This window comes from Aulonocara sp. 'chitande type north' Nkhata Bay, linkage group LG12, assembly GCF_057382095.1.
Source record: "Aulonocara sp. 'chitande type north' Nkhata Bay isolate Kocher_YH1m ecotype deep benthic linkage group LG12, A_spYH_male_GT1.1, whole genome shotgun sequence".
Lineage (NCBI taxonomy): Eukaryota > Metazoa > Chordata > Actinopteri > Cichliformes > Cichlidae > Aulonocara > Aulonocara sp. 'chitande type north' Nkhata Bay.
Window position 1 is genome coordinate 38,373,175 of NC_141355.1, and position 144,179 is coordinate 38,517,353.

At 42.2% G+C, this 144,179-nt stretch overlaps 1 protein-coding gene and 1 long non-coding RNA gene across 2 annotated transcripts; both read right to left on the minus strand.

The window, feature by feature from the left end:
* Nucleotides 1-9,545: 9,545 nt before the first annotated feature.
* LOC147318064 (uncharacterized) lies at nt 9,546-16,115 on the minus strand. Its single transcript, XR_015131687.1, has 2 exons — nt 15,706-16,115; nt 9,546-11,067 (listed from the first exon to the last, which is right to left on the minus strand). It is a non-coding gene; the product is annotated as an uncharacterized LOC147318064 (long non-coding RNA).
* A 24,108-nt stretch (nt 16,116-40,223) lies between these two features.
* Nucleotides 40,224-94,162, minus strand: smarca2 (SWI/SNF related BAF chromatin remodeling complex subunit ATPase 2). Its single transcript, XM_086257700.1, has 34 exons — nt 94,025-94,162; nt 90,496-90,740; nt 89,746-89,875; nt 89,075-89,458; nt 88,559-88,660; nt 86,319-86,571; nt 84,785-84,911; nt 83,900-84,073; nt 82,575-82,748; nt 81,480-81,650; nt 79,051-79,101; nt 77,755-77,885; nt 75,847-75,904; nt 75,587-75,684; nt 75,096-75,243; nt 71,732-71,895; nt 69,362-69,428; nt 69,139-69,249; nt 67,740-67,982; nt 65,913-66,026; nt 65,152-65,256; nt 63,880-63,966; nt 62,992-63,038; nt 61,036-61,202; nt 56,230-56,393; nt 54,206-54,433; nt 53,735-53,812; nt 52,562-52,780; nt 48,980-49,200; nt 44,697-44,802; nt 44,198-44,299; nt 43,770-43,899; nt 43,169-43,302; nt 40,224-40,846 (listed from the first exon to the last, which is right to left on the minus strand). Exons 2-34 carry the CDS (start codon nt 90,727-90,729, stop codon nt 40,811-40,813), a joined length of 4,758 nt encoding a protein of 1,585 aa, XP_086113826.1. The 5' UTR covers nt 90,730-90,740; nt 94,025-94,162; the 3' UTR covers nt 40,224-40,810.
* Nucleotides 94,163-144,179: the final 50,017 nt, after the last annotated feature.

Here is a 144,179-nt window from a genome sequence, read left to right on the forward strand (position 1 = left end):
TGTTCCTGTCTAACTTCCTACTGATGAGGAAAATGCCCTCACTCGCTTCACTTTGTGTGCACTAAGCCTGCATGACATGCTGTGATTTTAAGCTAAACTTAGCACAAAAAGTCAGGAAATCTGTGTTTGGCCAAACAAATGCTTCTTGGCAGTAAATACCTCTCGTACCATTGAAAACCTTTTTATTTCCCCTTACATGGTGCCACATTTGTGGTGAAAATGCATTTGTTGGTTGGGCAGCAGTTAAATATTTGGGTTGCTCCCATTAAAACTTCCAAGATCTTCTCTGCCAATGAAAAAACAGCTTATTCTTCTGTTGACTCTTGTTTTGAGCTGCTGATAAAACAGTTTGGCACCTGTGCCACAGGACAACCTCAAGTTGTATTTGGAGAAAGCCGTAGTACCAGCTCCAACTTGAAGGCCAAGTTTTATAAACAGGAGACGTCAGAAACAGGCTGGGAAGTGGGCGTCCTGAGAAGATGAGACCACAAGAAGTCGATTTCCTCACCCTGTCAGAACTTAAGAACCACAGGCCAATACCAATACTGATAGCGATACTTTTAACCTATATAGGAAGCTTATGTTGGGAAGAGCAGTGCGTCATGACTCACTGGATGGCTCATCATCAATTTGCAAATAATGACCACTACCTCAGTCTGATTTTTACTTTCCATAATACTTTCCAGCTTTTCATGTACTTTGCAACTGGGTTTTTTGGAGATCTGCTTTTTCTACCCGTTTCCCTTCATTAAGAATGGCTTCTCGACAGCTACCCTTCAGATCGTTTCCACGAACTACAGCTCCTACACTGGTTTTTTTGTCATCACCCTGCAGCAGAATACTTGCTTAAGCAGAATGACATTTACTTTTACTTTGAGTTATTTTCTATCACTTAACCTTTCGCCGAATCCGGCTCTAATTGCGTGAGCGCTTTCTCGGCGTGGACATTAGAGCGAGCACAGGCGTTCTTCTGCCTCACTGAGAAGGGATTAGGAGTCGAACATAACAGCGGGTTGACCCTCCGCTTGCCACGTGCGCTTCTGCTTCTCTCATGGCTTCTTTTCCCCGCCAGGTGTCCGGCTCCCCGCCGAGGCCCAAGTCTCGCCGATGAAATTGAAATTAGGTATTAAACTCTATTCCTACCTTGACTCTCTCTTTCTAAAATAAACCCACCTCTCATGCTCTCACTCTTTTGGTTGTATTTGTGCTCCTGGCAGGTAGGACTCACGCTGAGGTACAAGCTTTTGTGCACGGATGTGTATCAGTGTGTGTGAGCACAACACCTGCGGTTTAATGTGCCCATTTGATTCACACTATAGGGGAATTGCTGTAGGAAAAAAAAACTAATATTTGAAGAAATAAAGGGTAAAAGATGTAATAGCAGTTGCCATGACAATTGAGTCCTGCTTGCACTTAATTTTTGAGTCCATTATATCAGAGATTGGCAGTAATACAGTGTTAGCCATAAGTGGAAATGTCAGGATCCAGAAAAAGAAAGTGTCATGTACATGTGTTAGCCTGGTGTTTGCCGAAGCCTTGTTGCTGTCAGAACGTGGTTGGTGCCGGACACAGGTACTGTCTGAAAATATTAAGCCTCTGCCAGTTGTTTCTCTTTGTAGCAACAGTGCGTGGGTTGCACAAGAACATACAAGATGTCTGTGTGTCTGCTTTGGTGTTTCATTATTGTAGCGACAAAAATCTTTTTCCTATCGCTTTTCAGAAGAATGTGTGCGCTGTACGTCGACTAGAAAGAAAAAACACAAGGCTGACCAATCAAAATACACCTCGCCATTGGGCTTAACATGCAGAAAACCTTAATTGGGAGAATAAACCAACCATCCAATAACAGAGTCTCCTCGGTGCTTGAATTAAAGCAGAAGGGCACTTGAGGACATGTAGACCAGCTTTTGTTTGCACAGTAGACATTTAGCCAGTGGTGCTAGTCAGTAAATAATAGCTTGACTTGCACAGTCATATGAGGAGGAGGCTGTTGCTTCCACATTATTACAGCAAAGGCTGAATACTCCCACACCTTTTTTTCTCCTTTGTTCCACAAACGGTGACCCCTTTCACGACTTGTTAGCTTGACTGCCAGCTATGTTTCATATTCAGTTTCACTGGACTAAATAAATAGTGTGCACGGTTTATCAGAGCGCCTCAAAACAGAGACTCCTGGTGTTTTTACGAGTATAGAAACTAGTTTTCTCCCCTCAAAGGGAGTTTGTCTGACGGTTTGTTAGCAGCCTAGCATCTACAGTAAAATTCAGGTCAAGGTTGTCGTGGTCCTGGGTCAGTGACCCAGTGTTTTGTAGCTGTTTCCTTTGTGTTTCTTGATTATTTGTTATTTATGGTTGTCACTGTTAATACTTTTGGTCCTTTTCTAGTAATTCTTGTTCTCAGGTTTTGTATTTTGAGCTCCTTCTGTTCTGTGCGACTGTGCCTGCCCTGGTCCCACGTCCCCGTGTTTCCTCCCTGTTGCCATTTCTGATGTGTTAAGCTTGTGTCTGTGCAGACCTGTTTTACTTTGAAGGTCCATGTCTATGTGAATGTGTCTGGACATGCATGCCTAGGTCAACTTACTTGACAACAAAATCAAAATCAAAGCAGAAAGTTTAGCAAAATCACACATGGCATGGATACATCTTAAAATCTCAAGTTTTTAAATCTTATAGAAGCCAAAGGCTTCAGCTAATTCTGCTCTAATCATATGGGTATAGATAATAAAATACACAAATTTAGTATGGTCATAGGTCAAAGGTCAGACTTTAATATGTTGCTATAATAGCAGGCTGAGTATGCTGTAATAAAAACACACACACACACACACACACACACACACACACACACACACACATATATATATTTATATATATATATATATTTATATATATATATCCTCCTGTCCTTCGGGGGGAGCTGCGCTCTCTGAGTGCTCTTGTAATACCTGTAACTGCAAACAAATGAATGTATTACCGCCATAAAAGTACTCGTCCACCTGTCTCTGTCCCTAATTGGCTGTGTCAGCTGTTTCCACCCTCTTTGGGTTTTTCTCATTTCTCTGTTTTGTGCCTCCTACTCTCGCTTGGCCCCTGTCCTCCTGCCCGTGACCTGGAAATAAATCTCAGCACACCATATTAAAGGATGTCTCAATTCCCAAAATACAGAAGGACAGGGGATCAATAACTGAGGATGCAGAGATATCCTTTGTGGAGGCATGACAAGCAGCTGGGATATACAAATCATGTCGTGGAGAGGCAAGAAATGACATCCTCTCATGCATTCCTACATCCTGAATTTATTTTAAAAAATGACTTATGTATAAAAGCTGTCATGAAAACTGCTATAGATGTGTGGCATCTGGGATTGTAAAATATAGCAGTAGGCTGTGCCACAAGTAATAATTAACTGACAGCACTTTAACATGACGGCTCAGAAGAAAGGATGTCTTACTTTTGTTAAAATTGCTCTTTATTATTCCTCGCGTCTCTTCCTCCCCGCCTCTGCCTGCTTCTCTGGTGGGAGAAATGATAAAGGAGGCTTGTGTTTCTTCAGTTTTCCCCCCTCTTTGTTTGCTCCCTGTTTGTGTGGGTGTGGCGTACGGCTCCAAAACCTGCTGCTGCTCTCCTCGCATGCCTGAGGTTCATCATTCACTAACACGAGTGCTGCATGAGGTTGTCTTTCTGCAAGAGGTTTTACAAAGTTGCTTGTTGCTCTTTGAGTTGATTAAATACCAGCAGCTTCATCCTATCCATAGCTGCATCTCTAAAGAGAAAGAGATGTGTGCTTTTTGCACATGACATAATGTAAGTAGAAGAAGGTACTTTTAGCCTCCTGGGGATTTATGATTCAGCAGGAAAGCTCATGCCGTAACTTCATCTTTACCAACTTTATTATACTTTTGTAACTTCTACTCATTTTTTTTGTCTTATTTTTTTAAATTTCTATTTAATTTTTATTTTATTTTAATTCAGTTTAGTTTCAGCTAGTTTCTGGAGTGGCAGACCAGCACCAGGGAGTAAAGGAAGAAGGTGCTGTGTGAGAAAGCAGAGAATTACGTTCATTTCACGCTAGTTACAGACCTTTGCACATCTATAGTACCTTCCTGCTTTGAGAATACAAAGCACACGGGACAAACTTGTACTGTACACGTGATAGGTGGTTTGGATTGAGGTTGAATTCTTGAGGTCAAGACCACCTCCTTCAAAAGAGCCTCGGTCTTCTTGTTTTGGTCCAACCCGAGTGTGACACCTGCACTAACAAACCGCACAAAGTGGAAAACAAACCCGTTTGATTTATGAGTTTGGAAGTATATTTGTCGTGAAAAAGCGACAGTAAGTATCCTAGGAAACAACACACACATTCAGCTATGTAAGCTATTAAAGTTGGTAGTTTGTTAGTGATGCATATATTCAAAATTGTCAGTGATTATGAAATCTTTAATGAACTAGAAATAGCATTTTGTGAGCTACATGTCAAATTTGTGCTAATACCCACTAATGAATTTGTGGGATATTATTATTTTGTGGGACTGAGTCCCCCAACCCCACCCCCACAAATAACTTAAACTTCATCTTCCGGTGTTCTTTTTCTTAATGCATAATGCATGACCAGATCTCTGAGCAGCAAACGGCGCCTTTGTTCGATATTGACAGCAAGAAATAGATGCAGAAAAAATAAGAAGGAAGAGAAGCAGAAACACTTCCTTTGATTAAAAGCTTGGTTCTTTCATCTCGCCCACTGTGAAACCTTCATTCTGGCATTCCAGCGACACAAATCCTCCCTCTCTCTTGCTTTACATGCCAATTTGACCAGTTTTCTGTGTGCTTCTGTGATCCTTGCCCCAATCAAAATCTGACTCCAGCATCCCTTTACTTCTCACCCTTCCATCACTACCTGCTTTACACTCTTCTCTGCCTGGCACTTGCACCGGTGCTTCATCCACGAGGAGCTAGAAAGCTAGAAAATGCATGTTGAAGAGGCTGTGCCTGGCAGCCTTGGACCAAAAAACTAATTAGAAGTTCACAACTTTGAATGAAGCCGCACCAAGACAACCCTCTACCTATGCTCTTGTCCCTTGGCTTGTTTAAAGATAGCCAGTAGGAAGAGATTTGAAAAGGAAGAAACTCTGTCTCACATCCTCAAGTGAAGGATAGTGAGGCTAAATTATAATCTCCCGTTCATTAGACTACAGATTTGGTGTCTTTTCATACACTGTGCACACAGTTGCTCAAAATATGAGCAAATTTTAAGATGATGCGCCGGAACTGACAGCAGATTTAAGTTCTGTCACTTAATCACCCCTTTGCCCAATTTGTCCAGCACCGCACAAAACACAAAAAAGTTTGCTGACTGTTCCAGCGTGAAGTTTTGCAGCAGACAGACAGAAAAAGATGTGCTCCAAGTTTCTTGTACAAGTCTCGTCTGTATTCTGAAGCCAAAAGCTTTGCTGACTGCCTCAGAAATCTGCCTGAGAAATGTCAGCAATTACTCCTGTCAGCTGTCTTCTATTCCCTTGTTTACCTAGGAGACTATACCTCACTGTTATTGATCTGCGGTGCATAAAAGGTCAGAGGATTGAAGATGACAAGCAGCCGTGGTAACCATGGAGATCCTTTCTTGCTCAATCTCTCACTGAGCATAGCATCGGTCGATAGGTAAAGCTTGGATGCCGGTGGCTTTGGTGTCAGGGTTCATGTACGGGTAAGGGAGTCGTAATCTACTCCTTGTATGCAATGTGCTGCTTTGGCCCACAAACATGCACACAGAGCACAGAGTGTGTTACGCCATTTACAAAAAATGTACAATTATAATGAATAACTAACAATTAAAAGGAGTTTAATGATTGTAAATATGCTGAGATAAAATCTCCCTAATAAGATTAAGAAAATCTACTACAAGTAAACTGTATTTACATGTTTATATTTTGCACTTTACAAAAAAGGAGGACTATGATAAAGGTCATGGTTGCTGGCACATCTAGCAAAGTAGTTCACCTAAAAATTCTCAGATTGAAGAACGGTACCGCCGGAGATCAAAAAAGAAGCCTGAGGAGCTTTGAAAACTAGCAAGCAGTTTGGTGGAACTTGGCAGTAACCAGTTAAACCTTACAGGAAACACACTGATCTCAACCCTCTGTGATTCATGCACAAACACAGCTTAAAGACTCCTAAAACAGATTCTCTTGTGATTGTGAGCTTGCAAATCTCGCAAGGATCCAGTTGCCTTCCAAAGAAAGCTTAGTTGGCAACAAACAGGACATTCAGTATCCAGCTCTCTTGTACCTCACAGCCATGATGTAACTCCAAGTGTTGAAATTGCAGCATTAGCCCTGATTCCATATGTCACCTCGCAGGAAGACTGAACCCACTTTGAGTTTTGCTGCAGTGCTGATCACAGAGGACAGAGCCAGCTGAGTTATGTCCCCACAGCTTACAAGCGTAGTTAGGGTGAAGCATCTCAGTCTAACATGCAGATTTCTGTGTTTTATGCAGCCAGCCATGAAATGTTAAAGTGTGAAACGTGGTATCATCAAAAAACAGTAATATTTTTTATTTATTTTTAGCACAATTCACACAAGTTGATGGGATAAATGTGCTGCTGCAGGTGTGCTGATGAAGTTTCCACTCAAAGTACTTTATTGTTGATCTTTTTTTTTTTTTTTAAACAATCTTTTGTCAGCTTTTTTTTCGTTTCAAGAAGGCACAATCTTGTGGTGACTGAAAAAAAAAGATTTAACCAGAAGCATCCAGTGGGAATCAGCTCCCCCACAAAGAGGCCTCTGCCCTCTAGCACTCTCAGCATGACCTCGACAGCTGGTAGGCACTCCACCGCTGGGAGGTGTATGGCACAATGTTCTCCTTCTCCTCTATGTGATTTAGAGTGCTGTAGAACCACACGCTACCCTGTTTTCTTAATTTCTGCCAAAGTAAATAAAGTAGATTTGAAAACTCCGGTAACAAAATCCTTACACACTGAATGCACCAGCATGGTGACCCAAACATTATGCGTACACTGTAGTTCAGACAATGTTTGTTAGTTAGCTTAATTGAGCAGGGGCAGTTACTGTTCTGTCCAAAGCTAAATAAATATGCATACAACAACTCGGACAAAAGCTCATAAAAACACATTTACCTAATTTGGGCAGAGCCAAGCTGGTTGTTTATGTTTTTTTTGTAGTCTTTATGCTGTTCCAACCAAAGGCACTGCTGGTTGCAGCTTCATATTTACTATAAAACCTATCTATATTTGGGGGGAAAAAAAAGAAAAATAAGCCAATAACTTTAGAAAATGTCACACTTTTTCTTTCTACTTGGTGTTCTTAACCTTTAATCCAATTGCAAATAGCACAGATAACACCTAGGCTTCAAAGTGAATTGAACAGTATGAAGTATATTAAAAGTAAAGTTGTTGTTGTTGTGTGTGTGTGTGTGTGTGTGTGTGTGTGTGTGTGTGTGTGTGTGTGTGTGTGTGTGTGTGTGTGTGTGTGTGTTTTTAAAGTGTATAACATATATTACACAGAAAAATGAAGAGGAAACTTTTACAGGTTTTGCAGGTTCTGCTCTATAATAACAAGCTGACATTTGAAGTTAGTGAAGACATATCGAAGCCTGTTTTTCAAACTAAAAGAAGAAGGAAAAAAAAAAAAACAGTTTGAAGTTTTAAATCTTCAAGTTATTATTTGGTATTAGGTATCTCAGAATTTTGACTTAACGACTTAATGACTGAAAAGTTTCAGGTATAATTAGTTTTTTCTTTTCAATTTATCATTATGGGGTATTTTTTGGAATAAGGCTGTAACATGACAACCTGAGGAATGTTTTAAGGATGCACTCTGTATTGCTTTTCTACTCTACTTGCACACTCAAAGTGCTTTATACAACATTTAAAAACAACAATTATATATTTACCCAGTAACACACATTGACACAAGCAACTTTTTTTTTTTTTTTTTTACATCTAAGTGCTTTCTAGCTCTCATTCACAGACATTCAACCTCTGATGAACGCATCGGAAACCACTCTGGGTTCAGACTGAAGCAGCGAGGGATCGAATCCCCAAAGTTTCTGATTAGTAGATAATTTTCACCACTTCTTAAGCCACCGATTGCTTCTTTCAGTGGCAGTACCTGGTACTATTACCTTGGCCGGGGTTCCAAGTGATCCAGAAACGTGACGTCAACAGACTCGAGGAGTCATGAAAGCATCTCCTTCGACAAAAATCAGAAACTGCCTAAAAAGAAAAAAAAAAAAAAAAAAAAAAAAAAAGAACCACAGGCAGTCTTCTACAGATTTGGAGTCAAGGTTTGCAGAATGACATAGCTGACGGCTCTCTACCCAAACAATCCAGACCAGACTGCACACAACCAGTCTCTGCTCTCACAGGGCTGCTACGAGGCCTGTCATTACTGCCTTTCACTGTCAAGTCAGTTTTGCACCATCTTGATCTCAGTGCAGACAGAGATCAAGATGAGATTCTGCAACCATTGGAACTCAAGGGCCGACAACCCTCGCCCCCACAGAGCCGGGTTTATCAGAAGCCAGAGTTCGGGAGAGGAGAGGATGGAATGGCTCGCCTGCAGTCCTGACCTCAACCGTCTAACACTTGTGGGTTCAGCGTGGGTGTGCCGTTCGTGCCAGTGTGACCAACACAACCAGACCGACTCACTTGTGAGAAATGCTGGTAGAAGAATAGGATGCCATCCCACACGTGTGTGACCAGGCTGGCGGTGTTGTGGCGGTGTACGGCTCCGCCACATGCAAACGAGACTCCTGTTGGTTAAAGTAATGAGTTGTTAAATTTCTTCAGACTTCCAATAACAACACCAAACAAGAGTTAACAGCAAAATAAGTTGATTGGCAGAGGAGAGAGTTTTCATGGCCATAACCGACATACTCAGCTCTGTAGCTGCAACCAACAAATGTGTTTTCCTTAAAACTAAGGCTCCATTTAAGGAGAAATAAACAGGCTTTCAAACAGGGTAAGATTTAGTGCCATAAAGCATTGTTACAACAAAGAAAAGCTCAACCGAGCACAAATGTCCTTACTTTCTGCGCCTGGTTTATACCATTTATACCTCTGTAAATATTCAACTTTGAGTGATTAGCAGCAGTTTGGATTAGACTATTCGTCAGGTTGTTCCAGGCTTGGATAAGAAAGGGGAGCGGTTTCTGCTTTTGAAAATGAGGATTAAGAAGCCAAACCTGTGAGGAGCCAGAGTCGGACGTGATGATAAAAACAGAGACAAAACAAAACACTCACGGCAACAACAGGAACACTGACAAGGATTTATGGATTTGTACGAGTGAGCGTACACAGAGGATCACAGCGTCACACTGATGCTGCTCCTACATCTGAAGAACGCATCGACTGAGGCTGGCTGCAGAGAGCTCGCTCGCTGCGCTGATCCCTTTGTGTTGATGTTGGCACAGGGCAGTAATCCCTTCACAGGAAAGTCCAATATTTGAACTTTTCACTCCTACTCCACTGCATGGGCTGATGGGTAGTCTTACCGCAAGACAGGAGAAATACAGAAATGAGACTGTTGGTGTAACGCTAAAAAAAGCAGCCAGTTTCTGCCTTTATTGGACTGGATTCAACGTGGAAATGACAGAATTGGGCAGCATCCACAGTCAAAGTATTACTTTACAGATGCTCAAATACACATTTATGTTGATGCTTTAATGACAGCAAGTATTTTGAGAAAGGAGCCAAAGGGGGAAAAGAGACCACAAAACGTGGGCCTTTACTCGCTGAACCAAAAGGCTGGAAACACAAAATCTAACAAACAACAGAAACTGAAAGAAGAATCCACAAGAAACGGGAAAAGGTTCAATGCTGAGATACAGGTGGGAACATTTAAACACTGAAAAGTGTCGAGCAGACAATCACAAATGAGGGGGAAAGAACAAAAGCAGGAAGTGAAACCGCAATTAAAAACACATGAGAAAACAAACCTTCAAAGTAAAACAGGAAGTAACCAAATAACCCTAACAAAACAAGACAAAGTCGCCATCATATGTCTCCAGGTTTGTTTCCACCATTCAGTAAAACTATGTAAAAAGTATTTTTGAAAGAGTTTGAGAAAGAAAAGTTTGCTGTTTGGTGTGTCAGAGCTGATCAGGAGGTCGGGTGGATGGAGACCATATAAAGCACCTGACTCACACACCACAGACGCTGGTTTGGATCCAGAGTCCTTTGTGCGGTTGGTTGGTTTAGGCAACAAAAGTACTTTTGTTTGGCTGCATATCACAAGGCCACAGATGCCGTCATTGGTGCGTCCAAGCTCCCGTCCTCCTCTTCCCCATCATTCCTGTATGTCCCAGCAGATTTTAAACTAAACCCTTGAACAAAAGGCCAGTTTGACTAAGGTTTGTTGGGACCAGTGATGACTGCAGGGCTAAAGTTCACACTGTGCGTTTAAATATGGTGTGAAATAACAGTGAGTGCGATTCCTCTGAATCTGGGTTCAACCTCCGTCAGCAGAGTCAAAGAGTAACAAAGATCCATTTGAGAAATTGCCCATAACATAATAAAATGCCTTTTGATATGCATGCTTTATTTCACTCTTAAAATGTAATTTAACACAGAGTGTTTTTCTTAGGGGAGCTCTTGTACGGCAGCACATCTTGTCCTATCAGACTAATCCCAGCTTAGAGCTGCTTCCCACTGACAGTCCATTTTGATCACATAATGATTGTCTCTCCCCTCGTCCTAAGTGCTGAAAGGAGAAGATATGGCTGTAACATCAGTTCTTCAACGCTTCCATACTGTGCTGAATAAAAGCGGTTGTGGTCCTGAAAATGGAAACCAGCCAGATTTGGGGTTGTGTTAGTTAATGCGAGGGCCACTGAGGTTTGACTGCATGTCGCATGAGGCTCAGTCAGGTTTATCGGGACTATTTTAATCAAAGAAAATGTCCATATACACCGTGATGTTTCCACATGTGGCTGCAAAGACTCCACACAGAACAGAGAAGGCATCAGACACTAAATAAGTCAGCATGAAGTCGAGGAGCCGGACGTCAGGCAGCTAAAGCAGGTCAGATAGTCTCAGCCTCACCACCTCCACCTGCAAACAGTACAAATACTTTCACAGCTTTGGGTCTTTAGAGTGATGCTTCATACAAAGACTCACTCATTAAAATAACTCCTTTATGTTTCTTTCATACAAAATAATGCTCCCTGTGGAAGCTACCTGTTGGCTTTGGTACTCTGGAGCCAATCAAAATGTGGGACCCTCTGTGGGAGAGCTACACCTGATGTGGTTGTGAGAGCGAGATGGTTCGCTCACTAACAACTATGCAGTGTTGCTGTTGTGAAGGGGCTTATTTTCTTACACCAAACCATGATCCTAACAAAGTTTCTAGTGCCTCACTCGAGAGAGTGAAAGAAAGTAAAAGGCGGTGAAAATTAAACAAAACAGCAGTAGGAGGAAAAAGAGCACAACACAAAGGTGCAGACAGGATACAAACCACAGTCCCCCACCTGATAAGGCTGCTTGTGCCACCAGTACACAGCCAGCCTGCTAATGCACACTCTGCACATCTTTAAAGCAGGGCTCTTATCTCTGGTGGAAAGCAGTGCTGCAGCCTCAGGAATGCAAATGAGTTGCATGAGATTTGTTTGTGAAGTATAAATGTTTACTGGGTTAGGGCATGGATGGGAAATTCTGAGCCATTAGCTGATGCTGCATGGCATGAAAATCAGCTGTTATTAGCTCCTGTGCTAGCACTGTCGGCTAATCCTGACTGTGGCCAGCCCGTCGTTCCCAATCACTTCCACTTTGTAATGATACCCCTAACATTTGTCTGTTGAATATTTAGTAGTGAGGAAGCTTCAGGTCCGGACTTGTTGCACAGGTGACATCCTGCCACAGTATCATGCTGGAATTCAGTGAGCTCAATTTTTTCACAAACTCCTAGGTGCTTGATTTTATACACCTGTAGCCACAGGTGTGATTGGACCACCTCAATTCAGTGATTTGGATGAGTGAGTGAATAGTGCATTAGCCCAGAGTGACATAACATATTTGGTTTGATGAGTAGTGCCGTCTGTGCAGAGCAGGAGTCAGGACGTGGGAAGTCCACTTGCTTGCCTTAGCTGTTATTAAATGGACTTTAGAGGGAGGTCAGCTAAAGACTGGCAACTGGAAAGTACTGAGGGGGAGTTCATGTGTGAAGATCAGCTAAAGATGTGAATTCAGTCATCTGAAGCCACCTGATAGAGGTATAGTTGTTTTTTCACCCCAGCTACAGAGACCAAGGCTACATGGTCACAGACAGAAATGGGTTTGATGGATATGTATATATGATAGCTATCTATAATAACATACAGCCTTTTAATCATTCAAACAGTGTTTTCACTCATAAGCAGGTTTCAAACTTTTCCCTTCAGTCAGACGAGCACGGAGAGACTGAAGCGAAGCAGATCAGAAACTAACTCTGAGCTCGCTTTCTTTCATAACAGAGTCTATATTAGTGAGCTGTGGGAATACGCTCGCTGGCCTCTGGTTAGTTTGCATGTTTTGCTGAAGCACAAGAGCAAATGTACTGCTAAGGCTGTGCATGCCTTATATGAAGCTGTGCAATGAGGGTACAGGAGTGCTCTTACTGAGAAGTTGCATTTTAATCATCTTGCTGCCACACTCAGAGCAGAGGGTTGTCAGTGCACACCTGACCCAGTTATGGTTTATGTGCAGTCTCTCAAATTATATCTGCTTTACAGTATTAACTGCTCTTCCCCCTTTTTTGTTTTTAGCTCGTTATTTTGCATTTTGATTGTTTTTGTGTGAGTAACCACCACAACCCTTCCGGCTCTGATCTTTGATTAAAGAATAATGAGTCTCAGCGTTCCTTGTTTGTTCCTCCTGGCTGCTGCAGATGGAGAGGAGATATCATTATTCAGAGTAGTTTATGTCATCAAATCAAGTCACTAAAATGAAAGAGCGACAGCAGCTCTGACACCAAGCAAGCCTTAGTGTAGCAGTCTTAGATCTTATTTGAATGAAAAACCCGATGGATGAAAATTAAGTTGAATCTGCAACACACCGCTGTGAACACCATTACTGCAAAGCAGAGGTGGGACCAAGTCATTGTTTTGCAAGTCTCAAGTAAGTCTCAAGTCTTTATCCTCAAGTCTCAAGTCAAGTCTCAAGTAATGTCAGGCAAGTCCGAGTCGAGTCTCAAGTCACTGGTGTAAAAGTCCGAGTCAAGTCACAAGTCTGAAACTTTGAATTTCAAGTCCTTTCGAGTCTTTAAAAAAAAAAAAACAACGAAAAAATAATGTTGCAGTTATGCTAAATGTAAATATTAGACCATGTAATTTTAAAATCTGTGTTTTTCTCAACACATGACAAAATAGTGAACTTAGAAAATATACACAAATTGTGAAATTGCACCTCTTTAAAATGCAGCTCAATTAAACCTAGCTCCAAGAATAATTTTCACCGACAGTTCTGAGATAAGCTGCATGTTATTCTTGGATGCGGTTGTAGGACCGGCTTTAAAATCGCATGACAAAAATATCATACACATTAAAAAAAACTGCATCACCAACGTAGCCTGGACAACATTTGCTAGTTAGATGAAGTCAGCTATCTCATCTTAGCATATTTATATGCATATTTATAATCATACGGTTCTTGGAGTGAGTGCATACACTCATGAAGTTTAGTAACTTCAGGTCACTGCAACAAGCACAGGTACAGTTTACCGACGGATGGGTGCAGGACCTTGAAATGCACCGTGTAGAACGAAAGACCATCGTACGTATCATAAGTTTACCAGTCTCACAAATCGTCTTCATAAATACACATTCCTTAACCGTTTATTAATAGGACCTTTGAGCTCAACGGTAATTAATTAGTAGTGGAAATAATTTCTGGTAGCATCACAGAAATGTAGCAGTGACAATAATATTGTATGCTGTAATCGTACTGGGCAATTAGTGATACAAAACAACTGTTTTATCCTGTGAATAAAAGTATATGTTTTTGTCAATGTACCATAATAACAGAAGCGAAACGCAATATTGTGTCAGGACAATTCACTATTTATGCACAATAAATAAAGGAGCATAGCGCGACAATTTCTGTTCAGCGCCAGACTTGCTTGTAACCTATATCACCAATTATGTTAAGAAAAATGACGTATTAACTACTAAAAAACACTGACCTTCGTGTAAATGCTTGGAGCAGACTAACCTGTGAGCTGGAGTGTTCTGGGACGTTATATTTGATCTCTGAATGGCTGCAATCCAGGCCATCCATCGGGTCTTTGTTACTTCGGAAACATGGCTCGAACAATTTCTCTTCAACGACGTAATCCGATAACAACCGATCTCTTTACCCGTCGGCTTCCCGTGGCTGTCATGCGACCGGCTATTGCAGTTAATAATACAACAGCTTCTTGACATTTTTGTGTTTCTTTTTATCGCTGTATAACTGATTTCAATTGAAAGCCTGCGTGCGCTAGTACCTCTTGCCACGAGTTCCCAGAATCCTTTGCGGTTCTACCCGTGAATGACGTCACATTTTCAATCTCTATATAATATGCATGTTAAATTTTATATTTGGGGTAAAATATCAAGTCTTTTCAAGTAAACCGGTTCAAGTCCAATTCAAGTCCCAAGTCATTGGTGTAAAAGTCCAAGTCAAGTCACAAGTCTTAGAACATTTTTTCAAGTCAAGTCTAAAGTCATAAAATTAATGACTCGAGTCTGACTCGAGTCCAAGTCATGTGACTCGAGTCCACACCTCTGCTGCAAAGCCTCCAGCGTGAATTAAACTGACTTAGTTTGACACAATTAAAAAATACACGTGCAACTGATTCCTGCACCTAAAGAGAAAAATATTCATGAATAGGTTTAACTGTAGGAGCATCACCGTCTCCAGAGATCCATCGTACCAAAAACATGTTTATTCTCTTTTCCCTCTGTCAGCCGATCTCTTTAAGGGTCACAACAACATCTGTCTCCATCTCCCCCCGTCCCTAACATCCCCCTCTGTCACACCAACCCTCCGCACGTCCCATTTCACCACATCTGTGAGTCTTCTCCTTTATAACAACAATAAAAATTAGAAGAAACCACAAGGAAACTGCCACATGTTGCGCTCTGAATGGCAGGCTCGGACCCAAACGCAGGACTCAGAGACACAACGCTTACCTAAAGGTGGCAGTTTTATTGCTGGATAAAAACAACTAAAAATAAAATGCATGAATACTAAAGAAACAAACCAAACATGAACTAGAACTAAGAAACTCGCGCTGCTACACCATTGAACTACACACGACACACAGCAGCGTGGAGGACCCAACAGACAGGGGAAGACTGAGGACTTAAATTCACAGGCAGGAGAGGATGGGACACAGGTGGGGACACAGGTGGGGACACAGGTGGGGACACAGGTGGGACTAATCAGACAAAACAAGACAAAAGGAAGCAAAACTGAACACACTGACATAGGACACGAGACTGTCAAAGTAAAATATGACGTATGTACAGTGACACAGACTTGACCCTGAGATATGAAACATGGAACACAGAGAAGACAGTGTCTGAAACTAGAAGCTAAAAACAACAAATATAAATGAACAGAAAACCATCAAGAGAACTAAAACCATGAATAACGATAATTATGGAACATAAATTAAACAGTCACAGACCCAGGCCAAACGTAAAGCTGAAGCAAAATGATTATTGTCCTTACATTCACTGAATTTGCAGACACACTTCATTCTCTGGAACGAAGAGGCGTTCCTGCCATAGCAATGTCTCCAGGCCTCGAGGGCTGGTGTCCTGCAGGTCTTATATGTGTCCTTCTTCTTCTTCTTTGTGTTTAACGGCGGTTGGCAACCAACGTAAAGGAGCATTACCGCCTCCTACTGTTCCGGAGTATGGGTCAGACTGAGTTTACAATGTGTATCCAAAAAACAAAACAAAACAAAAAAACCTAGATGTGTCCTTGATCCATCACAGCTGATTTAAACGGCTAAACGACCTCCTCAACATGTCCTGAAGTTCTCCAGAGGCCTGTAATGAACTCATCATCTGATTCAGGGTGAGATCTAAAACCTGCAGGACACCGGCCCTCGAGTTCTCCACCCCTGGTTTACAGTTAATGCAGTAAATAAAATTAAATAAATAAAGACAGCACAGTGAAAACTGTTTTCCATGGTTATGATCCACCTAGCAGAAGTGTTCATGTGCACTCAAGGGTGATGGTCATATTCTTCTGCTAATGCAATCCATGGTCACACGAGGGCTGAGGCCTATTCAGGGACCATGGAGTCTGTGGGATTTTCTCTGTGGGTCATTTATTTTGAGTTTTATATTTCCTGTTTCTGTATATTTCCAGGTTTCATAGCAAGACGTGTTCTCGGTTTGTTGTGTATCGCAGCCTCCTTTGTGCGTCCACGTCAGCTTTAGTTTCTGTCTGTGTTTGTCTTTTTTGTCCATTTGTGTCACATTAGTCGTGGCCCTCTGTTCTGCTGCGTCTCTTCCTCTTTTGTTTTGGTAAGCGTTGCTCTCCGTGTGTTGTTGAGGTTCGCCTTCTTGTCTCGTTTGGTTAAGTGTCTGCAGCTGTGTGTCCCACCGGCTCGCCCCTCCTTACCTTTGGTATAAATGCTCTCAGTCTCTGTAGCTGTGCTCCTCTCGGTGTTTCATCACAGCACTTAGAGTTTTCTGACCAGTGTGAACTTTCTGTGGATTCAGCAATAAACACTCACTTTATGTTCAGCTCCATCTGCCTCATTCGGAACATCAAGCAACACTCTGCACGGCCGACTGTGACACAGAAAACCATCGTGCCCTGAGCTGCTGGATCTGGATTTCAGGTCTTACTTGCAGGAATGAAGCAATTAAACCACACAAGTGTTTAAACTAACATTTGATTTTAATGACACTGATGCTAAAGCTTCAGGCTTTCAGCAGTCTGTTTAAAATGCAGAGAAATTCTTTCTTGCTGCTGTTTCTCAGGTTTGTTTCAAACTGAAGCCTCTGGGCTCAAAGCTTCTGGTTCTCTGACGGCTCAGAGCAAAACATGTGACATGCAAGAGACTGGTGCTCTGCTCTGATCCCACAGATCCCAGCCTGGCTGTCATCTTAAAGTTCAGCCTTCTCCTAGAACACAACATTTCCCCCCTTTAACTCATAGCTGCACACTAAGCATTTTGGGCTCTAAGCCTAATGGATTTATTTATAGCTAGTATGTCTTTCAAAATAAACCCACTCGATGGTTATGAGACGTTCCCGCAGAATTTGCTTTGAGAAAGTCGTCTTTCAGTCCTCATGTGATGTCCGTGAAGCTCTCCTTTCTGCAGACCCCAGAGGACTGCAGGAATGCTCATGGTCTGCCTGCATGCCGGGTGAATATTTGGTTTGTGTGGGCAGGCTGCAAAATGCACCTCTGTCTCCTTTTTCATGAGCAGCTCATCTGTTGTGAACGCTTCAGAAAGTCCTTTTAGCTTTTTTCTGGGTGTGCGCTGATCTGGCATCTGCTTGAGCACAGCGGGGAAAAAACCTTTAATCAGAGTGAAATATAAAGAAAATACTTTAAAATAATCCCTGAAGTCTTCTCGTCCCTCAGCTTTCACAAGTGTTTCGTGAAGTCTTTGGGTAATGACCGTGGCACGGACCTTGTCCCCGCCTGCGCACACCTCTCTACCTGCTTCCATTTACTTCCCAAAATGAGACCTTCTAGTTGCTGTGTCACAGCCTCCGCTATCAAACACAAAAGAGCCACTTATGGCTTTGTGACTGCGATAAAAATGGATTAAACATGTTGTTCTGTCTTGGATGCTGCACTCAGACTTTTCTGGGTGACAGTCTCTTGGCCATCTAAAAATACAATCGCACTATAATTTGTCACATTTCCAGAGTACAATTCTCAGTGAGGATCAGAGATGGGCAGTAATGCGTTACTGTAATCCGATTACTTTTTTCAAGTAACGAGTAAAGTAAGGGATTACTATTGGAAAAACGGTAATTAGATTACCGTTACTTTCCCGTAGGAACGCTGCGTTACTGCGTTACTAAAACCGTGATTTTTTGCGAGAATGTCTCATGACAGTGACGTAAGCGAGTGCGACGTTCATGGCAACAGCTGTGTGCAGATCAACAGTGGATCATATATCGAGTGCAGGAGAGAGTATGAGCGTGCAGCGTTTAAAGCGTGGAAGCACTGACCTTACTTTGAGTTTGATTCCATAAAAAGTGACAAAAACATTAGTGTAGGAATGTGTAGAAAATAGGTTTAAATGTTAAACAAATTTCTTCCAGTCAGAGAATGTTGCATATAATTAAATGTTTGCTTGATGCATAAAGTTAAAAGATTAAAACTAATAAAACAAGTTTTAAAAAGAGACTTTTCCATTTGATTACATTTTGTATGATGGATTATGCAGGAAGTAGAATTGGGCTGAAAGATCTATCGCTTTATCACCTCTTCAGGTTGTAAATCGTGTTTTAAAAAAGTAACTAAGTAATTAATTACTTTTGAGAAAAAGTAATCAGTAAAGTAACGGGATTACTTTTTTGGGGGGAAGTAATCAGTAATTAGTTACTGATTACTTTTTTGACCAACACTGGTGAGGATAAAGGTGACTGAATTCTGTAGCTTTACAAAGAAAGGAACGATTTTTCACTTAATATAAAAAACAGAACATGGGTGCTGTACTGCGATCTGAACGCACCCAAGGATGAGAACAAACAGTTTGATTTTTACTAAATTATTGCAGATGGGCTCTCAGACAGCCAGGACAGAAACTGGATGCAGCCATTTATACATTTATTTAGTCTATCTTCACGTCCTGCAGTCATAGACTGTAAATAAAAGACTGGCAGAGGGAGTGAAGGGCAGCTCCCAGCTGACGACCCTGCAGCCAGCCCAGTTCAGACTTTATCTTCAGTCGATGGCGATTTTCTCACTTTTGCAGCCAGCTTCAGGCAAACGCTCCTATCTCAAACTGAGATCCTGTGCCTGACTCATCACGACAGACAGCACAGAAAATCCTCAAGCTCCAGTTCTGTAGTGAAGCTGCCTTTTAAGGAACTTAAACCTGAAGGACTTTATTAGCCAGCAGGGGGCGACTGCTGTGATTTCAAAACGTGTCTGGTAGAGTCCTGGTGACTCAGTGGGCTCAGACAGTAGTTTCAGGTTATACTGAATGACAACACCGTATTCAAAGTGACCTCCATCGGTTTTCTGATGTTGGGTTTGAACCTCAGCAGGTCATCTTCACCACCCAGTGCATCGCTGCCATTGAGTTAGCCGGCTAGATGTTTGTGTTAACAGATGTACCTAAGGCAGGGGTGTCCAACTCCAGGCCTCGAGGGCCGGTGTCCTGCAGCTTTTAGATGTGTCCTTGATCCAACACAGCTGATTCAAATGCCTAAAGGACCTCCTCAACATATTTTGAAGTTCTCCAGAGGCCTGATAATGAACTCATCATCTGACTCAGGTGTGTTGACCCAGGGTGAGATCTAGGACCTGCAGGCCCTTGAGGCCTGGAGTTCCCCACTCCAGGCCTCAAGGGGCTGGTGAGTAATGGTCATTATTAGTGTGGAGAATTATCCATTGGCGCAGCAGCGTCAACAAAACGACCATTAAAATAAGTGTGGCTACTGGCCTTAGATCAGCCATGTGAACGACAGCACGAGTGCTTCTGTTTGCTGCTCTTTGGCTGCGTGTGTGAACGAGCTTCTTGGGACCAGAGCTGAGCCCAATGCTGAGCGTCATCGACCGTATTGGCTAATAAAAGAAGAAACTTTGGACTTCTGTCCTTTCAGCATGAAAACATCAGTGTCTTAACAGACTGTCACCCAATGCAAGAACATAATGCTGGTCTAGACACGTTACAGGAAACAGATTTGAATAAATATCTCTATGGCTGGTTTCTGTTGGTGCACCTGTTGAATTCATCTTGTGCCACCTTTTAGCTTTCACCCAACTGTAAGTGAATTCACGGAGCTCATAGATCTTCACCTCTGCCTCCATTCAGTTTGACTCAGCGGGCAGGCAGACTCCCAGCTGCCCACTCTAATTTAATGAAGACCATTTATCACTCTGCAGCTTCACACAAAAACAAACTGCTCCCTTACTTACCTTTTTGAATCGGAAAAGTCTCGAAGCACAAAAGAAGCACATGTTTTACTTCCTCGTCCGCTGTGCACGGCTCTGCTCTTCCTCCTCTGACTGATTGTTCATTAATTCATTTCACACATTGCGACTCACAGCGACACCTCACATGGCGACACGTTTCACTTTAAACGCAGCACCATATTTCACGTTGGAAGAAATGAGCTTTCCCCCTTTTCCTGTTCGATCGATACGACAATCTGTCAGACCTGCCTCGCTGCTTGTGGCCTTTCTTGGCTTTTCTTCAGGCCTTCCTGTTTCACAGCTGCCAATAAATTACTTCTGACCCTGTGTACAGGAGGCCGCGCTAAAGGCTGTTAATCTCTTCAGATTTATTAATCGAGCAGCTTAGAAGTGTTGAAGGGTTCTCTCTCTAACAACACTCGCTCCCTCACACTCATGATTCTGTAGACGATGATGGCCGTCCTCTTCGGCTCAACAGTATAAAATATTTAATCCAAACTACATTTGTATTAAAGCAGCGCGCTGTTAGCAAACGATGGCTGCTTTATATTCAGTTTCTTTAGCTTTAAACACACAGACAGGACAGGCTGTAAACAGGTGCTCAGTCAGACATGCAGTTCATAAGTTTGCAGCAGGCAGAAGGTCACGCTCAATGAAAATAAAACACACTGGGACAACAGCAGCAAAACATGAAGAACAAAAGCTGTGGAGAGTACACAAGCAATACTAACAAACAGGAAGTAAAACTGACAGGAATGCACAAGAAAACAGATGTCTGAAGTATTGCACCAAATCACAGGCTGCTCGTGGACACATACCACAACATCAATCCAAAAATTGTGACACAAAGCGGCTCTTTAGCCCCCAGACTCTCCACTGCTTCATCTGACGTTCAGTCTGTGGGTGCGCTGTAAACCTGTCACTGCTGAGACTCGAGCAAAACACTACGAAAGATCGTCTGTGAAGGTTCTCAGTCATCCAGGTCATCGTGGTCTAAGGAGCTTGCAAAGAAAAAAGTAGCTTGAAGACGTTTCACCTTCATCCGAGAAGCTTCTTCAGTTCTAAGGTCAAATGGTGGAGAGTCCCAGATTTAAGCTCTGTGGGAGTGACCCACCGAGAGGGACAATGGACCCTCTATTGATCCTCTACCTAATCACATGAGCCAAGGTGTGAAACTGGGTGTGGGTCACAATCAGCCAGAGTTTCAGGTGAGCTCATTGTGAAACCTGGCCCCACCCTATCATATGATTTCCTGAGGTCAGATGGCCCAGGATGTGAGGGGGCGTTCAGGCGTCTGGGAAGGATCTCAAAACTGAATTATAGATGGCAGACAGTTGGTGTGGCAAGCCCCGCCTCTGTTCAAAGATGGTCGCTCACAGTGGACATAGATGCTTCTTTCACTCCTCTTTCAAACCATCTGTCCTCTCTGTCCAACATGTGAACGTTGGCAGAGGATTCAAGGATGCCAATGTTCACATTTTGGACAAAGATGCAGTGTATAAGTTTGCAGCAGAAGGCAAATGATGACAGATGAAGACAATGATGAAGACAGACTGAGATATTCGTCTCTAACGCTGCTCACAGTGTCAGATTAAGCTGGTCTAAAAATCTCATGTTTCCATGACTGATGTCCAGACAACACGCTGTCTTTCATTACACGCGTGACGTCTGGCCAGGCAAACGATGTAAAACGAGTCAACCAAAGCTATGTGTACAGAACAGCTTTGATTTATTTCACGGCTCCCCCTAAAATCATTTTTCATTTGTCACACAGAAGAAAAAGCTCTCAGCGGGCGACTGCTCCGTGTGGTCAACACAAAAGTGAGAGAACTGCTGTAGAAAGTCCCCAAAAAAAGAATCAAACCCACCGTTTTTCTATCGGGAGGCTGTGAGGCGTCCATGATGGGGCGTCACACAATCACATGCACATTGTGTTCTGATCCCAGCATCAAACAATGCTGGTGCTGAAGTGTCTTTGTCACAAAATGATGTTGTTTTTTACAGGTAATTAAAACTTTGAAATAGAACTGATTTCATGTCTAAGCGAGACTTTCAACACTACCTGTTTTCCTGCTGGCTTTTGCTAGACAGTTTGACGTCTCCATGGTGACCTTTGTGTTTTCCCACCATCTCTGCAGCTGCAGCACACTCCCAAAGTTTGTGTTTGTGTTTAGAAATGTGTTCATGTCCCATCGCCTCCTGGTGCTTATGTTGGGCCCGGACCTCCACACTGCACAAAAGCTCTCCAAATGTAATCAAAGTACTGACCTCTCTCATCGTGTGCACTGATACCACTCAGAACATCCTGTGCAATATCACAAAGGACTGTGCAGCCGACATGTGTGTGTATTTTAACTTATCTTACAGTTTTATTCTTATATAGCAACATATCTGGTCTGTGCTGGCTTCATGTGGTGATAAATCTATGGAAGGTTGAGTTCATAGGTCACAGGTGCAAAGTGTGTTGACGTGCTCAGCGTCCTCTATGAATGCAGTATAAGTACACCATTGGGATTGATTATACGACTAAATTATATTAACAGATCTGATAAATAAGGCCCAAGTTTTTGACACAGAAGAATAATGAATTTGCGGCCGCTCTGTTGACAAACTGTAAAACTTCGTTACATCAAAGCCAGACGGAGCAGCTGCAGGGAAAATGTTATCAGGAGGTGCAACTGCTGAGACAACAGGCCGCGATCTTCTCTTTTTACCAGCCAGCCACCTGCTTCGGCCGCCGTCTCTAATCCCGCTTCTCTTTCAGACGTTGAATTCCTCCGGAGCACATCAGGGTCAAATGATGGAATGAAGAGATGCCCACATGCCAGGCCTTTTTCTGCTCCTCTTTGTCCTGGCAGCTCTATTTGAACTCGCTGCTCTCTTCAAGGTGAGATATCAGCCACCAGATATTCTCAGTCCGTCCACTCGCTTTGCTGCAGAGCAGCGTTCCCGTTCTTCCTGTTTTTGAAAGTAAAAATGTTTAGTCGTCGGTTTTATTCTTTGTAGCTTTAGTGAAATACAACCAGCATGAGGAGGCCATGATGCATTTGCGTGTGAGACTTTCACATGTATGTGACTGGGATGCAGCTGTTTCCATAGAAACATCTGTTCTCAACTTCTTAAATCTCACTCAAATGATCATCAACAACACAAACAGTGAAGCCACTGAAACCTAAAGTGAAACAAACTAATTCAACATGAACTTTAAAACCAAAAACTAAAATTCTAGTAACTCTGCTCAGCAGATGCTCAGATTTTTATTTCCCTGCACAATATTTTAAGATGAACAAGTAACTGAAGGGGTTGTAAATGTTAATGAGTGTATCAGCAGCCGGCTGTTGTTAGTGGTTAAAAATCGTGCGCCACCTGCAGACAGATGCCTGGTGATCAATATAACGAGCAGCAAACGATGCAGTCCCAGCTGATCAGCTATGGCAGGTCAAACATCGTGACATCGATGCACAGCTCTCACTATGCAACTATTTCCATTTTGAGGATCATGTGACTTTCATCTAAAATGACCCAGTTTAGCGTCACTGGTCGTTCCTGTAGGACACTCTGGAAACTGTATGATAACATCCAAAGACAAAGTTTGACAAAATAAAGCAGAGCTGCTAATTTATCAGAGATAATACTGCAGGCTTTTATCTGTGAGGATGGTGCCTGTCCAAAACAGCCGTGCAGTGCATGAACAAATAGTTCATAAATAAAGAGTGCTGTCCTACTTTTTAAATTACGTGGGGAAAAATAAACTACAGGGTAAAATTACACAAGCAAGCATGAAATATGAATGAAAACAAAGGACAAAGCTGTTCAGAGAGTTTATTTTATCCTTTACATGCCATTCTGTGACGAGCTGCAAAGATATGGACAAAATGTTCCTACAAAATGCAATTAAAATACTGAACGCTGAGCCTCATTTTAGCTCTTTTACTAATTAAATATTGCATCGAGCGCTCTGTGTTTTATTGGAGCAGCTCTGAGTGTTATTATGGGCTCTGCTTCAGTTTCCTGTCTACAGGTAGTTGATCTGAGTTCTTCAGCTTGCAGTGAACAACTTTCCAAGAGTCTAATTAAATGACAAACGTCAGCACAGCATCATCTGTTTACTCATTCCTAAACATATAAATTTACATTTTAATCTAAATATATTTGTTCAGTCTGACAACACGGTCAACGAGGTTTCTTTGCCCCAGAATGATGAAGACGTTATTGTTCTCCTTTCGTAACACTGTGGTGCCAAAAACAGACTCAAACACACGAGTCAAAATCAAACTTTTATTACAGCATCACAGGTAACTTACACAAAAAGCAGACAACGTGGCGACTCATGCAGACGCCTCTATAAGAGAAGAAACGTTGGCGGTTTTGTGTTGACACAATCTCACAGCCTTCGATCGTTCAGTGCTCAGAGGGAAAAAACCGCTACGTCTCCGTCTCTCAGGCTTCAGCTAGCATGATGAACGCCAACGTTCACGCCAGTATAATCAGAAAAAGTATGGCGTGTTCGGAAAGGTCGACTTCTGTTTGCAAAGAACATCACGGCGTCTCTGAAGCTTGCACAGCTGCGTCTGAACAAACCGTCCCAGGTTGATGGGCAGTACAAATTACTGTAATCTGATTACTTTTTCAAGTAACAAGTAAAGGAATTACTATTGCAAAAAGGTAATTAGATTACTGTTACTTTCCCGTAGGCACGCTGCGTCACTGTGTTACTAAACCGTGATTTTGTTTGCGACATAAGAGCGACGGGACTCAGAGCTGCTGAAGCTTTGACTTTATTTATTTTGTTGTGTTTTACTCGCATCTATTTGAAACAGTGTAAACACAAAACATTATTTTATTTGTGGGAATATGCAGAAAATATAAGTCAGAGACTGTTGCATATAATTAAATGTTTGCTTGATGCAATGTGCATAAAGCTCAGCGATTAGAATTAGAAATTGACTTTTCATTTGGTTTAATTTTATATGATGGATTATGCAGAATTGGGCTGAAAGGTCTGTTGCTTTATCATGTATTCAGGTTGTGCATCATGTTTTTAAAAAGTAACTAAGTAAGTTTCACAGAACTGCAGAGAGTCCTGTGAGAAATAAATCTGTATGTCTATAATGAGACAAGTGATTAGCTGATTGGCCCTCTGAAGTCTTCTTCTGTGGTGACAAGCAGCCTTACAGTATAAATGGGACTTTTAAAAGTGGAGTGCAAATACAAAAATTAAAGACACTATCAAGTACAGAGCAAACAGCTTCGTGGGAACACAAAGAGAGTGACCTTTAAAGATTATCGAGTGGATTACATTTGTAAAAGCTATCTCTGGTGTATCAGTGTTTCCTGCCTCATATGTCTGTTTGCACAGCATCATTTCCTTTTCTCGCTGTTGTTCAGTCCTTTCAGTCACTTTACTGCAGGAAAGAAAGCGTGCTCCCATTCTGATCTGTGAGGAGTGACGTCACCAGTGTTAAACACAGAAACGATACCTGTGAGAAGAACTGTGGGACTGTGATGCACAGCTGAGACTGATCCGTGAAACAGCGCAAACAATCAATATCAGCACTGCTTATTTCCCAGGTTATTGTGCTGCTCCTTTATCCCGGCTAAATGTCAAAGCCTGCAGACAAAATTGCTTAACCCGCCGAGTCCCACCGTGCTGGAGGGATGGATGTGGGCTGACGGCTGCTGAAGGTTGTCACATTTCGCTGTATGAAGCTTTTTCTGCGTTGATGCTGGAAGGAGGGGAAGGTACAGCAGCGCTTTCGAATGCTCGTTCATAAAATGAAATCTGTGTCCTTGTCAGTAACAACAGAAGGCAGCCGAGGCCTTGAATCGCAGAAGAACAACACCTGCCATCGCTGCCATTTCAGCTTAAACCACCCCGGTGACTGCAGCCGTTTCTATGCAGCTGATAGGGATGAAAAGCTTATTGATGCCCAACTCTCCAGAAAGTCTCTTTTCTCCATTCTGGTTCACTCTCTTCTGACCTTTACGTGAGCACCGCTCATGTTTGTGAAGCTGAGACAGTCAACAAAATCAGTTTTACAGCTGCTCCAATCTAAAGCTCAAATCTCCTTTTTCTTCACTCTGATTTTTTTCTGCGAACAGCTATGAGCATCGATACTGCATATCGATATATCATAGTTTCAATCATCTCTGAGTTTTTGTCTCTGCAGAGGAACAGACACAAGCACCCGAAGTAGAGAAGCAACCTTGGTGTTTGTCTGCTCTGTAATACTGCCAAAAGAAGAGCGAGCTGTCCCACCGATCAAACAGCTTGAGGTCCTTGGTGAGTTTAGGCTCCTGCATGAACGGGGTCTCAGTTTGTGGTTTCACTTCCTGTTCAGCTTGCTTTTCTTTCAGCATGCAGCGATATGTCCTAAAAGTTGAACATGGAATCTGCAGAGACTCTCCTGGGAACACCCTGAGGATCTGAAGCTTTTCCTTTTCTTTTTCCAGCTTCTCTGGTGGCTTCATTAGTTTCAGCTGTGGGGGTGACACTTGGTTTACTGACATTTGAAACTTTTTCACATGTTACAGCTGAAAGAATTTTTACTCTTAGGTCACGAAGAACTAAACAGACTCTGGATTCAGCAGGTGAGGCTGAAAGGTGGGACTGAAAATACAGACGACTAAAAGATGCAAAGAAGAAAGAAAGAAAGAAAGACAGGAAATAAAAGAAACGCAGACATAATCTTTCACAATAAACACAACTTGCACTCAAACACCAGGACATCTTTGTGTGGTGGAGATAATTTGAGATTTAGGGTATATTTAATACCATTAGATTTATAGTGACACCCTTTCATATTCAGTGTTGCCAACTCCTCAGTAAGGAAAATCGCTATTGGTTGTCCTAAAAGTTGCTAGAAGTCGCTAAATGATGTCATCGCCTAATTTGCCAGGACTGTAGGTTTTTGGGGGATGTTGCTAACTCAGTGTCCGATAACAGGCACCACAGTAGATGTGCTCGGTGTGAGGTCTCGCAGCAAGCTATCAAATACGGCGCATTTCTCGGCTTTTAAAAAAACGCTATGCGTCGCCAGCTGTTTAATCGGATTCTTGGTGTTACCTCCTTTGACAGTATCACAGTATCAGCTTAAAGCACTTGTTGCTGCTGAGTTTGCATCTTTTGCTGTGAAGTACAGCCAGACTTTTGACCGCTTCGCCTTGGGCATTTTTAATCTGTAGCTCTGCTCTAAAAGAACGTACGTACCTGGCCCCGCCTACTATCCATGGGAAGGTAAAATGATTGGCTAGAATCCAAAGTGTATCACAGCTCAGGAAAAAAAAAGCACCGAAATAAAGCACCGAAATGTGCGATGCTTTTCGGTCTGGTTACTACCGTTTATGACAGAACCGATACCGGTACCCATCCCTATGCGTGAGTTACTGAAACTATATATTCAGCTGGAATTGAGCTTTTTCCTTTGAATCATCACTGTGGCACTTCTGAAGGTCACCAAGACCAATGTCTCATTGGTTCAGTTTGCTTCAGGGAGATTGTTTAGTTAAGAAACCACCAGATCCGACCTTTCTAAGCCTCCCCGAAAAAGAGCTGTCAGGCTGAGTCTTTGTTCAAATGTCGCACATCTACAATAATTTCACTGGCTGGGATGTTACAGACAAAAAAAAAACACCCCATTGGATCCAGATTCTGGATCTTTTGCTCAGTGTGAGGAGTGCAGTGTTAATCAGGATATCAGTGGCAGACAGGCATGTTTCCTTGGAGTGACGTGCTGGAAATGACATCAAATCCACAATCCTCTCTTTGTGTCCTCGGTCTATTCTTCTGTTTCCACACTGACGCACTTGGTAAACACAAGCAGGAACCTCTGAGCTGGAACCTGAGGGCGGAGGCTGCAGTTCCTCCAGTGACCACCTGAGGCTGGCCCCGTAGACTCACAGCATTACAGAGTTTGGCCCTTTTGAGTATGAACAGCAGCTTAATTCTTTTATAGGTCATCCATAATGACGGTGTCCCAGGCTGGTTTCTGTCTGTAAGGACTCACCTCTGCTACTCGAGTCACTGAACTGGACTTCTCCATCATATTTCTGTTTTTGGAACATTGTTTATATATTTATATGAAAGTATTTGGCATGTCCAAGAGTGAAATTCCAGTATTTTATTACACTGATGCTTACAGACCAGCAAATATGTGTCTTTATGGGTGACACACCTCACAATCCTTAAATCATAACTCAGCACGTCCTCTTGTTCCAGTATGGCCACTCTTCCCACACAAGGCTGACACTGTGGCAGTGAAAGTGCTGATGTCCTTCAAATTTTAAGCTCTAAACCGGTGGGTGGCATCAACGCCCAATCATTCCACAGCTGCTTTGTTATCTCCATGAATAGCAATAAGACTCTTTTTAATTCAAATGCAGAACACAAAACAGGCAGATACTGATTAACAAAGTCATTAAGCAACAAAGAAGAAACTGTAGAAAAATAACAGACTTTAAAGTTCAGCGTCACACTGAAAGCTGATTGAGTGCGGCTGGATTTCCACTATCCTCTCCTGCCAAGCTGAGGTGAGGCCAGGCGAACTCCTGCACAGAACGTGAGCATCGAATGACTCGACGTGTCATTATCTCGTCATCAGCTGGATCAAATTATTTCGTCTCGTTAGTGGACTTTAGTTTTATTTACCCACGACTCTTCCATAGCACTTGGGGTTTTTTTTAAATGACAAAAACATTTTTCTTCTTCAGTGGTAAAAACTTGAAATATTTTCCCAACTGTTGTTGTGAGAATTCCCTCAAGGAAGGATCATTTGCAGCTGTAACTGTGCTGCAGGACTCGTTACCATCAGTAAATTTCCCCACCAATAAAAATAAACTTTGACTGACTGGCTGTCTGATTTAATCATAGAATAACAGAATGGCTGAATTCTGTGGCTAATGCACTGCATCGGACAACATGACCGACCAATACATTAACAACAATTAGTGATAATAGGAAACTAATTCAGCTTTGCAGCACGCAGCTTATCTGCCAGGCTCAGGAGAGACTCGGAGGCAGACCGTCACTTAAGTTCACAATTCTCATCTCTGGTCTCCTCTGTGCAAAGTGCATTGGGCCTCATTCACTGACATGTTCTTACAATAACTACAACAAACACATGGAGCAGTTCCACTCTTACTGTGTGCAGTCAGTGAATCAGACTCATTTCCTGTCCACAGGCTCATGCTGTCTGCGCACTACGTTTCTCTACACGAGGACACAAGTTTACCTGAGTCTGAAGTGGAGAGAGCAGCGATGCTGTCGTGCTGCACAGAGACGGTCTGGCTGAAGAAACTGAATCAATAATTAATAATTTAATAACAGTATTCAAAAAGTAAGGCAGACAACGATAATAATAATAATCAGTTTAAAGACTGAGCTGCTTCTAAACTACAAACAAATACGTCCATCCCTCTTCTGGTTATCTGGGGCCGGGTCGCGGGGGCAGCAGCCCAAGCAGAGAAGCCCAGACCTCCCTCTCCCCGGCCACCTCCTCCAGCTTATCTGGGGGAACACCAAGGCGTTCCCAGGCCAGCCGAGAGATATAATCTCTCCAGCGTGTCCTGGTCCCGGTGGGACATGCAACACCAAACAAATCCAGTTATGAAATATTGATGACTGGCAGATTTGTTTGTACACACGTGTAGTTTGTTCAGATGCTACTGTGCCAGCCTAACCAGGCTTAGAGAGAAGAAGCCGTACTCATTATTAGGCCTTTGGAGTCTAAGATGTAGCACTCAGGCACCATCGCACACCTCTATAACATCTGCTGATTATCAGTACCTCTGTGCTGCCTACTTATCCTAATTCATATGAAAGCATATGGGTTGACTTTGTTCTCATGACTGTACAGTAATTCCTTGCTGTAGCTAGAAATTAAGTTACTGTAAACTTGTAGTTTATTCTTTTGCCCCTCTGAAGTTTGGAAGCTGTTCTTCTAACTCATGAAGAGGTGATTTGGGAAGATAACGGATGAACATTTATAGGCTGGTAGCTTAGCCTGTGTAAAAATATCAAGACCTGGTTGATCAGCTGTTGGTCTAGGTTAAGACCAAATACCAGGTTACAGCTCTGCCATGAGCCCAACACTTTAGCTTTGTCAGTCACACTTCCTGTCTGACATCGACAACTTTCGGAGCTTTTTCTGTTGTGCGAGAAAGCAAAGCCTTCGATTTATTGATCGATCTGCATTCTTCCCCTCACCTGTGGCCACGAGCTGCTGGCAGTGCCAGAAAACACTGCGGACACAGGCGTCGTCACCGGGGCGTCTGGATTCTCCCTCGGAGGTTCAGGAGTGACTCGGAGCAGAGCTGCTCTTCCTCCACATTGGAAGGAGCCGCACGATTCAGTCTGGTTTCTAACACGAAGCCAGTGTTTAGAGATAAATCTCTAAAATGTGCTGCTCCGCACACCTTCACGAACCCTCCAGCTTCACAAATGTCATCAGTTGTTCATCAAATCGGAGACACGCAGAGCCTGTCGGGTCAGTCGATCGCTCAGTGCACACGGAGCCGCTGATGAGAGGCTGATCTCAGTTCAGGAGAGAGAAAGGATTTCCAGTCAAACTGACAACCAGATGGAGTTCATTTAAACTTTGACGTAATGAGTTCTTCTGCAGTCTGTCAGAAAGTAACGAAGGGTCGACTCCAGATCTGAGAGCCGAGGATTGTGATCTGAAAATAAAAGGATCTCCTTTGTTCCAATAAATATTCAGCTGAAGTTCATTTTGTGAAGCTTTCTGTGGGCTGAGAAGTTCATCAAACCTCCGTTGCAGTTGTCAGACTTTTTGGCAGCTGGAGACTGAAACTTCATCTCTCTTCTCCTCACTTGTTCCTCTGGCAATTTTTCCTCCAGTGGATTCATTTGTGGTTTATAAACAGTATATCAGCAGAGCTGGAAATATACAAGAAAGAACAGGCTGAAATTTCTAAATGAGGACTAGGACTCTTTGCTGGACTCAAAAGGCTTCGTCAGGTTTACAAAGGCAGGCTTCAGAAGTTTTGACGTGACCACAGTCCTTGAGTTTTCAGATATTTTTGAAAGAAGCTCTATAAATCTTCCATACATCCTCCATTTCTCCATCATCTGCAGTGAAATGCTGCCATGTCTAGCGAATAAATCCTGATGTACTGATCTCACCAAGGTGTGCTTGGTCGCTCTGATCCTGCCTTTCATAAAACTCCTTCCTGTTTCCAGCTCATCTTCACGACTTCACTTCGCTAAAGTGAAGCTCTTAAGCTCAAATCAGAAGCTTCCCTGTCTGACGCAGACATTTGAGATGTTGACCCTGACGTGAAAATGAAAATGCACTTTCAGATATAGATATTTCCAAATAAATCAATAGAAAAACTGGTTGGCCGTGAAAACGCTAACGTGACCTGGCCTCCAAGATTTCCGTGTGTACCTCTAACCTTTGCATGCCGCCCTAGTTGTCCTCCCATCTGAGATACAGCCTTTGAGATCAAAAGGTTTCAGCACTGCAAAGGAAAACGAGCCTTTTCCTCGATCATGCGTTAAACTGATAGTGAACCTCGGAATCCGGAGGGAGACAAAGCCCTTTCCCGCTCGTCCTTTTAAGTTGTGCAAGCGTTAGAATGGACGGTCCCGTTTCCCGCCCTGAATGCAAACGTGCTGCAACGCCAGAAAAGCTGGACTCTGATAATAGAGAGCACCTGGCCTTTTCAGATCGCTATGGATGAGTCATTAGGAAGGAAAATTCCTTGATTCGGCTTGGAGGGACCTGCGTGTGCTGCTTGGAGAATGTGATGATGGTGGAGCCTCAGACAAAAGCTACAGAGGAATAGCAGGAATTACACCAGCACCTGACTTTTTCCAGCTGACATCTCTGGTGCTCAGACGAGGATTAACATCCAAATTGCCCCTCTCTTCCTGGGCTCAAGACTATCCCAACAGCTCCGCACTTCAAAGAGGCAGATAAAAAGGGCGATGGATGGTCATTCTTCAGGGGGAATTGGCTTAGTGAAGCTCTGTTTAAAATGGCAGGGATACAAAAAGCAGGGCTGTTTTGATGTGCCGTCCAGCCAGCTGCGTAGCACGGCGGCTCATCGTCTGCCCTCCAGTGGCTGAGCTGCACAATACAGCAGCGCTGCCATCAAATACAGCACGAAGCTCCGGGAAGAGCGGACAGCCAGCTGCAGGGGCTCCGATCGAGGGAGATCCTCAATACAAGACGGGGCTGTTTTTGGAACCTGATTTTGGTTTTGTTCACTTCAGTATGATTTTAATCAGAGTTCAGCACTTTTTCCTATTTTCACCTTCAAGGCAGATGTAATATTGTGACCGGAAAAGTCTCCTAATGTATATGAGTGTAAAAGAGTGCACCCAGCGGCTTTTATCTGTAGCCTGTTACAACCAAACTGACAGGATTAGCAGCTTTTATAAGCTTAACATGTGTACGAGGAATATAAAATACTGTGATAGACAAGGCTGGACTGGGACAAAAAATCGGCCCGGGCATTTTGACTAGAGACCGGCCCACCAGGATAAAGATTGAAAATGTGACGTCATTCAGGGGTAAAACCGCAAAGGATTCTGGGAACTTGTGGCAAGAGGTACTAGCGCACGCAGGCTTTCAATTGAACTCAGTTACACAGCGATAAAAAGAAACACAAAAAAATGGCAAGAAGCTGTTGTATTATTAACTGCAACAGCCGGTCGCATGACAGCCACGGGAAGCCGATCGTTTTTTTTATCGGATTACGTCGTTGAAGAGAAATTTTTTTAAGCCATGTTTCCGAAGTAAGAGCTGACGGATGGTCTAGATATACCAAATATAACGTCCCAGAACTCTCCAGCTCACATGTTAGTCTGCTCCAAGCATTCCCACAAAGGTCAGTCTGCTGTTGTAGTTAATACTTCATTTTTCTTAACATAATTAGTGATATAGGTTACAAGCAAGTCTGGCGCTGAACAGAAATTGTGGCGCTATGCTCCTTTGTTTATTGTGCATAAATAGTGAATTGTCCTGACACAATATTGTGTTTCGCTTCTGTTATTATGGTACATTGACAAAAACATATACTTTTATTCACAGGATAAAACAGTTGTTTTGTATCACTAATTGTCCAGTACGATTACAGCATACAATATTATTGTCACTGCTACATTTCTGTAATGAACCAGAAATCATTTCCACTACTAATTAATTACCGTTGAGCTCAAAGGTCCTATTAATAAACAGTTAACGAATGTGTATTTATGACGACGATTTGTGTGACTGGTAAACTTACCTCTGTTCGTATGATGGTCTTTCGTTCTACACGGTGCGTTTCAAGGTCCTGCACCCATCCGTCGGTAAACTGTACCTGGGCTTGTTGCAGTGACCTGAAGTTACTAAACTTCATGAGTGTATGCGCTCACTCCAAGAACCGTATGATTATAAATATGAGCGTGGTGAAAGTTGGGCAGCACGCTAACGTCTGTGTGCTCGTAAGGGTCTGACCCTTTCACTCCTTTGATTTTTTCCTCGTATCTTTTCTTTGTCTTTTCGTCGAGTCTGTCTTTGTACGGACCGGCATTGTTCTCCTTTTGTTTTGTACATTCCTTTTTTGTGCGGCAAAGAAAAAACAAGAATTTATTGGAATCGAAGAATGAACGTTTTGCGGTGCTGCAAATGCTTGCATTTGATGCGGTACTTGGATTGTTTTGCCACGAGTTCCCGGCATGCAATGCGCGAAAATCACGTGATTGCTAAACAAGGGGGCGGGTGCATTCAGCCTCCTCGGCTGTAATTGGTCCAGCCCAGAGTCGATCATGACCAATTGGCCAATCCAACACCTTTCATTATATATACCCTTCCTAAAAAAAAAAAAAATCCATCGGCCCATAAAAACAAAAAATCGCCAGCGGCCCACCGGGCAAATGCCCGGTATGCCCAATGGCCAGTCCAGCTATGGTGATAGATGTGGCACGACCAAACTTATTGCAACTTTGTGCAAAGATTTCACAGAACTCTCGTTGCTTTGAAGTGATTGCTTCAGAGACGGGACCACCTGCAACCACTCGCAGTCAGTTTCTGTCCCCAAAGCTACTGATGGAGTAAAGTTAGCAACAAGTCAGCCGTCTACAGTACATGCAGACAGAAGCAAATGGGGATTGTTGCACAAACAGTGACAAAGTTGCCTATGGTAGTAAATCAGAGATTAACTGTAAAATGACACATGCATAAAACCATATAGGAATGAACCAAGTCCATCACAGGTGAGTTGCGCTCATCGGTGCAGGTGGACTCAAACAGGTAATCTGTCTGCAAACCTTCACCAGGCCGTCAAAGCAATCCTCCAACCAGGCGGCCTGTGCGATCACCTGTCGACTACATCACTACAATAACATTTAAAGTCATTTCTGTAACAACTTTATGTGACATCACCAAAGGGGGTGTGGCTTAGTAAGGTCAGATTTTAATAAATACTTTTTAGAGCGGGCGGGCTTTTGTTAACATATCCAAGTTTTGTGATGGTGTTCAACCTCATGTTTCCTACATGAGGTTTCCATATCTGTGTACGGTATAGTTACGGTGGCCCTGAGAGGTCAAACGCATTCTAACCTATGAAAACACCAACAAATAACAAAATGCAGCAAAAGCTCAAAAAAAAAAAAGAAAAAAAAGGGAGGAGCGTTGTGAAGGAACGCACACTGAGACGTTCATGTAATACTGTAGATGCAGTTTCCTATTAGCTGTTTACTGCTAAGCCCTCACAGACACAGCTGTTTCCCCAAAAACACTCCTGTTGTATTTTAAAGTATTTTCTATTTACTGCTGATGCCTTTGACCTCTCACGCTAAACAGACGTGGGGCAGCTGCTGGACCCTGCCTTCCATCAGGCTGGGAGCTCAAAGTGACATAAATTGAAGCAATTTTGAAAAACAAGCAAACATTTTGAGGTTTTTCTTTTATTTGTGCAGAGTACGTCCTGTCAGCATTAAAAGCTTTGAAATAAAAATCTTCTGAAACATTCCTAATCACGTGGGAGTAGGGATGGGTATCGTTTAGGTTTTATCGGTGCCGGTGTCATGATCCTGGGTCCTTTTGACCCAGCGTTTTGTATTTTTCTCTTCACGATTTTGGTTCTGCTCTTCCTCTGATTAGTGTTTACCCTGTTCCCCCCGTGTGTTCCTGTATCTAGTCTGCGTTTCTTAGTTTGTGTCCTTTCATGTGTAAGTTCCTGTTTTATTGTGAAGGCCTGCGTCTTATGTGAGTGTTTTCAGTTTGTCTCCCTGGTCTCGTCATGTTAATCACTCCCAGCTGTGTTTCCCACCTGTGTGTAATCTCCCTGTGTTCTCTGAGTGTATTTAAGTTGTATTTTCTGTCTTAGTAATTGCTGGTTCGTCTGTGTTGTTTCCCCTCGGTCTCCCTGCGTCTCTCCGTATGTAATTCCCCGGACCTCCCTGCATCTTCGTTTCTGGTTTGTTTTGTTAGTTTTACCCAGTTTAGGTTTTCCTGTTTCACCTTCACCCACGCCATTGCTGTTTGTATTTTCTTTTGTTAAATAAATACTCATCTGCACCAGAGCTGCCGCATTTTGGGTCCTATCTCCAATTCCACACATCTGCCAGCGCGGTCGTGACAGTCGGTGCTTAAAGAATGGAGAACACACACTTTGTCCAAAAACCTCTCATGTCCAGCTGTTTTTTTTGTAAAAAGATAACAATGTTAGCCTTTTCTGCAGCTATGTGGCATATATGGTATCACTCTTGGCTGGAAGCAGTGCTTAAACAATGGAAAAAACACAAACTTTGTCCAAAAACCTCTCATGTTCAGCTGTTTTTTTGTAAAAAGATAACAATGTTAGCCTTTTCTGCAGCTATGTGGCATATATGGTATCACTCTTGGCTGGAAGCAGTGCTTAAACAATGGAAAAAACACAAACTTTGTCCAAAAACCTCTCATGTTTAACTGTTTCCCACTTTTTCTTTGATCATTTTAGCCTTTTTGGCCAGGGTGAAGGGAGTATCTGCCATCAAACAAGAAGACAGCTGCATGTAGCTATGATGGTGTTTGCTAGTTCACCTTACATGCATTAATGTAATAACGTGGTTAGCCTACTCAACGTAAATTACACACGAACAACATTAAGCTACTCACGCAGAGAAGAACGGCTGCTGCTGCATCATCATCCTCATCATTTCTGCTACACTGGCAGGGCTAGGGGCCAGGACTCTCCTCTTCGGGTTTTTGGGGGATGTTGCTAAATCCGGGTCTCATAACAGGCAACCCGCCCGCAGTAGATGTGCTCGGTGTGAGGTCTCGCAGCAAGCTATCAAATACGGCGCATTTCTGGGCTTTTAAAAAAACGCTATGCGTCGCCAGGTGTTTCATCGGATTCGAGGTGTTACCTCCTTTAACAGTATCACAGTATCAGCTTAAAGCACTTGTTGCTGCTGAGTTTGCATCTTTTGCTGTGAAGTACAGACAGACTTTGACCGCTTCGCCTTGGGCATTTTTAATCTGTAGCTCTGCTCTAACAGAACGTACGTACCTGGCCCCGCCTACTATCCTCGGAAACGTAAAATGATTGGCTAGAATCTAAAATGTGTCACAGCTCAGGGGGAAAAAAGCACCGAATTGTGCTCTGCTTCGGTCTGGTTACTACCGTTTATGTCAGAACCGGTACCGGTACCCATCCCTACGTGGGAGTTGAACGGTATTTGATGATCTGCGTCAGTTGAAACCACTGAGGTTACGCTGCTCGTTAACTTTAGTGCAGAAGAACAGCACATTCAGATGTTTCTTATTTCATGACTTTTGCAGTTCTCCCTAATTAGAGAGACTGAGTTTTATAACCGAAAACAGATGAACTTCAGGAGTTTAACGAGTTTTTGAAATAAAGTGTCAGAACAAAGGTGAGCGGCAACATCGGCAACACAAACACAACAAACAGCAGAAGGCAAAGAAAAAGCAGAGACGCGATCTTTGTGTTGGAAATCAGTGATGTTTATTTGCCCTGGGCTATGAGATACAACCACAAAGACACTGTGCAAAGAAAGCAAAGATGAAGTCACACTTACGGAGAGTCGGCAAGCACATATTACACAAAAATGATATATCTGCATGTGCACGGTATACTGTCAAGAGTGCATGCTACAAATAACACATAAACAATAAAATGAGGGTTTAGAACTAATTCACAAGGAACACGAACACCTGAAACAAACCGACACGTCTCATTAATCTCATAATACTGTTTTCTTTGTAGTAATTCAGGCCGTCACAACCCGTCAGACTCGGTTTGTTACACTTATTTTTCAGATTTTTATGATTTCATTTTCTATTTTTTTGCAAAACGACTGTAACATGTATTCAGACGCTACATTTAGCGCTACGACAGAATCTGGTTTCATTCCCCGAAGTGAGATGTTTCCCCGTGAACCCGCTGTCTGACACGAGCTTTCTACGTAGAAAATAACTCCAACAAAACGAGAAAATTAATGCGACAACGCTGTGATACAGAAAATGTTAAAAACATCAGAGTAAGAACACATGAACCACGTGCACCTCCCTAATCATGTGCGATTATATTTGTCTTACTAGAAGCGGTTAAAAAAGCGTCGGACATTTCTGGCTGTGTCAAGTTCATCTGTCAGCTACAGACGCACGTTTTTATCTGCCTGTACTTTCACAATCGTGTAATCGCGTTGCTGACCGTCTGCTAAGCCCCGCCCTCCTGTTACCGTTACTGCAACTGTAAAGCTTCGACATGAGGTGAACGCATAGACACACGAGTACAGCTCTGCTCCCGCCAGCTAATCTAAAAAGTTCTTAGTGGGTATTTAAAGAGCCTTTTTATTTTGTTTGGATATTTAAGTTACAGCAGGGACATGGCGTCTCTGTACAGGAGGCCTTGGTGATATCACAGTATTATAACATCCCAGGTATTTAGAAATGTCTACAGGATGATTTTAAATACCTTGAAAGAAACAAATGTTCCCTTTTAAAAACAAAAAGCTGATGCAAAGAGTCTATATCTCAATGTGCAGGCAGGCTCTACTCATGAACAAGGTGCTGAGCTCAGTGAGCTGTGAAAATCTGCAACTGCCGATCTTTAACTAAACGTGTGAACAGTTTGATGAAGGTGATGCAGGGACACAGCTGAGCACTTCAGAAGGTAAGAACGCCATTTGTATCTCTGCAAACTGATAACATGGCATCAGGTCTCCAGGGAGAATCAGAGGAAGCAGTTAGTCTTCTAATGTCCAAACAGTCTAAACATATCGTGAAATTTACACTACTCACTCAGTCTAACAGTCACAGTCACTCAGTGTGGCTGTAACTGCTGGGCTAACAGCAAAACTGCTCTGTAAGTTGCTGTTTAGTGGTTATGTGTTGGCTTTCCCTTACAGAGCCCACATGCAACCAAATCATGTTCTTCTAAAAGTACTTTCTTCTTCAAAGTACGGACAGATTGCTTGTTTGCAGCATGCAGTAGAGCATGTTCTGCCCTGCAGCCCCGGGAACCTAACAGTGAATCACTGTTGTAAACTGATGACGGGGCCAAACAGTAAGGGCAGTGACACGAGACTGTTCGGGGAACCCCTCACACCACACAGCTACAAAGACATCTATCAGCAGCTGCTCAGCATTTATCGACTGTTCAAACCAATGAAAACAATTCTGTTAGTTCCAAAGACTCAAAAAGCCCGCTCCTAAGGAGGTTCAAAGACATGCTGGACCAACGGTAACAGCACAACAGAGTACCTACAGACCAAAGGAAACACACGCTAATAATTGGCCCAGTGTTACAGTCTCTGTTTTCATATTTCCACAGTTTCTGTGGGAGGTGAAAGAAAGGAGGCAGCTGTAGCTAATGAAGAGCGAGATGTAGGAGAGCAGGAGGTGGAGGACAGCAGCCGACATGCTGCTTTGGGAGAGAGCAGGAGGAAGCTTTAAGGTGGGGCTGATGGAGCAGAAAGCAGAGAACAGGCCTTGTGTGAACTGTAACGTAATGACAGAACACAAAGAGATTTGATCGTGAGGGTCTGCGTGCCTCAGTGTCAGGCTCAGAGGCTGATTAATATGTACATTTGTTTTGTGATGACTAAAATGCCCTGTCTTAGTACTATGTGATCTATATAATGTCCTGTTACTGTAGGTAAATAAGTAATCAGGTGTGTGTGAATGTTTGATGAAGCGCACAGCTGTTCCTGATGTTGCAGCAGTATGCTGTGCTACTCAGCGAGCCGGCCGCTGCTGCAGGACTGAGACTGAGCTGACATATCACATTCAGAGAGCCCTCAGTCACTGATGGTAATAACAGGGAGGATGTGCACGTGAGGAAAGATAAAGAGGCTGAAGAGATAATTGAGTTCGAGGAAGTCCCAGATAAGAGACAAAAGTGCATCTCCACAGACTGATGTGCAGCCCGAGGGAGACGCTGGATTAAAGTACAGTTAGTGGCCAGAGTTTCAGAGCAGCTGGGAAACTCAGAAGTACCTCAACGTTCACACACTCGTCGCCTCTACCAGGCCAAAGTGGCTGTGGGCTGTCTGCACCACAATGAAATCAACATCTCTCCTTTTGCTACTCGTCAAGAAAAGTTGGCCTCAAGGCGAGTCCTGCAGGAGTTCTCCTCCTTTAAGATGCAAGTCCTCCCTGGGGCAGGTGAAAGAACCCTAACCCACGTTGGTCCACGACAAACAGAGAAAGCCTTCATTGGAACCACGAGGACCCCGCCTGACACTTCTGCCCATTTCTAGACTAAACCATGAGATTTAACTGGATTGTTCTACGATGAACAGCAGAAGTGAACTTTGGGTTTCTCCACTGCATTCTTTACAGTTCTGAGAGAAAGTGTCGTAACTGTGGACTCATCTGTGACACACAGACTGTGGTCTACATGCTAACACAGACGTGAGCCCAGCTTTCAACAGTTTGAGGACTTGGACTGGACTGTGGACTTGTCCACATGAGCTACAACACGCGACACAGACTGTTCCAAACGCTGTCCAGCGAATGATTCAGTTTTCCACACGTGTCCACTCACCCCACAGAACAAGGTGACCTCAGCCTGGGCCAGTTAGCAGGTGTTAGCTTCTTTATGGAGCGCACACGCTGACAGCATGTTTAATCTACACACTGAGGCAGATAACTATTAAATCTTTTACTTACTTTCATATTTATTTCGTACAAGCTTAAAAAAGCCTAGCTGTAATTGGACAGACGCTGCGCGTGGGAGGGGTTAAGCTAACGGTCAGTTTGTCTACATTTGGCACGGCACACGTTAAAAACAATAAATCCAAAACTTAAAAAACTGACTGCCATTTCTCCAAATTAGCTTTGATTTCACTGATTATACATATTTTTGTTTTACTTGACTTTTTAAAAATCAGGATACTGAAGGTTTTTTTTAAAGTGCAAGCAAGCGATTACAAACAAAGCAAAAGCGCAAATAGGATGACCAATGTGTGTTTTTCTTTTTTGTACATTTTGTGTTTTGTTAAAGCACGTAGTTAAAAAATATACTACAAAATTGTCTTAAAAAGAGAAATATAAGCTGATTGGTATTGCTGTATGTTATCGATTGTAAGTAATACATTTCTAAGCTGGTGGGAGATGAGAATACACCCTACAGACACACACAGAAGACACACGGAGCAAAGTTTAAGGAACATGAACCTGAACAACAGCAATGGAAGATATTGTCCTTTGTTTCTAAGTGCTGTAAACAATATCCTCGCGCCCTTGCTTCTCCTTCGTCACTCGTCATCACTTTTGCTCTTGTCTGATTGATCCTGCAGAGACAAAGAGAAGAAGAGTGTTAAGAACGAGGAAGAGGATGCAGCGAAGCAGCAACGAGAGGCAGAGCGGCCTGTCGCAACACAACAACGCTGAAATAAGAAAGCTCTCCGGAGGAAAAAGAGGTGGGACGGGCGGTCTTCACATCTTTTCCTGTTCTGAGGCTAACGAGGAGAGCAGTGAAGGAGTGAGGCGAGTCAGACAAGGCGGTCCTTTGAACAGACTCCGTCAGGGCAGAGCGTGCTCCCACCACGGCCGGCACACAGCTGATGAAATCGCTGCATTCATATTCACGGAGTAACGTGAAGGCTCCGAGCTCAGCCAACATAAGACACTTAAACACTCAGCATCATAAATACAAACACTGATGCAACACCTGGACAAAGGTAAGCTGCTCACTTACGCTGAAAAATACACTAAGACGGTCCTTCTCAAATAGTGCCCCCGCCGGGGAACACGGACCGGCATACAGTGTAATTGCACATCCGCTACAGTAGGTGGCAGCGTTCTTAGGATCTGTACTTTACTTGAGCAGTTAATGTTGCAGATATATTTAAATGTATTTATGGATTTTGTTTAATTTTATTTTTCAGAATCAAATGGTTCAAAAAATGTTTATAGTTTGAAGAAGGATGTTTTTATATTTCAGGCAAATCGATGCACTTTGTCTGTAGTAGTTTAGAGAGTCGCAGTACTAGTACATGTACTTAAATCCTTTCTGTTACAGACTAAACAACATTGTTAGTCTTTGTTTTAAGTTGATCTATATTTCTTTCTTTTATGCTTTCTTTAATGTTAATAAGGATACAATGTTATGCAGAAATGTACTTATAATAACAATTTTATAGACAAATGATACTATTTATAGTGACAGGGGAGAGTGGGCGGGGCGTGAAATGTTTTCTTCTTCCTCAGGGGGGCGTAACAGAAAATGATTGCCGGTTCGAGCCCCGGCTCGGACAGTCTCGGTCGTTGTGTCCTTGGGCAAGACACTTTACCCTACTTGCCTACTGGTGATGGCCAGAGGGGCCGATGGCGCAATATGGCAGCCTCGCCTCTGTCAGTCTGCCCCAGGGCAGCTGTGGCTACAACTGTAGCTGCCTCCCCCAGTGTGTGAATGTGAGAGTGAATGAATAGTGGCATTGTACAGCGCTTTGAGGGCCCTGAAAAGCGCTATATAAATGCAATCCATTATTATTTCATTATTTATGGAAAAAGATAGATGAAAATAAAAAAAAACTTCTGACCAGGGTAAGTCAATCAGGTTTAGCTGGCAGCAGTGAGGTGCCAGGGCCACCCCTCGGCCTCCCAGTAGATGCACCCATGGTATAAAAGTTGACCTCTGACCTTGAAGTCAAGGTCACTGGGATTCAAACTCATTCAAGATTTTTAGTACGTTCACCTACGGTATCAACTGAAAGTCCTACATCACCTCGTTCTCACAGTATCGCACAATAAATGGAGAATATAAACGTGTGGTTTCTACATGCACCTGTTACACTCTGCTTCACAAACATGCTCCGTAAACCATGTTTAAGAAATATTTAGGACTCATTTACATCCTTCTGAGGGTCCTTTGGGTCTTTAGATGTGCGATTTGGCTTTTAAATGAGCAGCAAACGCCACATCAACACAGATAAAAGACGTGATAGCTGACGAGGAATTAAAGGGTGCTTCACGGAGCTTTGTGACTGTCGGTATATGAGACCAAAGCCAGGGGAAGCTCACTCTATAAGAGTAAACAGTGAATTTGGAAGATGGTCTTCAAAGACTTTGAGTGTGATTGCATCAGACGATTTACAAAGAAGTTAAAATCTTCAAAATCTCATCCCACGAGATCAATGAAACTTTGAAGCTTTTCCCTGTGTGAGTGGCTGAAGCTGCCTGTATGTGCTACGTCTTATTCCTGCTGCTGTACCGAGCTAACACCGAGCTAACTTCAGGAGAAACTTCTATAGTTTGTAACCACAGAACAGCGTTTATGTGGCCTCATCGTGGTTTTATTCCCGCATAGAACAGACAAAGGAGCAGAAAGAAAGGAGAGAGGGGAGGATACAAGGTGTATTTGATAGTGGGCACAGACGTGGTGCCTGCACAGCTTTAACTTCACATCAGCGGAGGCTGAACAGCAGAAGGCGGATAATACCGGGAAATATAGCGAACTGAACGTCATTATCTACATAAGCATTTGGTTTCACATAAGTACACTACAAGTTTTTATCCTTTTATTCTACAGAAGATTTAATGCCAGCCAACAGCTGCTGATGGACCTGAACCACCTGTGTCGGCAACATAAGTACAATTATTTTACAACCTACATTATCATCCTGGTCCTCGTCGCTGTCGTCGTCGCTGACCACCGGCTTGGCCTTCCCTCGGCTCTGCCTCTTCTTGCCTTTGTCGTGGCCGCGTGCCTCCCTGCTCAGCTTGATCTTTACCCGCACTGACTTGGCTGAAACACGGGAGAAACGTGAACAGTCTTGCACCGCTTCCCTTCAGCATGTTTGAGAATAAAAGCTACGACATCCTGTTTAACCAAACATATTAGAAACGAAACTATTTGTTGAACGTTTAGCTGACATGGTAGATTTTTATGCTGGAGGCCGTTTCTAATGCAGGGCTGTCAGGGATTTGTGTTGATACTCAATCTCTCAGGTGTCATTACTGCACATCAGCTGTAGTTCGTGGTTTTAAATGCTTTTTAACATTTCACAATAAATGTCCTCCCTTAATAATGACTCACTCCTATGTCTAAAACATCACTTTCGTCTGTCAGCAGGAGTGCACGGGGCTCCCGCTGCGATGAATATAAAACCCGAGCAGCGTTCGCCGGGTTTGCACTGAGAAGAATTTCAATGAGACAACCAAAGGTCTCTGGTGTGTGTGTGTTGGTACGCGTAGCCACAAAGTGCGTCTCACCCTCGGCCTCTGAGTCATCGTCGTCGTCCTCCTCCTCCTCCTCACTGTCGTCATCGCTGTCATCGTCCTTGGCGATCTTCTGTCTGGCGCTCTTGAAAACAGACTGAAGAACGATGGAGTCCTCGTATATCTGCGGGGGGGTGTACAGTTCATTTTAGGCTAGCTCAGTGCTAATAACTATAACACCATGTGTTTGCAAACGAGCTCGAGTCCGACAGAACAGGAGCCGATCAAAGCAACGCCGAGCTCCGTCTAGCCAAGATTCTCAGGGGAAAGCCCGTCACCGACCAAACAGCTGGCCCCGCCTACACACAATCATTCTAACCATATATAAATATATAAAGCTATTCTAGAGAAGTCCCGGAGTACCAACAAAGCCCCGGAGATGAGCAGGAAAATGAAGAGAGTTCCACAGCAGGGTTTCTGACCTGGGATCCCTCCAAGTTGAAGGTCTGTGCGTTTTGACAGAGCAGCATCACGTCCTTCTCCAGGTCCCCCACGTTCCTGTATTTATGGTTTCTCACACGTTCCTGTTGAAAGACAAAAACAGAACAGCGGCACTGAGCGACGCCTACATCCACACAGGTCGCACAACCTTAAACTACATCGACATCAAGCTTCACCGTCTGCCCTTCCTTTCAAATCCATCATGACACGAAGCTCCACGGACGGTGAATTTACCGGACTATTCGAGCAACAGAGAAAAGAGCTGATTGTTAAATACCAAAAACTGTTGGAACTAAATTAAAACTAATAGATTACCACAAACAGAAACTTCTTTGATCTTTTAAATACATTTAAGGAGTTTCTCATCTTACTGAGTATTCTCTTCTATTAAAGGACCTGGAGTTATAATTTTCAGCCCTTTCTTTCCCGCTAACCCGTCCCTCCTTTGCACAAATGAATGGATCATCTTAGATCACAAACCTTGATTTTTTTGAAGTCCACAGGTTTTCGGATCAGTTCGTAATATTCTGGGAGTTCCTTCCTGGATGGAAGCTGGACAAACACTTCACTGAGTTGCCTTCCAGAGCTGGAAAAACAAAAACAGCAGTTTGTATGCCGTCAAACTCTACTGCACACTAACACTGCCGGTGCTTTCTATCACAGACCAACAGTCATCACAGCGCTGCAACAAAGAGCGAGCGCAGGAAGCCTCGTGGGACGGATGCTGCGGTCAGACTGCTGTAGTGTTTCTAATAAAACGAGACCAACTGGGTGTAAATGTTACTTTAGGTCTCATTTAAGGACACCATTAATATTTTAAGATCCACATCACTGTGGGAGTTATTGCTTTCTGCTTTCAGGCCCCTCTCCTCTGCAGCAGCTCCCAGCTTGGACACTTTAAACGTTGATAAAGCACAAAGTTAAACCTGGATCAGGTGACCCTCAGTTACACTGACACAGGTTCAGACTGCCGGGGGACATTTCTTCACGCCTCTCCTCTTTTAAACATGCATGTTTATTTTCCCCTCAGCATTTGTCATTTCTCTCACATAGTGTGTTTTGTTTTTATCTCTCTATGGCCGGATGGGGAGGCCTCGAGGGCCGGTGTCCTGCAGGTTTTACATCTCACCCTGGGTCAACACACCTGAATCACACGATTAGTTCGTTACCAGGCCTCTGGAGAGCTTAAAGACATTTAAATCAGCTGTGTTGGATCAGGGACACATCTAAAACCTGCAGACACCGGCCCTCGAGGCCTGGAGTTGCCCACCCCTGATCTATTGTCTCCTTCTTGACCCTACAACTGGTCACGGCAGATGGCTGTCCATACCTGAGCCACCTGGAGGTTTTTGCTTCCCACTATCGCCAAGTGCTGCTCACATTAAATCATCTAATTGTATCGATGTCTCTCTTGCACTGTGGGGTCTTTTTACTTTTAGCTGAGGGCCCAGCACATGGAGAAGTGAGATATAACATTTTGTCAGACTGAACAGCAAACTTAGAAAAAGGAGAACTAATAATGACTTTAACGAAGGGAGAAGTTAATTACTGTGATTTACGCTGATCACAATCATCAGCATCAGTGTCTGCAGACATCGGTCTCTGTGGGAGCGTCACTCCTGTCAGAGAGGTTCATATTCTACTACACATGATTGATAAAGTGACTACTGCAAAAAGAATTACCAAAGACTTTTATTCTCCTGAACACAGAAACATTACTTCCCATCAGAGAGGTTTTGGCTTTCCCCCAAAGCAAAACCACCAGAGCTGGAACAAAATTCATTTTAAAGCAGTTAGATTAGAAGTCGGGCTTCAGATGCTAAAATATTACTTTATCAAATGGCCAGAAATAACAAGTGTTTGGGTGAGTTTAAAGTTAGCAAAGAAAAGAACAGTTGGAAGGATCTCAGAGTGCCAAGAGTCAGAAAGAAGTGACAGGTTAGCTCCTGAAACCATCTGACGTGCGAGCTGTTTTCACAGATACCCCGAGTACAGAGGCCCTCTCTGAACACAGAAAGTAAAATGCCAGCAGTAATCAAACTTCACTCAAAGTATTCGGTAGTATTTTACACCCTGAAATACCCACTTATTTTCCTGCTAGATGATATTTAAGGCAATAATTATGAACTAGATCTGTTGAGTCTTCTGAAGCGATATCCAACACACAGCTGCAGCAGTGAGCCTGCGGTAACGGTGTGCACGAAGACCGACGGCGGCGTCTTTACCTGCAGTTTCTCCAGAGTTTGTGAAAATAGAAAAGAGAGATAAGGAGGATGAGGAGAACCCAGCTTGCTCCTGTCACTAAGATCAACTCATCTGCATTTGTAAGAAAGCACACACGCCATTTTTCTCTCAAATGTCCGATATCATCTGTTAGATTCTGCCAGCACTGACTTCCCTTCTTTTTGTGTACAGAGACTTGGCAGAAACACTAACATTTCAACATGTGGGATTATTTTTAAGGATCTCCTTGTGGCTTCATCAATCATTTTATACCAGGCCAGCTCTTAATCAGAAAGAAAAATACTGAAATCTCAAATCTGCAGTCATTAATTTAGGAGTTCAAGGGGAAGAAATACAAGCAACTAAGAGATGACGTTCCACAGCATCAATCATCGGACAGCGTTTCCACTGTTCTCGCTCAGCTGCCTGAATCCAAAGGGCTCACAATTAACATTTAAACACTTTGGATTAACTTGAGCTGTCCGGTGTGTGACATCAGGAAAATAAATGGATAACTTTATTTCGACAAAGCAGCCAAAAACAGTCACAATGACGCAAGCAGCAGAACAGCTGAGCTTCAAGGCTCCTGAATGTGGCAGCTCGGTGCGTCAGACTGTGCTGCGTGAACTGAAACCACAGGGATGGACGGAGGGTTCAGGACGGGTTTAATATCTTTGATGTATGACGCCTATCAAGCCCAGCAACAAAGACTTTAGGAAACACACTCAACTGCTGACTCCCATCAAAGAGCTGGGGTTGGAGTGGAAATGTGACGGTGAAGCTTCTTGATGGAAAAACTATTGATTTAGAAACCAATTGTTCTGTGCGTGACACATCATACTTGGAAACCACAGGTGTTGCCAAACAAGCCGTAACCTGTTTCCTGGATGCTGCTGTTGCCTCCACTGAGGAGATAAGCATTTATTACATTCCAGCAACAGCTTGAACTCCGCCCGCATTTGCTTTAAGCAATGCGGAGTCACACTTTGTTTTATTAGGAAACATCACTGTAACCCAGGGATCCAAAGTCCTGCACTGGAAATTTCAAATTCTGCCCCAGTCAAGTGTGGAGAGAGCAGCGCCAGAGTCGTGATTGAGATGCTCTGGGAAGAACAACCATCAACAGGGAGAGGAAAGAATTCGACTTCTGGAACGGCAGGTAGCAGTTTCCTGGAAAAGCTTCAGCCGAGCAGTGAGCCAGTGCACTTCAGAGCAACGTGAACACAAATGCATATGTTCTGTCATGCATGGGTGGATGTCACAGGGAGATGCATGCTCGTGACTCTGCATGTGGGCAAAAGAGAAAGTATCCAGACACAACAAATCAGACGCACACTTATTTTCTTTGGCTTGTTGGGAAGAACCAATGCGAGGTTCCCGTTTCTCAGACATTACCTCACGTCTGCTCATTTTCACCGTGCCGACCAGCGAGAAGGCTGTACTTTCCAGTGGATAGTCACGCCACTATTTGCTACACTCTCACAAACGAGGCCACCTTTTTGCATGCAAACGTAAATTTTACTGTAACCACGACAAGTTAACCTTCTCAGGTCAGTTCATGTACTGAGGGTGACGCTCCTCAAGCACCGAGCTCCTCGTTAGCTAGATTTTTAACACATGCTGAATCAGCTCTTCCTCCGGTTGGTTTCCCCACCGTCCCTGCTGCCTTTATGAGGGACTTGGTTTGGATATCGATGACCACGGGATGATCTATTGGCCAATCTATCGATTTAAGTTTGACAGCAGCAGCTCGCTCGCTTGCAAACAAAAGACAACAACAAAAACAAAACCTTAATATGTGTTGATAAAAGAACTTAAAGGAACACTTTCCTCTGCTACAAATCAGGTGTTAGTCCCAGTCACCCCAAGACTGGAGGGTCCTCCTCCTATATTTGCTATGTAAGTAATTTTATTCCTTCCTCGGAGTCTCCACAGGATAAGCCCACTGCTCCACTCCTATAAGCATTTGTATCTTTCAGACAGCCAAATGTAATCTGGCACGTATTCTTGTGTTTCTTTGCAGCTCCGGAGCTAAATGAATTATGCTGCACAGCTCTGAAGAAATAAATATATGCATAAGAAGGTCGTCTAGTGTTTCAGAAGGCCCGCTCTGAATGGAGAGAGTACAACTGTAATTAAAGTTTTAACAGCTTTAATGCTGCTGGTGTGAAATGAAAAATAAGGCAGTGCTTTATTTAAAGTCCTCTCATTTGGTAAGAACCTATTTGGACCTTCCTCTATAACCACAGGGCTTTTAGCTAATGTTCTACTCAACTTTATAACGTGTTTCCATAAGTTATATGCTATGGAAATAACACTGAACACGGAGTTACTAGAGTGTCTAATCAGATCAGCTATTATATACATCATCCAGCCAATTATTAGACTCGTTTCATTCATCCCAAAAGGCCTGTTTGATGTGAATCACCTGTTTGATGCTATTTTTCCTGAATGGTTGTACAATGGAAAGATGAATTGCTGGTATATTAACTGTATAATACGTTATCTCAAACATGCAGCAAGTCTCTGGATGATCTCACCCGTCTCTGTAGTTGATCACTGTATCAATGATGGCGTTCATTTGCTTGGTGAGTTTGGGCGGGTTGGGGGACAGCTTCTCTGCTGGCGGTCGTCCACGTCTCTTCTTGGCCTTCGTGCCTCCGTCCTCTCTGCCGGAGTCCTTGTCCTGACGTCTTTTGCGTTTGCGCTTTTTCAGCCGGATCTCCTCCTCCATCTCCTCCAGGTTTCCATCTTCAATCGCCTAAAACGTGAAAAGAGCCACAGCGGAGCTGAGGTCAAACCTACAGCAAGGATCTCAACAATCAAAAACAATTCTCGTTGCAAAGATTCAGAGATTATCAGTGGTGCATGCTGTTACACTGTAGGACCAACAGTGTTTTCACATTGGGCAGGATGCACTGTGCTCTGAAACCCAGTATCATTAATGACTGTTTAATGATGATCTGTTGTGACCTGAAAAATGTCCGTTTTCCGAGACAACAGGAAGGAAAGCCACACAACTTGTTGTAGGTCGATGAAAAGTGTCAAAATGTTTGATTTGTTAAGTTTCCTCGGAGCAATCTAGGAGAAAAGCTCTTGATGTATTAAAGCACAGAGGTACAGAAAACCACGGCGAGAGGTTTTTGAAGGCCCAAGCTATGTAATCATTTTGGAGCAACATATGCTGCCAGACTGCAGAAACCTTTTTCAGGAAGACCCTGCTTATTTAAGCAAAACCATGCCAAACTGCATCCTTTGTGTCGCACCCCGCTATTCAATACCCATCAGCTGTTGGACCCTTTAATCATACAGCTTCATCTGTAAAATATTTACATACCCAGTGTGTCTTTTGTCCTGCCTCCCTCCCCTCATCCTTCAGCCTGGTTCACTTGGAAGCTTCTTCCTGTTGAAAGGAAGTTCTTCCTTCCCACTGTTGCCAAGTGCTCATAGAGGGCCGTGTGATTTGTTACTCTAGGTTCTTAACCTCACAACATAAAGTGCAGAGAGGCAATTGTTCTTTTGATTCACTGCAATCAATTCAACTGAATTTATATAAAATACAACTGAACTGAATAAAAGGTTTAGCCAAAGACTGCCTTTGGAAACAGGCCTGTTAATGTACACAACGTTCATATTTTGAAATCCACTCAGTACTTGTTGATATTTTATATGACTCAAACCATTTGAGTTGGGGGATGCTTTGCTCCCTGACAAACGATTTCTATGATCATCACACCTCTAGCTTTGTTATATTGCTTAAAGGTTTAAGTCGTTTTCTTTTAATTAACGTTCGTCTGAAACTCAGTTGAGAGTGTTTCAATATATTCTCACCTTGGCCTGAAACTTTCTTCTTTCTATTTTCGTTCTCCCACAGAACTGAGCTAAAGTCAATAAAACGGATCTGAGTTTGTCTCTCCAGGGAACATGTCACACTTTATTTGCTGAGTGTGAATCGGTGCCTTTAGCATCAAATCAAGCAAAACTACAGCATGCAGCCATAATGAGACTTAGGTTAAACTGTTACTTGCATATATATATATATATATTAGGGGTGCAACGATATTCGTATCGATATTGAACCGTTCGATACAGAGCTTTCGGTTCGGTACGCATATGTATCGAACAATACAACATTTGTAATTTATTTTATCAACTTTCCTTCTGACGATGCTGTCTGTGTTGAGCGCTCAGTGAATCTGTGTTCGACTACTCCGCCTAGGCTGCACTGTCGAGCGCAGATTCACTGAGCGCTCAACACAGACAGCATAGTCAGAAGGAAGAGCGCAGGGCAAGCTAGCGAGACAGAAGTTAAGCTCTCCTTGCAACAGGCAAATTGAACGTCATTCAGATCTGGCGTTTGGAATTATTTTGGTTTTCATGTGACGTATGACCCTGAAGGTAAGCGAGTCATGGACTAAAGTAAAACAGTATGTTGGATGTGCCATGCAATGCTCAATTACATTGGTGTGAACTAGTGTGTTAGCGCAGTTAGCTCGTTAACGTGTTGGCCGTCTAGCCCCATGCACAGAGCGATCGGCGGTAGCTCGTTAACGGAGATTTGCCGTGTTGTGGCGTTAAGGTCATTTCAACGAGATTAACCTGAAAGCACTAGCGGGAACACAACGAATATGACTGCACATTTACGCCGACATCATCGTAGTGCAAAGACAAGTGGAAGCAGAAAAAAAACAAGCAAGCAGCATGCTACAAACTTTAGCCGAGTCATTTAGACAGCTGTTAGCACATGATTCTCCTTATGCTGCTGAGAATATAGCCCAGAAGAAGCGGATAGTATAGCTTTTATTTTGGAAAGAGGCATTTCTCTGTAATAAACTCTCTTTTCCAAAGATGAGTGATTCCTCAATCAGATACAGGGCTCGCAATATCGCTAGCCCGACGTCCCGGAGCTAGCGATTTTTTCAGTCGGGCTACCAAAATCTATCTCTTCCCTGCCCGTCGGGCTATTGTAGGAAAAATATATGTCAATGCTTTTGCATTCTTTCGGAAATGTAGCTGGGTAATTATGTCATTGGCATCGGTGAGCCACTGTCAATATGTGACATATTGAAATCGCGTTTGAATTTGAACTTGTTTTTTGCTTTCACTTTGCAATCGTGCGAACTGTGTATAGAGAGCGACAGCACTGATCTGTGAGTGATGATAATTTGTGCACCAATTCCTCTGACATCGTCTTATCAATCGTTAGCTTACTATGCAAACATGACAAGTGAAATCTCCCGCAGCTTAAACATGTGAGAGGTTGATCGCGCAGAGAATCGCTGAGCTTATGTGAGTGAGCGTGTAAAAGCATTTTAGTTCTGCTGAGCCAAATAAGACAGGTCAGGGTGAAGAAGTGACAGCCAAAGAAAAGCTTACCACAAAACGGAGAAGTTATGACAAATCAGACTATAAGGCAAAAAGAAAGTGCAGCTTTATGGTTTCATGGACAAAAGAATTTCTGTGGCTGCAACATGATGAGCTAAATAACCAGGGCTGCACATAAGTGGTCCGCAGGTGCGCATTCGCTGTCAAAATAAAAAACACGCACAAGGGTTAGGGTTAAATTTAAAAACTGTACTTTTGAGTTAAAATATATATTTATAATTTTAATAAATGACAAATTAAAAATGCATGAACATTTTTTTGTATCGAAAAAATATCGAACCGTGACACCAAAGTATCGAACCGAACCGAACCGTGAATTTTGTGTATCGTTGCACCCCTAATATATATATATTATTATTAAAGAGTACTGTCATTAGTGAGGCACTTTTAACTTACCTGTCTGCTTTACAGTATTTCTAAAAATGCTGGCAGTGGCCAGTGCGACTCCTCAGCCTTCTTGTCGACACATCTATGGTATTAATTTGAAATTCTAAGTCACAACCTTGAGGCCGAGTTTACTGAGACTTCAAACTCCTACATCATTTTGTTCTCGAGTTATCGCATTCACAACATTTTCAGAAAACGTGACCTGCGGCGCAGGGTGAATCACATTTATCACCTATGATCGTATAATTAACTGCTGAGGTTCCAGGTGAAGCTGCAGGGAAAACACAAACCCTCTAACTTGGCTGCAGCGTGGAGACTGAGGCTGACATGATAACGAAACACGTTTTTACCCGCAGCCACTGTTTTTCAGTCAGCGTGTCGCTGTAGTCCACGTCCCGACGGCAGCGAGACCCTCGACCAAACATCTTCTCCTCCTCCTCTTCGTAGGTGAGCCGCTCCACTTCGGCGTCGTCTTTGATGATCCAAGAAGGCAGCTCGTCCTCCTCCATTAGGCGAGGCTTACGCTTTGGGTTCCTAGCATCCTCCCTGCGCCGGTCCATGTCCATGCGCTTAGACGGCAAGAACAGGAAACACACATCAGGTTAGAGTGAAACACACAACTCTGAATGCTTTAGGCTTACTGCACCAGTGGTGGCAACTTCAGTAACCCGAGCGACAGAATACGAGTTGAGTTTCTACTTAAACATATCGTGTATCGCGATACAGATAACAAATATCGCGATATTAGATTGTCTTCATGTCGCCCAGCCCTCGACTGAATGAGAGGCTAATATGGAAAAAACAGCCTTAGTCCTTATTCATAGCTTCACTGCAGCATTTTGGATCAGCTGGAGGCTTTTAGGGAGTTTTTAGAGCTGCCAGGAAGTAATGTTGTGTTATGAGAGTTTGCAGAAGTCAGGAGAAGAAGGTATTTTTACATTTCACTTAGATTACAGTCACCAAAACAGAGCAGCTTTCTTGTGCAGATTAAACTGTGGAATCTATCTGAAGGTCTTTGTCTTGGTGCCCGCTGTAATAACAAGTTTTACAAACAGATGGCTGCTCAGTGGCTCGACTCGCTTCTAGGAAGAGTTAAGAGACCAATGAAAATCGCAGGAGGCCGAGCTTATGTGGTGAGAATCTAAAAAAAAAAAAGAAACATTAGAAATGTGATCTTAGTGATACGCTGAGCCAACACAGAGGACCATGATGAGTAGCAAAGAGTGAAACTGCTATGGGGTGTCCTCTGAATCACTCCAGATTCACACTCCCCGCATCAACTGGTCTTAAATTAATTTATCGTGCAAAAGGCAGCATCTGGCAGGGGACGGGCCTCAGTACAGGTGACATTTAACCACACAAACAGCCTTGACATGAACCTATAATCAATTTGTCTTACAGATGTGAAAGAACCAGCTTCTCTATTTTGGGTGAATTAATATTGTAACACCTGTCATTTCAACAATTTTACATTGAAATGGCAATTTTACTTTCAATCTCGCAATGATGTGTCATTATCTTACCATGAAGAGCTCAAATTCATCCTCATTGCGGGCTATCATCTGGTTCAGAGTTTCATCATCAGGCACCTCATCTTCCTCCTAAAATAGCAAAGGAGGCAGGTGTTAGCAGACAGTGTTCTTCACAAGTGAAACACAATCATCTCACGTTCAGCTCAAATCAAGTATGGTTTACAAATTTTAATCAGCCGCCACAGAAAATGAAACTAAAGCGATTACTAAACCCTGGAACAGGGCTCTAGACTAACTTTTTGCCACGGTTGCACTGTGCAACTGTGCTGGAATATTAAAAGGATGAATAACTCGTATCAAAGGAATCATCCGAGCCTGCAGTAGTTCTATTAAACCAAAGCATAATTTAACTGAAGACCAAATGTTCAGGGAAGAGTCATGTAAAAAATATAACACCTCATCTTCTTCCCCAAACGATGCTGTCTTGGAGGCAAACAACAACATATGGAAATACGATCCTACCTCGTTCTGCTCCTCGTGCTCCAAGATGGCCTGGAGAAAGACGCGGCGCTCGTGGCCCGACGACTTCTGGTCAAACATGCCGGCCTGGATGACCTTCTGATCAACGTTCAGTTTGTATTTGGCAGCAGCCAAGATTTTCTCTTCGACGCTGTTGACAGTGCAGAGACGAAGCACGCGCACCTCGTTCTGCTGGCCGATGCGGTGAGCCCGGTCCTGAGCCTGAAGGTCCTGCATCAACATAAAGGAGGCTGTTTTACATTAAAGCTGGAAAAAACTCTACTGAACCACTGAGACAACACGAATGACTGTCAGCCCGACAGCCAGGCTAACAGCACCGTCTCTGTTCCAACTGTACCAACTCTCCTGAAAACACCGGAAAAACTCAACAGTAGCACCTGACGCGATACCAAAGCCATCGCCTCCCACAGTCCACTCTGTGAAATTCATCTGGAGTCAAGCTGCGGGCTGCTTCACAACCCGATGCCATTTTAAAAATTAATCAATGATTCTCGCCAAAGTCAAAATGGATTAGTTGTCAACCCTGTCACAAATCAATGTAGTGGGGTATCAATAAGATATGAAGCCAGGCACAGTTCATCTGATTTGCATATCACTGGAAACCTTTGGAGCCAGAAAGCAAAGGGAAATAATTTATTTAATATTTTAGTCACTTAATTATTTGACTTTTTGTAAATTTGAGGTTTAATAAACTCCCGGCTGGCGCTGGACAAGCTAAAGCTGGAAAAAAAGAGCTACTTGGAAATGAAGATGAACTCTTTGTTCCAGTTACTGTATTATGGCGTCTTTTTCATGTGTTTGCTTCAACATACAGCACTGTGCAAAGGTTTTAGGCAGGTGTGAAAAACGCTGTAAACAAAGAACGCTTTCAGAAATATAAATGATTGTTTATTGGCCCCAAATGTGTTCTGCAGCAGGACAACGAGCCCAAGTATACAGCCAAAGTCATTAAGAACTATCTTCAGCATAAAGAAGATCAAGAAGTACTGGGAGCGATGGTACGGCCCCCACAGAGCATCTGGGGTTACATAAAGAGACAGGATGTGAGGACCATCTGTGGGTGGAACAACCGACCAGCTGAGTTCCTTCAAAACCTGTGTGCACGTGTACGTAGAAGAAGGCAAAGGGCGGTCCCGCCAAAGACTGATGTGATTTAGATTTCACTGCATTTTGTTCATTGATGAAAATAAATGATTAACACTTCCTTTAAAAAAAAGCAGCGTTCTTTGTTTACAGCATTTTTCTCACCTGCCTCAAACTTCTGCACAGGACTGTATGTATGGTTCTTATAATAGAGCTTGTTTCTACGGGCTTTCTTCCACCGAGTGCCCGTGAGCTCATTTCCAGATTGTTGCTGTTATTGTTGCTAGGCTACAGAATCATTTTGTTCGTTGTTAGATTGTAAATGATTGGCTGACGGCCAGGGACGCTTTCACTGACGTTCCTGCTTTTGATTGGCTGGTTAGAGGGCAGCAGTGGGTACAGCGGAGAAAGAACCTGATCTCTGTGGGATTTGTATAGAAAACAGGCACAGCCATCTTTTTACAACACAACACAGAAATATAAAATCCAGGTAAACGCACACTTAACAAAACAACCTGAAATATGGTCAAAGGAGCTTGCAAAGAAAAGCGTCTGGACTTCTTTAAGTTGCTTGAAGACGTTTCACCTCTCATCACACCCGAAACTCTGGCTGATTGGGACCCACACCCAGTTTCACACCTTGGCTCAGGCGATTAGAGGATCATCAGGGGTCCTTTTGTCCCTCTGTGGGGGGTTATTCCCACTAGGTTTATATCTGGGACTCTCCACCATTTGACCTTAGAACTGAAGAAGCTTCTCGGATGAGAGGTAAAACGTCTTCAAGCAACTTAAAGAAGTCCAGACGCTTTTCTTTGCAAGCTCCTTTGACTACGATGACCTGGATGACTGAGAACCTTCACAGACATACAACCTGAAATATGATCAACATCATACTGAGCACTTCAAACTCTGTAGTCATGGACCTGGTGAGGGTTCCAGTCACTGTCGAAGATGACCACAGTGTCAGCAGCCTGCAGGTTGAGGCCGAGGCCGCCAGCTCTGGTACTCAGGAGGAAGATGAAGTACTGAGAGCCTTCCTCATTGAATTTCTTCAGCAGTGCTGCTCGGTCCTCGGACTTGGTGGTTCCTGAAACACGAAATCTGTTTTTATTCTTTGAATTTTTATTTTACTATCTCATACAATTAATTCTCAAATGAATCCTTAGATGCATTAAAGACATAAAACAAAGTAGGGCTGCTCGATTATGGCAAAAATGATAATCACGATTATTTTCACTGAAATTGAGATCTCGATTATTTGACGATATTTATTTAACAATAACAATGTGTTGAATAATGACTTTCAAGATTGTCAAAAAATAATATAAAATAGTGTGCAAATACTGATAACAGTGCAAATGTTTGCAATATAAGAAATAAATGAAAAATGTAAACATCTATGTTTAGTGAACTTTGCAGTGTTGCTCTGTGGTGCAGCTACGACACCGTAGCAAAGTTTACACACTGTGTCTACTTGATCCACGTCTGACTCCGTGAACCATAATGTTTCCACACCACTGAAGTTTTTTTACCTCTTTTCAACCAACGGCAGTCACTCTCCTCTCCAAATAACTTCTGCTTAGCTTTCCGAGCTTCCCTCGGGTCCTCTTATTGTTGTGACGCGTGTTCGAAACGCAGAGCGGTGCGCTCGATTTGCCGCACGGAGCAGCGCGAGAGTAAAGCACAAGGGAGGTGCTAATCATCGGCTCAGTCATTTTTAATGATCGTTGAAAGCCCAGATCGTAATTTAGATTAAAATTCGATTAATTGAGCAGCCCTAAAATAAAGTAACCAAATACACACAGCAATGCAGAAACATCAAAAGGAAGTGAGACAATGAATAATAATCCATTTTCTAAAAGCAAAATGAGGCTGAACAGACATTCAAGAGAAACGGAGAGTGTATGAAAGAGATGCACATAACTTCAAAGAGTGTGACACACCACAGGCAAATAACATAACTGCATTAACAGGCCTGTTATGGTTTAGTATAATGAAGGGTCCGATCACCTGAACTGAACTATGTCGCTGTCATCTGTGGTACGGAATTAACTCCTAACAGGGATCCTTTAATATGTTCTGTTTCTGCTGATGTAGGCTAGAAACAAAAGGTTAAAAGACCTACATGGTGTAGGTCTTTTAACCGTTTGCATCATAAGAAACATCATCACTTTGTTTGAAGTCTGCATGAAGTTCTTCCTGTTGGTTTGCTCCAGCGTGTGTAAACTGCTCCTCATCTCAGACCAATCAAACTGTTTCAGAGGCGTCTCTAAAGGGCAAGTCCAGAGACGGGTCCAGAGTAAGGGGCTTACATCTTCATTTAGTTTGCTGTACTGTGCAGACAGTGGAAATGCTGAGCATCAAAATGATGTACTGCTTCAAACTGCAGACTGAAACTGTTAATGATTTGATGAGAACTCTTCACCACAAAACGCCAAGACAAAAATCACATCAGTGATTTACCGCCTTTCACATCCACGTCTGACCAAACGTATCTTATATATGTGGTTTGACCTTATAACAGCTTGTTTAGTTCCAGCTCACTGAGGCCGTTGGTGGCTTATGGGCATAAATGGGAAGTGGAAGGGCTATCCATAGATTCATTCTGGTTATTGCTTTAAATAACAGCCAAGTGTTTCTGCAGGACATCATGAAGTCACTGCAACACAGACCTTTCCTTTTAATGCAAATTAACACTTTCTAAATTTCAAGAATTTCCCTCAAAGTATGCAAGAGTGGTGCTTTCATCAGAGTGAGGAGGACGGACCTCAAACACCGAGACAGATGGACAGCCAAGCAGCATGGAGGCATAAAAAGACGAAGACAGAGTCACTGCAAGCTGGTGTGAAGCAGGACCGGCTGCACTGTGTTCTTTAGCACAGGAGTGTGTAATGTGCTTTTATATCTAACAAAGTAAGACAAAAGTATTGAACTTCTATTTTTTTAATTGGCCCAACTGTGACAGTCTTTCTGTTTGTGATGAAACGCTTTTTGTTTCCACTGCTGGGAAAAACAAATCTGCAGTAAGGCTAAAATCAAGACTGATACGCTATCGAGTTAAACGTCCTATTGTGTTTCAGTATGAGTCCCGGGGGAAAAATCAATCAATCAATCAATCAATGACAGCTCCTCAGTGGATTCGGGTCTCTGCTGCCAGACCCAGCGGCTAATAACCCGTCTTTTGTTTGCGATGGCACGTGCGGGGATCTGGCTGTTGTTGAGTTACAACAAATTAAAATAGTCCTAATGGCAGAGGCAGGAAAGTTGTCCTTTAAACACCATATAATGTATTTAAAGGGCTCAATGCCCACAAATATACTGTGACTAATGCGCTGCGTTTCATTTACTGTTGGCCTTTCTAAACATGCTGCCCGTGACCGTTAGTTTGGTTCACATTTAATTCAAAAGCCATTTTTTAAGTTAAGTCAAGTGTTCTTCTAATAATTTCAGTGTTGCTCAAAATCCACGACTCAAAAACACATCACAGTGTAACAGCAAACCTCATGGACATCATCCTGCATCAACCATCAAGAATCGATTTTCATGCTTTGTTGTAAATCGCAGTGACAGCAGGTAACAACAAGACCCCCAAACAGAGGATGGTTTAGCAGGTGGTGGCCACAGATCGCTGCCCTCTCCTTATTCCTTGAATTATTTTTTTCTCTATGCTGCTTTTTGCCTGTTTTTTCCACTGCTGGTAGCGTGAGATAACCGCAGCCCAATTAAGTCCCACAGGCCGTCCAACTGCGCCAAGAGTGGCAAATCGATATGTGCCGTTATAAGAAGGTTTTTTTGGTGCTTCCCAGTACATTCTGAAGAATGTGGAAAAGACACCAGGACATCAACCCAGCAACAGGACTGGTATCTGCTCCTTTGTGTGAACACAAACAGGAAGAGCAAGCTAACAATACAAAGTGACCTCCAGCACGCTACTCATGCACATATCGGACCAAACCACCAGAAACCAACTTCATGAGGTTGGCATGGGGCTCTAGTGTCCTTTAGTGGGACATGTGCTCACAGACAGCACTGTGTGGATCAACTCATTTGACCTGAGATCATCATGAGAACTGGCAGGTCTGGCAAAGCACCCCATTCTCTCCACAGATGCAAAACTGAGCCTGTGACAGATGTCAAAGAGTCTGGGGACGCCGTGGCGTGACCTTCATCCAGCATGAAGGGCAGTGGGTCAGTGGTGATTTGGGGAGGAAGTTTTTGGAGGGTTATTTAGACCTCCATATGCAGGCACTGGTACCCTGCCAGGGGATGAGCATCAACAACCGGTTCTTGTAGAGAAGCAGTTCCCGGTAAGTTTGATTCCTTGGAGTTGTTAATCTGTTTGCCTATCGATTTCGCTTACTGTGCTACAATCAGCTCAATCTAGTTCGTGTGCAGGAGAAGGAAAATGGTGGCTCACTCTGCACTGTATAGACCTTACTCTCTTATTCCACAAAAGGACAGAAGCATGATATTTAAGTGGAAACTGCATCCAGGACAGAAACAACTGCATCATGCTGCTAACACAACTTCAGCTCTTTGCTAGCACCTGCACAGATAGCATGCTAACGCTAAGCTAGCCAAGACCCCAGAGTGATCTTAAAGCTGAGAGAGTGCTGACTCCAGCTCCCAGCCAGACCCTGAACTTCAACAGGTAACAAACTGATGAGCCGTCAGGCTAAAGCCTGTGTTTCTATCTGTTCATGTTTCTAAAGTAGAATCACCATGACGATCGCTTTGAAGTCTTTCTATAATGGTTTCCATCTTTGGTTTGTGTTCATACCTAAATACGAAGAGAAAAATCGTTCATTGTGTTGGTGTGTATGACAGTAACCTATAGGTCTAGATGGTTAAATGGTAATTATGAGACGATGTTTCATGTCATTTTAAGAAGAAACACAAAAGTAATGTAACAAATTCAGTAATGTACTGCATTACTTTTAAGAAAATGTTCCGTGCAATATGTGCAACAGTTACTTTTTTTAACGATGGCCCCAACACTGATCACATCAAAGAGGGGAAAACCTCAAACATGCACAAACATTTGATCCACAGCATTTAAGTGTTATGTTTTTGATATGCTGCTAGTGATGGTGGTGACTCAAAGCAGAACCAGTGAGAACCCAGTGAGGACTGATAAGGAATAGACTCCAGTGTGGGAAACGAGGACGTGACTCGAGAACCTTTGGGATCTATCAGTGAATCTGAACCCACCAAACAGCACCAGAGTTTACCCAGTGGCTCACTAATGCCCCAGGACACCACATGCCGTCTCATCGGTTGTCCGTCCAGATGTTGTCGAGAGTGCGTCCAGGCATGTGGGAGCAACTTTGATCAGCCTGAGATTTCAGCTTTTAACTCTGACATTTGGTGTGATTTTGAATCAAGTCGATCATTTTGTTCTCAGTAAATTAGACACAAAGAACATCCGTACAGATTTTCAGCTCGAGTATTCGTGCATTGAGTCCCATGTGTGACTTCCACGGTTCCTTTCATTTTCTTGAGCAGTGCAATAATCCAGCAGCTCTAGCACTCACCACAAGGTGCTTTACTGTCTCAGGTAAAGATACTACAACATTAATCCCCTCACTGCATATCAACAAAACAAAGACAGGATCTGATTCTGTTTCCATTCAGCTTCTTTCAGGACTTTAAAATATGCTGATTCTGCCTTTGTCCTGATTCACAGGCTCAGCTCAGGACACCTCAAACAGATGTGTGTGTGAGCTCACCATCAAGACGCAAGTACTGAAAGTTGCGGTATCCGAAATAGTCCTCCATGATTGTCATGAGAGTGGTCATCTGGCAGAACAGCAGCACTCTGTGGTTGGTGGCCTGGAGCTTCGGTAGGATGCGATCGAGGAGCTCAAACTTCCCAGATGCTCTATACAGATCAGGCCTGAGTGCAGATAGTAAAAACAAGAAATGGATCATAAACTTTTATTAATAGACTTTTAAAGCCTGCGTGGCATCTAGTGTGACAGCAGTGAATGGTTTCAAATTGGCCAATGAAAGCCTGACTCAGAGCAACAGCTGAGGCAGCTCTGGGCTTTTACGTCATCTCTGTGAAAACATGTTCACTAAAGCTTTGAAGAACATTATGAAACATCCACACATTATCTGAGCTTTTTAATCTGTCCTCTGTCTCCTGGAACTTGAAGCTACTTTAATTTTTCTGTTTCTTCAGCGTGATTTGTTTATTAAACAGCTCCAATGGGTAATATGAGAATAAACAGCTGGATTCATTACCAAGACTGTGTTGTTAAAAACTCTGTCTCTGTCCATGGTTTGATTTCTTCACACGTGTGGATTCAAAAGCAGCTTTAGAAATATATTTACTCAGGAAATTGGTGACATGTTCGATCCTTATTTTCCCTGCTGTATGTCACTGAAACATCCTGCTCTGTTAATGAGCGTGTCACTGACCACAGGAGCTCCATGAAGAGAAATGCACTTCAATGACACACATCAGTTAAACCCAAACACACAGGCGCTGATGTTAATTCTCTCTGAAAAACATAATATGTTTTATAACGAGCGTGACGAAGGCTGCAAATAATAAGGTTTCAATTTACGATGAGAGCTTCTCGAGCTTTAACCTTTTCAGACTTTACGCTCTTCTTTGCACGCCGTGGAACCTTCACTGTCTCCACAAAAATGGGACAAAAGCACGCCTGTTTTACTGGAATGTTTTGTAGTGAAAATCCTGCAAAATTAGCGCTGTGCGATATGACCAACATCTCATATTCCCATATAAGACATTTATCGTCCAGACAACGATATAAATCACAAAAGTTTTACATTTTCTGTAAATTCTGTGAATCTCAGGCAGCTCGACTTGTTTTCAGCTGGGCGTCGTGTACCTGGAGTCGAGCGCTACATAAGTTGAAACGGCCGCAATTTCCTTTGTGAGCATTTATTGCACGCCGTGCTGCAATAAGGTTTGGAGATCCTCGTGCCTGAAGCAGCATTAGGCGGCGAGCTTAACACTTCAAACTTTGACTCTCGCTCCAGCGCGCTGCATACCCCTTCCATGAAATCGGCGCTGTCTTTCACGTCGGGTTCACGTGTCCTGTTCCTGCAACACAGCAGGCTGTTTCTGGCATGTTCCAAAGCAAAGCTGCAATCTGTGATCTAAACGTGGACCCATTCTCACACGAGGGGTTTGAGGTGAACTGCCGCTGTGAATAATTGCTATCTGGTGCCAATTAGTGCCAAGCACAGCAGAGATGCAGCAATTATCTGACAGGTTGGCTTCTTGCATGTGAAACCTCGTCATACTGAATTAGCTGTTAAATGATTATACACAAACTGACGAGCTCTATCACTGCACTCATGTAAACTGACGTAAACAATATTAATCATTCACTTTCATGTGTGGATTTTTTATCATTAATAAAGATGAAATTAAAAGCAAACGTTCATGGCAGGAAATCCTGAATCTCTGCTGAACTAAATATAGCAGTTAAGTGCTTAACGATGTCTGAGCATCAATATGAGCTTAAATCACTGTTAAATCTTTATTTTACTTATTTACTCAGCCCATGCACGAGCATCTACAGCACTGCCTTAAATCAAATGTGTTTTTCAAAGCACAAAACAGATCGATTGGCCACTGTATTATTATGTTTTCATAACAGTAACAGTGCAACAGTGAAGGACACGAGGTGTTTGAACGTACGACTTACCCACTGATGATGCCGTTCGGATAGCCCAAGTGCTCAGCAAAGGATTCCTGCAATGGAGAACATCAACTAGTCAAAGCAACACAGACAATTAAAATAAGTCCTATAAACGGCAAATATATGACTTCTTGTGAACATGTCACAAGATTTGCAACAACAGGCAGGTTTTAACCAGCTGATCTATCAGTTCTGTTTCTGTGTGGGGCCCTGAGAACATTAACAAACACAAGAACTAAACATCAATGAAAACCTTACTGTTTGATCACATTTACATGACTCTATCAGGACTTCAATCATGAGACTGAAGCAGTTACAGAGTCTGTTTGAATGAGCCTTTAAGGTTTTCAGCCTCTTGTGATGTTTCATCTGAGAACCGCCCCAGCATCCAAACAGATGGGCTCAAATGAGCGTCAGCCTCAAAGTCTACCAGCCTGATCAATTTCTGCAAACACCGCAAGCCATATGTTCTATTACTCCCTGCGAGAGCAAAGACGAGACGCTTAATGCTCTCCTGGCATCTGAGGAACTACTTTTACTTTTAAAGGCAATGTCCCAACAACACCATGAATCAGCTCGGCGTGGAACAAATATGGCTGATGTTGCCGTTAACTGCCATCACAAGCCAACACTTAGGAACTTTGGAAACAACCAATTTGTAGCAAATGTAACAGGACCAGGTGTTTAATGCTGGTGTTTGAGGTACGGTGAATCCTAGACTCCCCTCTAAAGCCACCGTGAAACAGCTCACTTGGAACAGCGGTAAAAACCAGGGGGACACAGATGTGATCAATGATCTGCTTCTCTGAGCTGAAACCTAAATATCACAATCCAGTAAATGTGCAACAGTTTGAAATCAACATAAAATACTCTAGCAAACAATCCCACACTCACTTCAATGTGCTGGAACATGTACGGGTGGTTGCAGATCTTCTTCAGCTGCATGATGGTGTTCATTAAGGTCTTTGCTCCACCTTTGCCCTGCAGAAATGTATGAGAGATAAAATGAGTAAAAAAGACCCAAACAGTCTGGATATGCTGATGCTACTAATCACCTACAAGACCTTATTTTAATTATTAACTATTTTTTAAAAACTTGTGGGAAGTGAAAACAAGGTGTGAACGAAGTTTTGACCGATCCAACATTTGTTTAAGGAACCACGTTCTGATTGATTTGGAGCCGTGTTTGCAGCCTCCTGAGGAGCAGAGCGGTGCCGACTCCGTCAGAACTCTGTGTTTGATCTTTACCAACTCATGAAGGAAGGATTTCCTCAGCTTCTAAAATAAGTGGGGACAGTCAGCGTGCACTGGGCTGTTAGAGCGTTTTCAGTTAATAAAAGAAGATGAAAATCTGTCACGAAGCTCAATAAAGTCAAAAGGAGATTCAGATTCAGGAGGCATTTCTTGTCCCAGTTGCACCCGACCCCTAACGTACCTCCTGCGGGTGGTGGGCCATCAGGAGAATGGACCCACGTCCCTTTTCGGGCTGTGCCCGGCCGGGCCCCATGGACTAAGGCCCAGCCACCAGACGCTCACCCTCGGACACCCTCCCTGGGCCTGGCTCCAGGGCGGGGCCCCGGTAACCCCATCCCAGGCAGGATGAACTGTTCCCTTGATTGGGCTTCTGAATCGCCCTTTGTCTGGTCTCTCACCCAGGACCAACTTGCCATGGGAGACCCTGCCAGGGGGTAGAAGCCCCCGGACAACAAAGCCCCTGGGATCCCTGGGACACACAAACCCTCCACCACGATAAGGCAGCGATTCTCAGAGGGGCTCTTCCCCCCTTTACATGGTCATATTGATGAGCACAATCGTGACGCATCCATGGACAGCACATTGAAAAACTTCTTTACAACGTCTTGGACGTAGGTAACACTGACTAGTTTGTTTTGAACGCAGATCATGGGCAGAATATTCCCGCGAGTGCTTTGGTTAAAAGAAATTAAACTAAAGCTGGAAATTAAAATGTAGCTTCAGGAGTCAAATTAAATTTATAATATCCAATTAAATTATGCAAACATAGCAAATGTGCACTCAAAGAAAGTTCAAGGTCCTTCTAATGTCAAACAGCAGGCAAATCACTGCAGACTCTTCCCAAAGGCTTTGTCGACACACACAGACAGAACAAAGCGACACAGCGGAGCCACCGAGGAGCTGATGATCTACCTTCTTGTCTTTCTCTGAGCCGTCAGTGAGGAGGATGCCTTTCTGCATGTGGCGGTACAGAACCTTCTGTATGGCAGACATGTCACACTTTATGACATACTCCACCTGTGAACGACAACATAAATAATTAAATGAAACGCCAGCGGCACAGTGGTGTCTTTTCAATAGTGAGGCTGTTTGAGCCAAATCCACAATCCCCATCAGTCAGCTCAGCACTGACAAAATACACTAATGAGAATGAAAATAAAGGCGTAAAGAATAATACCAAAGAACGAGCTGTGAGGTTGTGCTTCAGCTTAGAAAGTCATCTCCTTCAAAATCTTTCATTCTTTTTAATAACTATGAATGGTCAGAAGAAGGCTACGGATAATTTCCTGTCATCAGTTAAGGTGTCTGGCTCTGGGTCACAACAGTTAAGCAATGCAACCGTAGAAGTTGATAACAATGTGTTTAGGTCACACAGACTACTTTATCTCCTTTTCTTCAATTACTTTCTGAAACCCCTCCGGCACAGTGTGGCCAGGAGCTCGATGCAGTACTTACAAACCTGCAGCTTCAATTACTTTGGAAAGCAGGAATGTTGCATCCAAGGTCAGCAAAGACTATCCCGTTCCTCAAAGTGTAAAAACAGCTGCATGTAACCTTGAAATCAGCTCAATAGGAGCGACTTACACATGCATTACATACAAACAGCAGTGCAGGTTTGGTGCACTGAGAACTCTGCAGCGTCCTAAATCAGCATTCAGTCGTGTTAACCTCACCTTCTCTGGCAGCTGAGACTCCACCTCTTTCTTCAGCCTGCGCAGGAGAAACGGGCGGAGCACTTTGTGCAGACGCCGGATGATCAAGATGGTTTCCTCCTCGTTTAAGTCAACCTGAACACGTCAGAAAGAGTGAGAGACGACGCCTCGCAGCTGCTTGTTTCATGCAGAGTGACGAGATTCCTACCTGCCGACATGCTGCTTTAAGCTAAACCGTCATTTAACCCAGAAGTAAAACTCTTAAGAGAAAGAAGCTCTTTTGCATGTGTTTCCTTGGCCAACTAAGGTTGTTATTATCACGCCATGTTCTGCATGGCGTGATAAACGAGAGCTCCTGGAAGAAACCCATGCTGGCATACAAAGAACATGCAAATTCCAGACAGAAGGGTCCGGCCTGTTTCCAACCACTGACTCACTCTGCTGCCATTATTACACATCACTTAAAAACTAATTGATGATAAGAAGCGTGATGATAAGGGTGCCTTTTTAATTAAAAATTGTTATGTTTGGCCACGGTGCTTCTGTTGCACCCAGGGCACCAAATTGTTTTTCATGAACTAAAACAGCTACTACTAATGCAAGAAAGCAAAAATACGCTTTTAAATATTCTTTTCCTAAATCATGCAACGCTTGTACAGCTGGAAATGAGCAGAACAGGTTCCCTTTAGTAAAACGAAAACTTATTTTTCAGCTTAGAAATCATCTATAACTTTTAATTATATGCATCTAGAAAAGTAATATGAGACGAGCTGTATGTAATCTAAAGATGAAACGTTGAACTTGGTGGGAGCGGGCACTGCTACGGGGGATTTGAAAGTTTTGCCTACTCCCACATGAAAGGTGTCCACATGTTTGATATGACACGACCCCAAAGGGCTGTGTCCTCTCCTAGCATTGAACCGGGACCTTTGTCCAAACCGCAGTCCCATGACTGCTGAAACTGCAAACTGAGCACAGACAGATATCAGAGACCACTTCCATGCTGGCTACCGCTCGTTCAGCCTACTGCGCTCTGGAAGACGGTACAGAAGCATCGAAAGCAGTCGAAACCGCTTCTAAATGTAGAGACTTCTAAATGAGACTCACTGAACTTTCCAGGGGCAGGAAATAAAATTCCCCGTGGATACTCAGAATTACATCCAGAACACTTCCAGAGTCTTAATGCAGTGGGTATAAAAACATTCTCCCTTATGCATTTAAATAAGCCGTGTTAAATTTTAGATATAAATGACCTCCCTTTGCTTCCTTGCCAGGAGTAATGAAACATGTGACTGCTGCAAAGAAAAGCAGTGAGCTGAGGGGAACAGATGGAAGCAGCTCCATTTAACAGCTTTAAATGGGAAGTATTTCTGTGTTCAGTAAAAATCAGCCCATTGCAGGAAGAAAAGGCTGAAAATACAGTTTTTAAAAGGATTTCAGTTTTTACACAGAAGCTTTGGCATTTTCTGATAATGAATGATAATGTCTGTACTTATCATCACTTTAAAAGTTTTAAGTGGCCTTGATCCAAATGACATGAAGGACTTATTAACCATTTATGTGCCCGAGGTTCCTTCTGATGGTTCCTGCCCTGAGTGAGATCACGACAGCAGCCAAACTGTAAAACTTCTTCAGTCTCTATAATCACAGAGCTTTCAGAAATGATTCGTCTCTTTCTGATATCTCCTTTGTAAATTTATACTACATGACAACACAAAATGCATTATGTATTATTATTTGATCTACGAAGGTTAAAACTAATTATTAACTTGATTTGCAAAACCCAGACTTCAGCATCAGCCAGTGTTAGCTTAAAACTAAAACACTGGTAGTTCTCCTGGCACCTACCCTCTCTCCTGTCATGGCGAAGGGTGCGTTAAACCACTGCTCGAAGGTGCTGCAGCACTTGAAGATGGTGGGCAGCAGGAAGTTGAGCAGGGCCCACAGCTCGGGCAGCTTGTTCTGCAGAGGAGTCCCGGTGAGGAGCAGCCGACGGGGGGCCACGTAGTGCGTGTTCAGCACCTGTGTCAGTTTACAGTGGTGGTTCTTCATGCGGTGACCCTCGTCAACAATCATGTACTTCCAGCGAATCTGTAGGAGACACAAAACAGAACCCGAGTGCAAATTAGCATTTTAAATATTTCAGTTTGTGTCTCAGTCGTCACTGCAGGATTTTGATTTTGCACTTTGACGACCGTCAGGCTGCAGAATAATTCTAAATACAAACAAGCTTCTGACTCCGCCTTTTATTTAGCGTGTTTATGACACACGTTCTCATCTGACCTGATGAAATCTTTGTGCCCCCTGTCATATAATGTGTATTATGAGCACAAAAAAGCTGTAAAATGTCAATAAAACAGAATTCACTGATTGCAGATCTCATATTTTACTCACAACAGAACAGAGAAAACATATTACGTGTTTCAACTGAACAAATGCACAATTTTAGGTGAAACATTGGCTCATTTTGATTTTGATGGCAGCAACATCTGAAAAACAGTCCGAGTGGGAGCAACAAAAGGCCGGAAGCTTTCCTCCAGCTGCTGCGCTCCTCAGCTCCAGATGTTTGATGATGTGGGCTGATGTTAAAATAAGAGAGGATGCTGCACAGTGGCAAACTGTTGTTTTGGAGACATTTTGCTGCCATCAGATACAAAATGAACAATTATTTCACTCGGTTTAAACATTTGATGTGTTTTCTGTGTTTTGTTGTGAATAAAATACAGTTTTGTAAGATTTGCACATCCCTGTGTTCTAGTTACATTTCACACAGGAGTCAGGTTTGTTCATCACAAGTAATAAAACTTGGTGTTATTGAAAAAATTTTATGTTAATAAAATACAATTACTGCCAGATGCACATATTTAACCTTTAAAAAGCCTCGAGTGAGAAAAACAAAAATCTGAATTTTAGCTGAAGATGAAAAGTTTGTTCATTAAAAACAACAAAATGTACAAAGTGCAAAAGCGAGTCAGTGAATAATGCACGATGCATGATTATTCAACTGAAGAGATGAAAAGCAAAGTGAGGAAACATCTCTCAAATTACTGCATGAAACAAACAACAATCACAGTTCTGTCGCTTTTCCAGACTTTTTGCTGATTTGAGCTTCGGCAGCAGCGGTGGATGGAAGCTCACCATAATTTCCTTTTGCTCATTTTGTGGATATTTGTGATGGAGATGCTGCAACAGGGTTCACGTTAGGAAGCAGATTACAGATAGAAGAAAGAGGTTTGATCCTTTTCACCTTAGCCAGTATATGCTTGTCTTTGATGATGTATTCATAGGTGGTCAGCAAGACGTTGAACTTCCCGCTGCGGAGCTGAGGCACCAGCCCACGACGCAAAGCAGGGGTGCCCTAATATGTGGAGAGACAAAGAAGAGACAACGTTCTGTCGTAAAAAGCAGAAAATCTGAACATCTGTGATGTGAAAAAAGAGACTAGACTAAAAAACAGAGATTTGTCTCACCTTGTAAGAAATCTTAACCACAGACGGAGCCCATTTGTCAAGCTCATAGACCCAGTTAGACAAGGTCCTGAAAACAGCATTTAAATGTGGTCAGAATGTTTTTAGCAGTAAAGGCAGAGTCTTCAAAGACGACAGATTCATCAACACTTCATTTACAAAAACAACCAAAGAAACCATGAAAATGCACAAAAGCAGAGACGAGATGAGCTCTTGCTCAGTGGCACACTGGCACAAACTGCTGTGTGCTAAAAAACAGACAGTTTTAGGCTTTACTCCATATTTGCACACTATGCATATTCAAGAGCACATTACACACAGTGGCCTTGAGCAGCGAATTAAGCCTCCGCTCAGCTTCCATCACTTAGAAAGAAAAAGTGCTCTGCTCATTAATCATTAAAAAATAGGCTTGCTTCTAAAAACACAACCATTGTTCACTCTAATCTTCCAACACCTGCAGTTAGAAACCAACATTAAAAGGAATAACAATTAAAAAGCCGAGTGTTTTCCTGCACTCTGCACAAGGAGCACACTTTCATCAGCCTTAAACCACTTTGAATTTTCACCCTTGAACAACAGCACGCTGGTTTCCTGCTGTTTGTAAGTGAAAAACAATGAGGGGAATCACACACTTCATGAAGCTGGATCAGTAATCGGACATATTCCCACACTCTGAAAACAGTTTATTTCGACCACACCCCGTAAAGTCATCAGTTATTCACATTATCAGATATTATTTTGTAATGGACAACAATGCATTATGGGTTGTTTCTAGCCTTAATGTTGCACAGTTATAAAGTGTTCGTGAGGACTGTGTGAGCGGCCCCACACATGAAATAAATACAAGCCTCTCTACTCATCATTAAAACTGCCATCAAATAATTTGGCTCCTTTGACCCTATAATGAGATGCACACACGGCCTTGTACTAAAATTCAGCATCTTTATTCGGGCCAAAAACACACTCAGACATGCTAATTATCCTCCTGTGCTGTTTTAGCAGGTTAAAAAACTAAACTGTGGCAGAGGTGATGTCTTTGGCTCTGCAGCAGGCGTAATCAGGTCTCTCCCTTTTTAGTGACGCCGGGAGCTGGTGACAAGCTGATTGATTGGACCGAAGACTGTGCTAAACCCAAAAAGTACTGTGAAAGCACAGTAAAGAAAAGAAAGCCATAACCAGAACACCGTGTGGTTTGAGGGGCGTGCAGGGTCACATAAACGTTATTGATGATGTAATGCCTCTGTCCTGCTGCAGTCTCTAGAGCAGTAATGTCATATCCAGGTGGTATCTCTCCCACAGGGCAAGCTTCCATTAGCAGTTAGCATGAACTTCACTGCTTTGGCTACATGAGATGTTCTGATTACTCAGAGCAATGATTCATTTCTCCTGCAGTTTAAATGTTGAATGACGAGCTGCACCCGTCCCTAGCGTACTCTCTCAGGTTATTTCAATAACACAATCTGAGTGCCAAGCAGCTGCACTGACGTATCTGAATAAATGCAATTTGATTGGCTGAACTTTTCTCTGCACCTTGCCTCAATTATCACAGGCAAAGCAAACCAGCAGCTCCACAATTCAGAAGAGAAGCGAGACCTGAAAGACGTATGTGTGAGTGTCTGTCCGTGCCTCCATCCGCCTCATACTAACAGGAAGTGGCCTAAGAAGACCAATTTAACTTCAATAACAATAAGCACCTTCGTGCACAATGCATTTTTAATGCAGCTGTGAGCAGCTGGACCCTTTCCACACTGCAAAGTGAAAAATATCTGCAGTAGTATTCTCGTACCCTGTTTAGTATGCACTGTACTTGATATTGTTAGAATAATTACGAAGCATGAATTTGGACTTATCACAGTGAGATGGATGTGAACACCTGACACTTGCGCAAACACCAACTCTCCTGCTTTCCATTACAGCCCGCGTACTGCTCAGGCTATTTCACTGTGAGTCTACAGGGGCGTGTGGAGAGCACAAATCTATTAGAAAGATATAAAAACACACATTTTTTTCTTATTACAGCGCCCCTTAATTCCAGGTGCAGTCATGCTGAAAAGCTGTTTGTGCTTTTTCAAATGGATGCTGAGTCCATGTAACAAGGCTGAAGCTGATAAAATATAGCCTATGCCTTTTAAACAGGTTCCTGGCACCGATGGAAATAGCTAAAAGGACAGGAAGGGAGTGAGGGAGCACTCATAAGGACCTTCAGGGTAGTTTACGTGTAGTGCTGCTAATACACGAACAAAAAGAAAGCCTTCACACGAATGATTATCATTTGAAGTTCTTTTCAAAGGTGACTCTAATAATGTTAGATTTTAGGGTGTCATGACATTGCGAGATAAGAGCCACGATTGATACTGGAAGAGAAGTACTAACGAGAGAGGAACGATGATGACAAAGGGACCATTGAGCCTCTTGTGCTCCATCAGGTAGGTGATAAGGGCGATGGTTTGGATGGTTTTGCCGAGCCCCATTTCATCAGCCAAGATGCCGTTGAGATTGTTGTTGTACAAGGACACCATCCACTCGAGCCCCTGAATCTAAAACACAGAGAGGAAAGCATGAGCGTGCTCTGTGTGCACACAAAACACACAAACGATAAAACGGTGAAGACGAAGAAAAAGGAGAAATTCACGTCTAACTAGATGTTAAAAAGACAATGCAATTAATAATGTCCAGAGTTTACAATCATCTATATTCCAACATGAATAATGGAGCTCTCCTTGGCTGCTGTGAATAATAAAAGCAGATATGGAGGCAATCACAGGCACCTGCAACAAGTCAAGTAAATGCATCCTTGCACTACTGTGTTTATCCTATCGTAGGGCAGTCCTAACAATCAGGTGATGAAGCTAAAGCAGCCCATAAAAGCTTCTTGCATGTTGAGGATGGTCTGTGTAGCACTACGGGCCTTCTAATGTCTTCTAACATCCAGCTCTGTACGTTTGTTGGTGCAATCTTTGTTTCTATAGCATCCCACTGTGGAGCAGCACACTTGATTTCTCAAACTGTGGGGAGAGAGGGAATTTAGGTTTGCTATATATACACTGACACTGCAGACGTTTGATCCGATTAATGGATGTCCAATTTTCCCCAAGCAGGGCGCCATATCTCATTTTAAATTTGGCACACCATAAATCAGACAAACAGGATGACTGCACCGTGATTGGATAGAAAACAAATGCTAGCTGTACCCAGCTGCCAGTTCCAGATCTCTGCCAATATGTCTCTCACGGTCATGTACGCTGCAGCTGAAGACGAGATGAGGGTGTCTGCATCGCTACAGGCAGACAGGCTTGACTAAGACGCATTCATGTGCCTAACAGGAGATGTGTTTGTTTACAAAGCTTCTATCTATGACCGAAGATTGTGACAGTCACCAGCTCTTTGCCCACAGACTCGGGAATATTCAGAAAACCCGAAAATGATTTGTTTCCATGTCCAGAGGGCGGCAACGCCCTCAGTAAATATACTAGGACATCTTCACAGAGAGCAGAGGCTAATTTACCTGCACTGAAGAACATAAATACATTTAAGGCTCGAGCTGTTATTTTAACTATCACCTAATTTGCTGATTAAGATTAAGATAAATCTTTATTAGTCCCACATGTAGGCTTAAGTTAAAGGTTAAGAGAAATAAAGAGGAAGTTTAGTTTTCTGATCAAGGTACTAAGTTTAGTTCGGACCTCTAGGAGGCTGAGAGGCTTTTTTCCCACGAAACGTGCTGCTTGTTTACATGAATCAATAATATAAAACGTATCTAACATTTGAGGTGTGGATTCATCGCATTTATCAAATGAAATCGCACTCATTTATAAGAACTTTTTCTTGCCATCTGTGGCCTGTTTTCATGCTGAAGGTAGCGTTTGATGATTATGAAGCTGTTACTGGTGGCACTGAAAGCACAGCAGGAAGTTGGCGCCGGCGCTGCAAGACTCGACAGCTGGACTGTTTCACTCACATTTACAACAAAAATAGACGTGCATGGACTGCAAAATGCATTTAGAATATATGAGAACAGAAAGCATGACAAGACTCTGTTTTCTTGACAAAAACTGATGAAACACACACACACAGACACACACACACACACACACACACACACACAGTAATGATGCAGTCCATCAAGTCCAAATACCCAGGGGGAGATAAAGGAACGCCAGCGCGTGTCACTGTAGTCACAATCAAAACCTCTGTGGGTAAAAAGCCAAATGAAGTCATTTATCAAACTACGTGTTAAACACACTGTCATCCACTGACCCTTTGTTTTAGACTAGCACAAAGTTGGAGAATGAAGATCCAATTACAGCTAAAGCTGTTTGTATGCAGACAGTCTGTTACTTCAGCTGTCGTGTAAACTCTGCTTAAAGCTGACAGCAGCGGTGCTCCTCGGTTGCAGTTTGCAACTTATACGAGAACTTTATAGTCTCTAAAATGTTCCTTATACAAAGTTGGTCTTCTCTGCAGATCAGCCAACGTTTGCTCCCATTCATTGTCTATGTAACCAGGAAACTACTGAAAGCACTTAGACTGGACTTTTTTCATCTAAAATGAAAACATATTCAGCACCTGCATACTTCATTGCTACCATGTTGTTATAAATACATTTTGCTGCACTAGTTTTGGTCTCAAACAAGCTGCCATATTGATTTCTGTTTGCAATCAAGTTGCTGACTGCCCATGCAAGCTCAGTGTTTGCATGACTTTGTCTAATGCCTCTCAAATCACACATCAAATGCTCGGGTGGATCCCACGCGTGCTTAAAAATGCCCCATGGATGTGCACCATATCACATTAGACACGGGCTTCCCATGTGAACATGCAGACATACATTTAGACAAAGTTTAGCTCTGCAAATCAGTTCTCGCTGATTTGAAAGGAGCCGGTCTGCTGAAAGAGGGTACAGTCTGACTCAACTTTCACTTGGAAAGAAGTTCCAATTTCAACCACATGCAAGCAGACATTCCTGGTGGATTGCTCTCTAACCTGAAATCCACATTACGTCTGTTTTGCACATAGTTGTTGATGGAAGATAAAATAGCTGCTGAAAGAGTTGATATCTTTGCATGACGCTGCAAATCTCTGTGCAGCGTTCTGCCATCTCATTAGACTTTCAACATCTTACTCTGTTGCTCCAGCTGGACACTTTAGATGTTTTTCACAGACTCGGTAGAACTGAACTGAAACTCAAGTCCTCACAGGGCATTCAAGACAAATTAGACGTGTCTACTGGTGGCAGCACTGGGCCACACTGTTCAGCCAGAATCAGGACAAGCTGTCCAAGAACAGTTAGGAGGCCCTGCTCAGTCACGCCAAAGTTCCAGTGTAGCGCTTACAAATGAGGTCGAACCAGTTAAAGGCAAGAACGACGTTTTAGACCAGCCTAGGATAAAGGACACATCTGACACACTGTTTGGCACAAAGCTGGAAAAAAGCAGAAGCTTCACAACAAGTGTTTCTATATGTTCCCTCGATCTATTCGCAAATGTGACCAATGTAGACTTGCTTGACTCATTTATTAAATTCTTGTCATGTTGTTGGATTTCGTGGACCAAAAAGTTCCCTCAAAGATACAACATTAGGGTGAAAAACTCAACAATCCACTGATGCCCTGCGAGGAGCACCTGGCAATGGTGGAAAAAGGAACTCCCTGTTAACAGGAAGAGACCTCTGGTAGATTCAGGCACAGGGAGGAGTAGACAGCTTCTACAAAAGCAGACATGTATACGTGTGTGTGTACCTGGTACTGTTTGAGCATCCCATTGATCAACAGTGACGACTGCTTCTCCACCCTCTCAATGACAGCGTGGGCCACGCCGTAGTAAGACTGGGAGCTGGTTTGGCCAGTAGGAACACTGTACTCATCATCCACATCCTGCTTGGCTGACCTGCATGTGTGTTTGATCATTTGAGACAGAGACAGAGAGCATTTGAAAGTATTCTAACTCAAACTAAACCAGCTTACAAATTTAATTTAATGGCGCCTAACTGAGGCCTGACCCCGGGAGCTCAGACTAATAACTGTCTGAGCTCCTCTGGAAATCCACATCCAATACAAAGACAGCCAGAGGTTTGTTTATTTGCTTATTTGTGAGGCTCCTGCAGGGAAAATCAGGTTTGTTAAAAAACAATCTACACCCTCAACTTCCAGCGTATGCGAACTGAACGCTTCTTTCTAGCCGATGCAACACATGGCGAGTAAATGGGAGATAACAGAAGGAAATACAATACTCGATGATGTTCTTGGCAGCACCCTCAGTGGCTCCATCTCCATTGGGATCGATTATCTTCTTCTCCTCTGTCTCTCCTTTGGACGCCTCATCTTCCTCCTTATAAGGTAAAGTTGATAACACATGACTGTGAGCGTGCTTAATAAAATAACAGCAGCACAGGTGGAACAAAGAAGCAACTTTGATGTGGATAATAAAGTGTACAGCGCCCCCTGGTGGATCTTGTGCAATATAAAGTTTATTAATGAGAAAATCCTCTACCTCCTCTTCAAACTCTGAGCCGCTCTCCTCGCTGTCTGACCGCGGGGCCACTTCATACCTGTTTCAAAAGAAGCAACACAAAAAAAAACCTCATTAAAACATCTGTGCCCGTCACAGAAACATAATGACGAGCTTCAGCAGAATTTATCTAACAAGCAACAACTCTCCAGATAGTGAAGAGAGTTTATAAATAAATAAACAGAGCGAGTAAAAGTTTCACACTATAAACATGTTTAACTATGAAAGAGATGCGCTGATTCAGGGATATTGATATTCAGACTGTCAATATCATCAGAGTGTGGAAGGAGAATTTCAACGTTTCCTAGTTTTATTAAATATTATTTAAAAATCTAAAACATTTTAGCTAATGTTATTATTTCAGTATTTTTTCTGCCTTGGTAACTGTCTGCCTGTTGCAGCAGCTCCTGCTCTTTTGTGTTTTTTAATTGTAACGATTTTTCTGGCTCAGTATAATTTCACTGAAGATGAAACTGCTGCTTTTTGTTTTAAAGTTGTGTAAAGTCAAACTGGATTTTCTTCTCTTGGTGTTCTTGGCAATGACGAATCTTTTCCACCTGATCGTGCTCACGGTTCTGCTGCACAGAGCGACACCTGCAATCCTGGAGGTGCTACGGAGAAAACGACGGGTGCTTTAGTGATAACAGGGGCTGTATCCCAATCCAGGGTCTGCAGCCTTAAAGGCCGCATTTCAAGGCCGATTACGTCACAGCGACGCGACGAAGGCTGTCCCAATTCGAAGGCTGCTCGAAATGCGGCCCTCAAATGCGTCCTTCATTTCCCTGAATTTTAAGGATGTGGCGGTGTAGACTTCGTGGCCCAACATATCCCAGAAAGCATAGCGCGGCGGTGGGTGTGGATAATTTTGCCGGAAAAAAAACGGCGGATGAGGGGCGGCCGAAGAGTAAACTTTAAGTAAGTACTGAATATTATGTCACTTATTTATGTGCAAATGTTTAATAACGAAGAACATGAAAACATTACTGTTGGCCACATGTCGGCAAAGTCATGTGACGTTAGTGACGTTTGTACTAACTTGGTTTTAAAGCCTTTACTTTAAAAAATACGCCGTTCAATAGCTGAGCTTAATCTCACAGAGAATGATCAAAGCTCATGTAGAAACAAACAAACAAATGAACAAAATATGTTCCCCTTCATTTCTGTCAAACACAGCTGTATGACACGTTTCCAGCTGTTAGTATCATGGTTGCTAGGCAACCTGGGCAGCGCGACGGAGGCTAGACCGTCCCATCTCACAAGCCTCGCACTTCCGGCCTTAGCGGTCTTTGAGTGCGCGGCCCCTGTGGACCGTTAAGGCTGCAGACCCTGAATTGGGATACAGCCGTGGACTCTGTGTGCTGTGACCAGAGGGAACACAGCGAGTGTAGTTTGATGTGTTTTCATGGACACAGTGTCAGGTGGAACAGCTACATATTGCTCCACTGAGAAACCAGCTACATAAAAATGCATGAATTCTATCGAGGATGCCAAGACTGGTATCAACGTCAAAATCCGAGGTGACTTCCTTCTCAAGTTATTAGACACGCCAGGTTTTCAGGAAACTCGACCTCTGACCTCGAGGCCAAGGTCACTAAGATCCAAGCTTATCTGAGATTTGGCATCTGTCTGAAATTCCTATGTTGCTTCGTTCTCGAGTCATCGCGTTCACAAACCTTGATGTGCATAGCAATGCTTAATTCTAGACTTGAAATAATTTTCTTGGAATTGATTTTGGTAAGTTTTGTTCTTGGCGTTACAAAATGCAGTCTGTGTGAGCATTACGAGCCACCGTGGCCGAACACACAAAGACTGCCACCAGCAGAATCTTGGAGTGTCCAACGGTTTCGTTTCAAAGAGATCAGAAGCCGACAACAGTGCTGTGCAACTCACCCGGGGTTCATCTCGAGCCAAGCCTCCAGCTGGCTGGATTTTGGGGCCTCGGTTCCCTGCAAAACTTTCCCGGTCTCAGTCTGAATCACTTTGACAGGCAGCTCACTCATCTGGCTGCTTTCATCCATGGGCTACAGGACAGAGGAAACACAAGAAGCAGCATGCATAAACAAATCTGAACTCATCTTCAAACTTTAGTCTTTTAACTTTTTTTTGAAAAGATATGAGCTGTTAAGTTTTTAAGATGAGCGGCGGACTTTGATATTGATCAAAGTATGATATAGATCTTCAAATCCATTTAGAAACGAGAACCATAAACCACAAAGCTTCACTTTCATCAGCCACTGCTGATGTAACCTGAGCTTCTGCTGCTTTTATGACTGCATATCATGAACGTAAAACACTTTTCATTAGTTCCATAACCCCAATTAAACAAGAGCTATAAAACATAAAATTCTACAGACAATTCAAAAGCTTTTGTTTATTATTTTATAAATTATTTTCACCGGAAAAAATGAGACTCATAAATCCCAACATGAACCAAACTTTCAGACCTCCAAAGTTGCCTTTAGAGGTAAACAACATCAATGAGAGCTTCACCAAACCTGCCATCAAAGTTCAGCCTGAGCTTCTGGAGCACACAGAGGAACATGATTAAAAAGTGTGGAAAGTTACGACTGCAAACAAACAAACAGCACAGACGTCTTTTTGCTTTCGGAGGACTGTTTACAACATGCCTCTGTTGCACAATCGCCCAGGGTGCAGTCTGCCTCTCAATGGATAATTACTGTTTGTTTGTTCGCCTCCTTATTTGGTTCTTTTTTCTGTCAGAGTAGGTTGGATTTTGTAGCAGTCACAATAAAAGACTCAGCAAATGCACGAGAGGGATAATTATCAGCGTTACTAATTTTGAAAGTTAAACACATTCAGAGGACAAAGAGCGAACATCTGTCGACATCGGGGGGACGTGAACCCTGAAAAAGTCTTTGAAACAGAAGTGCCTGATTTTTAACAGCTGATTATTTACACATCCATCAGTACGACTGTCACTCATTCATGTTTGTGTCCACCTGTTGAACATAAGTGCAGGACTCGTGTGATTTTATTGCCACTTTTAGTCTCCACAAAAAATGTCCACTGCTGTCACATCTCAGCACCGACTCTGTCTGCAGTCCTGAGCAGGTAAGCTGCAGAGTGGGAATCGTGCTAACAATGAGGTGGCGTTCAGTAAACTCAAAGTTAGCTGCAGATCAAATTACAAAACACTTTTTACATTTAACATGAACAGTCACTCACCTCTCCATCGGGTCCAATTGCGCTAGTGCCTTCACCATCGCCATCCACCTTCTACATAAATAACACATCAACCAATCAGATGGCATTTTCTTCAAAACACTGACTCATATCAAAGCTGGAAAAACACTGATAATAATAATAATAGGTTAGAGGGAATGGAAAATCTGAGGTGCTCTTTGTGTTCCTGTTGTACACTCACATGACACTTTATTAGGTACACATTGCTAGGACCAGGATGGATCCTTTTTACCGTCTGAACTGCTTAATTCAACAAGGAGCTGGAAACAGTCCTCACAGAGTTTGGTCCATACTGTGTGCGACAGCATCACAGAGCTGCTGCACATCCATGACGCTGGTTACTGTGAAGAACCACTAAATAAAGTGAACTAGGGCTGCTCGATTATGGCAAAAATGATGATCACGATTATTTTCACTGAAATTGAGATCACGATTATTTGACGATATTTATTTAACCCTTTAAGACCTACTATAGAACCAAGTCCACCAGAGCTTATATTATTTTTTTTACATGCTGTAGTGCCATTTGTGGGAGCATTTCAAGTTGCTATACATCAATACAACTGTTATAGCCCATATTTTAATCATATGTATGCATTAAGTCCATAGTAATTACATAAATTGCAAAAAAGTGCAATAAACTACAAAAAAAATTGAAAATCGCTTTTGTTTTGTTTACATATATTTCTACTTGGAGAAGTTTAAGAGGTTTATCCCTCAAAACTTTAAATACAATAAAGTTGCAAAAAATAGTTTACAACAACAGGAAATTTATTTTGAGTGTCTTCATAGTTTTATTTTGGAGATACAGCAATTTTTATATACTGCAGGAAAAACAAAAAACAATCCTATGATGCAAATTTGCAAAGAAAACAGCAGGTGCATCATTTCACTGTGGGAAGTGTTACGAACAGCTGATAGGAACGGCAAAGCGTGTTTCTGGAATATTATGTTTTTGTTCCTGCAAGCGCTTTTTATGCAATTTTTGCAAAGCTATATGTGGAACGAAACCGTGACCGAGGACAAGCTGATGGCATAAGATGTAAGTACAACTCCTCCGGTTTCATATGCAAAACAAATTATTGCGCTAGCTTACACGGTTCAGGTGCTACAGGGATTTAAAAATAGTTACGCAAAACGGAGCGTGCTGCTCTGACCGGCTTTAAAGGGTTAACAATGACTTTAAAAAAATAATATAAAATAGTGTGCAACACCACTGAAGTTTTTTTTTTTTAAACTCTCTTTTCAACCAACGGCAGTCACTCTCCAAATAACTTCTGCTTAGCTTTCCGAGCTTCCCTCGGGTCCTCTTAATCAGCGGTCTCCAACCTTTTTTGCGCCACGGACCGGTTTATGCCCGACAATATTTTCACGGACCGGCCTTTAAGGTGTCGCGGATAAATTAGGGAGGGGCTAATAATCGGCTCAGTCATTTTTAATGATCGTTGAAAGCCCAGATCGTAATCGTGATTAAAATTCGATTAATTGAGCAGCCCTAAAGTGAACTCTTCATGTTCAAGAAACTACTGTAAGGCAGCTCTGTGACATGTTATCCTGCTGGAAGCAGATTCAGAAGACGGGTACACCGTTATCACAAAGGGATGGACGAGGTCAGCCACAATAGCTGGGGTGTTTTTGTTAAACAATATCCTGTTGGTACTTGGAGCCTGACTCGCTGATACACAGCAGGATGTGTTTACTCCAAATTCTGACCCTACAGTCTGAATATCAGAGCAGAAATCAAAAATCATCGGGCCAGGTAACATTTATCCAGCCTGTTGTTGTCGACCCTGTGAGCCTCAGCTTCCTGTTCTTAGCTTACACCAGTGGTCTTGTGCTGCTTTGGAGGTTTGTCGCCCACACAGAGATGCTCTTCTGCATGCCTTGTATGCAGTGAGTGGTTACTTGTCTTACTGTTTCTGTCCTATCAGCCTGAAGCAGTCAGGCCATTCACCTCTGACATCGACAAGGCATTCACCCAGAGAACTGCTGCTCACCGGATATTTTCTCTTTTCCAGACCATTTCAGAAATACCAACCACCACGCCACATTCAACGGCACTTAAATCCCCGTTTGTCCTTGACCCTGAGCTAATTCTCGGTTTGAACGTCAGCAGGTTGTCTTGGCCTACGTGGCCGCACACACCGAGTCGCTGCAACATGAGCATTAATGCACCGTTGAACTGGTGCACTTAACAAAGTGGCCAGTGAGTGTAGTTGTAGTGAAGTCATTTACTCAGGAGCATTTGAGAACACTGAGAGAAGAGCAAACAAACTGCCCTGAACTGAATATGACACTGCAGGCCACATATCCTACACATAAGGATAAACAGCAGCAGCCACTTTATTGTGTTTATGTTTGCTTGAAGCTGAGTGCTGCACAGAGCACACACTTGACCTTCGTCCTCCTACCTTCTTTCTCTTCCGTCTCCTCTTCTTCTCCTTGGCAGCTTGAGCAGCTTTGTGTTCATACACCAGGGTGGTGAGGTTGGCCACATATTCATCCGTCTGCTGCAGCAAGTAGGCCAGACGCTTGTCTTTCTTTTGATCGATTAGTTTTCGGTACCCTTCCTCGTCTTCTGCCTGGATGAGCCAAAGTGACATCAAATTAAAGACGAGAGCTGCTGTAACGGTAAAGTGTAAATGATCCATTATAATAACAGGACGGAATTACAAATTAACTCCACTGCACTCATATAGTTGCCAGTTTAACCTTTAGGATCTTTAATTATTATTATGATTACAAATGGATCCTTTACAAAACATGCTAACAATAATTTTTAAAAAACTAATAGACAGACTTTTAAATGGCTAAACTGTGTATTTGCACACCAGCGACCTTATCTGTGAACTGTCTCTGTCACAAAGTCCTCCTCTGTCTGTATCATAAGACACTTCTACAGTTTCCCTTCTCTTCAGTCATGCGTGTAATGAGGCCTCAGCAGCACTAACAGCGCTGGCAGCCGAGTGGGGGGCTGAGAAGTGCGAAACAGGAACGCAGAGCCGCAGCACGACACTGTGGACGTTTGTATCGACAAACTCCAGCTCTGATTTAATGAGTCGGAATATAATCAGACACCAGAGAAGAATGAGAACAGCGGAAAACGAGTGGACAGTCTAATCCTGCTTCTCACTGAGACCATCACCCACATTAAATACTAATTCTGAAAGGTTCAGTTTTGGTCTGCTTTGTGCATTTGGGGGCATTTCTTATACAGATGCAGAGAGCAACATTTAGACAGATGTCTAAGTGTGTCAAGCCAACACTGAGCTCAGTGACAACAACTGGCATCATAAGAACAGCACCAGCAGGCTGGTCCAAGCTCAGCAGGCTGTAGGAAGGCCCAGATCCTTTATTTGCTGGCAGCAAACATGTTTACTGTAAGCTGTGATATGCTTGTAGCCACTATAGTGAATAATCAGCATGTATATCCGTAACTTTTAGTTTGAGCATTTATGAAAACACATGACTTCCAAAAAGATTCATCTTGGTTTGGCGCTCCTCACCATGAGTCTCCTCATCCTCTCCTTCTCGATTCTCTCCGTCTCCTTCTTCTGCTCACGCTCCGTGTTGGTGTGCCAGGTGGCGATGGCTCTGGTGAGCTTCTGCATCTTACCGGACACAGAGCGGTGATACTCTTTGAAGTCCTTGGCATGTTGAAGGATGCTGTTGAGATATTCCTGAAAAACAAGTCACAAGTTTTTGTTTCTGTTCCCGTCACTGCAGACACAACCCTGACGCCACATGAGTTTTCCTTCCTGTCAGCCTGTCACCTGCTTTCACACAGAGGACCTGCTGGATGTTGTCGCACTGTTGACAGTTTTCTGATTGCTTTTGTTGCATTTGTTTTGACTGCAGGAAATGAGACGGTAGCGTTTTGTTTTTTTAACCAAAAATTGTCATGAATACTTTTTATTAGTGGTGCAGCGAATCACGGTTGATCCGTAATCCGAACCGATCCCACTCCACGGTTCGGCACGCACGTGATCCGAAAAAGAAGGAAAAAAAGTATGTGTATGGTGCGCGTGGTCAGTCTGTCAAGCGATAGCTATGGTCAGCGCTAGTGGTCCAAGTGGAGGAGCAGAGGAGTTTGCAGTATTTAAGCAGCCCTTTGCTGCCCAGTCTGACCGGGCTAAAGCTATTACAGAAGCTACTGGGGTGTTTAGCTGCAGACGGGACGCCGTATTCTGTTGTGCAAAACAAGGGGTTTAAACTATGATGAACATGCTTGAGCCACGCTATGATATCCCGTTGCGCGTCCACTTTAGTGACAAGATCGTTCCAGGCATGTATGAGCAGGAAAAGATTAAAGTTATGGCTGAACTGTCCCAGGCATCTTCTGTTGCCCAACTAAAAATGGGTGGAGCTGCAGGTCAACGGAAAGCTACGTGACCGTGACCGCTCATTATATCACAGCGGAGTGCGATGTAGTGAGCGGTATGTATTATTGTAGGGTCTACCTTACAATATAAAGCGCCTTGAGGCGACTGTTGTTGTGATTTGGTGCTTTATAAATAAAATTGAATTGAATTGAGTGGTAGATACAAAGCCCTGTACTGCCCTATATTGAACCATAATTTATTTTTTAATATTACTATTAGAGATGAATGTTTTTAACAGGCAAAAAATACTTCAAGTAAATGTTCAATTTTTGTCTTTTTTCTTTTTTTGCTGATCTGAAAATTGATCCGATCCGAACCGTGAGATTTTTGATCCGTTGCACCACTACTTTTAATGATTTCCATGGCACTGCAGTTTTTACAAGAACAACAATAAGATGAATGATATAATAAGTACTGTGGGTTGTTACATGGACTCTGGTGTGACTCACCTGATGTTTCTGCCTGCGCTTCTTTTCCTGCTCGAGCTTCTGCTGCTTCTCCAGCTTCTCGGTCATGCGTGCCTCCCTCAGCGTCTGCCGCTTGCTGCGCCGGTAAGCCTTCGAGTTGAGGGCCGTCTCCAGGGTCGTGTCTCGTCTCATACAGGCCACGACGTCCTGCCTCAGCTGGGATATTCATCAACGGGTTATCAAACTCTAAAGTGATCTAATCTCACCTGTATCTCTAAAGTACAAATTGAGTATGAGTTGAAAATAGTGCTAAGCTGCAGCTTGAGGCACTATTGTATTATCAAAGGGCTTAAAATGAACAATTTGACTTCTAATTAAACGTTTGCATGATTGAATGAGCTTCCTTTAAAAACAGGGTTGGTCCACTTGATTACAACCCATATGGAAAAGAAATAGTAAAAACATATATGATTTACTCATGAAAGTGGCCACTTTCTCATTACTTTCATATATTGTTTTAGTAAGTATCCAAAACATACAAGTTTCATTATATAATTTTTCAAGGGATCTTATATCTGTTTATATATTTATAGATTTATATACATCTTTTCCATATGGGAAAGCACGACTGCATAAGAGAAATTAAGAATTCTGAAAGTGTCGATAAACCAAAACAACAATAAAAGCCAGCCTAAAGAAAACAAATTAATAATCATATTTTTAGGTGGATGAATGTATTTTGTTGACTGAGAGCAAGAAGTCCAAACTCTGTATGTACATGTACCTTTAACATAAATCAGTGGAAATGGCATCTCCGTTCTAAGAATACCTGAGCAGCAAGCAGCAAGCCAGCCCACGAGCTGCTGCAGTTATGCATTTACATTGATGCAGTCACGTGAAACATGAAACGCTGCAGCTGCCGCGTACCTGACGCTGGAAGTTGAGCAGACGCAGAGCCTTGAGCTCCACTGTGGCTTTAGTCCTGAGGTCCGGAGGCAGCGAGCCTGGCAGACTTTCCAGTTCCTGGATTCGATGCGCAATCCGAGCCTGCAGTCTGAGAGACATTACGGAGACATTTGGTTAAACTGCAGGACACTGGACACACATACAGTGTTTTATTGAGGCATTTGGCCACCACATGCTGTCAGGTATTTACATCACTGGAAATTTGGACGATGGTGATATATCCATTATTATTATTATATCCATTTGCCATGAGACCTGTCAGCTGTTAAGGCCATAGAATGTGATTCATGTTATCACACTATTTAGATGGGATTTGGATGCAGATTGCACTTTTCACAGCAATCTGCAACATCTGAATCTAGCATGGCACTTACTTTTTTGACGTATGCTTTGTTTTGCAGTTACCTTCATTAGAGCCTCCATCAACACATGGTCTCATTGCCTCAGGTGCATACTGAGTGTTTGCTGAATAAGTATCTTTCAGGCTTAAAGTCTAGTTTCCAAGTGCTTCTTTAGCTTCTTTGGTGCATGTTAACACAGATGATGACACTCTGGGTCCAACTAAACCATAAAACCTGCAGGTTTTGTGTAGTCTTACTGAAAGTTTTTTCCCCTATATCTCTGGGTGGTCTGTTGCCCGCAGTACGAGTTCTGGTCCTCTTCACACATCCATGGTGCAGCTACACTGTGAGCTTTACTTATTTAGTAGTATCATCAGGTAGCTTTCTGAGGGGAAACTGCATTAAATCAATAAGATCTAAAGTTGTTTTGATTATTCAACAGCCTCAGGAGTATATTAATTACTACATAACACTGACAATAATGCAGTGCTGTTCCACAACACTGTGAGAGGGACAGTATTTCACAATGTATTCACTGGACAAACAAGGTGGACTGAGGACAAGTCTCTCTCTAATCATGTCTAAACCAATGCAGCTCGGTCAAGACAACATGAAGAAGAGATCATCAAAACAACATCAAATTTATGGAGAGAAAAACAAGCCTTAGGGCCAAAACAAGATTAAGGTCTGTGGAGGCTTCCCGACGTCTCCTTCGGCAATCTTTGTTTTTAGAAAAATACGCAGCCTGCGGGGATAACAGTGAGTTGTGATTGAGCACGCGAGGCACCTTTAAGAAAGGCCATAGGGGCTCCACCACAAAGTGTTTCTCATGTTATCATATTCATACGGGTAAAGCTTGTAACCTTAACCCTCGTCAAACGCTCGCAGACTCTGCTCGCAAGTCTTCGTGTCACAGTCAATGTTTGGATATGTGACTTAAACTCATTTCAAGTGAAAAACATGTAATGTCACATATGCAGAGCAATGCAGTTTGTTATGTGCAGCAGTTTGACCTCGACACATAAATTCATCTTCAAACTTTCCTTTACCACTGATTTCATGCAGGCAGTTTCATTCTTTATTGTGATGAGTTGTGTAGATGTGAAGTTTTTGCACTATTGTGAGACCACTGATGAATACGTGAATGTGTCTACCTGTATTCTCTCTCCTGCAGGATTCCCACTGGGTCCAAGCCCTGGGGCTTCTGGATAGGCGTGATGCGGTTCTGCTTGTGCTGTATCGGGAGCATTACGGACCCCTGCTGCCCAGGAGGCTGAGGGGTCCCCGAACTGCCCGGCATGGGCCCAGCTGGCACAGCAGAGGCCTGAGGTGGTGCAGGAGAGGGGCGACCACTAGCAACAGGAGTGAGCTGCTTCTGTGCAATGGTTTGATTTTCAGCACACTGACCTGGAGAGCAAAGACTTCTGGTTATTGCATCCAGTCCCACATAACCAAAATCTCAAATTCCTTCAGTACCAAAAGGTTTTTAAAAATTTAACGTGTCAGTATTGTTTCGTTTTTTTCAGTTTGGTTTTAACCACAACAAGCTGCATGAGTTTTTTTATGCTTAATGAGCTTAAATACCTGGGGGCAACCATTCAAAGCAACTGACAGTGGACAATAGAGGTGAAGAGAAGAGTGAAGCAGGGTGGAGACGAGTGTCAAGGGTGATCGGTGACGGAAGGACAGCGGCAAGAGTGAAAAGGAAGGTTTACAAGATGTGAGTGGCCTGCTATGATGGTTTGGAGACACTAACATAAAAGACAAAGATGGGGGTGGAAGTAATTTAGAAATGAGCACATCAGAGGGACAGCTCAGCTTGGATCTTTGGAGAGGACATGGTCTGAACATCTACAGACGAGAGAGAGGAAATACGCTGCACAAAGAATTATAAAGACACAAGAAAGTTTTCAGGCCAAAGAGAAAGTTTACAGATGTAGTTAGAGAGGATGAGCAGATCATTGGTGTGAGAGAAGACGGTGCAGAGGGTGAGATGGATCCACTGTGATGACCCCAAAGGGACGAACTGGATACGTTAGGTAAAAATACCGTCTGTAAAAATGTCTGCACTGGGAATTATTCAAAAATACCAAATTATCACATGGGAAGTTATGAACACACGCACATCAACCAGGGTTTTCTCAATTCAGTAAATGCACCTGTGTGTTTACAGACAACCTGGCACTTACACACATCTTATGGATTTTTCCCCCTTTGGCTTCAGGAGGTCAATTTTTCCGTTCCTCATACACGGTTAACTGACCAACACAACGCCAGAGCTCATGACAGAGGAAACAGTGTCCTCACCTGGGAGCAATTAGCTGTCAGAAAGATCTCCCTGAGCTTCTGACAGATTCATTTTTCTATTTGTGTCACGGACCCAGTTCCAGGGATTCGGGGTCCGTGAGCAGTGTGGACTACTATTGTAGTTATTATTATTATTATTATTATCATTATTGTGGTTGTTGTTATTATGGTTGTGTCTGCTGTCCTGTTTTTCCGTGTTGGTGTACTGTCAGGTGTTTAGGGGTGTGTGCTTGTGTATGTGAGGGTGCGGTCGTGGCAGGCACTTTTAGGCCTGGTGGGTGTGGCCCTGCCAGCTGACCGGTTCCACCCAGGAATCCACACACACCTGGCGCCGATCAAGCCTCGTCAGAGGAGCTTCAAAACAGTGTGGCTGAGAGCTCCTCGACGCTGGATCATTGAGTGACTTCCCGTCAGTCTTAAGTGTATTGTGCAAGGTTAGTGCAAGTCTACTGTTAGGTTTTGTACTCACGGCTGCCTTTGGTATGCATGTTTCCTCAGGAGGAATTGTGGTGACCAGGAGGCAGCACACGGAGAGTACACAGGGAACGGAGACAGAGCACGGAGCACGGGATAAAGGAGAAGACACGGAACGGGAGTTGGGATCGCACGGGGGGATTTATTGTTGTTCGGATTGTCACCACTGTAAATAAACACTGTTGCACTGTAGAGTCCTGCATTTTGGGTCCTCCTTTCCCCACATCCCCACGGTCTGCCAGCGAGACCGTGACAATTTGTTCAATTTTAAATCGACCACAGTGGAAGTTGAGATTTTCTTGTTCTGTATCTGTTTTTAATTTATGACTGTTTTACTATTCATTCTAAATATTTCATCTTCTTGTCATACTTTCTGTCATATTACTACTGCACCATTATTCTCTTCACCTTTACCTGCTGAACTGAAGTTTTAGTAAATGCTTGGGGATCTCTCTGCTTTAAGCCATTTGACAGAAAGATCTGTTGGGCACTGCATGTTGGATTAGACTGGGCGGAATGAAAAGTGGGACTGACTGTAAAGCCACATGCAGATTCCTGTGTTATCGGTCCAGCCACAGAGCCCATGTTTACCACATACACCTGCCAAACTTACCATCGGCCCAAGGCTTGGGTCCTGTGCTTTGATTGAGTACTTGCATGGCCGGGGCTGGGCAGGGACTCGACTGGGGACCCCCCATAGGTGCCATTGGCATACCTTTCAACACAATAACAGATTTCATAGTTCAACAATTTGTCCGTTACAATTTGAAACTGTAAAGGAAAATTATTTCACGCCTCTTTTCTGTCATTACACCATTAATCACACAAATCTCTGTTCTCTGTCAGACAAAACAGGTTCAATATGAATGTTTCAATCTGGGCTCAGTGACAATTTCAAGCTTTTTACTCAATTTATTGACAGCAACGTAAACCTAAAACTAAACTATGTAATTAGATCAGTTTATATTTTGACTGAGGCATCTTTCTACACTACAGTCTCACATTAAGGTACAACAAAGAACCAAAAACAAAATCATAATTCTTCTTTATCTTTACTTGTTAATGTTCAAAGACTTTCACAACAAAGAAACTCACAAAATATTTGTACCAACATAAATCTGTATCGTACCTGGAGGCCTGTTGTAAGGACTGGCACTTGGTGCCTGTGGCTGCGGCTGTTGTTGTGGTTGCTGCTGCTGCTGTTGCATTGTGGGTAGGCTCCTTTTACCTTGAACAGCCAGCTGAAGGTTTTCCGGTAGCGGCTGCCCACGACCCAGAATCTTGTAGGCCAGAATCTGAGCTCTGAGCTGCTGCAGCTGTACTGGACTAAAAGCAGATGACCCCCTCACCTGCTGGCCCATGTTGGGCATGCCTCCTTGGGGATCCATTGACATCATAGGGCCTGACTGGGAAGGGGGCATATGTGGTGGTGTAGGTCCACCTCCGCCTCCTGACATGGGACTTGAAGCGTGCTCATGGACTCCCATTGGGGATGGGTGGGGAGACATGTACCCTTAAGTGGACAGAAAGGAGGTTTCACACATCAAAGCCTTGAAGAATTGGGTCACAACCTCGGGATCAGAGCAAAAGCCAATGAGTCTTAGAGGTTATTTAATCATTAACACACTAGAAAGAGGAAAATACACAGCTGGGTTGTTTATTTCCTTGCTGCTTCCTCCTTGTTTAATATTAACTCTTATATTTAGAAGATGTCTGAGAAACATTAACACCACAAGTGGATGATGAGGTTAAGTTAATAAACCAGGCTGCTTAGAGAGCTGAAGGACTTGGGTTTCAAACCTTGGCTGTGCTGGTCCATAGGACTCTGTGGAGGTCCCATGCCACTGTGGAGAGACCTCATCCCCACACCTTTCATGTGACCAAAGTGCATTGCCTCTGCCATTGACTTGTCATTCATCCCCTCCATGGGCTGAAAACGCAAAATATGTTTCAGATCTACACAAGTTAACTGCAAAAACACACTGTCCTGCCAGTTTAAGATTGAATTTAGGACACTGATGGTTCTAATCATATCAAAAATAAACATTAATAAGATAAGATAAAATAAGACAGCCTTTATTAGTTCCAAAGTTGGGATTATTACAGCAGCAAAATGAACTGCCTGCCTAAGCAGAAGTAACATCAGTAATTCTACTGCGAAACTGCCAAAATCTTTAAAAATTACCATAACAAAAAAATCTATTCCACCCTCCACTGCATGAACTCAAGAGTATAAAAAGATTATAAAAGTACTGCAAAAATTCACATTTATTATTTATGTCTGTATCAATTTATCAAACAACAGATATGTCGTATTCCCTCATTTAAGCTAATATATATTTATGTGATATATAAAAGGATAAATAAAGTATTTCATATCTTCCTAATGTTTCCTCCCTTCCTTGTTTTAGTTTGGTCGGTTTATTAGTGAGCATACTAAAAGGTTTAAAAAACTGAATCCATCAGAGTGATATAAATATCTACTTTAACAGTTTCCTTTAGCACTAATGACATCACGACATAGTTTGTAGTACTGTTTGCACGCTGTACCTTATGCATAGAGTACATGCTGTCCTGAGAGTAATCACTTTGTCCCTGGCCCTGCATGCCGTGAGGTGCATTGGGTGTTCCGGGTCCAGGGCTGGGGCCCATCATGCTGTGAACAGAGCTCGGTGAGGGATCTGGTCCAGGGCTGGGGCCCAAGATGGGCCCTGGGGACATACCCGCCCCAGGAGAAGGGCCAGGATGCGACATACCACCTGATGTCTCTGAGGGGCCGGACATCTACTGAATACCTGTGAAGGTAGCAGATAGGGGTGGGCGATATAAACGATATATGATAGAAACTATATAAATTTGGCCAACGATAGAGATTTTGACTATACCGCTCTATTGCGATAGCGCATGTTGATGATGTCATCAAGCTGCGCCTGTTTTGGTCGAAAGCATCGCAGCGGCTACAACCATTATGATCTGCAAATTATGCTGGGCGACAGTCATAGCAACGAGATGAAGCACTTTTGAAATATGGGGAAAGCCAAAAACTGCGCTTCCTCCACTTCCGTAACATTGATTCATTAATGTTGAATTCTCTCGCAGCTGCTCTGTTCCCGTGTTGTTGCAGTATGTTAATAACTAACCTCGTATTGTGGATGAATAATCTCAGTTGTTCTCCTGACTGAAGTTTGGCCCGTGTATAGCATCCTGCTATGCGACTGTATTTGATCCTGACCACCAGAATCCGTCACGTTAACTTTTATCGAGCGGGAAAAAAAGTTGGCGTTCATCCTCCAGCTTCACTGTGCTAATGTTATGCTAACATAGCTGTGTCGCTAGCAATCACGTAGCACAACATTATATACCAGCTACCCCAACTTCAGTAACCCTGCAAACATCACTGCTTCCTGTCTTCATTTATGTTGGAAGTGGTAGCAGAGCTGTACGTTTGAATTAGTTTCAGAAATCTCTGTCAGAACATGGTATGAAATGTTTAGGTGGAAACTAGCGAGCTAACTTCCTGCTAACTGTTAACTCCGTTAAATTTAATAAATTCTGTTTTCATGGATGCCTGGATGTTAAACTTAATTGTTACACCCGATAAAACAGCAACGCTGATGATTTTATTAAAGATTAAAGAATTCAGACCGTTTTTAACTCTCAGTGTTCGTTTGACTTTGGGACCTGAAGCAGACGGAGTTTTGGACTCAGATTACTCCGCGGAGCTCCTCACTACGGCAGCCGTAATGCTCTGACAATCCATCAAGCAGTGCGGCTTACCAAAGTTGTACTAAAACATTTTTTAACAGATTTCTGCAGCCGAAATCCGTTCCAGGTCAGTAAGCACAACCAGAATTCATACATAAGGAACACTCTCGATTTTTGAGAAAATTAAAGGATTTTAAGTCCTTATAGTGTGGAAAATACAGAAGAAAATGTATAACGTATATATCGCGATATATATCGTTACCGCACGTGCTTCAAATTATACCGCGATATGGATTTTAGGCCATATCGCCCAGCCCTAGTACCAGACAGCTAGAGGAGGAAAATAAGAACATGACTGATGTGATTTTAATTCTATGAAAACAAGATGAGGCACATACCATCCGAAAATGGATTTTAATATGTTATCTGTTGTTTGTGAACAACGTCAATCATGTTTATCAGTGATCAAAGAATGTCGGAAACAGCCACTGAGTTAATTCAATGCCTGTTTAACAGTTAAACCTGATTATGATTCCATATAATAAATAGTATGGGAATAGGACATTGGTGGTGATTAGAGTCTTGGGCATGTCAAACTGATTTAATTTCATTACTCGTATTTTTTGTGTCGTGCCTGGTAATCCTTCTCGACACCTTCGTGGACAGAAAGGCCTCAATCACTTTCACTGAAACAACATTTTTTAATCTCTCTGCATTGCAGTATAAAACCATGCATTCTGTAATGTTAGCATTTCATTTGGAAGAAAAGCAGTGATATTTGACATTTTTACTGTACTTCACCATATTCAACCATTTCCCCATAGTAGACCAATGCATGAAATTCTTGTATTTTTGCCAGTTGTATTATGGAGTCCTGTGACCACCAGGGAGCCCCAGGAGTGATTTGTATGGATGTGTGTGTGAAACAACATCTAATTCATCAATGAGAACATTTATTATGCAAACTGCAACAACACTGAAAACACAACAGAACATATGAAATATGAACAAATATGAACTGAAATACCCAGGCTTTGAATATGTGACGTATGTGTGTCTTTGAGAGAAAGTCCAGTTGATTAATGATTTATGAAAAATTAAAGACAGAAAAATGTATTTCTTTATGAGGATTTTATGGCAGATTGGGTGTGTATTATTCCTTATTTCTTATATCTTAAAATATTGTATTGTTACATAGTCTAGTCTTTTTGTTAATGTTACTGTACTGGAGCAACTGTAACCCACATAATTTCCCTAGGAATTAATAAAGTATGCTGATTATGATTATACATGTGCACTACACAAAAAATAATAATCCATTCAAATCAGACTTGTTGCTGATGTTTGACATGTCCGTATCCCCAATTCTATTCATTATACGGAAAATAATTCGTGTTGTGTGTGTGTGGGGGGGTAAAAACAAAATGCATTGGTTCAAATGTTTAAACCGGGATTTAAAGGGTTAAAATTCTGAAAATCATTTAACGCTTGCTCATTTTGAAAAAGGTTAAAGTTGGTGATTTATGAAAACACGCAGAAAAATTATTGCTGTATTTTATGGCAGATTTTGTGCGTGGACATTTTTGTCCACGAAGGTGTGGAAAGGGGTGCAAAATTTGAGGGCACAAGGGTTAAAGGCAAAGCTCTCCTGCACACAGAATAACAAAACCCGAGGCTGCGTGAAAGGATTCTTTTATATAGAAAGAATTAGCTGACGTGTGTCTGACGTTATGTTCTGCTTACAAGTGTCACTATGAGCCAGAAATTTCCAGGGTCTCAACAGCCATAGCATGATTGACTTATAGAGCTGCATAGTGACTGCAAAACGTATCTGCACCGTTAGAAAACACAGCGATGTCATAAACAGCTATAAGAAAAACAAAAAACATGCATAACAATCAGCGCCACGTAGATAAACGCTGTTGGAGGACCAGCTGGCCTGTTTTCCGACCGTCCCTGTACAGTTACAGTAACGTTAGCTCGATCAACTGTAGAGCCCACTCTGATTGGATCATGGCTTCCCCAAAAAACTGGTGGCCATAACGGATATGCAGACAAAATCAAAGTTAAGATGAAAGTCGAGCACCTGACATGACCTAGTTAACATTTAAAGACGCACAATTTAACTTGTGTATCGCGTTTATAGACACGCGGTTTCACAAAAGCCCTAAATTCGGCCGTTTTTTCGCTGCCGCTTTGCTCGATCGTTGGGTAACTTAGCCATCTGCTAACGTCAGCTAGCATAGCCCGTTAGCTGGCTCTGGTTTCCATGTAGCGAACTGCGTCCGTGTTAGAAAGTTTGGACAGTTAGCAGTTCCTAACAGTAGTTACACCTCAGTATTCATCAAAACCGAACCACCGTTAGTCGTTTTACCTTTTCGCTGGATTGAAATTGCAGATAATTAGATGAAATTTTTATAATATTTCTTCAAAATATGACTGCTGTCCATAAGTTCACTCCCCCTCGGTGTTGTTTTGCTGTCATGTTTAAGTTGTTCTTGTGTCGCCATTACTGATTTGTCAATGTCACCGGAAGTCCCACCTACCGTAAACGGTGATAGGCTGAATCGCTGTCACTCTTGCAGTGTTGTTTCTGGGCGTGTGCCCGCTCTGTGACCAGTGCTGTAACTTTGAGAGCAGCACCCTGGACGAATATCCCGCTCATGTAAAAGTTTATTACAAACATGGTTTGTGTTGTAATAACGTATTTGATGCTGTCCATCTGTCAGTGCTCTTCTCCCTTCCTTTAGAAATGAATACTTAAAAACGTATACTTTGCTTTTATAATTGTGTTTAACATCAGAGTAATTAGCAATTAGTTATACAGACTGTACATATATGCACTGCACTGTGTGTATAATATGTATGTATGTAACGTATGTATGCCTTTATATGTTCTTAGTCACTACAGCAGGAAAATACAAGCTCACTTTTTTATTGTTTCAAGTTTTAATTCAAGTTTTATTCATATTTAACATTTAATACACGAAGCTTCAAAAGCATGCAGAAGCAAACTTTATGGACACAAGGCCTGATCCAACGTAGAATCCGTGGGATGGTGAGCTTTGGGCCAGTGGTGGGTCATTCAATTGTCTTTTAAAGGAAACTGTCTGAAAGGATCCTAATAAATGAGTAGTTTTTTCTTACTGTCAGTATTTCACAGTAAAATACCAATAAGAGTCCTTCATTTAATCACCATGTGGATAGTAGCAGATAAAATACTTTAATTGTATAGTGCTACATGAATATATGGTTAGAATTTGACTCGTAGTCTAAAAGTGGTCAGTAAGACTATAAAGGTACTATATGAGTGTGAGTAGATTATAGTTTAAATGTGAAGAAAGGGATGCAGAGGGGTGTCTGTAGAGGGGCACAGCATAAATTCCATTAATAATAATAAATCATATTATAATCTTAAGTAATTCAATTTCAAAGGTCAACACAAATATGCAAATGTTATGCTGAACACTCCATGTCATGGTGAGGCTCCTCTCTGCTGTATCTTCAGTAAGCTTTAAGTGTGATTATGCTTTTTTGCTTTGTATTCTAGCTGCTTGTATTTAATGAAAATATGCTATCAGTCTTAGCCTTGGCTATTCTTCCTCCATAAAACCATAAATACACATCTACATTAATGAAGATATAAACAAGCAACCTCTTTTCATGCAGATATCATTTACATTCATACAACAGAACATAAAAATTCTCCTGATAGCAAATAACAAATAACACACTTTTAGGGGATCCGTGAGGCGTAGCTAGTATATTAAAAGTGCAAAATATGGAAAAAGCATAAAAGCCAATAAACAGTAAGTTGACATTGTTAAACCTAAACTGAGATTAAACGTCTCAGCATACATCATCTTGTGGCACTTGTACGTATTTCCTGCATCGCTGTGTGTTTGTCTTTCCACAATCAGACAAAACTGCTGCACTGAGTCAGCACAGCTCTCCTCTCCTTGAAGCATCGTCTTCTTTAAAATATATCAATTAAGTGATTAAATCAAATCTAACAACATGCAGATGTTGCACATTTCATCTCATAGAACTCTTTATGTTGTTAGTTACTTTTTGTAGTTTATTAAAAAAAAACCTTCTGCAGTTCATTTTTATTTACATAGTGTCAAATCACAACAACATTGCCTCTGTGGACTTTACATCCTGAGCTAAAAACTCCACAATATATGAGAGATCATGCCGCTGTCAGCTGTCAGTCACAGTCTGACTACATCTTAGCACAGTGTTTGCGCACTGTTGCTGTGGTAACATTAAAGCAGCTTAAGGAAAGCGCTCCTGCATGCAGTCTGTGGAGTCAACACTAGATGGAGACACTGACCAGCGGATGCCTCAGCGAGCCGGCCTCCTGCTTTGACACAAGCACCTGTGAAGAACCGCACGCCTGGGCTCTAAACAAACACGCCAAATCCAGAGTGATTGAGTACTGCAGCACACGTTTACATTTACCAACTTAGCAAGTCTGACGATAGCAGAGTTTAAAGGCAAGCCATGCAAATAATGCACAGCAAAGCAAAGCTCCATTTGCATCCTATTGATATCAGAAACTGTGTTTTGTTTTCATTATGAAAAGATAAAGCTGTTTTTACTGAACATTGTTTATTTAAACTCAGAGTATTACTCTTTTCTGCATAGTACAGTTCATAATTTGTCAGCATTTACATGAAGTGTATTTTATCCAAATGAATTAAAATAACGATCAATAACGATTACAGCCTATTTCAGCATGGTAATATATTCAAAATATTTCCTTGGGATCACTTCCAGGCTGACTCTTTCTACAAACTGGTGCTGTCAGGCTTTCAGAACCACTCAGGGAAGTAAATTATTTTAACGCCCTGTTGGCTTTTTTTTTTTTTTAACACACCCAAAACCTTTTGGCCGTCTTCTGCTGACAGGAAGAAATGTGCATGTGCTTCACATTAGAAAGTTTATATTTCTCATTTTTTACAGTAGATAAAAAATAAGATCCACCAGATCCTACAAATATGCACAAACTCGTCTGTTTTACGGTTATTTTCAAATGTAATCAACAGGATTTGCAATAAAAATCAAATATTTAATGATTATTTTTCAAATTTCAGTCTTTTGAAAAAATAGTTTTATTTGATGTGAACTTTCTGTGCACGAGCAGTGACACTCTGATGACCTTCAAAGGTATTCAAAGGCCTGACCAGCCATCATTTGAATGGCCTGCACCCCACAGATCGATAAACAAAGCTGCTCACGACATTTTGTCCTAACTTCCCCTCCTTAACAATTCTGCCCTTTCTTACGTGTCCTTATAAAGGATGTGCACAGGGTTCCTGAATGTAAATCTTACCCAAATAAACAAACCTAATTAAGTCTGTGGTGAAAGCCACCACCCCCTTCAAATTCACCGAGCCAGGAAAGGGCTTGGCCGCAGTCATTTGTCAGTAAAAGGACTAGTGGTTGTGGCTTCCATTCACCTTGAAACCCTCCGTAAAAGGCTTCAGGGAATCACTGGCATGACAATTTATTCAAAGTCTAAAGGTTTTTAAATAAAGGGTCAAACAAAAGAACATTCAAGTAGAAATGCAAAGAAGGGCTCTTCAATTTTCTCTTCTTTGAAATATCCTATTTTGCTTTATTAGTCTCTTTAAAGGTCGAATGGGACTGAATAAAGAATACCACATGTGAGAGTTTTACTTTTTAAATACCAAATATTTCCAGCAGCAAAACACTTTTAGTCATTTTTGATAGTAAATAATTAGGTTTGAAAGGTGCTTCTGTTTCTGGTACCAATCAGCATAAAATACAGTTTCTGATTATTCTGAAAGATTATTATTGTTATTGTTATCTTTTTATGTTTTAATAAATGAGCTTTGGTTGGTCTTCAGACTGCAGAACTTTAAACTGGCGCCAACAGAAAATCGCATATACTCGAGTTTTGGCTTCTCTTCATTGGTTGCCAGAAAATTTTAGTTTGAATTTTTTGGGCCCTTCATGGTCTCAGCCCCAGTTTATCTCTGACATACTCAAACATCAGGTCTTCAGGTACGAGGCTGCTGCTGCTGGCCACATTTACTCAAGGCTGGAATTCACTCCCACTGTCTTCACGTCGTGCAGACTCCACTGAAACCAGCTGAAGACATTTTTATACATACAGGTTTTTCATTTAATTTAATTTGTTGTTTTATTCTATTGCTTTACATTGTTATATGTTTTATTTTTATCTCTTATTTTATACATTTTACTTACTGGCTGACTTAATAATAGTGGAATAAAATCAGTTCAATAGTTGATTAATTAATGATTAAAACATTTTAATATTAGATGTTTGCCTGGCAACTATATTTTAAATTTATCTTGTAAAAATAAATAGTCAGCAAACCATTTCCAGTGTTGCTCATTCACTCATTTATTTTATTTTCATTTAAATGTGGGCTGCTTTTAATTTGACTCATCTATACAGACAAAGCCTGCACAGCTCTACGAGGCTCATATACACCAGAAATACTTAGAGATGTCTCTTTCGATCAGCAACCCCTGATATAAAATATAAAACTGATTCCCATGGCCTTACAAAGGACGTTATTGGCCTCAGTGAAAATTCCAAATGAAAGGAAAAATAATTTGGATTGCAAATGCGAGCAATTATTTTTTAAATTCCACATAAAACGTCTATACGCAAGATGACAAATGTGCTTAAAATAATATGCAGATAAAAGACGCCGTGTATGGTGGCTCTAATCCAAGCAGATCCCAACCTGAAGACAGCAAAGACGATACGGTGAAACAATAAAGAATTCATATAAACCACAAAATATATGACCTTAAATGTAGAACACACACACACACACACACACACACACACACACACACACACACACACACACACACACACACACACACACACACACACACACATATTTTATGAAATATCTTAACAAATAAACAAATAAATAATAGGTTTCAATCAAAGCTATTATTAATGTCTCCAGAATTAGAAAGTAGACAAAGACAAAAGTAAGTTATTAAAGTATTAAAGTTATTAGTACCAATTTCCTGTTGGCCGTCACATCAGCGGCTAACAGAATCAGAGGCTTGTGCACACACTGCGTCTCCACAGGTGCAAACAAAGCCTGTGTTATAATTAGTTTTACATGAGCCACATTTGGCAGCGAGCTGTTTGCTTTTTCTCTGTGTTATCTGAGAGTCCCATTTGAATAACCAATGCTTACATTGTGGTGTACTTGATTTATTTCTGAGCTGGATGATGGAATGGCTGTTTGAACAGCACAGACAGGCAGCACTGAAATAATAAAGCGGCCATGTTTGTTATGAGTAGATACCAGTAAATGTGCTTGTTTAGTGTGATACAGTTCACATTACATGTGTCACTGCTTGTTCTTTGTATTACAGTACATACAAATTATTATTGATATTAGCAGCTGGAAGTTCTTAAGTTTTCTCTTTTTACTTAAATCCTGTTATTTCCTTTTATCTCTTATTCATTTTTGACTTTTTATTTCTAGTTATAACCACGTTCATTTATTATTTAGAAGACACTGTTAAGCCAGAGGATAACACACTGTGAACTGATTCCCAGACCTTGTTGAGATCTTGTTGACTGCCTGTTCAGTCTGATGTCATTTGCCTTTTTTGGTTTCAAGATTCTTCATTTCTCAAAAGCAAAGAGAAAAAACAAACTGATTCAAATCGAACACAGTGATCAGTGTGGCTGCTCTCCCAGGTGTTACCACTGCAGTGACATATGAAGATGGGCGTAACTACCCATCAGCATCATAATAAGTAATAAGTGTGAGGGGGGTCAGAGGTGATGCTGCACACTCACAGGCACCAACATTTGAAAAGTTCTTTTTTCTTTTTCAGTATGAATTAAAATGTGTGACTGAGCCTAAAAACTCAGAGTTCACAGGTCAGGGTTGAGGGTCACTGCCCATAGACTTCTATTGGACTGCAGGTCTCTTTACCTCCTGCTGGGCATTAACAAAAATGCATCTTTGTGGCTCTTCCACGCTGTCCTCACTTTTCAGACGTGGACGCTGCATCCATCTTTTACAGGTTTATTTGACAGTAAAGCAGATTTAGAAGTTACCAATGAGCTAAACATCTAGTTGACATATAAACATTATATACAATGTTTGATATTTAAAAAAAACATAAACATAAAGCACTGATATAACTTTGAATGTATATAATAAACTAAATACCAGCAAAGCTTTGGCTGCGTAGTGAAATAAGGGCCTGTTGACTGCAATGTGTGTTTGAGCAGTTTCAGAGAGAAGTCAGGGACATGCAGCAACTGCACATGCTCAGTAGGCAGACACAAGCGTCATCACATGACAGGAAAAACAGTGTCTCGATCCCTGGATTCTAATTGGCTGGTGCACAAATGAAGAAGTTCTCAGGTGGCATTAAAGAACATCAGCTAATTAGGCGTCGTGTTGTTTTATGTTTAACGTTGAGAGCCCACACGTTCACGGCACATTGGTGGACTTATTATTGTGCATTTGTGACAGGTTGAGTGTGTTTAGGACGTCGGTCATCATTAAGTTATGCTCAGCTGTGTTGCTGTTGTAGTTTTGTCACATTATCATCGCGACAATAACAGAAGTGTCTTCATGTGCTGATCACATTATTTTTCCATGGAACGATGATCTTTTGATTTTGGTGAGTTTGTGTGTTTTTAAGACACAACGGCACAAAATCAACTCTGCAAAGATGTGTTGTATTTTTTCAGCATAATGAAATATTTCTTGAATACAATAAGCTTATATATAATATATAAATGCGTATTTTGCATATAGGAGCAGACATGTCCTTTTGTACAACCTATGCTTATTGGACGTCGCCTACTTTCAGTTGTTCTGATTTAAAGTTGCATCCACAGTTCTCCAATCATCAGGTCGCTCTCATCATCGCAGCCATGTGACCGTGTCAGGTTACGAATATTTGACCTGCATCTGTTTTCCATCCTTCCTCATTGGTTTTAAAATTTCACGTACAGTGGATGTTCACAGACTGCTGGAAAACGCAGGTGTTCAGCGACTGACTCGGATATCAGGGGTGTCCAGCTCGGCCTAATATTATCTGTTGTAAATAATTTTCCTAAACGTGTCCAGCTGCAGGTCTGTGCTTTATCCCCGACCCTCTGACCATGTTTGTTGTTGCTCTCTTCGAGCGGGTCTCATGAAAGGGGAACTTGGAGAGATTTACGTGCAGGTGACCGTGCCCTCCTCCTTCACCGCAACCTCAGCTTCTGCCTGTCGGTGCTCAATTTGTGAGAGCTGCCTTTGAGTGCTCTCAGGGGACCGGCGTCTGGTCCGGAGCAACGGCCCTGAGATCTTTTTCCAAGATGGTGCAGGGGCCATGCAGGAGGCTGAGAAGAGAGGAAACGCTGTCAGAGGAAGCCCCTTTGTAGTTGCCTTTGTTGCAGGTGCTCTGCCATTCATTGTTAAAGCACGCTGTTTAATATTACAGCCTGCCAGACATCTGGTGGCCTGGGCCGGACAAAGCAGCAGCACGATGATAACCCTGCTAATATCTTTGGACAGATTACACACGAGCACAGATGTTGATGTCTAATCAGTCAGTGCACGGGCAACTGTTGAAACGTCAACTTTACTCGGCGCTTCTGCATAATCAAATCCTCCAAATGAAACCTGAAAATGCACTCTGAGGACGGACCAGTACTTTCTAATCATGCATCTTCACCCGAGTGTTTTCAATAAAAAACAAACAGCTCTGCATCTGGAAATGCTGCTGTATGAAATAGTATTATTGGCTCATTCTAAAAAATAAAATAAATGAAGGACTATAAATAACTGGAAAGTTTGAGCCCTGACAGTTTAAACACTTCCTGTCACTCGCACTTCCTGGAAAGATCTGTCCCTACCTGGATTTCAAGGGTGTTACTGCAAAGGAACGTTAGCCTGAAGCCTGTGGAAGATAAAAGCAGATGATCAAGGGTTGAGAACAGCACAATAAACATGGCAGACATAGGTTTAAAACCCAAAATGTTCATTTAAGTGTCCTCACTGACGTAAGGTCTGTAGGACAGCATCTCACTGCTTTTCTTTTTGCACCCAGCTGAAAAAAACAATCATTATCCTGACAATTCACTCTGACCCTAAAAGTATACAGTTGCATAGGAAAACCAGGAAAGCTGTAGGGGAAATGCAGGAATATAATCCACAAAATTTAGTTAAAAAAACATAAATAAAAAACGTTTCCTGTAACGTTTTAAAGTCCAAATAGACCAGAAACAGCTCCTGATCCACGCCTGTTAATGGCACCTGTAATTGAGTTGTGTCCTCTTCTTTCACCACGAGCTGCAATTGGATCAAACGGGGCAGAATGGTTAGTTTGGCTCATTTTACCCAAATGTGTTTCCAGGCCTTTCAAGTTGTAGCTGAAGCTACAAAGCCAGCATGTGTTTTAAACTTGTCACAGTGAATGAAGTCAGCCCTGAATACCTGCCCACCATCAGCGCACGGCAAGCATCTGCGAGCTGTTAAGACCACTTCATCTTAACCACATGCACAGACGGGCTGAGCGGTGCTGTTCAGGAAGACATATGTGTTTGTTTTGTGGTTCCTCTGAGGAATGACGTGCTCTGTTTGTTTTCACTCACACAGGTTAGTGTGAATATTCTAAATAAAATCCTTTTTTATTCCTAAAATACTAGTACTGCAGAAACCTGCGCTAAATGTATGAAGTCTAAACGATGTCTGATTGTTTGGTTATTCTTTCCACTTCTGTACCATCAAGAATAAGACGTCACACAGCTTAAACACTATTGTAAGGAGCATAGATTCCTCTGATATGATGATCTCGGGCACACAGCTCCGGCTCTGAACATATAAATCACACCTTGTGTTTGCAAGGGGCAGCCAATGAGAAGAACCTTTGTCTAAAGGGAGGAGAAAGGGGCTTAAACAGGCTTGTTGCAGACAGCAAACAAATGTTGGCAGCACAAAGCAGATAAATGACTGTGTTGAACTTTGGATGAGGCAAAGTTACTCTAGTAAAAACTACATATTAAATTATCAGGTCAGCTGTAAGATTTAAGATCACGGTGTTGTTGTGCTCTTCTTTCTATCTGAAGGCTTTTGATTTGTGATTTCTTTAGATCCGTCCAAACGTCTGCACTGCACTTTTGAAGCCTCGTTCTCATCACGGGACTCTTAACCTCCATCCTTTTGTTTAGTTATACTCTTTGGTCCTTGGATTTCTTAACAGACATTATACAAAGTTATTATTACTATTACTGACCTTTTTTCTTTTCTTTAGCAAAGACCAGTCTGTCCCAGTGGGATAGAAAGTTTACAATGAGCGCACAAAGGTGTGACTCAGTGTGTATGTGTTTGTGGAGATCCTGGTTTAGCATTTTTACTTTATTTTAAACATTTTCTCATTTTGTAAATAATTTCTTTGTTATTATTATTATTACGCTTATTACAAGCTTTATTTATTTATGGCATTAACACAGCACCCCCCCCCCCCCCCCCCCCCCCATGAGGCTGCATAGTTTCTATGTTCCTTCCTGTTGAGTCACAGTCTGGTCCTATTGAAGGTGCTTTTTGTCTTTAAAGGGAGTTTTTCCTCCCCACTGTTGCCATGTGCTTTGAACATTAGGGAAATGTTGTATATCACCCTGTGAAAAAGCGTTGCCCCGTTCCTGACTTCCTGGTGTTTTGCATATTTGTCACACTTACACTTGTTACTTGTTTCACATCATCAAACACATTTAATATTAGACAAAAATAACCCAGTAAATACAAAATGCAGCTGTGATGTCATTGACCAAGGCAGAAAAGTTATACAAAGTTTCCTGGTCCTGCACTCAAAACAAGGAAATTGGGTTGTTGTCACATTTACAAAAGTCTAACTTGTAACTTGAACAAAATAATTTCATGTTTCTATGAACGTAATTAAATCATGTAGGATCTGTATGAAATTCAACAACTGAGTTTGTTCTTGTTGAGATGATACAATCTACACTCAACAAAAATATAAACACAACACCTTTGTTACTGCTCCCATTCCCCATGGGATGGATGTAGAGACCTAAAATTCATTCCACATACACAATATAACCATCCCTCCCAAACAGTGGTCACAAATCAGTCCAAATGTGTGGTAGTGGGCACATCTGCCATATTGAGATAATCCATCCCACCTCACAGGTGTGCCACATCAGGATGCTGATCTGACATCATGAGTAGTGCACAGGTGTACCTCAGACTGCCCACAACAAAAGGCCACCCTGGAATGTGCAGTTTTTTGCGCTATTGGGGGTCTGGGGACCCAGAACCGGTCAGTATCTGGTGTGACCACCATTTGCCTCATGCAGTGCAACACATCGTCGCATGGAGTCTATCAGATTGTCAATTGTGGCCTGTGGAATGTTGGTCCACTCCACTTCAATGGCTGTGCGAGGTTGTTGGATATTCGTGGGAACTGGTACACGCTGTCGTATACGCCGGTCAAGCACATCCCGAACATGCTCAATGGGTGACATGTCCGGTGAGTATGCTGGCCATGCAAGAACTGGGACATTCTCAGCTGCCATCTGCCCTGAACAATGTGAACCATGATTCATCCGTGAAGCGCACACCTCTCCAACGTGCCAGACGCCATCGAATGTGAGCATTTGCCCACACAAGTCTGTTACGGCGACGAGCTGGAGTCAGGTCAAGACCCCGATGAGGACGACGGGCATGCAGTTGAGCATCCCTGAGACGGTTTCTGACAGTTTGTGCAGAAATTGTTTGGTTGTGCAAACCAATTGTTCCAGCAGCTGTCTGGGTGGCTGGTCTCAGACGATCTTGGAGGTGAACCTGCTGGATGTGGAGGTCCTGGGCTGGTGTGGTTACACGAGGTCTGCGGTTGTGAGGCCGGTTGGATGTGCTGCCATATTCTCTGAAACGCCTGTGGAGACGGCTTATGGTTGAGAAATGAACATTCAATGCACGGGCGACAGATCTGGTTGACATTCCTGCTGCCAGCATGCCAGTTGCACGCTCCCTCATTGCTTGTGGCATCTGTGGCATTTTGCTGTGAGACAAAACTGCACATTCCAGGGTGGCCTTTTGTTGTGGGCAGTCTGAGGTACACCTGTGCACTACTCATGATGTCAGATCAGCATCCTGATGTGGCACACCTGTGAGGTGGGATGGATTATCTCAATATGGCAGATGTGCCCACTACCACACATTTGGACTGATTTGTGACCACTGTTTGGGAGGGATGGTTATATTGTGTATGTGGAATGAATTTTAGGTCTCTACGTCCATCCCATGGGGAATGGGAGCAGTAACAAAGGTGTTGCGTTTATATTTTTGTTCAGTGTAGTAAGAGTGGTTAGTTTCCTGGACTCGAGAAATTCGAGAAATGTAAACAGGCAGACAACTACACACACACCACCTGTACACTCTCCCTATTTATTGTGGTTTGACCTGCCAAGGACAAAAGCACGCAGAAAATTCTGGGTTCAAATCCCCAGTCTGGTTAGTTTGCTGTGGGATCTCTCTGGTTTCCTCCCGCAGTTATTAGAGTTAGGCTAACTGGTGATTCTAAATTACCCATAATAGTGAATGTGAGTTTGTGTCTATGTGACAGACTGGCAGGCCGACACATAGACACAAACTCAGGGACGTTTGATTGCAGATGTTGGGTTAAGTCAAACACAGATCAGGTTCAGGGGGCGATTGCTTTTTCACACAGAGACACGTTGGTTTGGATTTTCTTCCCCTTAATAAACTCCCTCATTTAGAAACTGCATCTTGTGTTTACCTGTTATATCTTTGTCTAATATTTAAACTTGTTTAATGATCTGAAACATTTCAATGTGACAAACATATAAAAAAATAGCAGATCATCAATTCACATCACTGCGTTTCAGCTAATCACCAAGCCTGCCTTTCACCCACACTTGCGTAGAGAAAGAGTGTCTTTAGTTTGACAGCAGAGAGCTGATGTGTTTTGTTGAGATGATTCCTACAACTGTGTTTGAACAGCCGTACGTCAGCCTGGAGGCTCCGACAAAGAGCTGTGTTCAAAGCTAACACAGTTGATATATTGTGCTACTTTGTGGTGTATTTTCTCATGGATTTTGACCTTTATGTAAACTCTGCTTCCATTGTTAGTCTGTGTCAGTGAAACAGCCACGTTTCTTTTGTTTGCCCACTTCTAGTTTCTTATGTTTCCTCGTGTCTTTTTTCCTTATTTCTCCGCCTCTAATGTACGGTGAATTTCCTCTGATTAGGCGTGCATTTTTTCCACAGTGTTGTAGTATTCAGTGTTTATACAGGTCATCACTTGCTGTAATGCACACCATTCTTATCAGAGTTTGTAAAAAGGAGATGATGTATGTTTTGTCAGCTCTGTGCAGTCTGACAGATTTCAAGACCTTACTCATTACTGAGGTAATGACAGACGTGCTTCTGACAAATGGGATCAGACGCTGCCTTCAGATACATCAGCCTTCATCCATTGACCTGACACTCAGCACTCACTTTGAGAGAACAATACGTGTGATAAGTATTTAGTCGTTTGATTCAAGCCTGTGGTATTTCACCCGGCGCTGTGCACCAAAGCTCTCTGACAGCAACGGCAGCCGCCCTGCGCTGCAATTAATATGTGAGCCCTGTGCTCACAAAGAGCTTGTCAAAGTGCCACACCTCGCTCCTCTCATGCCTTTCACAATACAAATCCCCCCACCGGCCTCCATTTAAAAGGCTTTTTTTGTCCTCCGTGTCAGGACGGATGTGTATGTAACTTTCTAACCCTGGATGGGAATCTTGTGATGACTTGTTCACAAACAGACGGGCCCGTCGTATGTGTCAGCCTCGTGTTTTGTTATGGTATTAAGGGACTCATTGACAGGATAGTCTGAGCAGAGCCAGCGATTGGTTCTTACCCAAACCACCGCTCCTCTGCGGCCTTTCCAAGAAGCGAGCTTGTACTGTACACTTTACTCAACTAGTTTTATTTCCTATTCGGAGTAAATGTTTACTCTGGAGTCGGCAAAAGGGGATGCAATCATCTCCAAAATAAGATGAGTTCAATTTGGAGCATACAGAAAACAGAAAATGAAGCATGGCAAAGCAAAACAGAGGGTGGATGCTCGGCTTTTCAGCGTATTGCTCCTGCGTGCGGTGCATCGTTGACCAAAATATTTTTTCTGTCCACAGCTGCATATACAGAGGACACAGCTAGATGATAGTGGGATGCTGTATGTGTCTACTTTACACATATAAACACGACAACACCTGCATTCATTTTATATTTCACCTTCTTATTGTATCATATCAGATTTCTATTTGTTAATCTCTTCACTTTTTTCCACTTTAGATTCAACCGGATGCTTTTATTCGGTGATTTCACCACTTTTGACATAAATAAAGTATTTCTAATCTTATCTTAGCTCGGTTTCAGGCACAATTTCCCATAATTCCCAGGTGCACAGAGACGCCACACCTGGACACCTGGATACAGAACAGCTTCCCTGGCCTTTCATGACAACCTTGGGGTCATAAAACATTTTACAGACAAGATTTGGCCATGCGAAGCCTGAACCATGGAACAATTGAAACTTTGCATTTGCAATAATGATTTGTATCATCATAATTTGTATCATTTTTGCTACAACCGGATGGAGAGGTCTCAAAAACTCATGTATCAAATATGTGTTACAGGGTTAAATATGATTGGTATACAGAGGCACAATTTCACAGTAAATGTTGCAGCATTTTCTCCCGAGAACCGAGGAAAAAAAGGATGTTTCAGTTTAACTTTTTTTGTCCACTGCAGAGGACACAGTGAACAGGATGAGTCTCAGGAGGTTATGACACACAAAACCGAAATTTTGCAATCAAACAGAAGGAAATGTCTTTGTTTTGACATCAAATATTTGTGCTATATTTGTGAAATTTTACATCAGGTGCACCTTTTCTAGGAAGCAACAGGTGAATTGCCACTGAAATGTGTGACCTTATTGTGCAGATATCAGAAGACCTGCACGAAACCTTCAAAAAAGAGAAAAAGATGATGGTTTCTCTGACATTGGACTTATGCTCATGTTCCCCCTTAAATAAAATTATCTTCAGGTGGTCCAGAGCTGAGCGCCCCACCAGAACCTCAAGAGGATTTACAGGTGACGCTTTCAAGTGTCGCTGCTGAAGTGTGTTGTTTAACCAGAACGAGTGACAGTAGATGTACTTGATACAAACTGCAGACAGCTTTTTAACAGAAGAACCTCCAAACAGCAGCAATGAATGAGCTGACATGCTATTGTCTGCATCAGCGACTGGGCAGCAGGCAATAATCGATTAAACTGTGAATCCTGAACTCTGAAGCCATGTGTCTAAAACCTGACGATGGACCACAAGTGCTGCTTTCAACAGCATAATGATCCCAAGCACATTAGTATATCCACCAAGAAATCAGAAGAAGAGAAGAAAAGGAGGGCAATGCAACGGGTCATTCAAAGTCTGGAGTCAAATTTCACTCAAATACTGTATGAGGGAAAAAACGACCTGAAACAGCTTCATAGTGATGGAAATCAGAAACCAGTTAGCTGCTGTTAGAGGCCGTTAGACTGTGCTGTTAGCTATACTGCAGTAATTTACCACAAAGTAATCAATATTATTTATACAGCGCCAAATCACAACAACAGTTGCCTCAAGACGCTTTATATTGTAAGGTAGACTCACAATAATAGATACAGAGAAAACCCAACAATCATATGACCCCCTATGAGCAGCACTTTGGTGACAGTGGGAAGGAAAAACTCCCTTTTAACAGGAAGAAACCTCCAGCAGAACCAGGCTCAGGGAGGGGCGGGGCCATCTGCTGCGACCAATTGGGAAGAGAGAATCTCTTATCTGACCAGACACCAGCTAGTAACAACTTCATATTAATTACACGCTATTAAGCACTAATAAAGTATTACTTAAAACTTAATTCATCTTTTATAGAGCTCAGATATTTTTTAGTACTGATTAATGAGCTCATATATAATGTGATTAAAGATAGTGTCATTATACTTTACAGAGTCAGTGTTTCTATATAAGGTATTACATTAATGGATTATGGTGTGATTTAGAAAATCTAAGTTGATGATTATAGAATTATAAGCTGAACTAACTGTTTGTTTTTTAATAGAGATGTTTTTAAACACTTGATTAAAATTACAATTGCAAATTCAGATAGTTATTAGTTCGATACATTTTTACATGACCTCGACTGGCTAAGCTTTACAAAGTATTTACAAATGAAAATGAAAGACGTAAAGACTCACGTCTCAGCTGTCCTGACAACAGAAAAAGAAACAAAGCACAAAGTGAGAAAGAACATGCAAATATTTATGCATAAAGCCACGCGAGAGTCACAGAACACTGAAATGTATGCACCAGAGTTCGCGGGAGGGTTTAAGACAGGAACATTTTTCACTGAGTACTTTAGATCGACTGAAGTATCTTTGTTTTAAATAAACATGCATGAAATTACAACAAAAACAGTGAATATTTCACAGCGTCCATCACATTAAACTGTTAAATTTTCAGGATGTTTATAGTATAAATGCTGTAAGACACAGATTGTCCTGAAGTAATATTTCCTTGTTTGTGCACACAGAAAAGGTGAATCTGTCATTTATCCCTTCTCTTCCTCTTATCCATATCAGGGTTGTGCATGCATGTCTTTGGTCTTGGTTCTTATAAAAATGTTGTCATGTTACATATGAGCTTATTAATGAGGAATAAAATGTTTCTGTGTTTATATATTACATATATTACATACTGAGGGAGGAGTGATGCTTTATGTGTTTACTAAAACCTTACTAAAGGTGTTATTTGATAAATTGAAATATTACTGTTTATATTGGTTCACATTTCATGTACTTTTTCGAGGTATGCTTCAGTTTTAATGGGTAGTAGATTTTGATCCTTTTAACCTCATACAGTGCGGGAAGGACGAGTCCGGACCATCAGAGGCATGTTTGCTTTTTAATCTATTTTTCTTTTCATGGACTTTTCCACTTTTTAAAACATCTGTTTTTATACCTCTCCATTATTATGGTAAGGTTATTATTGGTGGTGTCATTTTGTAGTACAGTCAAAGCCTTTATTGTCCTGCTATTCATCTCCTGACATGTTTCCACTCTGACTTAAAAGAACAGCTCGCACATGGACTGAATGCCATCTTTAGGAGGTGTGCGTCTTTGATTCTATTTTTATTTTGACTCAAATAACAGCAGCTACAGGAAGGAACATCTCTGAAAATCCATTTGAAAAGTCAAACATGCCTGAAATTGTCGCAGTGATGCCTTTTCCAGAGGTTTAGCCGTACAGCTGGGATAAGTTTGTTCAGGCAAATTGCTGTGCGAGTCCATCGTTGAAATGCAGACAGGCCTGGCTCTAAGCCAGCGCGTAGCAGCCCCACTGCAGTCTTCAAGAGGAATTTGATTTGCAGTCAGAGAGAGGAGGGAATAACGATGTGACCAGTAGAAACCTGTTGATGAAAGAAGGTAAAATGTGTTAAGACATACAGCACATACAGATCGTTAGTATAACCTCAGGTATATTTTCACTGCTGTTATCCACAGATGACACAAAACTCACAAATTTACCCCTGGTCAATTTAGTACCAGTAAACCATTTAGACCTTTCCAGTGTAGTCCTGGCCTCTGACACTTGTTTTTACTCAGACTATGAAAACAGATGTTTCACTTATTATCCAGTATGTATCAGAGCTTGTCGTGCACATCTGTAACAAGGTAAAAAAAAAATTACTTGTTTAATCTGTAAGAGGCGACAATAGATAGATTTATCTGTGTGTAAACTGACTCGTCATTATGTGGGTTACCTTTGCACTGCCAAAACAGTCTGGACCACTGTATCCGGTCTTTAAGTGATGACATATGAACCCTGCTTATGGGTCAAAACTAATCTGCGTTGATTCAGGTTGTTGTGTTTTTAACATGTTTTAATGTTTGTATCTTCTTGTATTTAATTTGAACAAGCTCCTAAAATCATCAGTGATCAGTGACGGCCTCTCTCAGTTTTTATAATCACTGCTCATTGGCAGCCTGTTTCAAACCTCAGTTTTTAAAACATTAGATGTAACTACAGCCCAGCCCATGCAGCTGTATGTTAATGACTAACCTCGTATTGTGGATGGATTATCTCAGTTGTTCTTCTGACTGAAGTTTGGTCCGTTTACAGCATCCTGCCATGCGACTGTATTTGTCTCTAACTATCAGGAACCTTCACGTTAACTTTTATCGAGTGGAAAAAAGTTAGTGTTCATCCTCCAGCTTCAGTGTTTATGTTATGCTAACATAGCTGTGTCGCTAGCGGTCACGTAGCACATCATTATATACCAGCTAGCCAAACTTCAGTAACCCTGCAAACGTCACTGCTGTTTAGTTTTCTGTCTTCATTTATGTTGGAAGTGATAGCAGAGCTGTACATTTGAATTTTTCAGAAATCTCTCAGTCAGAACATGGTATATCATGTTTAGGTGGAAGCTAGCGAGCTAATGTCCTGCTAACTTGTAACTCCGTTAACCTTCATGAATTCTGTTTTCATGGATGCCTGGATGTTAAACTTAATTGTTACATCTGCTAGAGCAGCAACGCTGATCATTTCATTAAAGATGAAAGAATTTAGACAGTTTGTAGCTTTCAGTGTTGGTTTGACTTTGGGACCTGAAGCAGAGTTTGGACCCAGAAACAGCTGATGACGTCAGACTTAAAGACTGGAGTGGGATCTTGGGAGTTTGGAGGAGGTGAGGCTAGTGCTTGAGGCTGTTTGTTGTCTTTGTAAATTTGGTAAGAGAATTTTTGGATGTTAAACATCACTTGAATTTCATTTGCTGTAAAGGTTGCTGGACTTATTACAGATTTGTTTGGCTGCACAAACAACTTTGTACTGGAACTTAAATCTGCATCACTAAATTCAAGCTAGAAAACATTAGCGTCCGCTGTTCACTGCGTGGGAGGAAAACTTCTTTTTACAGCGAAAACCCCCTAAACCTCTGAGCAAGCTCCAAGTACGCTGCCACATGAATCTGAAATTCACAGAGAAACTCCCGGATCCTTCCACTGACATGACCACTGCACCTGCACCAGGGCAAACCTCCGCCTGCCCCACTTCTGCTGTGTTTTACTTGCATCTATTTGAAAGAGTGAGTGTAAACAAAAAAAGCAATTTTATTTTATGTGCTGGAATGTGCAGAAAATAGGTTTAAATGTTAAACAAATTTCTTCCAGTCAGAGAATGTTGCATATGATTTCATTTTTGGTTGATGCATAAAGTTAAACGATTAAAACTAATAAAACAATTTTTAAATAAAGACTTTTTCATTTGATTACATTTTATATGATGGATTATGTAGAAAAAGTAGAATTGGGATGAAAGATCTATTGTTTTATCACCTATTCAGGTTGTAAATCAAGTTTTAAAAGTAATTTTTTAACTGATTACTTTTGAAAATAAGTAATCAGTAAAGTAACAGGATTACTTTTTGAGGGAAGTAATCAGTAATTAGTTACTGATTACTTTTTTCAAGTAACTTGACCAACACTGCTCGTAACAATCAAGTATAAAAAGCTTGATTTTTACAAGTGAACACTGACAAAAAGAGATCAAAAACCTGGAACAAATCATTTTAATGCACAAGTTTCACTAAATTAAAAAAAACAAATTCTTTGCATAGTGTGATTTCCAGCGTTACAGGAGCTAATTCACAAACACCACAAAGAGCTTGGTTACAGGACACAAGTACAACACGCTGCTAGTCCCATGCAAAGCTCTGCATGGGACTAGCAGCCTCCCAACACTGAACCACACAGGGACCTCGAGCATTTGATGGCGATACAATAACCTTTGAATGTTTCTGTTTCCAGGAACAGACGAATGTGAAAATAATCTGACTTTACAGGAACAAATAAAGTAAAAGCTCTCAACTTTGTAGGCGCTGTTCACGGTTCATGTGTCGTCTCATTCTTCCCTGTGCAGTAATGACAGAAAAAAAAGACAAATATGTGGAAATACTTTGTATTAAATGTACATTCAATAACTGAAAGCAAAATATTAGGCAACCAGTTCCTGTAACTTCAGTTAAGCAGGGCAGACTTGTTCCTGAGCTCTTCCTTCTGTGGTGGTTTCACCAAGTAAAAACATTAGAAACACCGGGGTGTCCGTTCATTTCTGCTGGTTATTACATCACAACATCCGTCTCCTTTTACTGCTCAAACCTGTGCTTTGGCACTCACATTTTCAGGAGAACACTTAAATGTAACTCTGAGTTTTTTCTTTGGGATTAAAACTTTAATTGCACTACAACCCGCTGCACTTGAGTTGTTCCCAACAAGCTAATACAGGCTGTACTGCAGGGAAGTCCTCACCAGATGCTCAATACAGCTCCAAGTGAGCATGAATGCAATGTTTTCAGTTTTCATATTTTCTCCTTTCAACTCCATTGAAAGGTTTTCTCTTACAATAACATGACATGCAGCACAGTTCCACTTCTCTGGAAAAACAGCCAAAACAGTTTCATGTTTAAATTCTTCCGCGGTTTTTTGTAAAAACACTGCAGATGTGTAAATACAAAAAGCAACAAATGAAATCTTCCTTGATAAAATGTACCCGTCCAAACCTGACTGTGCATTTGCTCATATTTTAATAATAAAAGGACCAGAGATGTTTGGTCAGACTTGCTGACAGCATTGATTCTACATGTCTTCGTGTTACTTTTAAAATACTCAGAGTTAACAGTAACACGGTGTGACTTAAGAGGGAACAGGTGGACCTCCTTAAGCGGCGAGAAAATAGCAAAAGGATAACAAGGCCCCTGTGGTTTCCTAAGTGTGCCCTCATTTACAATACGTACCCGCATATATCAGGGTTATAATCATTAACAACCAGTTCAGCCCAAGTTCACTGTGCACGGCGAGCCTGTGGAAGCCTGTCCCTGAACGAGATATTTTGGTTTTCTCTAAAACCACACGAGAGCGACTGACCAAATGTTATGGTTTTCTTGTTTCACAAAGCTCAATGGGAACTATTTCCTTTCACTGCAGAGAGAAATCAAATGGGATAGGGTTGCAAATAATAGCTTGTTTCCCAGCGATTTCTCTTGTGGGAAAAGCCGGGTGCTGAAAAATTTCCCTCAGTTGCAAAGATTTAACAGGCACGACACAGATTTGAGTAGTAATGCAAACAGCTCGACGTGACGACGCTCCCGCAGGCGCCATTGTCCCGCTTTGCCCCAAAATAACGATTAAGGCTTCTATCAAATGTCCGCGGGGAACTTAAGTGGCTCTCGGGCGTCATATTGTCTTGTGTGCACCTCACCTCAATGGAGAAACGTGATCGGGCCACGCTGGGCAGCTCGCATGTGACAACTGAATTTTTTCACAGGGTAACCATTAGACTTTTTTAAACATAACTCTTGATGAGGATTCTCTTTGAAACCTTTTTTTGTCCTCAAAGTGGAATCACAAAACCTCAAAGAGCCACAAACGCAGGAATTTTACAGCAGCCAGGCATAAAGACGCAGAAAGACACCATTTCCCCCCCCAAAAAATAATACCTAAACAAACACTGACTCCACACAGCTTCAGACAGACTTAAGAGCCCCCTCTTGAGCCACAATTACCCCTTTTAGGATTGGCTAATCCTGAAATATGGGCCTGTGACTAATGGTGGAATTTAGCAAGAAATCAGCTCCAGTTTCAGCGGCTTTATTGACTCTAACGCATGATGCAGATACCTTTGGCTGTGATGAATGAGCGTGGGGATACGGTCAGGTTCGCCTCTCCTCGTCCTTGTCTTTCACTGTTGCTTTTGTGCAGGTGTTAATGAAAAGTGTCAGAGAAGCACGTAACAGGCCCTTTTCACTTGCTTGCCAAAAGAATAAGCTGTCATCTCAACAATGATGTTGAATGAGTTCACCCGAGCTGTTTGATTTCATGTTGTTTTATAGGGCGAGGTGCCTCACAGGAGTCTTTCTGTTGATAGCTCCGTCTTTGATAAACTGCAATATTGTATCTTATTTTTGAGCGAGTGCCAGCCTGCTCCGACATTTTGCTACAGGGAGATCGAGCACAAAGCCACGGAGCGGGCTTTAGTGTGCGTTACTGCACAAACATGGGATCATCTGTGCGACACCAACAATGATGCAGATATGTGAAACGCTTTGCTTTGACAGTGACAGATGCTGCGCTGATGAGCTGGTGCAGAGTGCATGATAAGATGTAGGTTTACTTTGAAGGGACCAAAGTAAATATTTGCTTAGTCGCACCTGTGCTGGATAATTGCTTTGTCACGTAACTACAAATTCATCCTGTGGCTCCTGAAATTAGATTAAAGGATAAATATCTTCATTTATTACATGGCTTACCTGAGCATACAGGCAGCATTAAGTGAAACTGTGGTGTTATGCAACACGTGTAGTTACTTTGCACACATTACAGATTATTGTTGTCAGGTTTCGCTGTGCGTGTGTCAAACTGCGCTGGACCTAAACTTAGGTCTCGGAAAGTCAGGTTTAAAACTCAAAGTCAGTTTTGTTGCTGAGAATCATAACGCAAGGCAGGAGCAAAACGATGTGACGAGACACACGAGGAAGAAACACACGGCACAACAAAGATCAAAGGAGACGCGGCAGGCAATCATGGAGATGTGAAACACCGGGGAACACAGCTGAATGAAACAAGGGGACTGAACATGAGACGAAGGACTATCAGATTAAAACAGGAAGTTGAAACTGAAACTTTCATACACTGCATATGTTGAAAGCTTTTCCACATGCATGATCATAAAAGGTGTGGAAAGTTGGTCGCAGGCCCTCGCACCGTGGAGCTTTATCTTCTTTGTGTTCCTGGATGCGGACAGGACGCCTGGAGCTTCTGCTGCTTCCCGCTGTGACCGTGCGGGCGGCGTGGCCATGACACGGGCTGTTTTATTTGACTCTAATATGTGCAGCCCTTTGTGATCACCTGTCTGTGAAAGATGCTTTATACAGTGGGGCAAAAAAGTATTTAGTCAGCCACCGATTGAGCAAGTTCCCCCACTTAAAATGATGACAGAGGTCAGTAATTTGCACCAGAGGTACACTTCAACTGTGAGAGACAGAATGTGAAAAAAAAATCCATGAATCCACATGGTAGGATTTGTAAAGAATTTATTCGTAAATTAGGGTGGAAAATAAGTATTTGGTCACCTCAAACAAGGAAAATCTCTGGCTCTCACAGACCTGTAACGTCTTCTGTAAGAAGCTTTTCTGTCCCCCACTCGTTACCTGTATGAATGGCACCTGTTTGAACTCATCATCTGTATAAAAGACACCTGTCCACAGCCTCAAACAGTCAGACTCCAAACGCCGCCATGGCCAAGACCAAAGAGCTTTCGAAGGACACCAGGAAAAGTATTGTAGACCTGCACCAGACTGGGAAGAGTGAATCTACAATAGGCAAGCAGCTTGGTGTGAAAAAATCAACTGTGGGAGCAATCATCAGAAAATGGAAGACATACAAGACCACTGATAATCTCCCTCGATCTGGGGCTCCACGCAAGATCTCATCCCGTGGGGTCAAAATGATCATGAGAACGGTGAGCAAAGATCCCAGAACCACACGGGGGGACCTGGTGAATGACCTGCAGAGAGCTGGGACCAAAGTAACAAAGGTCACCATCAGTAACACACTACAACGGCAGGGAATCAAATCCCGCAGTGCCAGACGTGTTCCGCTGCTGAAGCCAGTGCATGTCCAGGCCCGTCTGAAGTTTGCCAGAGAGCACATGGATGATACAGCAGAGGATTGGGAGAATGTCATGTGGTCAGATGAAACCAAAGTAGAACTTTTTGGTATAAACTCAACTCGTCGTGTTTGGAGGAAGAAGAATACTGAGTTGCATCCCAAGAACACCATACCTACTGTGAAGCATGGGGGTGGAAACATCATGCTATGGGGCTGTTTTTCTGCCAAGGGGACAGGACGACTGATCCGTGTTAAGGACAGAATGAATGGGGCCATGTATCGTGAGATTTTGAGCCAAAACCTCCTTCCATCAGTGAGAACTTTGAAGATGAAACGAGGCTGGGTCTTCCAACATGACAATGATCCAAAACACACCGCCCGGGCAACAAAGGAGTGGCTCCGTAAGAAGCATTTGAAAGTCCTGGAGTGGCCTAGCCAGTCTCCAGACCTCAACCCCATAGAAAATCTGTGGCGGGAGTTGAAAGTCCGTGTTGCTCGGCGACAGCCCCAAAACATCACTGCTCTCGAGAAGATCTGCATGGAGGAATGGGCCAAAATACCAGCTACTGTGTGTGCAAACCTGGTAAAGACCTATAGTAAACGTTTGACCTCTGTTATTGCCAACAAAGGTTATGTTACAAAGTATTGAGTTGTATTTTTGTTATTGACCAAATACTTATTTTCCACCCTGATTTACGAATAAATTCTTTACAAATCCTACCATGTGGATTCATGGATTTTTTTTCACATTCTGTCTCTCACAGTTGAAGTGTACCTCTGGTGCAAATTACTGACCTCTGTCATCATTTTAAGTGGGGGAACTTGCACAATCGGTGGCTGACTAAATACTTTTTTGCCCCACTGTAAATGAAAGATGCTTTTTTGCTTTCTTTACGTTGGCCAGCAAACACACACACTGATACTGACTCACACACATCGTGCTTGTTCCTCATAAATCGTTGCAGGATTTGCTCATTCTTGTTGAGTTTTTAGTGCAACTCCATTCCTCAGTCATATTAACAGGTTAAGGCTCTGTGTTCTCCTGTCAGACAAACAAACAAAATCCTTTTGGTCTTGACTTCATGTAAAAAACTGATATTATTACAACTCTAACTTACCTGCATGTCATGATGTGCAAAGGGAGTAAATAAAAACGAAATGAGCAGCTTGGGATCTTCTTATAGGGACGGTTTGAGCTCCTTTTGGCTCCGTCTCTTGCCACAAGGGGTCATCACAGCAGGTCGCCCCACACGATTGTCTTCGTGAAGTTATAGACCGGGGCATGTGTGTCTCTGGCTGGAATCTAACCAGCAACCTTTTGCTTTCCACGTGAACAGTGTCACAGATAACAGATAAAATGGAATAGATTTTGTGTGTTTGCTCACAGAACCAGGTGAATATTTGAGTGCCATGTGATGAGTTATGCAGCTCGCTTCATGATGGGCACTCATTGGTTGCTTTCTTGCAATTTCTTTGGCTACACATTTTTTTAAATTAAGATGTTTTTTCAGTTCTGGCCTAATTCAGAACTCTGAGCTAATAACATCCACAAATGAATTTACGTTTCCTTTTCACTGCAGACCGTTCACGTGTCTTTGATCAGAAGAAGGTTGTTTGCATGTAACGCATTACCTGCAGCTAAAATCCATGTTGTTGTAGTGATTGCACAGAGATTGTGCAATATGTTAGTGAAAAACAGCAGCAGAGAGCCCATTGCACATATTTACAGAACACATACAGCAAGGCTGTAGGCTGTAGACCACAGCAGCCACCCCTGACACTTGTTTGATGTCAAATAGGAATTCTGACAAGAGAAACGGCACCCTTTATAAAAAGCTGTTGTATAAATATGACATGCACTCTGTCGATTTATTTCATGCATAAACACGTTTATATATCTTTTTTTTTAAAAAGGAGAATTAAAAAATAGATGAAATATTGAGGCAACAATGCTCAGAAGAAAAGCTTGCCAAAAACTGAAGTAGCTGACTGCAGACACTCGAAGTACTCAAAAAAATACTTATATGTCATGGTTGAATGCAGAGACTTGGCACACTAATGATAAAGCCCTAAAATGTTTCTCTGCTTATTTAGCGATGCCAAATATACAATGGACGTCTGCCGCTTTGATTCAGGCATACGTCGTCCCTGCAGGGAGGACAGAGATTACATCTCGGCAGTTGGAAAGCCCAACTGACTTTTTGACGTGACAAATAACAACAGCCCGGGGGAACATCAACAAGTCACGCTCATGAGCCCAGAAGGCAAATACGATCAGGTGTTATTTTAGAAGCGATGCAAATCAAGCCAAAGTGATACAAGTTGAAACGCTGAACCTTTGGAAGGAGCTCTCAGAGATGCTTCACCTGCTTTGATTAGCAGGGAGACATGAGCAGATAGCAGCTCGTTGTCCTGCAGGTTTCCAAGGGTTAAACGCCCAATAAACTGTGGCTGTTTTCTGTTTACTGCTTTTCCCCACATAAGGGTGCATATCTGCCAAAACTCATGTTGTGTATCCTGGATTAACCCCCTGTGATTCAAATCTGTCAGCTGCCTCCTCTGCTCAGAAACGATTAAACATCACCACTTCTGTTTATTGACACTGGATCCCCCCTTTATTGGTAATGTTAAGCACCATTATGAAGTCGGGAGCTCAGTAATGACCCCCTGGGGAAGGAGGCACTTTGTGAATGGGCGAGATCATAAACTCCCCAGTATTAAAATGCTCCAGCAGCTGCAGTGCTTTCCTGACTAATGGCGCTCTGACGCTCTCTGACCAGCCAGTCCTCACTGTGTTGGATCTTTGTGTCATTTTTGTGTTGTTGTGACGAAAGCACCAGATTCACATTAATAATCAAAGTTTTTTAAAAAGAAAAAAGGAAAATACTAGTCTGTTGTGTGCACGCACATAAAAAAACACAAAAATTTTAAAATGTAAAAAAAATAAATAAGTTTTTTTTTTCAAAAACATATTTTCGAGTCCTGCAAAGTTGCACAGCGTTTTCAGGGGAGGAAACATTTCTTGGATGAGTGACGTTATTCCCTCCAGATGAACAGAAGATGAGACAGAAAAGAGGAGAAAAAAAGAGCTGGCAAGAACAAATCAGCTGTGGCAGAAATAACATAGAAGTCAAAGACACGCAGAAGTGCTCAGTGCATCGTGGGAAGGCCCCCCGGCAGCCTGAGCCTACAGCAGCATAATTAAGGGTCAGGGTCATCTGATCCACAAACACTTTTACCAGCTTTATCAAAAAGTCGAGTTTGACCTGTGATCTTACAAGTAGACGACGTCAGTCTCCTAAAAACTGGGAGCTGGTTCCACAGGAGGCCACTCGTCCCACAGCTGGCCCCACAGAGACACCAGCGAGGGATCATTTATGTTGACGCTGTGTTTCGTTTATGAGTTATTGATCTGGAAAGTTTAAATCACTGTGTCACACCCTTCTGATGATTCACACAAATGGCTCGAGTCGTGCATTTATTTTTGTGTGTTTTAAAGCGTTGCTCTTCTCTCTGTCTTTGTAATAAAAGCAACAACAGCGCTAAGTAGAGAGCTAATTCTCTCAGCATCTAATGAACTGGGTAATCATCTTTTTTAAAATTGATCTTCTTGCAAGTCAATTTCTTTTTTTTAAACTAACGTTTTTTTGTTGTTGTTGGGACTCAGAATGATACCTTTTGAGAAGACTCATCTTGCTTTTACTGGTTTCATCTGTGTGTAGCAGTAACTACCAGAAAGTTGAGTCAGTTAATCACAGGTGTACAGCTGATACCCTCCTCCCCACATTTTTGTCTGAAAAGGACAACGCAAAGAGGTCAGCCGGAAAAATAACTAACGTGTTTATGAAGACCTTTTAGTGAAGTGTCTTATCCATGAACATGAACCACTAGTCTTAGCAGAGAGCCCAGACTTTTCTCACCTCAGGCAGCTCTTCCAGCTCTTCCAGCTCATCCAGCGGGACACCAAGTGATTCCCAAGCCAGCCTGGAGATGTCTCTCCACCTAGTTGTAACGTGGGTTGTATTCGGTGGTTGAGAGGAGGCGGCAGAAACACTCAGCAGGACATTTAAAAACTCATGACCACACTGTTACTGGGCTTGTCCTTTAATGAACACACTCCTCACCAACCTTACAAGGCCCGGTTGAACGACTGCGGTCTTATCATACATGAAGTGAGCCGTGTTCGTACAGCTCGTAATGATATTTTGAGTTGGGGAGGTAAAGATATGAGGTCCATCTCAGTCCGTGCCTCCATGTGCAGCATGTTTCTCCCACACTCTGCAGAGGGCAGTGGTGCATACTTGTGACATCACTAAACATTAACTTAGGCTGTCATAAAGAGACAACGCACAACTGCGACTGTAACAAAGTCCTGGGACTACCCCAAGACCTCCGCTTGGTAGAACATGCCCAAAGCCCCTATGAGGTGTCCAGGAGTCATCCTAATCAAATGCCCCAACCACCCCAAGTCGCTCCTTTTGATGTGGAGGAGCAGCAGATCTACTCTGAGTACTCCTCAGAGCCCAGCCACAGAAGGAAACTTATTTCCCCCACTTGTGCCTGGGACGTCGTTCTTTCAGGCTCGGCCCAGCTCGTGACCACAGGTGAGGGTAGAAATGTAGATCAGCTTCTTCTTCCCCACAATAGATTCAATAGAACCTCAAATAAAAACCCGTTTTATTGTTGTAAAAACGTATCAACAAAACAAGCCTTAATCAGAACTTGGTTTGAGGACATCAGACATTTATACGCTGATGATCTGGATATGAGGACAGTAGCACTTGATCCATAATGCTGCTGTGATTAAGGCTCATTTGAGAAAAATGTTGTTGCATGCAGATGTTTGCAGATGCTTTTCATCCCTAAGAGAGATTTGTATGAACCTTCATACGTTTCCAGTTCAACACATCTCCTTCACAGGTTCCTTTTTAACAACATAGACTGTCTCTTTTATACGTGATTTTTTCCCCCCCACAGGTTTGTCATTTATTTTGAATTAGTCCTTGGCGGTCTATCAGCACTCGTGTTGACAGACCACCAATGGAGCATGGCTAAACAACATGGACGCAGGTGTTGGTGCATCTGAGACCTGAGGAGGCATCTCGCTGAGGCGGTGATCAAAGTAAAGACCCTGACCGGGAGAATTTTCCCATCTGCAACGCAACGAACCAGTTTATTGTTCGTGCTAAAAAATTGATATTATGATGGCATTTGGATAGTTTGGAAGTCAGATAAAGATCGCGGTCGTCCATCAGAAGGTGAAAACTATTCTACTCACGTAAGCGTGTAAATCAAGCATCGTGTGTCCCGAAAAAAGAGATCTATCTCCGCCATCTCCTTTATCAGAAACAGGCCTTTTGTTCAGGGCTGTTATCAGCTTGGTCACAGTCAGCTATTCTTCTTGTCACCTCAATCATATCTGCCTTGGTGGTGGTTTATGGCAATCGTTTATCATATATTATCCAAATACCTGCATGCCCGTAGTGCAGAGTACAGTAGCACAAAGCTGAGTTAAGTTCAGGCTCCTTCAGTTTGTTTTGCGCGTTCACAAAGAACAAGATTATCTGTGGATTTAACATTTCAAGCATGAAACCCAAAATAAAGATGTCATCTTTAAACAATCCCTGGAGCAATGAAAGGAGTTCCATACACTGGAAGGAAAAGGGAAAAGTTCACTGACATTCTCACAGGAGATTTTAAGGTGCGTTATCAGGACACCGTCAAGTGTTTGCAGAATACGAAAGATATGAGGGCGAATATTCATTTGACTGTTTACATTTAGGTGATTGAAAAGCATTTTAATACAATCGGACAAGTTTCATTCTGTATCAGTCTCGTATATCGGCTGCTCAGGTTCTGGGTTCAGACCTGCGAGTTCTCTCTGTGAGCGGTTCAGACAACAACTGGTTTGCACACGTGCACACGTGAAAACCATGAAGCTTTGTGTCCTTACTAACAGCAGCCCCATCCTGATGCACTTCCATTTCCAAATATTACAGATGTGGCTTTTTTTTTCCTGCGATAAAGTGAGGGTTGGTTTTCGGAGCCCGCTTAAAAAAAAGAAAAACAAAGTATGAAACATGATGTACAGTCTGCACTAACAGCGCCTGATTCAGATGTGAGAATGAGAGAAGGGCAGCACACATGTCTGAGGAGGACGACATGAGATCAAGTGTAGAGGAGTCCAGTGACCTGGCCCCGCCCCCTGCTGTGTGACGGATAGCTTGGTATTTCTGCGTGTGAAAGACGTACGCTTTATTGATGTGTTGGGTTGCTTTTGCTCTCCTGCAGAGGTGGGAGACTGTGCCATGTGCAGGTTTGCTCACTCTTTGCTCACCATATGGCCACCCCAGTGGAGTTAGCGAAAAGACCCCTCCCCCTCTGACACACAAACACAAGCAAAACTAATTAATGAGATTAAATTGTGCTTTACAATTAATTAAAATTTGCTTTTTTTATTCTCTGCAAGCAGAGCACAGTGGTGCAACAGGCCATTACAACACTGAATAAAGGCAGCTGTCAAGTCAAAGGCCTCCAGGGATTCGAGGGCCAGTCCTGCTGTCGACTGCTGCTCAATGTCACTGGTCAAACTGTTCAGCTTTTACACTTGCTTTGATACTTCGCACTGTTACCCATTACCTTCTGACTATAATGCAAACTCCAGATTATATACATCTTGCAGTTTGAAAAGAGATTCATATTTTCAAAAATATTATTGTTAAATTAAAGATTTTTTAAGCACTGTAAGGCTACGTCCACACGTACACGGGTATTTTTGAAAATGGAGATTTTCTGTTTTCTTTTTTTTTTTAAATCCCGTCCACACGTAAACGCAAAAATGAAGAAAAACGCTGCTAGGAACGTGCCAAACCAGCAGGTGGCGATATATTCCTAACCATGTAGAAATGTTGGCGAATCAGAAGTCTAGAAGCCTGGGTGGGAAAGAGTAAACAAAGATGGCGCATGGAAGCAGAACTGAGTCCTATGTGTGGACAAATGCTCAACCTGGGCTTAACATTCTCAGGTGAAAACTCAAATTCTGTGTAATAGAAATGAAACAATCCCAAAAACATTTTAGCCACAGTGACAGCCTCTCCATCATGTATGCTAACATGCTAAAACTGTGGACAGGTAATGTAGCTACAGCTGGTACTGGTATAGAGAACAGCTTTCATGTACTTTGTGTGAAAACCTCTCTGCATTGAATCATATCTGTTATTAACCTCTGTCTCTTCCACAGCATGTCTTTATCCTGTCTTCCTTCTCTCACCCCAACCAATCGCAGCAGATGGCCCCGCCCCTCCCTGAGCCTGGTTCTGCTGGAGGTTTCTTCCTGTTAAAAGGGAGTTTTTCCTTCCCACTGTCACCAAAGTGCTGCTCATAGGGGGTCATATGATTGTTGGGCTTTTCTCTGTATCTACTGTACAATATAAAGCGTCTTGAGGCGACTTTTGTTGTGATTTGGCGCTGTATAAATAAAATTGAATTGAATTGAAAAGTCCAACAAAAGATATCAAACAGATGTTAAATAAACAAAACGACTTTTACAAGCATAAAAACGTAAGCATGGTAGTGGGACATCACCATGCTAATGCTTCATGTAGCAGGTCGTCTTTGGCGTTCAGCTTACAGTTCGAGGCTGAAAATTCCCTTCAAAACATGCAAAACCTGAATCTCTGGATCTGGAATCATTTCCAATATTCCTCTGAAAACAATAAGAAAACTTTATTGTCTGAGTTTAACATTTATGATGCACAATGTTCACTTTTACTTTGAGTGCTGCTGCAAATTAAAATCACATAACCTCCTCTGTGCGATTTTCAGATGAATTCACAGATTTAATTTTATTTTAAAAGTAGAAAATTCACACAAGCTTCGATTCTAATATCCTGTCGTCATACAAGAGGACGAGCAAAGCTGACAACTTGAAATGTGGAAGTGCAGCTAAAGCGCTTCATTCACTTCAATTGTTTTAACTAGTCTTAATGAAAAACTGCTATACTTAAAAAGTCATACATTTGAGTAAAATGTAACCAGGACAGTTAAAATAATAAAAGATGTATGTTTGATGAACCAGTCTAATAACCTTCCTTTCACCAGATATAATGTTTTGATTAAATGGAAATGGAAATTTTACATGTAATCAAATTACTTAAAGTCAGCGTTTAGGACATAAATCTTTTGACTGTACTTACATTTTTTTTAAAAAATCATTTAAACCATTAAAATTTAATTTTTGATCTTATTCAATTTTTATGTCCAGGATTTATTATTTAAAAAAAGAACAAAAAACAAAACTTCATTTTTATTCGGCCACAGTTGTTTCAGGCACCAAAACTAATCAGAGGAAGAAAATGATGATAATAAGTGTTCCCGTGTGTCAGGACTTCCCACAGTGGGGGGGCATGTTGGTGTTAAGAAGTGTCTCTAAGCTGTGAACTGTTTCACTGGGGTCAAAGGTTAAACAGAAGGAAAGTGAGGCTCTAGTTTAAAAGAAAAGAAAGCTGGCGGCTCATCCTCGTGTGTGTGTGTGTGTGTGTGTGTGTGTGTGTGTGTGTGTCATTGAGTTATATGACCTGGTGATGAGGGAGGAGCAGAGCGGGGGGAAACACCTGCCTCGCCCCTCCGTCCAACAAAGATCTGTTCCAGCGGAACGCCGTCATAAACCTGGACACGGGCACGCAAGCTGTAATCGACCTGATCCTGAGGTGTCCCACCTTCTCTGAAGTTCCTGCTACAAAGTCCACCCACCCCTCCAGACCTCGGCTATATTCCTGGTCCCCCACTGAGCGCAACCTTGCCTCAGCCTCAGCCCGTCATCTTCAGGGCCCACAAAAAGCGAGAGGGGTTTTTTGGTATGCGCTGTCTACTTTGTAGCTTTAGCAAGTTTGCAGATAATGTGAGATTTATCCCAGCCAGCTCTCCTCTTAAGAGAAGTATCTTCAAAATTTAAATGACATAAAGGGTTAGGGTTAAGTCAAAGCACCTCTGCTGGTGGAAAAATAAAGGCCGAAGCTTCTAGGGTGGAAAGAAGAGCAGCTCTCTCCGGGGAGCTATCCATCTTGTACTGGAGCTCTTTTTAGTATCAGGTGCATCATCTTGAGAAGCCATCTGACATTCCTGGCTGAATTAGTCTGAAATTCCCACATAGAAAAAAAAACTTAGCGGGGCCAGGTGGCTGATCATTATGTGCACATGCTGTGTAGAACTAAAACGTTTTGCATGTCTCAGGAGGAGGAATTTTTGGGCAATTTTAAACAAAGGTCATGTTTTACTTTGTGCCACAGATACTTTTAACTGGAGCTGTCAGCAGTGGCCCAATTTTTCACCGGCCTGCTCACAGCGCTGACCTGTCACAGCAGACGACTAATTATTTATCTCCATTAGCAACGTGAGAACGTTTGTCCAAAAGACGTTAGAGTAGGGTATTATTTAATGTTAAGCTTAGCATTTTAGAGATAAAGCCGTGCATTTTGTGTCGTGTTCTCCTCATTTGCACTTTTTCATTATTGGGCGCAATGTCATAAGTATTTTTTATTAGTATTTCTTTGCCTCTATTGGATAGTTTAGCAATGAAGATGGACCTGAAACTGAGGACAAAGAGAACGGGAAGATACGCAGCAAAGGGCCGCCACGTGGCCTCACCCACCACTAAGATGATGGGGGGTGTAAGCCAAACCACACCAACCAAATGTCGAGTGAAAGCCAAAATAAACAGCCAAGGGCAAATCACAGAGCTTTACTACTTTTGCGGTTTGGAAGTACCAAAAACTGCAGTTCCTCTAGTGTCCACTTGAGGCTGGCACCAACAGTGAGTCAGTCCCCATACACTCACATGTTAAAATACCCAACTTCATAGGATTAAAAAGCACATTCACGGCCTGGTGCAAAAGACAGATGAATTCCCTCTACCTCGATCCCTCTTCCCTTTTCAGGGGCGTGGTGTGTGCTGGGAGCTGAAGCCCACCTCTGTCAGAGTCCCTGAACCTCTCGTCTGTATCTGACAAATACCACGGCTTTTCTGACAGAACTTCCAACCCATTTCAGCATCTTCTTTATCTGTTACTTTCACTGTTACACTAATTAGCAGGCATGCATGTCTGCACACACCTAGCATGCTAGCACGCTAACCTAGCTATTAGCTTAGTCCCTCACTTCCAAACACGATCACTCTGGGTTTCAAAAAGTCAGCAAAGTAGCATTAATGCTAACATTAACATGCAAAGATCAGCAGAACCAACAAGTGATTTTCTAATGCTTATATCCAACTTTTATTTTAGTTATAGTTTGTTACTGATAAAGTTTATAAACCTTCATAAAAAAGAAATAATCCAATAATTCATGAGCTGCTGTCAGTCTGTCATGTGTGCAATCACAAATGAGAAGATTAACTTTAGCAACTTTATTAATAGAATACAAAACAATAAACTTTATTATCATTATACAAGAACAACTAAATTTAGACTAGCATGTCTGCTACACCCATCAGAACAATTAATAATAACAATAATAAACAGACAGATTATAAAAATATTTTTACTTCCGAAGGAATGATTACATAGAGTGATGATGATGATGATGTGATGAGTGTGTGGGTGGTTGTGGTGAGGTGATGGAGGCAAAACGCTGTGCTACAGATCTGTGCTGTTTGCCTGATGGCTAAAGTTCAAACAGAGGGTGACTAAATGATGTTGCTGGCCTCCTTCCTCGGACCGTTGGTGTAAACATCTTTTAGGTGTGGGTGCTCCAACCCCTCCACACGCTGTGCAGTCCTCACCACGCAGTGTAGCTCCTTCTGCTCAGCGTCCTGACATCAGTGAAGTCATCATCACTCAGTGTAAACTTCAGTGTTTAATGACAAGCTGCAACAGGTTTGTTCAAAATAAATGTGAGCGTGCCATGTAGGCTGAAATTTAACAACCTTAAAGGAACAAAACAGGAAATAAAACAAGGAAAAAGAGGAAGTTCAGTCATTAAAACAACTTTCTGCTGTTTCACTTATTCCATGAAAACAAAGAGCTCTTATCTCTCTGTTAGCTCTCTGTCTGTTTTCTGTTTTCCACCTCCAGGATGGTAATTGTCCACATGTTGTTGTCTTCTGAGGTATTTCAACATGACTTATGACTTGATCCTGAGATGGGACACCTCTGCTGGGCCGTGCACCCGCCCTTCTCCCCAGTCCATATGGTTTGACTTGGTTACAGCGTGAGTGTGGTAAGATACTTGTTAAAATGTGGTATGTGGCGGCTGCACTTGCTGGGACTCTTCTTGAGCCGCCTGATGTTTTGTTCTTCGCTTCAGGAGGTTATGATACCCTTCTCAGGGATGGTTTCGCTACAGTAAGGCCTCACCATTTTTGAAAAATGAGCTTTAAGTTGAAAAAATAATAATTTACGATGCGTATGTGAAAATTACGTTCCATCCATCTGTCCATTCTTTTTCTTACTGTCTCATCGTACAAGAGTTGCAGAGAGTCTGAAGCCTATCCCAGCCTACATAAAGAGGCATCAGACGCCCTCGTCAGGCTTCCAGTCCATCACAGGGCTAAATCACACAGTTGTTGTTCAGACAGAACAAGATACAAAACATTAAAACATGTTAAAAACACAACAGCCTTAATAAACTCAGTTTGGACCAAGGTTATTATCGTTAACGAAAACTAACGAAATAACGAAAACTAGAAGTGAAAAAACATTTTCGTTAATGGAAATGATTTTCAAAAAATAAAAACTAAACTAAACTAGCAAACAATTGGTAAAAACTAATTAAAACTGATATAAAATTGAAAATCTGAAGTCAAAACTAAATAAAAATAAAAACTAATGAAAATTGCAAAACTATTAAAACCCTGGTTTGGACCTGCAAGCAGGGTTCATACATCATCACTTAAGAACTGGACTGAGTAGATGAGCTAAATTAAAGAATGTAGCTTGTGCCAAAAAAAATATTCAGACATGGTGAACAATAAACTGAAGGAAACTCGACAGTAAATAATGAAAGCCATAAATCATAGATGTTTCTATGTTGCGGGTCAGACTGACCCAGAACAGAAGAGATGTCACATGTCATCTGCATCACTACAGAAAACGAAAAAAATCTAAATTATAAAAGAAAATTGTAAAATAATCAATGCCAGTGTGTCTGACACTTTTGGATGAGGAAACACGCCCCGGGTCAAATTGACCCAGGAATGATTGGTGTTCCTGGAAACCAACATAACAGGAGGGTCAAGTCCAAACCTTAAAAACATTGACTTTAGAGTGAGGTCATGAAAAACATCCCATGTTCTGTATAAGAATTATGGAATATCATGCATTATTGTTGATTCTTAAATTTTGATTAATTATTATTTTTATGCTGAACTGTAAGTTATGGCTTATGAATGTATAATTAGTCTGTCTGATTCCGATTCTGGAGCGGCGCAGGGTCCCTGTATCTTTAAGAAGCTCGTTTTTCATCAGTAATTTTGCATAAAATGCTTTTGTTGGCTCTCTGGGATTGATTAGTTCTGCCTCTTTAAGCTGGTGGTGAATCAAGTATTCATTTCCTGTTAGATACAATTAGATACTGGGGAGACACGAGGGACGGCTTTTATGGAGTCGGAGCTCGTCCCAGACAGATACGTTCACATTTGAACGCGATCCACAAATGAGTCAATCTGACTCGACATTTGCTTTGAGGAACATCTGACTTTCTCATTCTGGCAGGCCTTTGGCACTGTGCAGGCTCGCTGGTCTGCAGAGACTAATTGTTTGGGGCTAAACTGTCCTCCTCCTTCTCACTTTTTACATCATCTGAAGCACAAACAGCCCGAGGAAACCTCGCGGCCCTCCTCGCTCCGATCAGTTAGAAAGAGCTGACACCCGGATCAAATCACGTTGTTCCATTAAAAGTGTAACTTATGATCCATTACCAGTGTTTTCTTTCTTTTCTCTCTCTTCCCCTCTCTTACTTTCACATCAGCTTGTAATATCCTAACAAAGTCATTCTTTGATGGCGGCATTTCTCATGGCTCCTGTAAAGTGGCTCCACAGCGAGGGAGGAAAGAAACCGTGAAGGCCAAATGCGAGGAGGCTGAGACGGAAACCGAAGAGCTCATCAAGCTCATTCATCTTGTCGGATCTGAAGGCCGAGAACGCCAAGCAGAGGAAATTTCACACTCACTCTTCTTCAACACACTCCATGAATCATATCGCATAACAGGCTGAAGCCGCTGAGTATTTACAGACTGGACTTCTTGCTAATTACACTCCCGTCTCTCCTTACACTGGCTTTTGTTTTAACCATCATTACGAGCTCAAATGAGATTCAGGCTCCCAGCAGTAACCGACCCCCCCCCTCCCCAACTTGGCAGTGGCGATCAGGCGCCTCTGGACGACTATCAAACAGGTAGTTCGAGAGATTTACGCCGCTTTGTTACCCTCGCACAGCAAATGGCATAGAAAGGAAAAGAGTGAAAGGCGATACCTCACTGAAGACAATGTCTTACAGAAGGCTTGCTGCAGCATGCCAAGCTGATTTGGTGCCCGGCGAAGTCAGAGAGCGGCCCGGAGATCTGCTGCCGAACACACGATTCACTAAAAACGAGAGACACGAGATGTGATGACGAGCACCAACTACTTAATTTTCATCCCATATTTATGCATTCAGACAGCAGCTGGTGCAGCCACATCCATTGATATGCTGACATTTGGACAGCCTGTGCAGTGTGGACGTTTCAAAATCTGTGGAACAAAGAAATAATTACACTGCACATTTAAGTCATTTTAAGTACCGCATAATTTCCTGGTATTTCAGCAGAAATCAGGTATTTTATAGGGAAGTCACAAATTGTGCTGTAAGTAAATTTAAGCACGGCATAAATAATTTTAAGCAGTGTGTAATTAACTATATGTAAAAACAATATTTCTCTGTCTTATGTCACAATACTGTGCACTCTTCAGAGCATGTACCAAACTATGGAGGGACTGAAACTTGCCTTTTTACATCTTTGTTATTTTAAATTCTTAATTAATATTCATTCTGTATCACGAGTTTTCCTTTTTTTACTTATGCTGTGCTTTAAATTAGTTTTAAATTTACTTACACTGTAATTGTTTCTTTGTTTCTTGCATAAATCTGACTTGTTAGTCCGTTATTCTATTGCATCTATTTTTATTAGCATTTATTCGTAAATTGTAGTGTACAATAAAAAAACCCATTGAAATTCAGTTTAATTTACTTTATAATTATGCTCTTAGCTATTGGCTGTATTGTGATGTTTAACCAGATTGAATCTGTCTGTGTGTAACTGCACATTGTTCCCTTTCTCTCAGCAACCTGATGCTGTCACACCGAGTGGACACGTGGTTCCTGAATCGCAGCTAAAAGCTTATTTCTGCAAAACTGTCACAACGCTCAGTGGGCCCTGTGTCAGCAGGGGCGTGGACAGAGCGCTCGTGACGGTTTGCAAAGTGAAGCCAGAAACTGTAGCTGTTAAACACACACAGCATCCTGAAACTACACACAGGAGTCAGCTGCAAACCATCCTTTGAATCATTGCTTTGAATAATGCAAAAATATAGCCGAACAGATATTGAGTTGAATTTCTGGAATTTAAATGTTTTTGCATTGAATTTTTTTTCAGAAGTTATAAAATAAATGAAGAAAAACAACATTTACAGTGATGATGGTCACAATGTTCCAGCCATCCCTCCATGAATTTCTACTAAGGAAAAATCTACTTTGCATATATTTTTATTGTAATAATTTTATAGTTATGTGTAAAATGTCAGAAATATAACATAAACATATAACATGGTGATTTTACATTTCTTTTTCAATTTTATGTAAAATTTAAACACTGAGCATCTGAACCTGAACGCTCCATGACACAGTGAGCATAAACCGTTCAGCTTCCTCTGCGTCTCCTGCTCTTTAGCACCGTTGGTCTCATTAACACCAGCAGCAGCTTTCAGCAGACGGTCATAAGAATACTGCAGGATCACGAGATTGAAAAAGAAATCATAACAGGTGGAGTAAAACCCAACCACAGAGCAAAGTAACTTTAAAAGAAAAAAGAATCTTTGCAAGTAAAGGGTGGTCAGGGTTGAAATGTGGATGTTATTAAGTTATTTGAGTGGCAGCAGTTGTTTAAAGCAGCACATGGAAAAGCTTTACTCGTGCAAGCTTAATGGCAAATGTCACAGGACTCTAGGAGGTCAGTTTCTGCAAATAACCTTTTATGGAAAGTCAGGGGTGTGAGATAAAGTGGTGTAAATGCTACACAGGCAGCTCAGAGTCTTCCTCCTTGGTGTGTACGGTGCTCCTCCCGTGTTATCTCCGGGGGCTCGTAGTAGCAGTCCATCTCTTTCATGGATAAGCAAATCAATCCGGAGGATTCCACAGCGGCTGGGCTCGGCGGTGTGAAACGACACCTTGAACGGTGGAGAAAAGCAGCGTAGCTCGGCCCTCTGATGTCTCCTCACAGCAGTTGTTCAGAGGTTTCAACACAGACACACACACACAGACACACACAAAGGGCGCTGCCGTCCCCCCTCCCATGACCAAATCATGACCTCATTCCAGTCACCTGCTGCTGAGACCGTGGCTAACCTGCCCTCCTAACCGGAAAATCGGCCGCCTTTTTACCAACACTCCCTGAAGCCGCGCAGGTCAACGTGCTACGTGGTCGAACACATACCTTAGACCTATCGACATGTTTGTGCACCAAAGCAGCAGGAAAACGGTTTAATGCATTTAAAAAAAACCAGGAAAAGCAGAAAGGAAGACACTTGCACGCAAATCTCAGCGAAGATAAACGCTAAGAGAGTGAGCTGTTGGTTTGTTGGAGCCTGAATGAAAACCAGCTTGCAAAGTTACATCCTGTACGAGGAACAGAGAGCGAACGAGCCCCTCGGGATCCGCCGGCCACTCTTAAACATTTGGAACATTTATGCTGCTTTAAATTTTTTCTACATCTTTCCCTTGATATTTTATGCGAGGAATGAATTTTGTTTGCCAGAACAATTCAGCTCTCTATCGTGAATACCTTTTGAGAACATGTGGGGATTTTGTGGTTGTGGTGTTGTGTTTCTATACGCAGTTTATTACAGACTCAAACAGGACATGTGAAGGAGGTGCTCTGACTTGTGCTCAAGGCTTTTAAAAGCAGTGCAAGTGTTATGTTTCCATGTGCTGGGAATGTGAATGAAGAGCTACGGCTTCGGTGTGACGGTGAAAACTTTAAATCCCAGAATTCCTCTAAGCCGCAAACGCTTCCGTGACTTCCGCTTGATCAAAATTATCTCTGTTGAACTGTAAAAGGAAACAAACTAAGTAGTCACAGGTTATTTTAACTGCTAACAGCAGCAGCACCGGGCAGCGCGGGCCGTGGTGGCAATTCCCATGAAATCTCCCGATATTTCTTTCATTTGTTCACCGTCCGCAATTAGTCGCGGTCAGGCCGATCAAAGGCAGCGGTCGGGCGGTTGCATGTGAACCGGCGTCCACTTGCAATGACATCCACAAACCAGAATGAAATATGAAATATCAAGTTTCCATGGATGCATGGACCAGTAAAAAAGAATCTGAGGAATAGGAGGGTTTTCACACTGGGTAATGTGAAACATTTGGTGCGGATTGTAGGCCTCGGCAGAGGGAAGACCACAGCCAAAATCTGTCTGGCAGTAAAACCCGGAGCAGGCACAAGTTAAAACAAACTGCAGTTGCTGAGTCCTGTTGATTTAGATGTCATTATGCTTCTTGGTGCCTGGCAGACTTTGCTGGCGTTGGGTGCCTTACAGAAAAATAAAAATGATAAAGGTACGAACAACAAAACAGGTTTTTGTTATTTGCTCTGAATGCAACATCTGAAGATTGATCACTGTTTTTGTTTCATATCGGACAGATGTTTCTCCTCACTGCTTTAATTTTCACCCGTCTCTCTCTCTCTCTCTCTAGCTGTAAGGAAAATAAATGAGAAGCACTGAGAGCAGGTGGAATAGCTTCAATCTGAATACAGTGCTTTTTTAACTATGCATTTATTACACACTTTTTATTTACTTATTTTCCACAAAAAGGACAGCAGACAGCCACACATGGGCTCCAGCTGCAGCTTATGAGATCATTAAAATACAGGTTCGGATCATATTAGACCACATTATAAATCCAAGCTCAGTGTATAACAAACAAAGAAATCCAACCAAACGCCTTCTGTTTGGGACGATCGGGTCGGTTTTAGCTGATAAATATCATCACGTGCGTCACGACGAGGGGCTGCGTTCAGACGTCCCACCGACTCCTGCACATGATGGATCTGCAGGCCTACAGAACAAAGCCTGCCGTGGACAAACAGTCAATCTGAACCAAATGGACCACTTCATCATTGCACAGCAATTGGATGTAAATGTGGTGTTGGGTTCCCACATGTCTGCCCACCTCGTCTCACCATAAATACTGCGCAAAAGCAGGCAGCTTTGTGTGTGTGTGTGTGTGTGTGTGTGTGTGTGTGTGTGTGTGTGTGTGTGTGTGTGTGTGTGTGTGTGTGTGTGTGCTCTTGTTGTCCACAAACAGAAAAACAGACGTTGTTCCGATTAGTGTGGCCTGAGACAGGTGTTGTGTGGTTATTGACCTTTAGAGGCTGAATGAGGTTTGGGAAAGCTGTGTAAGCAAATAAATAGCCGTGCACTAAGGAGGGTGGAGCAGGGTGGAGCAGGGTGGAGGAGTCTCTTTGTAATAGAAGCTCAAGAAAGAGAAGCTTTATCTTTTTAGCAGGCATCCTCCTGCTCCTGAAGTGTCAGGGTGAGAAGGCACATGACCTCGAGCTTTTAATTGCTTCCTATGTTTTTTCCATCTGCAGGGGGGAAAGTACACACTGTCTCCCTGCGACACATCTGCCAAATGTTTCCTGTGTCTATTAATACCATGGTCACATGACTACACACACACACACACAAACCTTTTTTTAGTTTTTTCTCTGTGCTGCATTTGATTCCTGGTTTTCTACAGGCGAGTTGTCTTTTTCTGTGGTTCAGCCCAAGAAGCAAATAATCGAACACTCACTAGGCGGCGTAACAGATGGTTGCCCCTCCCTGTCCTGGTGTCTTCCTGTTAACATATCATATTAAATTTATTTGTATAGCACATTTAAAGGCCAAAGTGCTTTCCAGTAATACCAATACAGATAAAATCACAATATAAAATAGAGTCTCAGGAGCTTAGAAAGAAAAGCGTCTGGACTTCTTTAAATTGCTTGAAGACGTTTCACCTCAAGAAGCTTCTTCAGTTCAGACAACAAATATAAAATATAAGTTACACATATAAAATAATTGCATGTATGTAAATGCAGAGCCAGATGAAAATCACCCTAATTAGCCTCGAATGCTGAGTTAAAAAAAGTGCATTTTTAGACGTGATTTAAAAGATTGAATAGAATCAGATGCCAAGAGGAAGAGTATTCCATAATTTGGCTGCGGCAAAAGCACGGTCTCCTCTAGTCTTCAGCCAAGACCTAGGTTGCACTACAGGGTGTTTCCCCTCCCACTGTTGCCACTGCTTGCTTATAGGAGGTTGTCTAGCTGTTGTTTTCTCTGGATAGTTATAGGGTCCTTGCCTTACAATATAAAGTCCCTTAAAATAACCGTGATTCAGTTATATGGAAAAAAGTGGACTGAACAGAATTCTGGTGAACAGCAATAAGCAAAGATTAGTATTGTACTGATTATCAGTGAGTCGACCAAAATTCCAGTTAAGTTAAATATGGGCGACGTACGCTGAGCAGATTACATCACAGGGGGATGAAACGAACATAATAACATAAAATCCAAAGAACTGGGATTAATAATCAGTATTTTTTTAAACTGACAGTTTAAAACTTGTCTATGGGGAGAACATGCTAGAGAAATGATATATCTTAACCTGGGAGCGCCTCGATGTTTCCACAGATAGGATGGAGGAGGTGGATGAGGGAGAAGGAGGTCTGGGCTTCCCTGCTTAGGCTGCCCCCTGTGACCCGGCCTCGGATAAGCAGAAGAAAATTTATTTTAATACATATGTGTGAATAATGACTGCGTGTGTGATGATGTTCATGCAAAGTTCACTTAAGTTTGGCTCATACTGACACATACATATATATTACATACATTAGAATTATGACAGTAAGATGATCAGAAGCTGGTAGTTACTTAGCTGACTTGATCACTGGTGTTTTAATAGGTGCTCCCAGCTTACCAGTTACACCAACAACTGAACATTAATTATCTCATTTTTCAAATCACAATCTTAACTTGCAGGAAAAAAGTTGCTAAACTCATTTTGAAGGTTGGTATTTTTACAGTTGAACTCGGGCTCCGCCTGCTACCGTGCAGAAACAGTGGTCGTGTAACAAAGCAGCAGTCAGTATGTCTGCACTTGTGTCGTGGAGCCTCAGTCGGTTCCAACTGAAATCTGTCGGTTTGTCATTTGGTCCTATTGTATGTTCTAGAGTTACATTTTCTCACGTTTCTTTAGTTTTGAAATCATCGTTCTGCTGTGGCTCTGTCAAACTGTAGTTCATATTCTGTGCACTAGATGATGTTTTCTTTTGAACTAACTGGGAAAAACTTGGACGACGCATTTGCGTCTCTTGTACACTTGTTTTGGGATTTGTCCTCTCATGCAATCTAATGACTCGCACAGCTTTAATGAACAGATGTTCAGCTGTGGTCACTGCTGCAGATCCATCCTTATAATAATAGACACATTTTTAATATCTGGCAGTTTCATAGCTTTACATCATTATTAACAGTTTAAAAACAAAATAAAATCCCTCATTATGGTAACGTCGGAAAGCCTTGTGAAGCTTGTGAAAATGATTGCGGTCAGTATCTGGAGCGGTAACTCTGCTTTAAGCAGCGTCTTTGGATATAAAAACCTGCCTGGAGCCACTCAGAGGTTCTTCACATGCTTTGACTCTGGATAAAAAGATCAGTGCTAATCTCGTGTTTTATTCCCAACGTGAAAGCTTTTACCAATATGCAATACGACTTTCTGCACAATGACATCAGCGCTCATAAACGGTGTCTTCATATTGAGTTATTCTGTCTCTATGGTTTCCCCACTTAAGAAGTCATCAAATGAAAGTGTAATATTGTGTTTTAGTAGAGTAAGGGCTCATGTTCCAATTTCACATTTCCTTTTGGAGGACCTTTGCTCAGTTTTACTGATCTGAATATGTTACAGTGGGGTTGGTAATACGGAGAGAGATGTTTTTGTAGATCAAAGAAAGCTGGAGGTTTTGATTATTCCATCTTTCGAGTGGATCCAGGGAGCAAAGTTTTACAGCTGCCTCCCGAGACCTGACTGCATTTCCCAAAATCATTACTCAGTCTGCAGGAATACATTCCCGGTGTGAGTTCAAGAGTATGGAAATTAAAATAGAATAGAAAATGTAACAGTGGGAAAATCAAGACATCGTTTGGCATAATTTAACACCAGGGGGCTGCGAGTCGAATGTCAGGCGGTGTGTTCTTACTCTGAGCACCAGATCGTGTTGGGAAATGTGTTCACGTCACGTTCAGTGCAAACACTTTGATCTTTATTTATTCATGACTCCATTTTTTAAAAACTTTATTCTGTATTCCAGAAGTTACATAGTTAATGTAACATTTACTTGATATTCTATTTGTGAAAAATAAAGTTTTGACTTTAATAACTTGTAATCATTTTCTGTATGAGTTCAGGTTTATTTATTGGGTTTATTGTGGTCATTTCCTTCTCCAGGTCATATTTTGCATAAAGACCTGCAGATAAAGGAACTGCTTTGCTATAATTTGGTACAGCTCACCCTGGCTCAATGACATAATGAGAAAAGGTGAATTCAAACTAAGAAAACTAGTCCCAGCTTTTCCTTTTTAATATGATTAAAAACATCATTTCAGTGTCTATGTGTGTTTGAATGCTGTCTTTGCAGTAGCAGTGAAATGCTGCTGCATGTATGCTTTCACTGATGAATCCATTCCTGCTGCTCTCGCTTTGGAAAGCTAAACTCCGGCTTCCTCCCAGCTCATTAAATGCAGATTGTTCCTGCTACACCACCAGAGACACTCTGAGAAAATTTCTTTACTTCCACCATCTGACTGTCAACCGCCGTCATGGCTGACTGGTGTGCGGTAACTTTACACTTTATTAAGAGGATCTCACTTATTCCGGTCCAAACACAGAAAGCGTTTTATTCGGAGATTCAGTTCACTTGTTTCAGTTTTAACAGCACTGTTGAGTGTGGGACTCTTTCAGGTCCGTCTCCGCCTGGGAAACCGTGTGAAACATGAAATAGAGTTTCAAGAGGAACAATTCCAGCAATGATTTCACCAGTTTCATGAGTATCGGATGAAACCGTAGTGTCTGCGTGGGCTTCTCAGCTGACGCGTCTCACTCTCCTCACAGATCCATCATTCATTCTCACAAACATTTCCACATAATCAGCAAAGCATTTGGTTCTTTCTCTGCCATTTGATATTACAGAAGGTGTTTTTTGGTTGTTTTTTGAACACACGTTTGAAATGAGACTGAGAAAAATGCTTAATGTCGCTCATTGTTATCGTGATCATTAACTATACTACACTGTATCAAAGATCAGTTACAGATTTCTCAACATCATTGCAGCATATTAGTGATAAAATAAGAAAAGGGACTTCCTGTTGGTTTGGCTCAGTGGATACCAAATCAGTACAGCACTCATCTCTGGACCAGCAGACAGTTAAGTGTAACATGTATATAAGCCCAGACTTATTATAGGGCCAGGACACAGAATACATGAGCTGCAGCCCCTCCAAAGCTGCAAATGTAACCCTGGGACAGACTCTCACTGTCCCACGGTTACATTTAGCAAAAAGAATTTGCTTTATTTCGCCTGATTTTAAGAGAAATCTGAGTTCTTGTTGTGGTTGTTTCCCTGCAGAATGGTTAACTATAACATTTGTCAGAATCATCCAGTCTGGGAGCTTTCGTGGGACTTGACCATCACACCGTCTGTACCAGCGTTGGTAACCATGGAAAAAAATGGCATGATTGGCTTTGGATCTAGTCTTGGTTTGGGAATCTCTGATAGCAACACTCAAACATCGGGCCTTATTCACTAATGTAAGCATGTTTTGTTGAAGTCATGAAAGTGCTGACGATGTTTCAAGACAAAAGCAGGAGAAAGTCCGACTGAGCCTTTAGTGTCTGAGGCTGAAGTGTTTCCACAGACGGATGAGACGGGGAAAAGAAGAGGTGCCAGATAATCTGATCTGTTAGCATGAGATGAGAAATTCAGGAAAAATTTCCAGTTTCTCCTGGAGAGTACCAGGACATGAGACTGTAAGTGATGACAACCATACAATGATGCCAATTTCAACCTTTTCAGTTAGTATTTTGTATTCTTCATATCCAATTTAATGTCTTACTGGTAAGTATTTAATTCTAATTCTGGCTGATGGTGTTTGGGAAAACTGTAAAAAACAACCAAAGATCAATCAGCTTCATAATTAATAATCATGCTAGTAAGTAACAGTAGTTTAAAGTTGTGTGTCTACATTTTGTCCTTCGTTGTTGGTTTGTACTCATGGGCAGCGGCCGACTACGAGAAAATTCATGGAAGTAAATTTTGATGATTAGCAGATTTGTGTGTGAAATGTTGGTTCAGGCGGTTTATGCCCAGATCTGTTTGTGCGGCCTGTTAATGACACCCAGTGATTTTAAGGCAAACATATACAGTATTAAGCTAATTGTGTTCGTGCTTCCTCTGTAAGTCTCTAAAGAGTTTTGATAAATCAAGAACAGCTCTTCCTCCTTTGTGGAAAACTGCAGCATGTAAAATTTTGGTGGTTATTGGTGGCATTTTCATGAACTCTAATAAGACTAATAATGTATTCTGTATGGCAAAAATGTTTATTAAGGGATCAAGCTGCACTTTTTTAACTTGGGGATGCAGCTCAGGAGTCCAATGCACCTCCTAATTGGATCCTATGGGGGTGCTCAAGGCGCAGACATTAAAGTAAAAGAGTCACAAAAGTGTCCCCAGTCAATCTAAACTTCTTACCACACAGCTCTCAGGCTGCCAAGAGTCTTTTGGCAGAAACATGTAGGAAACTGTATAACAACACTATAAAAACATTCACTTTTACACAGCATCTGCAGCTTCGGCTCTTCATTATCTCATGTTTGATTTTCAAACAGCCACACTGTCTGCACTTAGCACTAGCTTGTGCTGAAATGTTAAAGTCCTTGCTTCTTTAACCAGCTGCATATGAAACAAGTCTTGCTCTCAGAGTCAGAGATCGTCTGTTTCCAGCTGTTCGCTGCCACCGCGGGACACTTATCGACCCTGACACCGCTTTTGTAAAAGTACACACACACGCTCTGCAGTTATTGCTTATTTCCTCACATCATTTAACTCCTCTGGTGCACCTGGGGTTACCAGACATGGCCTTCTCAGTTACACTTGACCAGGTTGGGTCACTCCACTCGCTCTCCAACCACAGATCTGTTTTTCCCCTCCAGCTCAGCATTAAGTTATATGGGAAGTGTCAGTGTTTCTTTGATTCAGCTCCCTGATGCTTTGAATGAATTATTTCAGCGTGTGCTGGAGAGTCCAGTCATTCACTGTTTAACCGGGTCTCAATTTAAATCACCTTTTCAGAATACCATCTAATCTCTGGCCATCGTTGGGGATAAATGTTTGTAGTAGAGGTTAGCAACACTGGATATATTTCCTCATTCATGACAATAAAGAGGCTAATACAGATACGTAATGTGTGATAGATTTCACTTAAAGGAAAGGTTTATGGATTCAAAATTTATAATGCAGTAAAAAAAAAAAACAAGTCTCCATCTGAAGCTTGAGACAGGCGCGGCTGCTTTGATTGACAGTTCTCCCGATGTAGGAATCTGTAGCTAAGCATTGGTCCCCTAACCCCGGCTGTGCTGGTGTATTATTTTGGAGCATTTTAAGTAAATAATCTGACAAGTTTTATATATTGCAAACCATCAAGAGGATTTGTACTTCAGTTCAGAATTTATTCTGTGGTTTGTTAGTCTGCTATTTGCACAGTTTATAAATGCAGCTTGTTAACCAAGCTTGCTAGCATTAGCTTTTTAGCATTAGCTAAATTCAAAATACCCAAAAACTAGCAGATTGGTGGCCATGTTTATTTTTTTGTTGATTACATTTCGCATTATTAACAGTGACAAGAATTCACTGCCAAAAAGCAAAACTGGAGAACAATCACTCGGATACGGAGAGCAATGGTCTGTGGCCACCACAAACCATCTCCTTTAAAGGGTTGTCTTGTTGTTGCTCCTCCAGTTCATCTGTTGTCACTTTGATTTGCACCATTATGCTTCCTAATGATACGGTGAATTCAACTAGTAAACATGCAGCAATATCAGGGCTTATTCAGTGATTCACTTGGAATTCCTATTTTTTGTTTGTTTGTTTGTTTGTCTGTCAATTTTGCATGTTTAAATTATTTCCCCCCATAAAGACCTGCAGCCATAAAGCAGTTTTAAAAATAACCTTCACAGGTGAGCAAGTTCCTTTCACGCTACCAGCTCCACAGTCAGCATAGTGGCCTCATCTAATATGACACATAGTGTTTGGAATAGCAACACAAGTTTGGCAATTTTTCCACTGTAAAAAGAAATGCTTTGTCTCATGGAAACAAGTCTGAAAGTAGCCAATTTCATGGAAAGTCCCCACGGCCGCCTCTGCTCCAGCTGCTCATTGCCCCCCATCGCCTCCTGTTTTCCACAAACACGAGGACGTTGGCTGCAAAACAAAAAGCACGTGAAGGCACTCTCGCAAGAAGAATCGTCCATGTAGTTCACCTCAGTGAAGTCGTCCCTGGGGAGCAACAGGCTGAGGTATTAGCCAATCACAGCTAACTCCCCTCCCTGCACAGTCGGCCCGAAGCTGGACGTGCACGAGAAAAGGGTTTGTTGTGGTCAGAAACATGAGAAGCGCTTGGCTTTCGTCTTCTGAGCGTTGAGTAACACAAGCCGGTGGGAGAGCACAGAAATATTTGCGTATAAAGTATTAACATTAATATGCGTTTCCTGCTTCCATTAGCACTCGGTATCTGGCAGGGACTGTGTGAGACCTGCTTTCTTTTGTCCCTCCACCTCCCGCGGTGTTGTCTCACATTTGTTTTCCATTTTTAATCTTTTTCTAAGCGACCAGGTCACACCGAGTCACCAAAAAGCGGCAAATATCATCTTGTTAGACAGAATTTGAATAATTCGTGAGATTTAAGTGCGTGAGTGATTGTGTCATCTGCAGCAAATCCATGGTGTAATCCCCCTTCAGACTGAGGTGGTGCTTTCTGAACTGCATCTGATTACAAGCAGTTAGAGTTTCATTTGGTAAAGGAAACAATGTTGATGTGCTGCATCAGACTCATAGAGAGGTTTTTGGACTGGAAAGTCAGGGATGAGGTGTGCCAAACCAGTGTTCACACAAGCTGTACAGCTTAAGTAAATCATTTCATAAAGCCACGGGCACACAGGGCTAGTGACTGGTCAACAACCCCTTGGCAACCATGGTTGCTAGGGGACATGTGTATTGCCTATCAGTTGGTAAGTGGTGGTGTCTGTTTCTAGAAGAAGATGCTGCCTCGTAAACCTTCCTGTGATTGCTTTGGTAAAACTATTGCTGCAAACAACATGTTCCAACAGGTGAAACTTTTACTCTGAAGGGACGCTGTCCTGAGAGTCCCTTCAGAGTAAAAGTTCAGCAGTTGGCAAGTATTTGCAGACATATTGGCATCCTTCATGTAAACTATTGGTGACAGCAGCAATCTGCTGGTGACCAAGGTTTTCGATTCACACTAAGGTTTTTAGTGTGTACCTGGCAACCAATTTTATCTGGCAACTGCCAGCAACCACTCACCAACTGCTCTGGGATAAAACACTGACAGTCACTGACCGATTTCGCAGCAACTGTGAGCAACTTCCAACAACTACTCACCAGTCAACTGTTCTCCAGGCCCACATAAGGCCTAACAGGATGTGTTCCTTTATTTTAAAGTTAATTTTTGATTTTATTCAACCTCATAATTTTGATTTCTGACATGAAGTCATGTCACTGATGCTTGCACGGCTTAATGCAATGTTTCTTTTAACAGCTTTAAAGCATTAAAAGCTTTAAATTAATTTTTGTCTTGGCAACTTTGTCAAAATCTCTGTTTTCTAAACCCTTTCTGTCATTTCTGAGTGAGGACATCACAGCTGGTTTAGCTGCTTTTAATCTGATTTGATTTATTAATGCAGCAGCGTGCACAAGGAAGCGTGTTTGATCCAGCAGAATGTAACGTAGTTAAGATGGAGAACAGATTTCGAGATTCATGGAGCAGTGAGAGATCTCTTTATGTTGAAGAGATTCTGGAAGCACAAAGCATATTTATCTGGCAGGACTGGCAGAGAGTCAAACTGACCCCAGGCCTCCAACTGAGATCAGGTCAAACTCGGCTCCAGATACCTTTGAGCTGAAGGATTTACTGGCAGAGATGATGATTCTTTACTACGCTGGTTTCATGACTTGGATTCTCTTTGGTCAGCTGTGGGTGAGATAATTTCCTTTTCCATCCTTAACTTGGAAAATAATGTGAAATAATAAGATTTAAAAGAAAATAAAGGCGAGTGCTCTGATTCCTCTTTATCGTTGCTGCCCTCATGGAATCACCTCATGAAGTCATCAGAATTTCATCAGAATGTATCTCCGTGAGTAAAATGTTATCAAAACAGATATGTGTAATGGTTTATACCATAAAATCCAGGTTTTAATAGCACACATCATTTTCCAGAAGTCACACACATTTCCTCAGAACCCAAACTGTTTTTAGACAAATCAAAAAAAGAGCTGGGAAGCAGAAAAAAGCGTCAGTTTTCCACCCATAGGGAAGAGTCGCTTTTCAGCGTGATGTTCAAACTGTTCCGCTCCACTTAGTTTTCCACGGGATTTTTGGTATCAAGAAAATCTTATTTCCAGGTATTTAAGCTCCAGTTGTTTGAAGTTATTTTAAGCACAAACTGGTACATTCGCACAGTGTGAGAGTGACGGTGTGCTAGTGATTAAAACAAGATTAACAGACACTATTTTGATAACAGTATAATTTTAAAGAAACACTTCCAAGAACTTGTTTTTGTCTCCTAGTTCTGGGAACGTTCGTGGTTTTGGATCCTTTTAAACAGGTGTTTGGTTTTGAATCGATGGGCAGAAAAAAGCAAAACATTAAAGACACTTGGAGAGACACTTTTCAAGTTTTCTGACCTTCTGCAGAGAACAGAAGGTTAATGCAGAAAATGTTCTCGGCTAAAAGGCTGATGGGGTACTGTCGTCACCCTGCCGGGCGGGTGGGCAGCTTTGACCCACAAGTTTGTGATTCTCATAACTTGAGAACGAAACGACGTAGGAGTTTGAAATTGATACCATACGTGCACGAGGTATGAGTATTTGTTAAAACTGTAGAATCAATGTTGGCAGAGGACTTTAAGGAAAGTCATTTCCTCTTCTGATTATAAACTAAGATTTGGAGTCTGAAATGTCAGCATGTTAGGTGACGGCTGTGTGCAAACAGGAATAGGACCCAAGATGCAGACTCCGGAGACAAACTTAAATCAAAACAGCTTTAATGCTGAACGTAAACATAACATAACATAACTGGGAAAAACTGAAAATAAACTAACACCGGTGGACTGACAGAACACACAGCAAAATAAACGGTAGATCACGACACAGACACAGAGAAACACAGGGCTT

Bases quoted from the DNA above. Each gene is read 5' to 3' on its own strand.
- smarca2 (XM_086257700.1), bottom strand. From the start codon at position 90,729: ATGTCCGGCCCCTCAGAGACATCAGGTGGTATGTCGCATCCTGGCCCT. The intron at 75,244-75,586 runs GTATTGTATTTC...ACACACATGCAG, and splicing joins GCTGCCAAGAACATCATCGA to GTCAGCCAAGCAGGATGTGG. The intron at 66,027-67,739 runs GTAGGTGCCAGG...TGACGTGTTCAG, and splicing joins TCGCCATGACAGGAGAGAGG to GTTGACTTAAACGAGGAGGA.